The following is a 127,921-nucleotide window of genomic DNA, read 5'->3' as shown; positions in this document are numbered from 1 at the left end:
AATAAACAGCACTTCAAGCAAAATAGCACTTGTATATATTTTTAAAGATTCAAAATATACAAATGATTCATTGGGTTATACAACACCAATAGTTTTTCATTGAATGAAAACGTAAGAGCACTACCTTGGAGGAAGCTTGTCCTTAGTCATGTTCTCGTCACAATCCACACGTCTCCCTGACAATCGATTGCCAGGGTCAATGGCAAAGTAAACTCCTCAATGACTCAATGGATTTTGTGTTTGTCCTCCCTGCCTCCCCAGACTGAAGACAAGTTGGAAGGAATGGAGTGGAACACTAATCATTTAATTACAATCACAAGTCACTGAACAGTAAGCCACAGCTTCCTGCTCTTCAGCTGCTATTTCTGTAGCATTTACTGTGAAATAGATGGAATTGTGTACTGACTTTAAAAAAGCATCTGATAAAAATATCATTCATTCAATTATATAAGCAGCTATAAGATAAGCTTGAAAATAGAGTTTATTACTTTTTGAGGCTAGGCACAGTGGCTCATCCCTGTAATTCCACTGCTTTGGGAGGCCAAGGCAGTAGGATCACTTGAAGCCAGGAGTTTGCGACCAGCCTGGGCAACATAGTGAGACCCTTTCTCTACAAAAAAATCAAAATAAAAACGTTAGCAGGGTGTGGTGGCATGTGCCTGATGTCCCAGCTGCTCCAGAGGCTGAGGTGGGAGGATCACTTGAGCCTAGGAGTTCAAGGCTACAGTGAGCTGTGATCACACCACCACAGTCCAGCCTGGTGACAGAGTAAAACCCTGACTCTAAAGCAACAGTTTTGTTTTTTTGGACGGAGTCTTGCTCTGTCACCCAGGCTAGATTTGGGAAGCCGAGGCGGGCAGATCATCTGAGGTCAGGAGTTCAAGACCAGCCTGGCCAACATGGTGAAACCCTGTCTCTACTAAAACTACAAAATTAGCTGGGCATGGTGGTGCATGCCTGTAATCTCAGCTACTTGGGAGGCAGAGGCCAGAGAATAGCTTGAACCCAGGAGGTGGAGGTTGTAATGAGTCAAGATCACGCCACTGCTCTCCAGCCTGGGTGATAAGAGTGAAACTCTCTCTCAATAAATAAATAAGTAAAAATTAAAAAGTAAGCAAGAAAAAAAAAAAAAGGAAGAAAAGAAAAAAGAAAAAGAAAGTTCTGGAATCCTGCCCCGGCTTTCAGAATTCTGGGGTAAAAATGTTCTAGAAGGGTATTCCTGTACAACCTCCATAAAAATAGCCCTGCTCACACGTATGTAGCTTGTTCATCTATGCATCACCTACATAATGAATGGAACCATGGCAGCTACTCTGAGACAGGCAGGTGTATAAACATATATTTATATGTGTATACATAAAATGACTCATCACATATATGTCCTTGCCTACTAGTGTATAATTATTTTAGGGCAGTTTCAATGTTGGTTTTATCTTTATTTATCTGTCTGGTTGTAGCTCAGTGCCTTGATCATGGTAAGTATTAAATGGATGTTGGCTGATGTCTGGTCCGCTGGGGTCACAAATGTTCAATATGCACGCAGAGGTAATGGGGTTGGACAAGTTTTGCTAAAACGTATTCATCCTTTAAATACATAAACTGTATTCTCTTCCAGAGCACATTTCCAACATCAAATATTGAAGACGTCTACACACTTAATTTTATTTTTTCCATGACAAATAGGCTCATTAGATGGGACACTTCAGGCCAAGAATGACATACGACTTCATAACATTCTCTGCCCGTGATGTCGTCACAAGCACTTAGCCCCAGTTCATTTAGCTTATATAGTACTGGCCACCAACATCATCTGAGGTTACAATATCGTTCAGGCGTCTCACGTCATCACTTTCCATTCCCTCTAGCTCCGGGAGTCTCATTTTAGCCGTGGGGATCACGCGGCATGGCATGTCTATAATGTCACTTGTAGAGATACCGTTACTGCTTTGCCCCTACTGTCCAGTGACCCCACTCCAAAAGCAAGCATCACGTGCTGTGTGTGTGGCTTAGAATAGGAGGATCCAAGCAGAGGGCTTTGCCTGCAGTAAATGTTTCACACAGAAGATGTGAACAAGGCTCTGAGTTCACTGACAAATTTGGCCATAATACCCATGTCACTATAACGCACATCACATTTTCCCGAGAGTGAGTGAAAATAGAATAAAAATCCCCACTCTGAATATCAAGAGCTTCAGTGATCCTGCAAATCCCCCTGCAATTTTATCCAGATTGCCATCCCAATGGTGGAAATGGGGATTTTAGGAACCCATTTTTCTACCCGGGAACATCACTTTAGGACAATCATCTTTATTTCATTGCTATTCAGTTCCGGACCCATAAACATAAAGAGGGAAATACAGAAATAGAACAGGAAGGGCAGGGGAAGAAAAGAGTGGAACAAAATGCTTTTTAAGAGCTACATGGACTTGATGGAATTTCCTTTCTATATAATCCTCAGGATCATTAAAAATAGGTCCTGACTGCCTTTTGTGGTTCTGCAAAAGTTCTAGGTCTTGTACCCCTTCTAACATAGACACCGGGCTGACGGGTAGGAGTGCTTAGGACCGGGGTCCCTTGCAGAGCAGCTGCACATAAGCTGGCATTTGCTAGTCCTCCGTGAGTCAGTTGCCAGGTTTCTGTAGTGTTAGAATAGTAAACAGTTGTTTCTCAGAAACAGAGATAGGGTTATCCACAACCTCACACGCTAAATTTAAATTTAATAAAGCTGTTTCCTAATCATCGAGATCAGTGATTTTCAACCAGGGTGGGGGTGAGGAGAGATCTGTCTCCAGGGAGTTTGGGGAAGGAACCAGCATGTGGAATTCAAAAAAACTCCCCAAGTGATTCTGTATCCCACCTCCAAATTCCGATGTCTCATCAGAGAATCGCTGGCACAGAGCTGGGATGCCGACGGAGGCCCCTCCAGCTTTTTCTGCAATTTGCCCGCAGTGCTCCTGACATTTCCAAAAGGGAGCACTTGGGGAAGATCACACAGAGGAGATGTTGGAAGTCTTCGGCTACCCTCCCTGATGTTGCCCTGTGAACTTTCTCACAGCTATCAGGGGGTAGCTAAAGAGACAGAAGAGTCTAATGAGGATGAGGTGAGTATAATTAAATGTTGACAACAGTTGACAGAGAGTCTTAAGTTTGATCCTCGGAGCTGCGGGAGATTTAGAGTGGGAATTTGAATGTCATCAACCATGTCTTCTACAATCCCTGAAGAGGTTGGCCATGGTAGGTCATGCCTGTAATTGCAGCAGTTTGGGAGGCCAAGGCGGCTGGATCACCTGAGTTCAGGAGTTTGAGACCAGCCTGGCCAACATGGCAAAACCTCATCTCTCCTCAAAACACAAAAAATTAGCCGGGTGTGGTGGTAGGCGCCTGTAATCCCAGCAGTTTGGGAGGCTGAGGTAGGAGAATTGCTCGAATCTGGAAGGTGGAGGTTGCAGTAAGCCTAGATTGTGTCGTTGCACTTCAGCCTAGGCGACAGAGCAAGACTTTGTCTCAAAATCAAATGAAATCAAATCCCTGAAGAGCAGGGATGGCTGCACAGACAAACGGCAATGAAGTGCGGCAATGAAGTACGGCAATGAAGTACGGCAATGAAGTGCGGCAATGAAGTACGGCAACGAAGGCTGAAGACGGAAGGAGACACGTCCTTCCGCAGAATCCCCTGCTTTCAAGTTATCAGCTTGGGAGGGAGGCCTTCTTCTTGCAAAAGTGGGAAAGCACAGATGTCACTTGTTTGCGCCACGACTGAAAAGACCCTTTGACCTTTGAAACCAAAATGTGTACAAGGGCTGGGTGTGGTGGCTCATGCCTGTAATCCCAGCACTTTGGGAGGCTAAGGCAGGAGGATTTCTTGAGCCCAGGATCTCAAGACCAGCTTGGGCAACATAGTGAGACTCCGTCTGCACAAAAAATAAAATAAAATAAAATTAGCTGGGTGTGGTGGCGCACACCTGTAGTCCCAGATATTCAGGAGGTTGAGGTAGGAGCTTAGCTTGAGCCCGGGAAGTCAAGGCTGCAGTGAGCTGTGATCATGCCACTGCACTCCAGGCTGGACAAAAGAGCAAGACTCTGTCTCCAAAAAAAAAAAAAAAAAAAAAAATGTGTATAAGGAAACCAAAAACAAGCCAGTGTTTTAAAAACTGCTGGTGATTTTCTGTTTGGTAAGCCATGAAGAATTGCACATGCATAACTGTGGGGAAGACAGTTTCCTAGTTCTGAAACTAACTCTCAGATTGGACATTTAGTTATGAAATTAAAAGGGAAATCCCAAAATGGGAAACGGGGACCTGTGTGGCAGACATTCTTGGATGGCTTCCCAACAAAGGGTCTTATTACACTCCAGGAGGTCTCAAAGTGGTCCTGAGGCCTTTTAGGCGGTCTCCAAGGTCAGAACCACTTTTCTAATAATACTAAGACACTCTTTGCCTTTAACCCTCTCAGCCTGCCCTGAGTCTACAGTTAAGTGTTCCTCACGCTACCTGACATTCAGTAATAAAACAGATTGCAGGAGCAGATGGGAGAATCCAGGTGTCTTCCATTAAGACAGACAATGAACAGATGTGCAAAAATGTAAAACAATGCTATGGTACCACTAATGTCTTTGGAAAATAGAGTTAAGTTTCATAAAAATGCATTCTTTATATGAGATGTATGTTCACATGTCATGGGTTTGCTGTTCATTTCAAATTAGTATACTAGCTTTTAAATGCTCCAGTTTTAATTTCTAACATGGTAAATATTGATAGATATAATGCACATTTTTTAAAAAAGCTTTTTATATCTGAGTGCGGTGACTCATGCCTGTAATCCCAGCACTCTGGGAGGCTGAGATGGGTGGAAAACCTGAGGTCAGGGGTTCAAGACCGGCCTGGCCAACATGGTGAAACCCTGTCTTTGCTAAATATAAAAAAATTAGGCCAGGTATGGTGGCTCATCCTGTAATCCCAGCATTTTGGGAGGCCATGGTGGGCGGATCACCTGAGATCAAGAGTTTGAGACCAGCCTGGCCAACATGGTGAAACCCCATGTCTACTAAATTAACTGGGCTTGGTGGAGGGCGCCTGTAGTCCCAGCTGCATGGGAGGCTGAGGCAGAAGAATCGCTTGAACATGGGAGGTGGAGGCTGCAGTGAGCTGAGATCGCACCACTGCATTCCAGACAGAGTGGGACTCCATCGCAAAACAAAACAAAACAAAAAAACAAAAATTAGCTGGGCGTGGTGGTGGGCACCTGTAATCCCAGCTACTCAGGAGGTTGAGGCATAAGAATCACTTGAACCTGGGAGGTGGAGGTTACGGTGAACCAAGATCACGCCATTGCACTCCAGCCTGGGCAACAAGAGTGAAACTCTGTCTCAAAAAAAAAAAAAAAAAATTAAGAAAAAAGAAAAACTCTTTATGGTTCTGCAACTTTTAAGAGTATAAAGGGGTCCCAAGAGCAAATTTTGAGCATAGCTGCTATAGTGAATGTCTGAGGCAGATTGAGGTAAACAGAAGATGAGCTCGAGGCCAGGAGCTACCAGCCAGAGGCTCCACTCAGTGGCCCGGAGGGGTCTTTATTTCTGTGCAGTAACCTGTGCCTTGGCACCCCTAGAGGGAAGCCATAGAACCCAGCAGCCATTCCCAATCACCTTTTTCTTTGCCTGCCTCCCACCAAAGAACCTGGGGAAAAAAAAATAAATTAACAAATAATTGTTTTCCTGGCCTACTTTGCAGTCTGCAGTGGCCAAGTGTCTCTATCCTCACCGAGGAGACATAAAGAGAAGTGGATTGTTTCCTTCTTTCTTTCTTTCTTTCTTTTTTTTTTTTTGTTTGTTTGAAATGGAGTCTCACTCTGTCACCCAGGCTGGAGTGCAGTGGTGCTAGCTCAGCTCCTCCGCCTCCTGGGTTCAAGTGATTGTCCTGCCTCAGCCTCCCACGTAGCTAGAATTGCTAGGTGTGCCTGGCTAATTTTTGTATTTTTGGTAGAGAGGGGGCTTTGCCATGTTGGCCAGGCTGGTCTCGAACTCCTGACCTCAGGTGATCCGCCCGCCTCAGCCTCCCGAAGGGCTGGGATTACAGGTGTGAGCCACCGTGCCTGGCAGTTTCTGAGAAAGATTGTGCTTTCTCACAAAAGCTACAGGTGAGAGAAAAGAACATGCCGGCACTTCCCCTCTCTCTTGCCTTAAATGCCTGGAGCTGAGGCAGCCATGCTGCAACTGTGAGGGGCCAAGCACACGGCCTTTGGGATGGTGGAATGGGAAAACTGACTTAGACAGCGCCAGGGTGCAGCCTCCATGCTCCTTTTGTCACGTCGGAAAAGTAAACCCCATTCGCGTAAGCTGCTCTTGTTCAATTTTCTGTGTTTAGCATCTAAAACCATGGCTCAGGGATACAGTTGGCTACGGAGTTGTGGTGCCAGGATGCTAACCTGCTCTGTGCAGCGCAGTGAAGAATTGTCTCTGTGGCTGGGGGAGTGCAGTGCAGATTTAGGTTGCCTTGAGAAAAAATGTTTTATTGTGCATTTTGTCTTAAGTGTATTGAGAGACTGCTCTGGGCTTAAAAAAACAGACAACATGGCCTAGCACAGTGGCTCACGCCTGTAATCCCAGCCCTCTGAGAGGAGTTACAGTGGTTGCCTTGAGCTGTGATTGTGCCACTGCACTCCAGTCTGAGTGACAGAGACTCCATCTCAAACAACAGCAACAAAAAACAACATGTCCCCTAAAATGTGTGCTTACGGAATGTGTTTTGCCTGAAAGTTGCTGAAAGCTGTTGCTGGGCTGAAAGTTGAAGGAGGTGTCCCAGGCTCTGGCAAGAGCAGCACTGTTTGGGCAGCAGAGACAGACTGTGGGACAGAGGAGGGAAAGGGGCTACACCCTTCCCCACACACCCAGCCAAATTTCACACCTAGCTCCTGGGAATGTGACCGTCCCATGCAGTGCCACCCACAGAGCCAAACCTCCAAGACAAGCAAGTGGAGGTGGTCATTCAAGTCAGCCTCTCCTTTGTTTGAGCCCCAGTTGCTTTTGCTGGAACTCATGACTCTGACTCTGGTCTCTGATCTCTGATTCTGGTCTCTATAGTTTGATGTTTGCCTCAGTGTGTGGCATTCAAAAGTCCTTTGCCCTCTCCGTTCCCTGCACCTCCCACCAACTTAGATGAAACTCTTGTGCTTGCTCCTGGTCCTTTTATCTGTCAGTATTTGCCATATTACAAATAAAAACTAAGACACTTAAAATATGATGTTACTTCTCACTTATTAAGTTAGGACATGCGGTATTTGGTTTTCTGTTCCTGTGTTGGTTTGCTAAGGATAATGGCCTCTAGCTCCATCCATGTCCCTGCAAAGACATGATCTCATTCTTTCTTATGGCTGCACAGTATTCCATGGTGTATATGTGCCACATTTTCTTTATCCAGTATGCCATTGATGGGAATTTGGGTTGATTCCATGTCTTTGCTATTGTGAATAGTGCTGCAATGATGACGGATGTGTGTAGGTCTTTAGAGTAGAATGATTTCTATTCCTTTGGGGACATATCCAGTAATGGGATTGCGGGTCAGATGGTATTTCTGTCTTGAGGTCTTTCAGGAATCGTCACACTATCTTTCCCAATGGTTGAACTAATTTACACTCCCACCAACAGTGTATATGAGAACACATGGACACATGGAGGGGAACAACACACACTGGGGCCTGTTGGAGAATGAAGGGTGGGAGGAGGGAAAGGATCAGGAAAAATAACTAATGAGTTAATTCATACTAGGCTTAATACCTGGGTGATGAACTAATCCGTACAACAACCCCCACATGATACAAGTTTACCTGTGTAAACCAAACCCACAATTACTTTTGCATCAACCTAATAACAAACCTAATAATGTACCCCTGAACTTAAACTGTTAAAAAATTATATTAATTCATTGAAAAATAACAAGTTATTACAGATGAACATAAATGTAACATACGATCCCCAAGGTTGTTGTCTGATCAAGCCAGCCCTGGCTTACCTGGCAACAGGAAGAGGAGGGACTATGGCCTCTTCTGAAGTGAGGCAATCATTCTGATGAAATAATGTGTGTAAAGATAATATTCAAGAGCAGGCCAGGTGCAGTGGTTCATGCCTGTAATCCTAGTGCTTTGAAAGGCCAAGGCAGGAGGATTACTTGAGGACCACAGTTTGAGACCAGCCTGGGCAACATAGTGGGACCTCCCGTCTCTATTAAAATTTGAAAAATTAGCTGGGTATAGTGGCGTGCACCTGTAGTCCCAGCTACTAGGGAGGCTGAGGCCGAAGGATTGCTTGAGTCCAGGCGTTCAAGGATGCAATGAACTATGATCTCACCACCGCACTCCAGCCTGGGTGATAGAGTGACACGCTGTCTCACAAAAACAAAACAAAACAAAACCCCCAAACCCAGAGGCATCCCATCCAGTCATCAGTCATTATTACTAAAGTTGCAAGTTCTGACCTTCAGTGTGTGTCTTGGGGTGCAGCAGGTGGCTGGTGATTCTTCATCCCCCACCCCCTTTCTTTTTTTTTTTTTTTTGAGACAGCGTCTCGCTCTGTCGCCAGGCTGGAGTGCAGTGGCGCGATCTCGACTCACTGCAAGCTCCACCTCCCGGGTTCACGCCATTCTCCTGCCTCAGCCTCCTGAGTAGCCAGGACTACAGGCGCCTGCCACCATGCCCGGCTAATTTTGTGTATTTTTAGTAGAGCCTGGGTTTCACCGTGTTAGCCAGGATGGTCTCCATCTCCTGAGCTTGTGATTTGCCCGCCTTGGGCTCCCAAAGTGCTGGGATTACAAGCGGGAGCCACTGTGCCCAGCCACCGCCCCACCTACCCCCTTTCACATCCCACTCACATTCCTCACACTGCACACTTCCCTGGTGCCTTATTTTTTCCTTATGATTACCCTTGTTTCACCAGTGTAAAGTACGTGTGTGTGAATGTGAAGGAGAAGGTGGGTATATGTGTGAGGGATGGGGTGGGCATCTGGCATGCACAGTGTGACTTTCCCCACACCCCATTCTCCTGGTGGTTAGAGACCTCCTTTAAGACCCAGGACAGAAACACTGCATGGGGAAGAGGGGGTGACAGATTGTATGGAATCTTTCTGAATCTTCCTTCAAACAACTTCTAATTACCTGGTCCTTTCCTTCATATATAATCTATGTAACAGCCAATCATGACCTTCCATTTATTTTCTAAAAACCTTAGTTCTGGCTTTTATTCCTAAACTTATCTGCATGGTGAGCAGCCAGGCTGGGCAGCCACACCTAGGATTCCCTTCCCAGACCAGGGGAATTTAGATAATGAAGTCACAAACACACTGTAATTAAGACCTCCTGCCCCCCACCCCCCACCCTCTCTCTTTCTTTGCTTCTCAGGAGCTTCTCTTGTACTGCAGCAGCATAGCCAAGGAGGGGCATAGGGGTCTACAGAGCCCGTCTAGGTATCCGGTCTCAAAGACCTTATCATTGCCAACTCCAGCGAGGCATCTAAGTGAAGAGAGCTGTGCTCCGCTGCCTCTACCCTGCTGTAGGAAGAGAAAAATTGGCCATACTAACTCCATTTTAAAATACACCTCCATCTGGCCGGGCGCAGTGGCTCACACCTGTAATTCCAGCACTTTGGGTGGTCGAGGCAGGCAGATCACCTGAGGTCAGGAGTTCGAGACCCACCTGGCCAACATGGTGAAACTCTGTCTCTACTAAAAATACAGAAATTAGCCGGGCATGGTGGTGCGCGCCTGTTTCACACCTACTTGGGAGGTTGAGGCAGGAGAATCGCTTGAACCCAGGAGGCAGAGGTTGCAGTGAGCTGAGACCGCACCACCGCACTCCAGCCTGGGCAACAAGAGCGAAACTCTGTCTAAAAATAATAATAATAAACCAAATAAAATATGCCTCCATCTGTAGGGGAGGTAAAGACACCTAAGGTGAAAAGGTAAACACCTTGTGTAAAATTTGGTGAAAAGCCCAGAAATTAACTCAAGTCCTGAAACGCGACCTGGGACGCTGCTCCCAGAACCATTGCTTCAGTGTTGCTTGCTCGGGAAGGGCCCTCCCCAGCAAACAACAGAGGATGTCCAAAGTAACAACTGCACTTAATAAAAGGAGCTTACACGAAGGAAGATTGAAGGTTGCTGCTGTCGTATGCTGGGGGATGCTCCGACTCTGACTGCAGGATCCAGGGCGTCCGTCTTCTGACTCCAGTGATGACTCTTCTGTGGTCTGGTGAGCTTTGGTTACATTTTGTCTTCTTTTGTGGGTTCTTTTATACCTACTTAAGGCGGATTTGCTGTGATATTTGCTTACACTAATAAAGTTTTAGTTTTCCCCTCCCCGCTACTACAGTGCTCGGCTTGTCCTTCCGACACCGTCTTGAAACACCTGCCTTCATTTAGTGGGCTGATCCCCTCAGCTCTCGCTCTTGCTTTCCTCTATATGCGTGCTGGGGAGAAGGCGGGTCAGGATTAGGGCACAGGAGTTAATGAAGCCGACTGACTTACATGGGAATCTAAGGTAGGATACCGGTCTTATCACCTCCGTGGCCCAACCCATAAAGCAATTGGTGATGAGGCCGGGCGTAGTAGCTCACGTCTGTAATCCCAGCGCTTTGGCGGGCCAACGCAGACAGATTGCCTGAACCCAGGAGTTCAAGACTAATCTGGGCAACATGGTAAAACCCCGCTTCTGCAAAAAATTAGCTGGGTGTGGTGACGCGCATCTGTAGTCCCAGCTACCCGGAAGGCTGAGGTGGGGGGAACCTCTGAGCCCTGGAGGTCAGGGATGCAGTGAACCATGATTGCACCACTGCACTCCAGCCTGGGGAACCAAGCGAGACCCCTGACTCAAAAAAAAAAAAAAAAAAAAAAAAAGAAAGAAAGAAAAGAAATTGGTAATGAGGGAGGATTGGTGGGAATCTACTGAATTTCAGGCCACTACAGAAGCAGCTTTCAATGTCCTTCAGTGCCCTCCCAAATTCAAGTCTGAGATTTAGCTGGACACCGGGTAGAACCGTGTTTTACATGTGACTTGGTGTTGGTAAAAGGCAACATTATAGAGAGAGGAAAAAATCACTCGACAAAGAACGAATTAAAGGGTTTCTTTTAGGTTAATGTAAAAGAGACAGACTAAAAATGAATTTCCAAACCAAGAAAGTATTCTTTTATCTACAAGGACTACCATAAGTAATGGGAATCATGGAACTTGAATAATTAATTTATTTTTGTTAAAGAAAGCAATGCACAACAGAAAGACAAAGTGGGAGGAGAAGAAGGGAGGAGACAAGAATAAGAAGAATAAGAGCAAAAAGAACAAGAACAAGAAGAAAAAGAGTCAGATGAAGCAAGAGCAACACCAGAAATGATGCATCCCATGTGCAGTAAAGTTATATTTGAAATGTAATTAGTAATATATGGTGATGTGTTATAAATATGCATTCACAATTAGTATGCAATAAATGTAATTTACTAGATTATTAGGCATCTTTGTTTAATTAGCAAGTAAATTATTATAGACATATAATTATATGTATTAAATTAGCAACAGTTTTCCTGTGTTTATGGAATCAGTAAAATGCAATTATGCAGAGATATCCTTTTAGTGTACTATTAGAATAGAATGAGCCAGTAAGCATGTTGAATATTTTCTCTTTCCAACCTGCTTTCCATTATTTGATTAAATGAAGTCATGTAAGCGAGCACTCTGCACTGTGCCAGCACATAGCATTTGCTCATAAATGATGCTCATTATTCCTGGAATTAATCAATCAATATATATTTCCTGAATGGCTCAACTACTATGTACAGTTCAGACTGGAGGAAAAAAAAAACAAAATTTTTTTTTTTTTGAGACGGAGTCTCGCTCTGTTACCAGGCTGGAGTGCAGTCGCGCGATCTCAGCTCACTGCAACCTCTGCCTCCTGGGTTCAAGCAATTCTCCTGCCTCAGCCTCCCAAGTAGTTGAGACTACAGATGCACACCACCACACCCAGCTAATTTTTGTATTTTTAGTAGAGACAGGGTTTCACCATGTTGGCTAGGATGGTCTCGATCTCTTGACCTCATGATCCACCTGCCTCGGCCTCCCAAAGTGCTAGGTTGTTTACAATCTACTTACTGCACTTAGAATTGATTCCTTCATCCTTTAGCATTTTGTATATATCTCTAGTGTAAGTTTTTATCTTTATTTTTTCTGTTTTGTTGTATGTGTATTTCCTCTTCTTGACTCTAAATTCCTTGAGGTCAAGCCTACAGCACCATTACCTGAGATTTGGACATAGAAATTATGTTCTTTGAGTGGAACATTTTGATTTACTGAGTCAAACTCTATAAATGTCTAACGATATGCTGTTTTCACGCCAAATGTACCGTAACCTAGAAGAATATAATTACCAGATTACATGGTTTCCTCTGAAATTTATGTATAAGCCAAGGATGCACAAGTACAAGATTTTTATTTATAATTTTTGTTTGTTTGTTTTTTGAGACAGAGTCTCACCCTGTTGCCCAGGCTGGAGTGCAATGTCACAATCTTGGCTCACTGCAACCTCTGCCTCCTGGATTCAAGTGATTCTCCTGCCTCAGCCTCCCGAGTAGCTGGGATTACAAGCATCCACCATCATGCCTGGCTAATTTTTGTATTTTTTGTAGAGATGGGGTTTCACCTGTTGACCAGGTTGGTCTCGAACTCCTAACCTCAGGTGATCCACCCGCCTCAGCCTCCCAAAGTGCTGGGATTATAGGCATGAGCCACTGTACCCAGCCAGATTTTTATTTAATTATTTATTTGTTTATTTATTTATTTTTTGACATGGAGTTTCACTCTTGTTGTCCTGGCTGGAGTGCAATGGCACGATCTCGGCTCATTGCAACCTCTGCCTCCCAGGTTCAAGCAATTCTCCTGCCTCAGCCTCCAAGTAGCTGGGATTATAGGCGTGCGGCACCACGCCCGGCTAATTTGGTATTTTTTTAGTAGAGACGGGGTTTCACCATATTGGTCAGGCTGGTCTCAAACTCCTGACCTCAAGTGATGCGCCTGCCTCAGCCTCCCAAAGTGCTGGGATTACAGGCGCAAGCCACCTTGCCCGGCCCCAGATATTTTCATTTGTACTTGAAAGTGTAAAGATTGACAAAAAGGTAAGTGAGACCAAAATTGAATTAAGTTAAATAAACTTTGGTGCAACTATACTATGGAACTATACAGCAATTAAAATACTGTAAATATACAGTGTATGTCTATATTCTGTGGTAGAAAGACCTGTAAGACACACTGTTAAGCAACTCCCCTTCTAAGCTTGCCTAGTTTTGTTAATATAGTTTCATTCCGGCCGGGCGCGGTGGCTCAAGCCTGTAATCCCAGCACTTTGGGAGGCCGAGACGGGCGGATCACAAGGTCAGGAGATCGAGACCATCCTGGCTAACACGGTGAAACCCCGTCTCTACTAAAAAATACAAAAAACTAGCCGGGCGAGGTGGCGGGCGCCTGTGGTCCCAGCTACTCCGGAGGCTGAGGCAGGAGAATGGCGTAAACCTGGGAGGCGGAGCTTGCAGTGAGCTGAGATCCGGCCACTGCACTCCAGCCTGGGCGACAGAGCCAGACTCAGTCTCAAAAAAAAAAAAAAAAAAAAAAATATATATATATATATATATAGTTTCATTCTTCCAGTAACACAGGCCTATCCCTCATCTCTTCTCCAGTTGAAGGAGTCATAAAGTCCTTTTCATGTCAAGGCTGGGCGCAGCGGCTCATGCCTGTAATCCCAGCACTTTGGGATACCGAGATGGGTGGATCACTTGAGGTCAGTAGTTCGAAACCAGCCTGGCCAACGTGGTAAAACCCCGTCTTTACTAAAAATTAAAAAAAAATTAGGCTGGCCTGGTGGCACGCACCTGTAATCCCAGCCACTAGGGAGGCTGAGGCAGGAGAATCACTTGAACCTAGAAGGCAGAGGTTGTAGTGAGCGGAGATTGTGCCACTGCACTCCAGCCTGGGAGACAAAGTAAAGCTCCATCTCAAAATATAAAAAATAATATAAAGTGCTTTTCACTTCAAGATCTGCTATCTTAATTTCAACCTACAGTGCCACGTGTTGAAGTTCTACAACCTTGTCTATGTCTAGTTTTGTCCAGCTCTACTGCTCCATGGTAAGTCATCCTAAGATGTGAGTTTACATACATCATGCCTTTGGCCCACATTTGGCAGGAGCCTGCATTCAGTAGTTCTAGCCTAGCACCAAGAGGTTTCACAATTTCACCCTTACCTAAACTGGAGTTTTAATATTATCTCCTATTATCTACGTGAGTTATGCCTTCACCAAACTTGTAGGTTTTCTTCCCATCACTCTGATCTTGCTCCTAGAATTCTGATGATCCCCATCCCCTCTTCCATGTTCAGTGCTGTAGTAGAAGGTATTAGACCCAAAATTGGGGCATCTGGCTTCTGTTCTCCACTCCTCATTTCACTGGCAGAGTTGTTGGCCGATGAATCCATCTCCTTGTCCTCTGCTGCTTCACCTGTGAGATACACATAATGCTGTCCAACTTCTCAACCTCTCCAGGTTGCTATGAGGAGCAAATGTACTATGTCTCAATAGAGGAGTGTAAATAACAATACAACTCTAAGATTTAATAACTTAGAGAAGTGTAATAACAACACAACTATAAGATTTAATAACTAATAAAAATGCAGACTAGATTGGACCTCTTCAACAAGACCTTTCTCAGCCTTTAATAATCACCTTGTATTGTCCATGTACCTCATTTAGTAATATATGTAATTAGTAATATATGGTGGTATGTTATAAATATGCATTCACAATTAGTATGTAATTAGAAATGTAATTTACTAGATTATTAGGTATCTATGTTTAACTAGCCAATACTTAAATTATTATAGGCATATAATTACATGGTTTTGTTTTGTTTTGTTTTGTTTTTTGTGTTTTGTTTCTTTTTTGAGACGAAGCCTTGCTCTGTTGCCCAGGCTGGAGTGCAATGGCATGATCTCAGCTCACTGCAACCTCTACCTCCCGGCTCAAGCGATTCTTCTGCCTCAGCCTCCTAAGTAGCTAGCATTACAGTCACCTGCCACCATGCCTGGCTAATTTTTGTATTTTTAGTAGAGAGAGGGTTTTGCCATCTTGGCCAGGCTGGTCTTAAACTCCTGACCTCAGGTGATCCACCTGCCTTGGCCTCCCAAAGTGCTGGGATTACAAGCGTGAGCCACCACACCTGGCCAATTACATGTATTAAATTAGTAAGAGTTTTCCTGTATTTATGGAATTAGTAAAAATGCAATTATACAGCAATATCTCCGTGATGTATCCCTTCTTTCTGAATATCTTCTCTCCCCAACTAAATTTTAGCATTGTATGGAGGAAATGATGTTTCTGGCCATTTTGTATGTTCAGTCCGTAACACAGTCCCTGGATCTAAGTAGCACGTGATCAATAGGGAAGTCGTCCTCAACGTCACCATTAACAGCCTCCCTTTTCACTTACAGATGACGTATCCCAATTAGGACAATAAGTTCTCTGGTCACCCGATTAATAAATGACTGTGTCCTAGCTACTCAGGAGGCTAAGGCTGGAGGATCACCTGAGCTCAAAAGTTCAAGGTTACAGTGAGCCATGATCCCGCTGTGGAACTCCAGCCTGGGCCACAGAAGAAGACTCTGTCTCTAAAAAATAATAATACTGAATAAATAAATAAACGACTGTGGATAAGAATGATGGTAAAGAAGCATGCTTCATGCAGTGTTTTCTCCGCCTTCTTTTCTTTCACTCTCTTCCTTTCTTGATGCTACAACCAGATTTTGGATGTTTGTTTTTGAAAACAAAACCATTCATTAGCCGTTCTTTCACATGGAAATATAGAATTGTAATTTTCATTTCAAGTACGGCCATATGTTAGGATGAAATAATCATCTCCTGAAAAGCTGTATGCAAAATATTGCTCTTCTGTTTTTGGCCTAGCTGGTAGAGACAAGGGCAGAAGATGGCTGGTACAGAGATGACACGGTGGAATGGACTTGACATTCTCCAAGTAGCCTGGACTAACCCTCTGGGTCTGTAAGAGCAGCATAAAATCAGCAGGTGAGACATGAGATTACAATTTGGTTCCCTGGTATTTTAAAACATCATTATAATAAGCTACGTAGGAAGAAAGGTGTTATCAGATATCAATTATCATTACTGTCAAAGAGATTAAAAAATTAAATTTTTATTTAATCCCCAAGCAGCCAATGAAGACATGACCCACCAAAGCAATGTGATTTCAGGGTTTAGATTCTTCTTTCAATTATTTTGAAAATAGCAGTTATCACCTTTATTTGAATCTGGCATGGACATCGTGGCCATAGGTAGAGTTTGTGAGAATTCTCATGGTGGCAGCGACACATGACATCTCGTCCTCTGGGTGCAGAGGCCTGACCTTGAGTTTGGCACCTTTGAGCATGAGCACCTTCGGGGAAGACACCGTGGCTGTCCTCTCACACAGAACACTTTTGTGACCAAAGGTGGTGGAGGGGGGTTCCCCCACACCAAGCAATTTTCCAATTCTCTGCACACATCAACTGGGTGTCCTACAATTCAGTTCTGTTCAGACACTAACCAGAGTTAGGAGGGATCCCATAGATTAAGAGTTCAGTCCCACAAGACTCCCTGACTCTCCACTTCAGATGCCAATCACCAGTCTCAAATCATGGCACACGTTTCTAACCTATTGGCTATAAATTAAGGGTTTCCATGATCCCTTCCTGGGTTTGATCACTTGCTAGCGTGCCTCACAGAACTCAGGAAAACAGTTTACTTAACTAAAGTACCAGTTTATTACAAAGGATACAGATCAGGTACAGCCAGACGAAAAAGATGCACAGGCAAGGTACAAGGTCCATGGCCTCTCCAGGTGTGCCAACCCCCCCGGCTCCTCCGTGTTCACCCACCCCATAGTTCAGGGATTTTCATAGAGGCTTCATCACATAGGCGTGATTGGGGCTGAAAGTTCAAATCTTCTAATCAATCATGGCTTGTCTTTCTGGTGACCAGCCCCCATCCAGGAACCCACCAAGAGTCACTTAATTAAAGCAAAAGATGCTTGTGTTACCTGGAACATTCCAAGGGATTAGGAGCTCTGTGTCATGAAACAGAGTCAAAGATCAAATATTAAAACAAAAGATTCTCCTAGCACCCCTATTGCTCAGGAAATTAGAAGGGTTTTTGCAGCTGTGTGACAGGAACCAGGGAAAAAATATTAAAATATATATCCTTCCCTCCCTCCCATCCTCCCTCCCTCCCTCCCATCCTCTCTCCCTCCCTCCCATCCTCCCTCGCTCCCTCCCTTCCTCCCTCCCTCCCTTCCTCCCTCCCTCCTTTTCTCCCTCCCTCCTTTTCTCCCTCCCTCCCTGCCTTCCTGCCTTCCTGCCTTCCTGCCTTCCTGCCTTCCTGCCTTCCTTCTTTCCTGCCTTCCTGCCTTCCTTCTTTCCTGCCTTCCTGCCTTCCTTCTTTCCTGCCTTCCTGCCTTCCTTTTCTTTCTTCTTTTTGCTGCTTGAGACAGGGTCTTGCTGTGTTGTCCGGGCTGGAGTGCAGAGATGTGATCATAGCTCACTGCAGCCTAGAACTCCTGGGCTCAAGTGATCCTTCCACCCCAGCCTCCCGAGTAGCTGGGACTACAGCTGCATGCCACCATGCTTGGCTATTTTTTCTATTTTTTATAGAGATGGCGTTTTGCCATGTTGCCCAGCTGGTCTTACATTTCTTGTTATAAATCACAATATCCCAGCGCCCTTAGTGTGAGACACGCAGTAAATTCTAAGTTGGAGGAGACAAAACATACAGGACAGGAATGTTCAAAAGTGATGCTTATGGCTGGATTTCCCCACCTAGAGGACAGACAACTTTGGTACAAGTGATGCTGCGTTAGGGTTCAGTATGCTTAGGGACGTTGCGGAAGGCAAAAAGTTTCAGAGATGAGTGGAGTGTTCAATTATCCCTGTGCTGTAGGATAAATGTCAACATCCTGGTGGAACCTAAGTAATACCTTGTTGGTTTGGATGCTAAATATCACCCCAAGTGCAGGCATACATATCAGCATATTTAAAATATATATTTTAACATATCCTATATTTTAATCCTCTTGTGATTTGACTGAATCTTGATTCTGCTTTCTATTTTTGGTCACCTTCTTCTGGAAAGTGTCTCATATGCACCACAAATATCAGGCAGGATCCACATTCTGAAGTGGTTTCTATGCTATGCTTTTACATAAACTCTGTAGCTCCGCGTGGTTAACTATAGGTGTTCTGCTCATAAATTCAAAGAAAAAAGATTGTTTCTTAATAGTCAGGAAATAATCATTTAATGGGTGGGGTTTACTCAAATCAAATTTTAACTATTTTTTCCATCATTTTCTTTATGCATTTGCAAACTTGAGTTGGCCTTAGACAAAATGAGTAAAAGTTTAGCAAATCAATAAAAACAAGAGGCCGGGCGTGGTGGCTCATGCCTGTAATCTCATCACTTTGGGAGGCTGAGGCAGGATGATTACTTGGGGCCAGGAGTTCAAGACCACCCTGGCCAACATAGTGAGACCCATCTCTTCAAAATGAGTAAATAATAAAAACAAGAAACTCGGCCGGGAACGGTGGCTCACGCCTGTAATCCCAGTACTTTGGGAGGCCCAGGCGTTGAATCACCTGAGATCAGGAGTTCAAGACCAGCCTGGCCAACATAGTGAAACCCTGTCTCTACTAAAAATACAAAAATGAGCCAGGTAGTGGTGGTGGATGCCAGTAATCCCAGCTACTTGGGAGGCTGAGGCAGGAGAATCACTTGAACCTGGGAGGTGGAGGTTGCAGAGAGCTGAGGTCGTGCCATTGCACTCCACCCTGGGCAACAAGAGTGAAACTCTGTCCAAAACACAAAAAACAAAACCCAAGAAACTCATGCTTTGACAGGTTTTTTGTTTGCTTTTTTGGTTTCTATTCATAGTTGTCATTTTGTATAGCATCTGTTAAATACAGTTATCCTTTTAGTCAAACTGTCTTGGTTTTCATGAGGGAATTGAATGCAAATGATGTGGCTGGAGCTGCTCCTTGGGAAAGTACAGTCTGTACGGGATGAATTCGATCCCCACCGGAAGCAGGTAGGATCCCACAACCGTCCAGAGATGCAGTGATTAGCAGCAATTCTTCACTCTTTTGGGTCCTTACTCCACAGCCACACCACGGTAAACAGGCAGTCAGTATTAGTTCTTGACACTGATTTGTAGCTGCTACTCCCCAAGGAGGTAGTAGCCAATAGACAGGTGTGCCTAACATCTCTCTCACCTTGGATCCAACGGGCAGGGTAAGTTGTGCTGGCACGACTCCAGGGAACACCACTCACTTCAGGGGCATCAGAAATGTATATGGAGGCTGGGGATGGTGGCTCATGCTAGTAATCCCAGCACTTTGGGAGGCCGAGGCAGGAGGATCTCTTGAGCCCAGGAGCTTGAGACCAGCCAGGGTGACATAGTGAGACTTCTTCTCTATTAAAAAAAAAAAAAAAAAAAAAGCCAAGAACAAAAAGAAATTTATATGGAGATGATGACAATTTTCTGGTTTATGGCTTCAAAGTGTCCTGAGGAAGGGGATCTCCTTTGTAATTTGCACAAAGTCTCCTTTTATGCAAACAGTGAGGCTGGGGGGATATGACCCTTGAGAGGAAAGAGGGTTATATTTCTTGGTGTTTTTAGGGTGGTATTAGCTAACTAGTTCCCTCCATCTCCAGTCTGCTAACGTTGCATCATTCCACGCAATCCTTACAAGACTGGCATCCTAAACACTAGTGGAATCATGCCATCCTTATTAAGTACGTCCTTGTGAGCCCTAGCTACCATTTCCAGACCAAGAGAATCTTTCTTCATCAATACGATAAAATCTTAATTTTGGCAATGGCTCTTTCAATCTCTCATTCCTCATGTCCTCTTGGCAAAGCTTGTCTACCCCAGGGAAGCAAAAGAAATGGATTTTAGCTTTGTAATTCCCCATGCTGTTGACACTGACAACTACAGGGCTATATAAAACCCAAGTGCTATTATCAGCTCTGACCAAAAGGAAAACAAGTCCAAGAGGTGTGCCAGGGTAGGAATTCCCATCCTAAAAAATGATATGGATGTCTTCATTTTGCTGGTGAGTAGCCTTAGCCTTGACTATGTGCAGTCAGCTTGGCCGTGTAGTTGGAACCTTGCTTGGGTGTGCTTTCAGGTTAGGCACCTAAAAGATCTCTCCTAATTTTTTTTTTTTTTGATGGAGCCTTCCTTGGTTGCCCAGGCTGGAGTGCAGTGGTACGATCTTGGCACACTGCAACCTCTGCCTTTCGGGTTCAAGCAATTCTCCTGCCTTAGCCTCCCAAGTAGCTGGGATTACAGGTGCCTACCACCACACCCAGGTGATTTTTGTATTTTCAGTAGAGACAGGGTTTCACCATGTTGACCAGGCTGGTCTCAAACTCATGACCTTCAGTGATCCTGCCCGTCTCAGCCTCCAAAAGTACTGGGATTACAGGCGTAAGCCACCGTGCCCAGCCTCTCCTCTTACGGGTAAGATTACGTAGCAGCCCAGTCTGAGAGACAGGCCAGGCAGACAATTCTGTGCACACTATGATTCAAACGGTGAAGTCCTCCATCCTCAAAAAATCATGTATATTTATACAACAAGATTGCGTTCTCCCTAGAGATATTCTTCTTTTGAAAAGCAGATGTTCCTGCTAGCCATCCTGGAGAGGCTCATGCCTGTGATCCCAGCACTTTGGGAAGCCAGGATGGGAGGATCGCTTGAGGGTAGGAGTTCAAGACCAGGCTGGGAAATGTAGCAAGATCCTGTCTCAACAAAAAAAATTTAAAAATTAGCCAGGCATGGTGGTGCACACTTTACAGCCCTGCCTACTAGAGAGGCTGAGGCGGGAGGATTGGTTGAGCCCAGGAGTTCAAGGTTATAGTGAGCTCTGATTGCACCACTCACACTCCAGCCTGGGCAATGTCAGACACAAAATCAGCCAGCATCTTGGACTTCCCAGTCTCCACAACTGAGAGAAATACATTTCTGTTGTTTAAGCCATCCAGACTATGGTGATTTGTTAAAGCTGACTAAGACAGTATTTGCTATCAAGAAGGGGGGTGCTCCTGTAAGAATTCCTAGAAATGTGAAAGTGGCTTTGGAACTTTGAAAGAAGGCAAAAGATGGAGGAGAGGTTCTCAGAGAGGACAGATGAGACCAGACCTCACTCTGCCCTGTGTTGGCCTAGGGTTTGGCCACATGGGCACACCAGCCTCTTCTGGGTAGATCAGCAGGCTGGCAAGACGCCGGTAACCAAAACAACAATTTCTACGTAAATCTGTTTCTTTGGATGTAGAAGTAGCTTGAAGGTTTTTAGGAGTTTTTCAGGTGCCTTTCTAAAATGACCTTTGTGCATTTGAAAAACCAAAACCATGAATGGAATCCGCTACATAATTTAGAGGGCCCAGTGCAAAATGAAAATGTGGGGTATCCTGTTCAAACATTAAGAATTTCAGCTTGTTGGTAACAGCCGAGCACTAAATCAAGCACAGGACCCTTGAGGGTGAGGTCTGAGACTGTAGGACTACACAGGCTATGCACCCATGTAACAGCCGTGAATAGGGTTTGTTCACTCTCTCTTTTGGCCAGAGTTTTTCTTTTCTTTTCTTTTCTTTTCTTTTTTTTTTTTTCTGAGTCAGGGTCTTGATATGTTGCCCAGACTGGAGTGCAGTGGTATGATCTCAGCTCACCTCAACCTCCACCTCCTGGGCTCAAGCCATCCTCCCACCTCAGCCTCCCAAGTAGCTAGGACTACACCTGTGCACCACCACACCAGGCTAATTTTTTTCTGTTTTTGTAGAGACTGGGTTTCACCAGGTTGCCTAGGCTCTCTCGAACTCCTGAGCTCCACCTTGGCCTCCCAAGTGCTGGGATTATAGGCGTGAGCCAACACATCTGGCCATGGCAAGAGTTTTCTTACCTGCCATAAATTAGTGGTTCTTAGGCTGTGGTCCCCTGGAGAGGACCATCAGCACTGAGATGGTCTGAGAACTTGTTAGAAATGCCAAACCTTGAGCCCCAATCTGTGTTTTAACGAGATCACCTCCAGGTGATTCTGTCTCATGCCCAAGTTTGAGAGCCACTAACACAGGCGATGACTAGAATGATAGATTTTGGAATAGAAGCGATCTTTGCGATCATGTGGGCTACCCACATGAGGATTTCCTTATTATGAGGAAATTAGGGCAGGGTGAGGCAGAGTGAGGTCTACAATTTATGTTTGGTTCCCTATTCCTCCACTGAATAGATAGCGTCAAATGATCTATTTCACTAGTTAATTACTCATAGTCAGCTTTCCGGTGAAGACAGCTCATATCCCAATTTTAAAGATGAGGAAATCAAAATGCCATAAGTGTTCAATGACTCGACAAGTGGAGCTGAGGTTAAAACCCAGAGCTCCTAAATCCCCTGTCTGTGGCCCTCTCCCCAGCCTGCAGGTAATATGATACAGCCAGCAGGTGGGCTAAGCCACTTTCCACTCTGCAATAGCATCAGAACCCAAGAGGAACCAGCACAGCCCGATCAACCCAGGAAAAGTGCAGTTCAAAGTGCCTCCACCATGTGGTACAATGACAAGGACTTCAGGGGTGTTCTGTTGCTTTTGAGAAGTTAGTATTCATCAGACACACTGTATGGACACGTGGATCTTAGCATCCCCACAGACTGACGTCATGGAGTTTACTATTCTAAGTCTAAGCAGGGCCAGCATGAGGGTGGCATGTAGCCCAACCCTCTGCACTCGCAGGTTCTTTGGGAGGCCTGTAATTCACTATTCTGTATTCTCAGGTCTGCCCCTAGCATTCCTGCCATTAAGTCACTTTGAAAGCCTTGGCCCCGGCTTATCATTTTTTCCATTCTTAGGCCAAGGCTATTTGTAGTTTCTCCACCTGTCACCCTATGTGTTAGGCTGCAAAGGCCGAGTGCAGTTTCATTAATAGCATAATACAAGCTCAAGCTTATTTAGAACACTGTGCTTTCTTTGAATGTTCCATTTTCGAGTCCCTTTATGAGTCTTCACAGCTTTTTAGCTGTGAGATTTCACTTGGGTTGGGTAATACATATTGAGTTAGCTATTCAGTGAATGAGTTCCTTTTCAGGCCTGAGTTATTGCCATTCGTAAAGAAGGAATTTTTAATAACTTACTAATTTCATAACATGCTCATGATTAAAGAAGTTTCTGCATGTGTCCAAGCAATACAGATGTTATAAATGAACTGCTATAGAAGAAATGCCTATGGAAAAGAAACAGGAAAACATAGTGGGATAGAAAACAAGATGATTGGCTGGGTGCAGTGGCTCACGCTCTAATCCCAGCACTTTGGGAGGCCGAGGCAGGTGGATCACCTGAGGTCAGGAGTTCAAGACCAGCCTGGCCAACATGGTGAAACTCCATTTTTACTAAAAATACAAAATTTAACTAGGCATGGTGGTGCGTGCCTGTAATCCCAGCTACTTGGGAGGCTGAGGCAGGAGAATCCCTTGAACCTGGGAGGCGGAGGTCACAGTGAACCAAGATTGCGCCACTGCACTCCAGCCTGGGCAGCAGAGCGAGACTCCATCTCAAAAAAAAAAAAAAAAAAAAAAAAAAAGAAAGAAAAGAAAAGAAGAGGATAGCCTAATTTTCAGAGTGCAATTTATAGTGCAAAATAGGAAATAGCACAATGCTGTGATCTTTTAATTCGATAGTTAAATTGGGGAATTATGGAGAGTATTAGCCAAAAAAGAAAAGGAAATGTATCATAGGCCTAATGTAAAACCCAAAACTATATAACTCGTAGATGATAACATGGAAAAAAAGCTAGGTGACCTTGGGATTGGTGTTCACTTCCTAAATACAACACCAAAAGTACAATCCATGAAAGAAAAAAATAATTTTGGACCTCATTAAAATTTAAAACGTTTGTTCTTCGAAAGACACTGTTAAGAGAATGAAAAGATGAACCCATAGACTCGAAGAGAATATTTGCAAAATGTATATCTCATAAAGGATTGGCATCCAAAATATACAAAGAATTCTTCAACAGTGAGAAAACAACTCAATTAAAAAATGAGCAAAAGAGCTGAACAGACACCTCAAGAAAGAAGATAATTGGTAGTAAATATGCATATGAAAAGAGGCTCATTATATGTAATTCAAGATTGAACACTTAAAAAACGAGATATCACTACACTACCCAGTTACTAGAGTGGCTAAAATCTAAGACACTGACAGCACCGAATGCTGGTGAGGATGAGGAGCAACAGGAACTTTTGTTTATTGCTGGTGGGAATGCAAAATGGTCCAGCCACTTTGGAAGACAGTTTGGCAGTTTTTAAAAAACTACACATCATCTTCCACATGATTCAGCAATAGTGATCCTTGGTATTTACCCAAATGAGCTTAAAACTTATGTACTTACAAAAACCGGTCCATGAATGTTTATAACAACTTTATTCATCGTTGCCAAAACTTGGGGTCAATTAAGATGTCACTTACTGAAGTAAGTGAATGAATAAACAAATTGTGGTACATCTGGAAAATGAAATACATTATTATTTAACACAAAAAAGGAAGGAACGAGTTATCAAGCCATGAAAAGACATGTCGGAAACCGGAATGTATATTACTAAGCGAAAGAAGCTAATCTGAAAAGGCTGCATACTATGTAATCCTGATTATACAAGCTTCTAGAAAAGGTAAAACCGTGGAGACAGTAAAAAGATCCATGGTTGCCAGGGGGTTGTGGGAAGGGAGAAACGATAGGGAGTGCACAGGGAATTTTAGAACATTGAAACTATTCAGTATGATACTGTAATGGTGAATACATGTCACTATGCATTTTCCAAAACCAGCTGGGCGCAGGGGCTCACGCTTGTAATCCTAGCACTTTGGGAGGCCAAGGCGTGTGGATCGCTTGAGGTCAGGAGTTTGAGACCAGCCTGGCCAATATGGTGAAACATCGTCTCTACTAAAAATATAAAAATTAGCCCAGCGTGGTAGCATGTACCTGTAATCCCAACTGCTCCAGAGGCTGAGGCAGGAGAATTGCTTGAATCTGGGAGGTGGAGGTTGCAGTGAGCTGAGACTGTGCCGTTGCACTCCATCCTGGGGGACAGAGTGAGACTCTGTCTCCAAAAAAAAAAAAAAAAAAAAAAGAAACCATACAACATGAAGAGTGAACTCTAATGTAAATTATGGACTTCAGTTAGCAATAATATGTCAAGAATGGCTCATCAATTGTAATAAATGTCCTTCTTGGGTAAGGGATGTTGATAATAGAGGAAACTGTTGGGGAGGACATAGGTGAGAGTGTGTATAGGAGCTCTCTGTACTTTCTGTTCAATTTTTCTGTAAATCTAAAATTGCTCAAAAATAAGCATGAAATTTAGAATTATGTAAAATTATACTTCTTTTTTGAGACAGAGTCTTGTTCTGTCACTCAGGCTGGAGTGCAGTGGCACAATGTCGGCTCACTGTAACCTCCGCCTCCGAGTTTCAAGCGATTCTCTTGCCTCAGCCTCCTGAGTAGCTGGAATTACCAGGCACACGCCACCACACTCTGCTAATTTTGTGTGTGTGTGTGTGTGTGTGTGTGTTTTTAGTAGAGACGGGATTTCACCATGTTGGCCAGGTTGGTCTCAAACTCCTGATCTCAGGTGATCCACCTGCCTCGACTTCCCAAAATGCTAGGATTATAGGCATGAGTCACTACCACGGTCTAAAATTGTACTATCAAAATTTTTACATACAATATATTTATGTGTGTGCATTTCTCTAAGTTATCCAAAAATAACCGTAGGATACTTTGAAGGGGCCCAAGACCCTGCTATTATGCACACGAGGCCTACTGAGCCAGTCAATGTTAGGTTAAGAATGAAATCCTGTTTAATGGGTGCGGACTTTCAGTTTGGGAAAATGAAAACTTCCAGAGACGGATAGTGACAATGGTTATACAACAATATAAACGTACTTAATGCCACAGAACTGTGCACACCTAAAAATGGTTAAAATGATCAACTTTATGTTAAGTGTATTTTGCCACAGCAATTTTTTTTAAAAAGGGCCCGGCACAGTGGCTCATGCCTGCAATCCTAGCACTTTGGGAGGCTAAGGCAGGAGGATAGTTTGAGCCCAAAAGTTCCAGATTAGTTTGAGCAACATGGTGAAACCCTGTATCTACAAAAAGTACAAACATTAGCTGGGCATGGTGGTGCACGCCTGTAGTTGCAGCTACTTGGGAGGCTGAGGTGGGAGGATTGCTTGAGCCTGGGAGGTTGAGGCTGATCATGCCACTGCACTCCAGCCTGGGCAACAGAGCAAGACCCTGTCTCAAAGAATAAATAAGTGAAATGAATGAAATCCTGCAGAAATGCTAACTGCTAATCATCTAGTGCTACCACAGTGTTCTTTTCAAATAAAAGTAATAAAGCAGGGCTCTGGAGAAGAAAAACTGGATTAATATTTCTGGGACTTTCCCATCTGTAAAAATGATCTCCAAACTCGAAGATATTAAGCTTCCATAATTCTGTGACTTGATTTCACAGGGATATTTGCAAAATGGAGAGGTTGGATGGCTCATGGAGCAAAAAATGAAAGGAAAGGTTTCAGTTTCCATTCTGTCGTTTCAAATCAGTCTCAGCTATATTTCTGCATGGTCCTACCATCTGGGAAGAGGCTTCTAGGAAACCAGGCACAATTGCGAAGGGGTGAGTTTGCCTCTCTTGCCATTTGTGGTATTTTCCATGCTTCCTGAGCAGGCAGAACTTCTCAGCTCCTTATACCTCCCCACCCTCTTTCTCTGGTACCCTCAGCAGATGCCCTTTCCTCCCTGGTGGCTCTAAAAGCCATCAAACATGAGTGTCTCATCTACCTGAGACCAAACTCCCAAGCCTCCTTGCACACATCTCCATCTTCCTTCCTCCCTCAGTGAGTCCCTGTCTGTCCCTTTCTCGTGCTCTCTAATCCCATTCCTTTCTTCCTTTCACAGAGACCTTGATACGTATCTCCCATTTCTCCCTCGGATCATTACTTCCTCCCTCTTTTCTGGATTCTTTCCCTCAACATTCACATTTGCTCTAATATGCTCCAATTTTCTGTTTTCCTCATTTCTTTCTTGTCTTTTTATAGATGAAGGAAGTGTTTTTTTTCCTCAATCCAATTTTTTCCCCACTTCTACTTTGAAAGCTATACATTCTATTTCTATTCTTTTGGTAGTTAACGTGGGAATTTTAACATGACATGTAAGGTATCAACTTCTAAAGTCATAGACATCTTTATCCTCCTCCAGGACAATACAAGGACCTTAAGGCCACTGCAACACTGAGCACCTGTTCCTGACTTATGCTATTATTGTCATGGATTTTCAGATTGTTCATTGATGGTACATTTTTTTTTTTTTTTTTTTTGAGACACAGTCTTACTCTGCCGCCCAGGTTGGAATGCAGTGGCATGATCATAGCCCATTGCAGCTTTGAACTTCTAGGCTCAAGTGATCCTCTTCGCTCAGCCTCCTAAGTACCTAGGACTACAGGTACACGCCACCAAACCTGGCTGATTTTTAAAAATTTTTGTACAGATGGGGCCTCACTATGTTACACAGGCTAGTCTTGAACTCCTGGCCTCAAGCAGTCCTCCCTTCTTGGTCTCCCAGTTTCAGGACTGCAGGTATGAGCCGCCATACCTGGCCTAGATTTCTGTACATCAATCTTGCATCTTGAAACTTTATAAAAGTCATTTATTAGTTTTAGCTGCTTTTTTGTTGGTTCCATCAGATTCTCTACACAATCAAGTCATTTTTATACAAAGACACTTTTACCTCTTCCTTTCCAATGTGGATGACTTTTTACTTATTTTTCTTACCTTTTTACGCTGGATACATCCTCCAGTACAATGCTGAATAGAACCGATAACCATGAAATCCTTTTCTTTTCCCTGATCTTAGTTAACAGAAGGATTCAATGTGTCACCATTGAGTATGATGTTTTCTGTTTTATTCTCTAGCAGGTTGAAGAAGTTCCTCTATATTCCTAGCTCACAAAGACTTTTTTTTAAAAAATAAGGAATGGATTTTGGATTGTCTTTTTTACAACTATCGAGATAAATATATTGTTCTCTTCTTCTTTTTTTTTTTTTTTTTTTTGAGATGGAGTCTTACTGTTGTCACCTAGGCTGGAGTGTAGTGGCACGATCTCGGTTCACTGCAACCTCTGCCTCCTGGATTCAAGCGATTCTCTTGCCTTAGCCTCCTGAGCAACTGGGATTATAGGCACCCGCGACGGCGCTTGGCTAATTTTTGTATTTTTAGTAGAGAGAAGGTTTCACCATATTGGCCAGGCTGGTCTCGAACTCCCAACCTTAAGTGATCTGCCCGCCTCGGCCTCCCAAAGTGTTGGGATTACAGGCGTGAGCCACCACGCCTGGCCTATGGTTGTTCTTTATTAGCTTTTTGATATGGTGAATTATGTGATTGTTTTAGAACATCAAGTCAGCCTTGTATACTTGAATAAACCCCACTTGGTCATGATGTATTCTTCTTTTTATATATTACTGTATTTGATTTACACAATTTATTTTAGAATATTTTGCATCTAAGTTCATAAAAGATAATTTCTTATAGTTTTTGTTCTTGTAATGACTTTGTCTGATGTTGGTATGAGTTATGCTGGCCCTACTAGATGAATTAAGAAGCACTCTTTCTTCTACAACTTCTGGAAGATTATGTAGAAATGATGTCAGACGGGCATGGTGGCTCACGCCCATAATCCCAAAACTTTGGGAGGCCAAGGCAGTGGATAACCTGAGGTTGGGAGTTCGAGCAGCCTGACCAACATGGAGAAACCCTATCTCTACTAAAAATATAAAATTATCTGGATGTAGTGGCACATGCCTGTAATCCCAGCTACTTGGGAGGCTGAGGCAGGAAAATCGCTTGAACCCGGGAAACAGAGGTTGCAGTGAGCTGAGATCACGCCATTGCACTCCAGCCTAGGCAACAAGAGCAAAACGCTGTCTCAAAAAAAAAAAAGAAAAAGAAAAAGAAAATGATGTCTCTGGTATAATTAATCAGTTAAGCCATCTGAGTCTAGAGTTTTCTTTGTGGTAAGGTTTTAAACTGCACTTTCAATTTCCTCAATCAGGCTATTTAGAGTGTCTGTTCTTGAGTAAAATTCAGTAATTTATGTCTTTCAAGGAATTTGCCCATTGTATCTAAGTCGTTCAAAATTTTTGACATACAGTTTTTTAAACATATTCCTTGATTATAATTCTAATATTCATAGAATCTTGCATTTGAAACTCAGGAAAGCAGTGCAAAAATGTTGATACTCAGGCTACTGCTATTGGTGTGAGTAATAAAATCCTTTGCCTCTGACCCAGGAGTCTCATGTCTTTTACCAGCATCCATGAAACTGGAGCGGTGTAGATTGTTAACTTGCAAGTGGGGTAAAAATCTTATGTACTTTAGTTCTTGATATACTTTACTTTGAACTTTTTTTTAACTTTATATATAAAGTGTATTTGCATAGGCAGCATACAGTTGGGTCTTACTTCTTTGTCCAGTCTGATAATCTGTTTTGTAAATGGGGAGTTTAGACCATTTATATCTAATGTGATTATTAACACGGTTAGGTTTAAGTCAATCATCTTCCAAATGTTCCCTCTTTGTTTCATCTATTCTTTTTCCCATTTTTTTCTGCCTTCTTTTGGATCATTTGAATATTTTTAATGATTTTACCTCCTTTGTTGGTGTTTTAGCTCTAACTCCTTGATTTGTTATCTTAATAATTGTTTTAGGGCTAGTAATATATATCTTTAACTTATCAGAGGTCTATGTTGAAATTGTCTTTTATTACTTCACATGCCATATACAAGCCTTACAATAATATACTTTAATTTCTCTTTTTCTGAATTCTATGCTAGTGCTGCCATTCATGTTACTTTTATACGTTATAAATCTCATACTACATTGTTATTAATTTTCTAAACTGTTCATCCATTTTAAGAGATATCAACAATACATTTTAAGAGATATCAACAATAAAAAAAATTATGTTCACCCATGTTATTACTATTTCTAACACTCTTCTTTCTTTTGGAGAGATCCCTATTTCGATGGCATATCATCTTCCTTCAACTCGAAGGACGTTAACATTTCTTTCTAGTGATGAGTTCTTTCAGCTTTTGTATGTCTGAAAAAGTATTTACCTTATTTTGAAAGACACTTTCACTCAGTATATGATTCCCAGTTTGCAATGTTCTTTTAGTACTTTAAGATGTTATTTCACTGCCTTTTGGCTTGTACTGTTTCTGATGAGAACTCTGTTATAATTCTTATCTGTTCATAACCTGCCTTTCTTCTCTGTGTATGACACATATTTTTTCCCCTGGCTACCTTGAGTAGCCTTGAGACCCTGTCTCACTTTGCCACCCAGGCTGGAGTGCAATGGCACGATCTCAGCTCACTACAATCTCTGCCTCGCAAGCTCAAGTGATTCTCCTGCCTCAACCTCCCAAGTAGCTGGGATTACAGATGTGAGTCACCGCGCCCCACCCCCCAGCTGATTTTTGTGTTTTTAGTAGAGACGGGGTTTCACCATGTTGGCCAGGCTGGCCTTGAACTCCTGACCTCAAGTGATCTACCTGCCTCGGCCTCCCAAAGTGCTGGTGTTACAGGTGTGAGCCACCATGCCCGGCACGCCTTGGCTATTTTTAAGGTTTTTTTTTCTTTGTCCCAAATTTTGAGCAATTTGATGTTGTTTTCTTCTTGTTTCTTCTGCTTCATCTTCACAGAATATATTCACTCTATGGGTCTTCAAAAAATTTGGGGAAATTTTGGCCACTATTTCTTCAAATTTTTTTCTGTGCTTTCCTCTAACTCTTTTTTCTCAGAGATTCCAGTTACTTGGGTTATTAGGCTGCTTACCATTCCACCATTCACCAATGTTCTGTTTTTGTTTTTTAATTCTCTTTTCTCTCTTTTAAAAATTTGTAATAATTTCTCTTGCTAAGTATTCAAATTCACTAATCTTTCTGATGACTATTTAAAGCTAAACTGTTGGGCCGTGCACAGTGGCTCAAGCCTGTAATCCCAGCACTTTGGGAGGCCGAGACGGGTGGATCACAAGGTCGGGAGATCGAGACCATTCTGGCTAACACAGTGAAACCCCGTCTGTACTAAGAAATACAAAAAAAAAAAAACTAGCCGGGTGAGGTGGCGGGTGCCTGTAGTCCCAGCTACTCAGGAGGCTGAGGCAGGAGAATGGCGTGAACCCGGGCGGCGGAGCTTGCAGTGAGCCGAGATCGCGCCACTGCACTCCAGCCTGGGCGACACAGCGAGACTCTGTCTCAAAAAAAAAATAAATAAATAAAATAAATAAATAAATAAATAAAATAAAAAATAAAGTTAAACTGTTGGCTTGAGATTTTTGGAAGTATGATTTTAGACTGTAAGTCCAAACAAATGTGAGGGCCAGCTTACATTTACAAACTCTTAGAGGAGGATTTTTTTGCCTTCCACTCAGTATCATGATTTAAGATGGTGCCTCTTTCTTTCTTTCTTTCTTTCTTTCTTTCTTTCTTTCTTTCTTTCTTTCTTTCTTTCTTTCTTTCTTTCTTTCTTTCTTTCTTTCTTTCTTTCTTTCTTTCTTTCTTTCTTTCTTTCTTTCTTTCTTTCTTTCTTTCTTTCTTTCTTTCCTTTATTTCTGAGACAGAGCCTTGCTCCGTCACCCAGGCTGGAGTGCAGTGGTGCGATCTCAGCTCACTGCAATCTCCGCCTCCCGGGTTCAAGTGATTCTCCTGCCTCAGCCTCCTGAGTAGCTGGGATTACAGGAACACGCCACCATGCCTGACACATTTTTGTATTTTTAGTAGAGACAGGGTTTCACCATATTGGCCAGGCTGGTCTCAAACTCCTAACCTCAGGTGATCCTCCCGCCTCGGTCTCCCAAAGTGCTGGGATTACAGGTGTGAGCCACCGCACCTGGCTGAGTCTTTTTATTTATTTATTTTATTGAACTTTTAAAAATCTCAGCTCCCACTAGAAAAGTTTTAACATTACTCAGGTGATAGAATGAATGAAGGAGGATGGAAGATACCTTCCCATTATTTCATAGACCTCACTATGCAGGCAATTACCTCTCTCTATAAACAAAATCCATCCTATCAACTTCTCAAAGGCATTTTGTTCTATTATCAGTAGAGTCAGGACTATTCTCTTTCTTAAAAGTTGCTTCTCAGCCGGGCGCGGTGGCTCACGCCTGTAATCCCAGCACTTTGGGTGGCCGAGGCGGGCGGATCACAAGGTCAAGAGATCGAGACCATCCTGGCTAACACGGTGAAACCCCATCTCTACTAAAAAAAATACAAAAAAATTTAGCCGGGCGTGGTGGCGGGCGCCTGTAGTCCCAGCTACTCCAGAGGCTGAGGCAGGAGAATGGTGTGAACCCGGGAGGCGGAGCTTGCAGTGAGCTGAGATCACGCCACTGCACTCCAGCCTGGGCGACAGAGCGAGACTCCATCTCAAAAAAAAAAAAAAGTTGCTTCTCTATGGTATTAAGCATTTACAATGTTATTTTGCATCATTAGTTTATTCATTCTTCATAACACCTCTGGTGAAGTGTGCAAAGCAAGAATTATTCACATTTTACAGCTGGGGAAACTGAAGCTTGAAGAATAATTTGTCCAGCATCACACTGGTAATAAGTGATAATGCCGAATTTTGAATATAAATTCTGAAGGCCTGCCAATGTGAGACGTGAGTTTGATCCTTACAGTAAATAGTTTGCTTATATATGCCTCCAATGTATATTTTTAAGCTTAAACACATTAGCTGTTTAATCTAGTTAAAAGTGTTATGATCAATACTATAGCACAGACTGTTTGAACACAGTACTTCTCAAACTTTAATGTACATACAAGCCAGTGATGATCTTGTTAAAATGCAGGTTCTGATTTGTGGGGTCTCAAGGCTCTGCTGTGTAAAGCTCCCAGGTGAGGCTGCAGGTCTGCAGACAGAAGCATTTGAAATTGCAAGGACTTAGCAGATTTTTGCCAAACAAACAATGACTTATAATGTGAGGGGGAGTAAAGTGTGATTTAAAATGTCCTGGACTAGGGATCAGGTTATGTTGGCTCTAATCTTAAGAAAACACTTGGCCGGGCGCGGTGGCTCAAGCCTGTAATCCCAGCACTTTGGGAGGCCGAGATGGGCGGATCACGAGGTCGGGAGATCGAGACCATCCTGGCTAACACGGTGAAACCCCGTCTCTACTAAAAAGTACAAAAAACTAGCCGGGCGAGGTGGCGGGCGCCTGTAGTCCCAGCTACTCGGGAGGCTGAGGCAGGAGAATGGCGTGAACCCGGGAGGCGGAGCTTGCAGTGAGCTGAGATCCGGCCACTGCACTCCAGCCTGGGTGACAGAGTGAGACTCCGTCTCAAAAAAAAAAAAAAAAAAAAGAAAACACTTGCAGATGCTAGAACTTGGAGTGACGTTAGCAGTTTTCTAACCCAAGTTTTTCATTTTCTGCATGTATAGAAATCAAGCTTGGTCGGACGTGGTGGCTCACGCCAGTAATCCCAGCACTTTGGGAGGCTGAGGTGGGTGGATCACCTGATTTCAGTTCGAGACCAGCCTGGCTAACATAGCGAAATCCCTGTCTCCGCTAAAAATACAAAAACTTAGCTGGGCATGGTGGCGGGCACCTGTAATCCTAGCTACTTGGGAGGCTGAGACAGGAGAATCGCTTGAACCTGGGAGGCGGAGGTTGTAGTAAGCCAAGATCGTGCCACTGCACTCCAGCCTGGGCAACATGAGTGAAATTCCATCTCAAAAAAAAAAGAGGAAATCAAGCTCAGAGTGATAAGGAAGGTTGCCTGGGGTCACATAACTAGGGAACTAGAACCTGGGTCAAGCTGGCTCTAACATCAGTTCTTTTTCACGAAGCACACCGCCTCTCCAGACAGTCGTGATAATTAGAGCCGGGGCAGACTCCTTAATCTCTTAGCTTCAATATCCTTATCTTTAAAATGAGAGGCCTGGATATGAACACTAAGATTCCCCTATCGCTAATACTCGCTAGTAGTTAATCTCCTTTATTTCTCACATGGGAGAAGAGTAGAGGGAGACAAAAATGAATCTCTCTGCTGCTGTAGAACTTTAGACCAAAGACAATTAACCCAAGCACAAAGCAGTGTTTAAAATAAAATGTCAAGTGCAAAATGTACCCTGTCCATAGTTAGAAGAGAGTCCTCTGGTTCTCAGACTCTCATCAAGTGAGAAAATTGTATTGCCTTTTGCCTCATAACACTTGTATTATTTTCAGGTAAGTTGCCTTAAGGACTAAATTACCAGGGAAGACTTGGAACTTGGCTTACTTTCTGTGACTGAGACACAACAAAACTCATCATCAAATCCCTTTATCATTGCCAAGTCTTGCCGAAGGAACCTTTAGTAACTCTTCAGTGGTGGACTTTCTACACTTCCTCCACCATCTGACTGTTTTCTGTTTAGATCTTCAGGGTCCATTAAGAAGCACTAGAAAAGAGATGCTCATAGTGTAATTGACCTTTGAAAGATGTGCTTGGAGATTTCTCTTGGATAAAGAAAATGAAAGTTTCTAACAATTTTATGATTTTTCAGAGAGCAAGTACATTTGTATGAATGTTCAGACAAAGATAATGAAAGCACATGACTCAATAGAATGGACAAAATTAAGAAAAAGAAGATTAAAATAGAAAGGCAAAATTTCAGGCTTTCTGCCAAAATAAAACAAAACTAGCCTTTTGGTACATTCGGTAGATCCATACATCCTGATTACAATTTGAATAAACAAGGACTATTTCTTCTTTCTAGAAGTGGGATCTTGCTAAGTTGACCAGGCTGGACTCAAACCCAGCAATAATAACCATTTTAAATCTCCATTTAAATCTTGATGAAGGTTTGTTCTACCAATAGGCTTTGCCCCAAGCATAGAACGTTATCTATATAACATATCTTTATACCTATATAACCACATATATATATAAAATATACCTGAGTAGCAGATTCTCAAAAGGCAATCTCATCTATGCCAGGGCTGATGCTCTCCAAATCTCTCCTCCAATCAGATCACTCTCCCTGCCCTAGATCCACAAGTTGAGTCTGACTATTGAACCTGTCCCCAAACTGAATTCACCATCTTCCCTATGACTTCTGCATACGCCTATACCTGTTCCTTTCTCTCTATTGTCTCAAAGAGTGGTACATCCACCCACTGGCCAAGTCAGGAACCTAAGAGGAAACCTAGATTCCTTTCTCTACCTTCTTCTACCTCCATCAAATCAATTAAAATATTCTCTTCTGGCTGGGGATAGTGGCTCACTTCTGTAATTCCAGTACTTTGGGAAGCCAAGGCAGAAGGATCACTTGAGTCCGGGAGTTGGGGACCAGCCTGGACAACATGATGAAACCCTGTCTTTACAAAAAAATAAAAAAATTAACCAAGTGTGGTGGTGCACACCTGTGGTCCCAGCTACTTGGGAGACTGAGGCGGGAGGACAGCTTCAGCCCAGGAGTTCGAGCCTGCAGTAAGCTATGATCATACCACTGCACTCCAGCCTGGTGACAGGGTGAGACTCCATAATAATAATAATAATAATAATAATAATACAATAAAATATCCCCTTCTTTCACCTTCCAGATGTCTCTCGTGCCCATTTCCTTGACTCCATCCTCCTTGCCATTGTTCCAGCTCCCTCTTATCCTCTGCCACTGGAATGATCTTTCTAACACAGTAATCCAACCGTGTGTACCTGAGCGAATTCTCCAGTAGTTCCCCCTGACATATAGAACCAATGTTTACAGTACAGTGTGGCATATAAGGCCCCTTCTCATGGTTTGCACCAGCCCACGTGCCCATGTGTCGTTTTATTTCCTGCCATGCCCCATTGTGCCACCATTCAGGCTCAGGGTTGTAAAAGGGCTGCATGCCTTTGCACGTGTTGTTCTTTCTTTCTAAATACCAACCCCGGTTTACCAACACGGGAAACTCCTGCTTGTCTTTCACATCTCAGCTTAAATCCCACTTCCTCTGCAAAGCCTGTCTTGTCCCATTGAGTCAGACCTGATTCCAGTCTTCCTATACAACCTCACATTTGCACACACTCCCATTAATGCTCTTAAATTATTGCACTAGAGCTCTTCATGTGTGTGATTCTCTCCTCATTAGCTCATAAGCTCCTTGAAGGTGAGAACACTTTACTTTCTTCTTGGTATCACCAGCACCTACCATGGTGCTTGGTACTTAGAATAGGCACAAAAATATTTGCTGAATAGAGACATGAATGAATAATATTGATATATATCACTCATCACTGCTTTTTGACCTGCCTTATCCAAATTGCTTGGCTGAGCCAGAACTGATTAGGAGAAAATTCTAAAAATTCCACCTTTGTTACATGGGAATATTCCTAAATTGGAGTGGCCCAAGGAGGTGGGTCATTTGAAAACAAAAGTTGAAACTACTTTTCCCCAAGCACGTGTTTGGAAAATTATTTTGCTTTATGTTTCCTTATGGTCTCTTGGAGAGAATCATTAGACTAAATACAAGAGTTGCATCAGAGGAGATTTGAATACCTTGGATCAGAATCAACTAGCTAAAATGAGATAGACTGAGAATACTGCTTTAAGAAACAGTATTATAGTGACTCAGAAGTCTGAAATCAGATGGATCTATGTTTGAATCCTGATTGCAACATTTACCAGTTGTAGGCTGATTTGCTTATTGATGCCACAGTGATTTTTTTTTTAATGGCCTATTATGTGCCAGGCATAGTTCCAGATTCTGGGGACAGAGAAAGCTAACATTAGTGAAGCATTTAGCACACACTTGGCAAATATCATGCTCTTAACATGTGGTAGATATTATTATTACTAAATCCATACCAGTACAGACATCCAAAATTCAAACAGTGATGCTCCAAGAAACCATAAATATACCAGTGGCATTAAAGATGTTCTTAAGGAATTATTCGAGCTACCACCCGAGTCCCAGTCAAAATTAAAGTCTTTGCCCACCTCTCTCACTTCCTCATTCTCTTCTAGCACTGTGTCCTAGTCTTCATCGTCTAATATCCTACATCCTAACCACTCAAGCCTTTCCATTTTTCAAAAGTCTGAATTTCATCTCCCTACTCAGAACCCAAACTCAGATTCATCAAGTCTATCTCAGACATTGCCCGAATCAAACAATTGGCACAAATGAATATTCATGAATGGGTGAACTTAACCCTGCATGCCCTCCAGCCTCCCAATCCCCACTGGAATGTGAGAGTGTGCTCCTGGGGCACACTCTTAGCTTGAATGGATCCCGAAGGGCATGTCTGGCTGCGTCCCTAGAGATTCCAATTTATCAAAATGGAACAGAAGAAAGTCAGGTGGGAGACATTGCTAGAAAACGAGAGAATAACTGAGGGTGACATTAGGAGATAGAGTAAAAAACCAAGGAATGCAGGAACCAGGGAAATGGGACTGGACCCTGGGTGGACTGAGCAAATGGCAGGAGACTTCTGGGAAAGCCTGGGGTTCCCAGACGTTCAGGGTTGCTGCTGTCTAAGTGTTTACCGGACTGTGATACACAGGTAGCCTGTAGAATCATCTACACTCTCAATGAAGAACTTAGCCATCTAAACAGCTCTCCAGCTAGTGGAATGTTTGGAACACAGTTTTTGAGCTGATAAACTTCTGACACTCCTTGCCATCTGAAATTTCAAAAGGACCTATCTCCTTCCCCCTCTCTTTCCCTCCTTGCTGCCCCTTCACCCCAATCTCTCTAAAATACATGCAAAGGTGGATGGTAAAAAAAGTTCAGGCCGGGCACAGTGGCTCACATCTGTAATCTCAGCACTTTCGGAGGCAGAGGTGGGTGGATCACTTGAGGTCAGGAGTTCAAGACCAGCCTGGCCAACAGGGTGAAACCCCGTCTCTACTAAAAATACAAAAAAATTAGCTGAGCATGGTGGTGTGCACCTGTAATCCCAGCTACTTGGTAGGCTGAGGCAAAAGAATTGCTTGAACCTGGGAGGGGGAGGTTGCAGTGAGCCAAGATTGTGCCACTGCACTCCAGCCTGGGCAACAGAGCGAGACTGTCTCAAAAAAAAAAAAAAAAAAAAAAAAGTCAATCAACATTACTGAGACAACACCGCATTTAGGAATGAGGATCTCCATGCAGTGATATAGAAAGATATCCAAGATGCAGCGTTACATTAAAAAAGGAAGTTGTACCATAGTCGTATAGTTTAATCCTATTTAAGTTTTTAAAAAATAATAGTTATGAGTGAATATGCATAGAAAAATTCTGAAACGATCACAAGAATCTGTTCACATTGGTTGTATGGCTAGGAAAAAGCATTACATTTATAAATGCACACTTATAAAAAACAAATGACTGGCCGGGCGCGGTGGCTCAAGCCTGTAATCCCAGCACTTTGGGAGGCCGAGACGGGTGGATCACGAGGTCAGGAGATTGAGAACATCCTGGCTAACACGGTAAAACCCCGTCTCTACTAAAAAATACAAAAAACTAGCCGGGCGAGGTGGTGGGCGCCTGTAGTCCCAGCTACTCGGGAGGCTGAGGCAGGAGAATGGCGTGAACCCGGGAGGCAGAGCTTGCAGTGAGCCGAGATCTGGCCACTGCACTCCAGCCTGGGTGACAGAGTGAGACTCCATCTCAAAAAAAAAAAAACAAAAAAACCCCCAAATGATTAAGCACTATTGAACAGCAGCATTTGCATTAGATCAAGCATTACTGAACAGCTGCATTTGCACACCACCCACCTGCACTTTCTTCACTTTTTAAAGGGGCTCTGCACTTCATGGCAACGCAAGAGAATGGTAAACATCATCAACAGGAAAGAGAATGTGGGTTGGTGCAGGAATCAGTGCTGAAAATGCCAAGGATGTCTTGTTGTGTTAAGTCTGTTCTTAACAATAAGTAACAATTATTGGATTGAATTTTATCTTTTGTTATTTTACCTACACTGCCTTCGGGCTCTGTGGAAAAGACCTAGGTGTCTTAAGTGATGGCAAGTTCAATAGAAGCTTCTGTAGGCGGAAAAAAAATCAAATGCAAAGTTAAATTGCATTAATAGATGTGACGTTCAGTTGTTGATAATGTAGTATTCTTTGAGCTGGCCAGAACGCAGCTAGTAATAAAGGCTATCATTTATTATAAATGTAACATGTACTCATTGTACAAAGAAAAACAAATAGTACAAAATTGTATGAAATAAACACAACTTAGTTCCCCCATCTTTCCACCCCTCCTATTCCCCACAGTTCTCTGATAGGAACAGTTTGGGATGTTTTCTTCCAGATGCAAACATTTCATAGACATATAATTTTCTTACATCTTGCTATCATTCTTGCAATTTGCTTTTCATTTCTAAGTCACAAACATCAAAATTGAGAGGTGTTCGATAATCATTAATCAGTCCCCTACACATGGACATTTGTCTGGATCTGTACAGTAGATTCAAAAAGCAGAATTTCTGAGTCAAAGGGTACAATTACAATTTTTGATAAGTAGTAACAAATCCTTTCCAAATAGGTTGCATCAAAATCACCTTTTGGAAACAGTATGAAGTTTCATACTTCATACTGCATGTTTATGTCTGAAGCAAGTATAATCACCCCCCATTACACATGAGGAAACTGTGGTTTACAGAGATTAAATAACATACTGCATACATCTGCATGTTTCAGAAACATGCAGAAGTTTGTCCAGAAAAAAATTAAGAAGGCAATATGACATAGCTGTTGAATGTGTAGGTTTTGTAATAATAAATAATTCTTAATAGATGCTATTATGGTGAAGAACCCTCCCACCTCGGCCCCTGAGTCGGTAGGACCACAGGTGCTTAGACATCTTCTCTGGAGCTCCAGAAGAAAGGTGGAGCTACTAATGGGTAGAAGTTACATCACTTCTTCCAAAACTAAGATGAATTCGGGGGACCATGGATTGTTCAATCTGGTGAACTTTAAGAACAAAGGATACCAAATTATGACTCCTAAACTTGACACTGAGTCATGAAGGGGCCATGCAAGGGAGAGTCTCTAAAGTTTAAGCTTCAGTAAATCCACCTTCAGATGAGTCACTGTGAGACACTGAACTTCCTAGGACTGAAAAATTATATTCTGGGTCACAGCAGCTATGCCAGAGGTCTAGAAATAATGCAAGTAAGCAAGGTATTTATTTTTTTGTGTGTTTTTTGTTTTTTGTCTTTAATAGTGTTCTTTAGTTGACTTCTATACTGGGTGGGAGTTCAGACTAGATAACATTTACCAGCTCTTAAATGTCTCTGTCTCGTGAATCTGAAAGTTGTTGGTATACATCAAAATACCCTAAATCTATGTATCATGAAGGAGAAGAAAGAACAGGTAATTTACACGAGTCATTCTTCCTTAAATGATTAATAGTACCTAAAATTAAAGTTTCTTTTAGGAACAAGGACTGCACGATGATGTGGTACAGTGGAGAACTGGAAAGAAGACTGATAGGGTCTCGGGCAAGGTGAGAGGGGGGTTTGAAGATTAATACCGTGGAAGGAAGAAGGCAGCGGAGAAGCAGACAAACAAGGTGTGAGTATCCCTGGCAGGGAGTGGGATTCTTAAGCAAGTCAAGAACATTTCAGAGATTCTGATTCTGATTCTTGGGTCTCCTGGAATTTTTTATAACCTTGAGGTGAAGAAATGGCTGGGTGAGAGTTGACCTGAAACAAAGGCCTGAAGAGGAGCCTGTGGAAATGGAATTGTGACCCCTAACTGTGGCTCTGTCACTAACTAGTAGATCTCAACTAAGTCCCATAATCCCTTAGCAGTGGTTAGCAACAGCCCTGGGGTCAAGTTCTAGGTTTTACCATCTATGAGTTATCTGAGTTTGGGCAAGTTATTTAATCTCTGTAAACCACAGTTTCCGCATGTGTAATGGGGGGTGATTATACTTGCTTCAGACATAAACTTGCTGTGAGATTTAATTAGCTAGCATTCAAAGCATTCCCAGAGTTCCTTACAGAAAGTGTCCAATAAGTGTTAGCTATATTTGTTAGTTTTTTTTTTTTAAGTATGGACATCTATATACACTGTTTTTGTTTTTGTTTTTTTTGCTATCAGGTGTAATGAAAATTCAAACTGTACAAAGGAAGGTCCTTGCTTTCCAGGAGTGTGTAATCTTCTAAGGGAAATAACATGTAATTATTTATGATTCAAGGCAGTATTTGTTAGTTAAACATAACTGGCATTCGAAAGGTTTTTGAAATACAGAGGTGAGTCACTTCGGGCTAAAATTATCAGGAGGTGTTTTAGAGAAGGCATTTCAGATGGGCCTCTAAAGACAGGCAGAATTTTAAAAAATTGAAATTTGTGAGATATACTGAAAGAATCACGATCCAGTCCAAATTGTTAGGGCAACAGAGAAACACACAGTTCATTTTTAAACAGCTTTGTTGAGATATAGTTGGCATAAAATGAACTGTGCATATTTAAAATGTACAATTTGATATGTACATATATCCCTGCAAAACCATAACTGCAATCAAGATAATGAACATATCACCCAAAAGTTTTCTTATGCCACTTTGAAATCCTTCCTTCCCACCCACACCCAGGCCTTCCCAATTTCCAGGCAACGACCAATCTGTGCTGTCAGTGTAAATTTGCTTGCATTTTCTGGAATTTTATGTAAGTGTAATCATACGATATGAACTTTTTTATGTGTGCCTTATTACACTCCACATAATGATGTTGAGATAGTTCATTCCTTTTTATTGTTGAATAGTACTCTATTCATGAATTTACAATTGTTCTTCCATTTTTTCCATTGATGAAGATTCAGGCTGTTTCCAGTTTTTGGTTATTGCAAATAAAGCTGTTATGAACACTGATGTCCAAATGCTGGTATGGACACACACTTTTCTCCTGGATAAACACCTTGAGTGGAATGGCTAAATCATATAGCATATGTCTAACTGTTTAAGAAACTGTCAAACTGTTTTCCTAAGTAGTTCTACCATTTTACATTCCCATCGACAATGTATGGGAATTCCAGTTTCTCCATAACCTTCCCAACACTTGATATGTTCAGACTTTTAGAGTTTAGATGTTTTTATTGGTGGGTAGTTGTAGCTCATCGTGGTTTTAATTTGCATTTTTCTAACGACTAATAATGTTGACCATCTTTTCATATGCTTATTTTCCATTAGTGTGTGCTCTGATCTATCTTTTGAAGTCTTTTGCCAACCTTTTATTCAGATTGATTATTTTCTTATTGTTGCATTTAGAGAGTTCTTTATGTATTGTGGATGTAAGTCCATTGTTGGATATGTGATTTGAAAATATTTTTATTATTTTTACACATTGCTGTGTTCAATTTGCTAATATTTTGTTGTGGGTTTTTGCATCTGTGTTAATGAGGAAAATTGGTCTGTAGTTTTCTTTTTTTCTTTTTTTTTTTGCATTATCTTTGTCTGGTTTTGGTGCCAATGTAATGCTGGCCTCTTGAAATGAGCTGGGAAGTGTTCCTTCTATTTCTGTTTTCTGGAAGAGATTGTGCAGGACTAGAGTTATTTCTTTCAATATTTGGTAGATTTTGCCACTAAAGCCATCTGAACCAGGAGATTTCTTAGTAAAACTGATTTTTGTACATCTATCTTATATTCAACCTACAGCTTTGATAAGCCAACTTACTAGTTCTAGTAGCTTTTTTGAAGTTTCCATCATATTTTCTACATAGATGATTATGTCTATAAATAAACACATTTTTACTTCTTCTTTTTCAATCTGGCTATTTCTTTGCCTTGCCTGTTTCTTTCCATTTCTTTTTCAATACCAGTACAACATTGAATATAAGTTGTGAGAGCAGACATATGGTTTTGTTCCTGATTGTAGGGGAAAGGCATTCAGATTTTCAACATTAAGAACGGTGTTGGTTGAAGGTTTTTTCATAGATACCCTTTATCAGGCTCCCTTCTATTCTAGTTCGCTGAGAATTTTATCTGTAATGGATGTTAGATTTTGTTAAATGCTTTTTCGTATCTATTGAGATGATCATATGGTATTTCTCTTTTAGTCCACTAATATGATAAATTAAATTAATTGATTTTTGGATATTAAACCAATCCTGCATTTCTGGAATAAACCATTTGATCATCATGAAACCAATTTACTAAAATTTTGTTAAGAATTTTTGCAACTATTTTCATGAAGGATATTGATCTATAGTTTGTGTTGTGAAAGAGAGCTGTCTATTTCATCTAAGTTGTTGAATTTATTGTCATACAGTATAGATATGAAAGTATAATACAGATATAAAAGAATAAGTGAATATTAAAATATTCACATATTAAGAATGTTCTTAATAGTAATATTCACATATTATTCTTTTAATATCTATAAAAACTGCAGTAATATCACCTCATTCATTTCTGATATGTATAATTGGTGTCTTCTTTCTTTTTTCAGTGTAGTTTGAAGCATATCAATTTTATTGGTTTCCTCAAAGAACTAGCTTTGAGCTTATTGGTTTTCTCTCTTGAGTTTATGAATTTCAATGATTTCTACTTTGATCTTTATTATGCCTTTTCTTTTGCATACTTTACTTTGCCCCTTTTTTCTAGTTTATTAAGGTGGCAGCTGAGGTCACTGATATAAAATCCTTCTTTTCTAATATGAGCATTTAGTGCTATAAATTTCCTCCTAAGTCCTGCTTTACTGGTATCCTGCAAATTCTTTACTTTTCATGCAGTTAAAAATCACTTTCTAAAATTCTTTTAAATTTTTTTCTTCGATCCATGGGTTAACTAAAAATGTATTATTGAATTTGAAGTATCCAAGGAATTTTCAGAGATCTTTCTGTTACTGATTACTAACTTAATTCCATTGTTATCTGAGAACACTCACTTTAAGATTGAATTCTTTTACATTTACTGAGAGTTGTTTTACAGCCCTGAAAATGACCTGTCTTGATTTTCATGTGGGTTCCCCATAACCTCCAAGTCCCATTGAGGTGACCCCAAAGGGCTCATAATGAAAGCCTGCACACACAGTGAGTCTCATTATAGAAGAGGAACACTGAGCTTGCGCCGCAGGACTTTTATAGCAACCAAAAGCAAGACTTTTTTGCTTGGGAGTAGGTATCACTGCCTTTGTCAAGGCTGTACATTGCAAACACAACCCTGAGAAATGGGCGGGGTAAAGAGCTGTCAGGGTCCTATCATTTCTGGCAGACCAGGAAGAATGTGCAGGCATATTCAGGACAGATGGTGAATTGTTCTTTCAGCAAACTCACTGAAGCTCTTTTCATTCTTTTGGATTATTTTTTCTTTCTGTGTTTCATTTTGGGTTGTTTCTATTGCTACGCTTTCGAAGTTCACTGATCTCTTCTCCAGTGTCTAATCTTCCCTGAATACCATTCAGTGTATTCTTCTTCTTAGACATTTTAGTTTTCATCTCTGGAAGTTTTATTTGAGTCTTTTAAAATGTATCTTTCATATCTGTATTTAAGTTTTCGAACATATGGAATATAGTCATAGAAACTGTTTTAATGTCCTTATCTGCTAACTTTAACATCTGTCAGTCCTAAGTCAATTTCAATTGATTTATAGTCTCATTATTATGGGTGTGTTTTCCTGTCTCTTGGTATGTCTGGTAATCTTTTAATTTTAATTTTTTTTATTTTTTGAGACGGAGTCTTACTGTATCACCAGGCTGGAGTGCAGTGGCGCGCTCTTGGCTCACTGCAGCCTCCGCTTCCTGGGTTCAAGTGATTCTCCTGCCTCATCCTCCCAAGTAGCTGGGATTACAGGCACCCACCACCATGCCCAGCTAATTTTTGTGTTTTTAGTAGAGACAGGGTTTCACCATGTTGGTCAGGCTGGTCTCAAACTCCTGACCTCAGGTGATCCACCCACCTCGGCCCCCTACAGTGCTGGGATTACAGGTGTGAGTTACCACGCCCCGCCATACCTGGTAATCTTGTATTGAATGTCAGGTATTATGATGTTTTATCTTGTTGGGTGCTGGATATTTTTGTATGCTATAAATATTCTTGAGCTATGTTTTGTGATGCAGAAACTTGGAAATGGTTTTAATCTTTTGGGTCTTGTTTTTATGATTTGGTTAACCAGCTTAGAACAATGCTCTGTTTAGGAGTAATCATTCTGCCCTGCTGAGGCAAGACCTTCCTAAGTATTCTACTCAGTGCTCTGTGAATGATCCGTTTTTTCCAGTCCCGTGGTGGGAGGCAGTGTTTGTTTTAGGAAGAATTATCTCAGTTCACCATACTCCACCTTGGCCAGAAGTGGAAGTCCCCTTACTAATTTCTTGACTTTGTTACTTCTTCAAGTCCTTTTGTTTTTTCCTGTTCTCCCACTTCAGATACTCCAGTTACTTGGATACTAAACTGCTTGAAGACTTCTCACAACTCAGAGATCCTTCCTCCCTCCCTCCCTTCCTTCCTTCCTTTTTTTTGAGGCAGAGTCTCACTTTGTCGGCCAGATTGGAGGGCAGTGGTGCGATCTTGGCTCACTGCAACTTCACCTCCCAGTTCAAGCGATTCTTCTGCCTCAGTCTCCCGAGTAGCTGGGATTACAGGTGCCACCACCATGCCCGGCTATTTTTGTATTTTTAGTAGAGACAGGGTTTCACCTTGTTGGCCAGGCTGGTCTTGAACTCCTGCCTTCAGGTGATCTGCCCACCTTGGCCTCTCAAAGTGCTGGGATTACAGGCGTGAGCCACTGCGCCTGGCCGTGCTCATTTCTTAAGCCTGTACTCTTTCTGTGCGTTTCATATTGGATTTTTTCTATTGCTATGCCTTCAATTTCACTCATCGTTTTCAATGTAGTGTCTATAGGCAAACGCGCTTAGTGTATTTTAAAATTTCAGATGTAGTTTTCATCTCCAGATATTAAATTTTTTATATCTCCTCTGTCTCTTCTTGTCATGTTCAATCTCTCCTCTAGCTTCTTAAATATATGGAATATAGCAATAATCACTCTTCTAACGTTCCTTTCTACTAATTCTATAATCTGTGTCAATTCTAGGTCAGTTTTGATTGATGGATTGTTCTCATTATGGCTGATACGTGTCAGTTGCTTTGCACACCTGTGAAAAATTTGGTAACATTTCACAGGTGGCAGAAATTGCAAATTTTACGTTTGGGTAAAATTTGATTGTTGAATGTTTTCATATTCTTATAGATAAAATTTTTGAGCTTTGATCTGGGACATGGTTAAGTTACTTGGAAACTATTATTTTCAGGTCATGTTTCTCAGGTTTTGCAGGCAGGACCAGTACAACATTTAATCAAGAGCTAATTTCCCTCCAGGTCGGAGTACTCTGATGCTTTGTGGATTATAAGGTTTTCCACCCTGGCTGATGGAAACAGGAACTATTCCTGGCCCTTTATGAATTCAAGAATCATTCCTTCTATTCCTTTCAGTACCTTCTTTCCTTGGCCTCAGACAGTTTCCTCTCATGTATTCACTGATCAGATTCCAGGGGATAGCAAATCTCCAGCATTTTCTCTCTTTGCAGCTCTATTTTCTCCTGTAATTGGCCTTGCAAATTCTGATGTTTGGTCTCTCTGAACTCCCAGTTTACGGAGACCAGTAAGCTGTGCCTGGGTACCCCTCTATTGCATTGCATCTGGAAATTATTCTCTAGGCTGTAAGCTGGGGCAATTGCAGTACTCACATTTATTTTCTGCCTCTGAGAGTTCATTGTCCCTCTTTGCCTGATGACTAATGTCTTGAAAACCGTTGTTTTATGTGTTTTTCCCCCCAGGCTTTAGTTGTTTCAGGCAGGATGGTAAATCTGGTGCTGTTTTTTCCATCTTATCTAGAACTTTAAGTCCCCACAGTTAATTTTTGAAAACTAAGTTGAACAACGTAGCACTTTTTGTAATTGTAGATCCAGTTTCTTTTCTTTTCTTTCTTTCTTTTTTCTTTCTTTTTTTCTTTTCTTTTCTTTCTTTTTTTTTTTTTTTTGAGATGGAATTTTGCTCTTGTCGCCCAGGCTGGAGTGCAGTGGTGCGATTTCTGCTCGCTGCAACCTCTGCCTCCCGGGTTCAAGCGATTCTCCTACCTCAGCCTCCCAAGTAGCTGGGATTACAGATGCATGCCACCACAGCCAACTTTTTTTTTTTTTTTTTAAGTTTCATCATATTGGCCAGGCTGGTCTTGAACTCCTGACCTCAGGTGATCCACCCACCTCGGCCTCCCAAAGTGCTGGGATAACAGGCATGAGCCACCGCGCCCAGCCCCAGTTTCTAATAGTTAAAGTTTATTGATCAACTTGTTTCAAGAGTATGATTTTAATCCAATATATAAACTCTAAATTTTATATTTAAATCCAAGTAAATTAGCTCAGTCACTATTTCCAGGGATATTACTTCTTTCAACAAATGTTTGAGCACCACTATGCGGTGGACACGCCTGTAGTTACTGGGGTCTACTACTGTGGACCAGACAAAAATCCCTGTGTTTGAGGAATTTACATCCCAGTGAGAAGGTTTTTGAAAATGTTAATGCGGCCGGGCGCGGTGGCTCACACCTGTAATCCCCACTTTTGAAGGCCGAGGCGGGCAGATCACCTGAGGTCGGGAGTTCAAGACCAGCCTCACCAACATGGAGAAACCCCGTTTCTACTAAAAATACAAAATTAGCCGGGCATGGTGGCACATGCCTGTAGTCCCAGCTACTCGGGAGGCTGAGGCAGGAGAATAGCTTGAACCCGAGAGGTGGAGGTTGCAGTGAGCTGAGACCGTGCCCTTGCACTCCAGCCTGGGCAACAAGAGCAAAGCTCCGTCACCGGAAAAAAAAAAAAAAAAAAAGTGAATGCAATCTATTTGCTAATTGTTAGTCTTTCTGCATAAAGCCCCAAACAGTAACGGAGAGTGATGTCAAAATTCTAAGGAACAATGATAAATCCAGACAAACTAAACTTGAAACATGCCCACAAATTAGTAGCCCTGAATCACAAAAAATTCTGTAGCATCTGTGGGCAACGTTTATTCAGTTGAGATATAAACTGAATTAGAGGTAGGCATCCTATCAGCTCATTTGGTGCCTAAGGCAACCTCTGGTTTACAGTAGTTGCTCAATACATTTTGATTAAAAAATTTCAGCCTACTGATCCCAAGGGTCCTCATTTTGCTTCCGCTGGCGGCATAACTGATAGGGAACAGCTAGCCAGCACTAATGGGATGAAAAGGCGTTAAGTGCAACCCACAGGGCGACATGGAACTACAACACGAAGCTGGCCGCTTGCCCTTCATTGTCAGCTCTCTTAAATTTATGCCCGGCAGGTGAGAGCTGACACTTTCTGCCTTTGGTTTGGTTCCTGACATTTTAATAGATGGATCCAAATCCTGTGCCTTGATTTCCCCAGGTGAGGGTGGGGAGGAGAGAAGGAAGAGGGGATTCTGTAGCTTTTAAACTTTACTCCATGGGGGGCTGTATGTATGTATATGTGTGAGAGAGCCAGAGGAAGAGAAACGGGGCGGCGGGTGGGGGGGAGAGAGACAGAGATGAGAGAGGTATGAGAGACACAGGAGACAGATACAGATGAGCTAGAGAAAGAGAGACACGAGAGAGAGACAGATGAGAGAGAGAGAGAGAGACAGAGGAGAGAGACAGACGAGAGACAGTGAGACACAAGAGACAGAGATGAGAGGAGAGAGAGACACGTGAGAGAGAGACACGTGAGAGGGAGAGACACGGGAAAGAGACAGAGAGAGATATATGAGAGAGACACGGGAGAAAGAGGGACAGAGATGAGAGAGAGACACGGGAGAGAGGGACAGATGAGCGGAGAGAGAGGCACGAGAGAGAGATGAGAGAGAGAAGAGAGATCTCCAATGAATATGTGGGAATATATGGAAAACGCGAATTCCGAATATTTGGAAAATCTGGCTGTGCTGGGGTGGTCAGGGACCCAGCCTCTCGGGTGGCCCTCCCCTGGCCCGCGATCACCCACCCGGGATACCGACGGACCCCGCGCGGCGAACCAGCCGCTCTCAGAGCGTGGGTGGCAGGCGTGGTTCTGCTCGGGCCCGGCCGCACCCCACGCGTTCCCGGAGGCCTCGGCGGAAGGCGTGCAGGCGGCGTCAGGGCGGCGGCTGCAGGGGAAACCGTGTAGGGGCCCGGCGCCCCGTCAGCCCGCACGTGCTCGGGGCGGGGCTGGCTGCGCCTCTATGGGTGGGGCTGGGGGCGGTGGCGGCGGGGGCGCGGCCGGGCGGCCACGTGACGGGCGGCGCGGCTATTAAGCCGCGCGGCAGCTGCTCGCAGCCGGAGCTGGTGCTTCGCCCGAGACCCAGCGCCCAGGCGTGCAGCCCCGAGAGGAGTCGCGCGAAGGTCACCCCGCGCCCGCCGCCCACCGCCCGCCACCCGCCACCTCCGTGGGTCCATTTGCCCGTCAGCCCGTGCGTCCGAGCTCCTCGCGCCCCGCCGCAGCCCAGGCCAACCGAGCGCCATGAACCAGATAGAGCCCGGCGTGCAGTACAACTACGTGTACGACGAGGATGAGTACATGATCCAGGAGGAGGAGTGGGACCGCGACCTGCTCCTGGACCCTGCCTGGGAGAAGCAGCAGAGGAAGGTCAGCAGGGGCCCGCGGGCCGCGCGCGCGTGGTGGGTCCGGGTCCCCCGCGGGGCTCCCGTGCGCGTGGCCGCGTGGCCTGGCGACTGGCGAGAGGGCGCTTTGTGGAGGTGCTGTGCTGTCCTGTGCCCTCGCAGCCCCGGGGGCCCCTTAGGAAAGAGGACACGTCTGGGGACAGGCAGGACACTGGGCGTCGTGTGTGTGCGCGCGCGTGTGTTAGCAGCATCGGAGCCACAGATGTGGTTCTGTTCCTCACACCAGCCCGCGTTAGACCAGGATCTGAAGGGGTCTCTGGTCTGCTCCTGACCCCTTGAGTCTGTGACCGAGTTACTCTCCTGGCCCGTTTATGTCCTTTTACCCTAGCCTCTCTCTTCCCCATTGAAAGAAGCAAAAGAACATCAGCTTCATTGCAGTTTCCACCGGGCAGCCTCTAGAGTCATGGAAAGTCATTTATTCAATCTTTTGGGTTCCTTGGAGAGGGATGTTGTATGAACACTAGACATTTACCGATAGTCACAATTATTTCACACTCTATTTATAGTTCATTGAGGTAAGCACACAGGGACGAAGGAGTCAGCCAGCTTCTGAAAGCTCCCTCCCCGTTTTGATTGGCGCTCTCTGGGGGCCCAGTGGAACATTCCACTATTTCAAGGTTTCCTCTTGATCCTCTTGGCTAGAATAAATAGGGAATGCTCACCAGGAGGCTTAATCCCGCCTCTTACTTGACTAGGCAGGGAGCCTGCTTGGGTCAGGCATGACAACAGAGACCTGCTAACCCAACCTTAAGATAAGAGGGTTATGGTAAAAGCCAAACGCTCTGAGCTTTTTTCCCCCTATTTTTCTGGGCGTGGGGCAAGATAGATTTCCCTTCTAAGGGCCTGCTTTAAGTGGATAGCCTGTGGTGACCATAGCGTGTATGGGAATCTCTGTATAATTGGCTCTGTAGTTGATTGTGCAATAGTATTTGGTGAATAGGAGTGTGATGGTGAACACACATCCCAAACTCCTCTCGCAGCAAACAGCGTTAGCTGGAAGGAGAGATAATTATCAAATAACCAAGCACTATTTTTATATCAGAATGTCTCTTGTCTACCCTCTCTCCTAAAATACCATTTACTATTATTATTTTAAAGCTCTAATTTAGCTACATTTCAGTCTCTCCCCGAGTTTCTTAAGGCTTTTACCATCCCTACCTTTTTTAGAAAATGGGAGTAATAAATAGAAACAACAAAACTTCAAGCCGTCTACCGTTGTTTAAAGTACTGATTGTGAAGGAAGCACATAGCTTGAGGATTCCTAATGTGCCATCTGGACCAGCTGATGCATCATCCATCAGCACGAAGTTAAAAAGTGACCTTAATTTTTGGGCAGTGAGTGTTTTTTTAAAAGAATTTCCCCAAATTTTGATTACTGCACTTTTCGTGGATTAAAAAAACGTAACTCCCTAACTCCCGGTCTTTGTTTTAAAAAATTGCTTTCTTATGAGGAACTGTAAAATAGCTAAGGAATTGGACAGGTAGTCTGCCCATCATTTTTGAAAGTGATCGTCTAATCACAATGCTTTCTGTTGCCTTTTTTTTTTTTTTTTTTAAGTACAGTACAATAGCAGGATAGAAGTAATGACAGTTTCTGGAGGCCACATTGACATCCCTTTGACCATATTTAATCTTTTAATATATTTGCAGTATTTTTTTGATATATGGCTTTTAATTATTTTAGGTTTGGGATTCCCATGTTGACTGTATTATTATAATTGCATAGCACTTGAAGTAAAGTTGATTTACTTCAAGTAAATTTACTCAAGTAAAGTTGAAGTAAAAATGACATACTTCCAGATCCCAGTCCAAAATAATGTTAAAAAGTTTAACATGATAATTTTTTTTTTCTTAAGATAATTTGAATGTTGCACATGCATGGGGGGAGTAAAAACTACATTAGGACAGATCTCGAAGATTCTCTATTTCTACTCTTGATTCTGTATTTCTACTTTTGGTATAGACCCTGCTCAAGTCAGTAAAATAATATGGAACTGTGAGCTCAGTGCAGCCAGAGCAGTGGTCTCTATTTATGTCCTATGAGACAAACTGCTGGAACCGGACGAGGCTAAAATGCCATTGTTTCTATTGTGGGCTACCTTCTCCACACTTGCCATTTCGGTGATATGCTGGGTATGAGATCTGTCAACAGATGCTGGTAGCACATGATGACGTCTGTGGTGTCATAATGGATGTGATGCCTAATTATATCTACAATTCAGAGAGTCTCATGGGCTATGGTAATCCTTGCTCTGTGGTGTGGAATGAAAGCCTTGCTGTAGAAGGACTTTATAAAGTGTGATGTGTTTTATAAGAGAAGGGAATCCAGAAGATAGTGGGTTTAGCATGAGTGCGAATAGGTGTTTGAAGCTGTCTACCTTCTCTTTCAAGAGTGTGTTAGGAAGAGTGTTACACACAAGAGTATGTAAATAGGGTTAGGAGTATTTATTTCTATAAAGAAGTATTTTGCTTCATACAACTCATGGGTAGAAGAAAATTGCCTGCAGTCTTACAGATATGATATATATATACACACACACACATATGTATATTGTATATATAATATATAATGTTTAGAGTTGGGATTTTGCTCTGTTGCCCAGGCTGGAGTGCAGTGGCATAATAATAGCTCACTGCAGCCTCGACCTCCTGGGGTCAAGTGACCTCCATGATGTTGAGGCATGCACCACCACACATGGCTAATTTTTTAATTTTAAAAACTTTTTTGTAGAGACAGGGTCTCACTGTGTTGCCCAGGCAGGTCTTGAACTCCTGGCCATTCTCCCACCTTGGCCTCCTAAAGCGCTGATACTAAGGATATTGAGCCACCATGCTCAGCCCCAGATACAATATTTTAAGACACTGAAATGCTGAGGCACACTCTTGGAGTGAGAATGTTTTACCATATAGAACACAGTTTAGGGATATCAATTTCTAAGTAAATTGGGACCTCTTCAGTGGACTGTTGAAACTTTCAGAGTGTTGGCGTCTAGAAGTAAACGTCTCCTGGAACCAAGGAACACATTGAGCTTGTACCTCAACTGAAGCCTATTTGGGAGGTGACTTGTCAGAGCAGCAATGCTGAATATGTTTGCTATCTTCACAAGCTCAGGGCGCTGTCCTTAACTGTACTGGGAGGCTAGAGCAGACCTTTTAAGGAAACGAAATATGTTTCGATACATAAAGGATCCTTATGTCCGTAATCGGTACACAGCTTGATAATCGATAAACTTTTCTAAGTGTTCTGATTGTTTTTAATAGTCCCTAAAGAAATTCAGATTCTTCTGCACTCTTCACAGTTGAGATGGCTGGATTCACCTTGGAGCACCTCCTGTCAGTCTGGCATTTAGGCGAACGTGTTGCCATGTTGGGTCAGGCAGCCTGGCAGGATGCGTGTGCAGAGGCAGCCGCCCACGGGGTCCGGATTAAATAGGGAGCCTGGGAGCCTTCGAGTTGCCCCTGCCCTTGTTCTGTGGGCAGCAGCTGCTGATTTAGAGCACAAGGTGAAGGCTCTTCCTGCCTAATGACACATACTCTTGCATGAATTTTTCCTAGGAGAAAAGACACTAATTGTTTGTTCCAACGATCAACAAAAAGCTTGTGACATTTCTCAGATTCATGAGACCCAGATGAGTCGAAGCTCTGCCTGGTACCCGACTACAGTTGAATCACTAAATGTTTTAAGTCTCAATTTCTTCACCTAGAAAATGAAGATAAATACCTGTCTTTCTTAATTCACAGGGTTTTTTGTCTGGATCAAACGGTTAAACTATTTTATGGTGAAGGGGCTTTATACATTGTAAAGCGATCTGTAAATGTTCAGGTATTATTATCCTTGTGCACCGAATATTTGTTAATCAGCACTGTGCTTAGACTTGTGAGGGATAATGGAGCATGAGATTTGGCCCTTGGTGACCTTGATATACTTTGAAAATTGTGGGGAAGTACACATAACAGAAAATTTACTATTTTAATCGTAAGTGTACAATTCAGTGGCTTTACGTCTATTCACATTATTGTGCAACCATCACCACTGTATGCCTCCAGAACTTTTCCATCATCCCACGCTCAAACTCTGTACCCATTAAAAACTAGCTTCCCATTCCCCCCTCCTCTGGTGTACTTTTTTTGTTTTGTTTTGTTTTGTTTTGTTTTGAGACAGAGTCTTGCTCTGTGTTGCTCAGGCGGGAGTGCAGTGGTGCGATCTCAGCTCACTGCAATCTCCTCCTCCTGGGTTCAAGCAGTTCTCCTGCCTCAGCCTTATAGTAGCTGGGATTGCAGGCGCTGGGAAGCTGGGATTACAGGTGTATACCACCATGCCTGGCTAATTTTTTTTATTTTTAGTAGAGATGGGGTTTCACTGTGTTAGCCAGGATGGTCTCAATCTCCTGACCTTGTGATCTGCCCGCCTCGGCCTCCCAAAGTGCTGGGATTACAGGCGTGAGCCACTGCACCCAGCCTGGTGTACTTTTAAAGATAAGATTTATACCCTGGAACACTTGGAACCTAAGAAATTATTTAATAATAAGTGCATATTAAACAAGAAATTGTTTAATAATAAGTGCAAGAATAAAAGTTAGCCGGGTGCAGTGGCTCATGTCTGTAATCCCAGCGCTTTGAGAGGCCAAGATAGGAAGATTGCTTGAGCCCAGGAGTTTGAGACCAGCCTGGGCAACACAGCAAGACCCCGTCTCTGCAAAAAGATAAAAAATTTAGCCAGGTGTGGTGGTGCACAGCTGTAATCCTACCTACTTGGGAGGGTGAGGCCCGAGGATCATTTGAGCCCAGGAGTTTGAGGTTGCAGTGAGCTGTGATGGTGCCACTGCACTCCAGCCTGGGCAACAGAGCAAGTCCCCATCTCAAAAAATAGAAAATAATAAATGTAATACAATAAGTGTTTACCTTTGGCACTATCAAAGCACCCTGGCATCCCCGCTCTCACCCTCTCATCAAGAGATGGGAGAAGTTCAAAGGTAAGAGTACAGAAGGAGAAAGTAACCAAGGTGGCCAGACCAGGACTCAGGTCTCCCAAAGCCTAGCTCTGTATTGGATGTGTCTGTATATTGGATATGTCTGTGGCTTAGCTCTGTATTGGATATGTCTGTGTTTGTGTACGTGTGATAAGGAGATAATACCTGACGCTAAAGATGCATATTCAAACTTAGAAAGTTGGATCCATGGAAAAGGGCCAGGTTATAGAGGGCCTGGGATGCTAAGGTGAGTGCAGACTTTGTTCTCCAAACCATGCAGAGCTCCAGAGGTCTTTTGAGCTGGGGAGACCCATGCTTACAGAACTAGTGTTGTTGGCAGGATAAATCTGAGTGGACAAGGACCTGAGGCTGGAGGACCCAGGCAAAAGCCTGTTATGGGACCATACAGATAAAGTGGTGGGGATTAGAACAAGGGGGCTGTTAGAAGCAATGGTGAGGAAGGCATCAATTTGAGAGTGATCAGGAGGGATTATACGAAGTATTAAATAACCACATGTTGTTCCACAGTAGGCTGTGGTATAAATCCAATTAAGTAGATATGATCCTCACCATTAGAGCGCCTGGATTTTAATGTCAAGACAGTGGTATTGACAAGTAACAGCCAAACTAATGAGGAGAGTCTGTTTATCCACTGGGAGATTGCGTCTGGATAAGAAGTTAAGTATTTACAGGATGTGTCATTATTCCATGCAGGGAAAGGAGCCACCGTGCTGAGGTGGCAAGTCCGGTGTACATGTGGCCATTGCTGGGAGGGACAGGTGGAGTTGTAGATAGTCTTTGAGAGCCAGAGGAAGTTCTTAATGGGCAGAAGTGTCAAGGAAGAGGTTAAAGGCAGAGTCTTGTGTGTGCTCTAAGAAACCTCTGTGCCCAGAGGGACTGTAATAAATATACATGTGGTTTGTTACGGAGAATCACAGGTGCAGGAGTTCTGAGGCACAAAAAACACTCTTTGCCTTTACATCCTATTTGGGACACCGTGATGTGTCCTGGGGTTGCCCTAGGCCTTCAGCCACATTCACCAGGTAAGAAACTTAAGCCCATAAGATTTTCCAGGAGTGTGGGAGGGGGAATATAACTCTTAGCGGGGAAACTTAATTAACGCAGCCTCGGAAAACTGTCAGAAAGCACCGCAGTCGGTTACTGCAGCTGGGAGACACCTACAGAAAAGGCGCAGTTCTGAAGTGGGTGAGGGCGCTACCATGCTGAGCAGAGGAGTTCACACGGAACGCGTTGGAGGACAGTCAGAATCCTACCGCCGTTTCCCTGGGAACGGCACTAAGTCTTCCAGAAAGAACAGAAAGCAAAGATTGGGGGAGAAGCTTGCAAACTACTATGCTAGACACATTTCAAAGGAAGGAAAATCTTAAGTGCAAGAATGTGGCCTTTCTGAAGAAGACTGAGGACAATTTTTGGTACAAACATATCTGAACACAGGCACACACACACGCGCACACACACCACTTCCCATCTCCACAGCTTTCTAGTTTGAAAACTAGAAGGTGTTTTTACCTGCAACCCTAGTGAGGAGCAAAATATGAATGGAACGCAAGCATGATTGTTCATTCTTTCATTCATTTGGCAAACATTTTTGTGGTCCTTCTAGGGACCAGCAGAGAGAGTTGATGACACCACCATGGCCCTTAAGGAGCTTACAGCCTGGTTCAAGAGACAGGAGTGGTCTGTGAGAAGCACAGAGGAGGGGCATCCGCTTCAGCCAGGCTGGTGTAAGGAAGGTGTTTTCAAAGCCAAAGGTGTTTCAAAACCCTCCTGCTTGGTTCTCCTTCGTGGTGAATGGAAATGTCTTTCTCCCAGGTGCCCAAAACAGAAACCTGGGTGTTACGCTTGCCGCCTCCTTCTCTCCCACACCACAGACGTGGGGTCACCACCTCCCATGGAGTCCTCTGGAGCCTGCCTCTTCCTTTCCCTGTGTGCTCCAAGGCCTTCAGGCTTTCTGCCTTCCCTGTGGAGATGAGGGTGGTGGCCTCCCTTTTTGTCACCCTTCCAAGGGTCATGCTCGTCTGCTGGCTTTTCTCCAAGACGCTGCCAAGAATGATCTTAATGAGACACAAGCCTGGTTGTGATATTTTCCAGATTCAGGTGTCTCTATGGTTCTTCGTTGCCTTCAGGAGAGAGTTCAAGCCTCTTACGGTGGTTTGTGAGGCCAGACCTGAACTAGCCCTGTCGTCTGTTCGTTCACCACCCCAGCATCCCTGCTGCGGGTTTTTCAAGATCTCATATCCCTGATTGCTTGTCACAGTGTCTGACTTGAGTCCTTGTCTCTTCCAGAGACCCTCCCTCCTCCACCTATCTTGGTAGTACCTCCTTCTGCAGCTGCTTCGCTAGAAGGCCTGCGTGCTAGGGCAGGGGTCACGTGATGTTCTCTTTGTCTCCCCAACAAGGGCTGTGAGCAGTAGCTCTTCTCTGTAGGTCCCTGTGCCTCAATGGGCTCACACAGAGTCTGCACTTTGATTTTTTTTTTTCTTTTTTTCTTCTTTTTTTTTGAGACGGGATTTCAGTCTTGTTGCCCAGGCTGGAGTGCAATGGCACAATCTCGGCTCACCGCAATCTCCGCCTACTGGTTTCAAGTGATTCTCTTGCCTCAGCCTCCTGAGTAGCTGGGATTACAGGCATGTGCCACCACGCCCGGCTAATTTTTTATATTTTTAGTAGAGATGGGGTGTCTCCATGTTGGTCAGGCTGGTCTTGAACTCGTGACCTCTGGTCATCCACCTGTCTTGGCCTCCCAGAGTCCTGGGATTACAGGTGTGAGCCACTGTGCCTGGCCTTTTTTTTTTTTTTTTTTTTTTTTTTTTTTTTTTGAGGCAAAGTCTTGCTCTGTTTCTTAGGCTGGCGTGAAATGGCATGATCTTGGCTCACTGCAACCTCTGCCTTCTGGGTTCAAGCGATTCTCCTTTCTCAGCCTCCCGAGTAGCTGGGGTTACAAGCATATGCCACCGTGCCTGGCTAATTTTTTGTACTTTCATTAGAGATGGGGTTTCACCATGTTGGCCAGGCTGGTCTCGAACTCCAGACCTCAAGTGATCCGCCCGCCTTGACCTCACAAAGTGCTGGGATTACAGGTGTGAGCCACTACGCCCGGCCCACACTGACATTTATTGAATGAAGAAATTACGAATCATTTCTAAAAAACGTTTAGTACAATTACTTTTTTAATTTAAAATCTTTCATTTTAACAATTAAAAGCTTTTTGACAGTCGTTATGATTTTTTGAACTCTAAATATGTTAACTCCCAACTCATACTCATTTAATGTTTTTAAAAAATGTTCTCTTGAAGTATTTTCTCAAGTCTCCAAAAAGAGTTCCCTGACTTGATTTTTGTTGTAAGTCTGAGCTGTCGAGGCCCGGCGTGGTGGCTCATGTCTGTATTCCCAGCACTTTGGGAAGCTGAGGCAAGACTGTCTCTTGAGGCTAGGAGTTAAAGACTGGCCTGGGCAACATAGAAAGACCTTGTCTCTATAAAAAATTTAAAAATTAGTGAGTGTGGTGGTGTGTGCTTGTAGTTCTAGCTGCTTGGGAGGCTGAAGTGAGAGGATCGCTTGAGCTCAGAAGTTGGAGGCTGCAGTGAGCTATCATGGCACCACTGCACTCAGCTCTGGGTGACAGAGTGAGGAATAAGCTTTTCATTAAAAAATATTCAGGCTGGGCACAGTGTCTCATGCCTGTAATCCTGGCCCTTTGGGAGGCTGAGGCAGGTGGATCACATGAGGCCAGGAGTTTGAGACCAGCCTGGCCAACACGGCAAAACCCAGTCTATACTAAAAATACAAAAAAAAAAAAAAAAAAATTGGCTGGGTGTGGTGATGCTCACCCGTAATCTCAGGTACTTGGGTGGCTGAGGCATGAGAATCGCTTGAATCCGGGAGGCGGAGGCTGCAGTGAGCCAATATCATGCCACTGTACCCCAGCCTGGGAGACAGAGTGAGACTGTCTCAAAAAAAAAAAAAAGTTAAGAGATGGGCTATGTCTAAAAAAAAAAAAAAAAGAAAAGAAAAGAAAAAACGTAAATAATTGGAATTTAGAGCTTTTGGAATTGAAAAAATAATTATACAGATTTATGTATATCATAATAAAATTTGTCACCATACTTATGAGAAAAAGTTCTGGTAATCTGAATTTGACTTGAAATGAGTTTTTTTTCCCCCCAGATTGAAAACCTTTACCCACTTAATAAAGAAAATTCCAAGTTCATTTATGATTCAGAGAAGTATAAATTTAAATTTGTTTTTGTATAGAAAACATGGGGGAAAATTTTTTTGAAGGTGCAGTGTGTTTCACAGTGGTGGAATTGGAAAATGGAGACAAGATTGCAAGTGATTCTGTGGTCCTGGGAAAGAACTGGCATATGCAGTCTTCATACATGCCAAGTTCTAGTCCAAGAAGTTGGCATAACTTTGATCTGTCTTATTTGTTTTTGCTAGGGGGTAAATGGGTTGGTCATAGTCTTTAGAAATTACTATACACGGAAAATAGATTCTTATTAGTATCTATTACAACCTTCTCATAAAAAGGCATGCTATCTTAGAAAAGACCTATATTTTATTAGTGATTATGAGAACCAAATGTACAAATAGGTGAATATGAGATTGTTTTGGGGCCGGGCGCAGTGGCTTAAGCCTGTAATCCCAGCGCTTTGGGAGGCCGAGGCAGGCGGATCACCTGAGGTCAGGAATTTGAGACCAGCCTGATCAACGTGTAAAACCTCATCTCTACTGAAAATACAAAAATTAGCAGGGTGTGGTGGTGCGTGCCTGTAATCCCAGCTACTCGGGAGGCTGAGACAGGAGACTCACTGGAACTGGAGTGAGCTGCACTAACAGCTGGAGTGCAATGAGATCATGCCACCGCACTCCAGCTTGAGTGACAGAGCAAGACTGTCTCAAAAAAAAAAAAAAAAAAAAAAAGGTTGTTTTGGGGGAATGGGAGCAGTATTTAATATGAAGCTATGATTGCGTTTTGCACAGGTAGTTATAATTGAGATTGCAAAGACAAATCAAGAAATCCTATCTTCTAAAGTCATGTAGAGTCTTTATTTTGTTATAGTCAAACAAGATGTGAAGATGACAATTACTTTTAGAAGGTAGGTAATCTCATTGCTGTTTATGAGGATTTTAAGATAATTTATATGTGAGATAGAACCATATGAAATACTTGATGCTGACCATTTTACCTCCAAAAATTACAGTCTCTTTGTTTCAACTCTTAACAACTTGACTGCTATTGTCCCACTATTTTTTTTTTTTTTTTTTAAGATGGAGTCTTGCTCTGTCGCCAGGCTGGAGTGCAGTGGTACGATCTCAGCTCATTGTGACCTCTGCCTCCTGGGTTCAAGTGATTCTCCTGCCTCAGCCTCCCAAGTAGCTGGGACTACAGGCGTGCACCACCATGCCCAGCTGATTTTTGTATTTTTAGTAGAGACGGGGTTTCACCGTGTTGGCCAGGATGGTCTCGATCTTGACCTTGACCTTTGGGAGGCCTGCCTTGGCCTCCCAAAGTGCTGGGATTACAGGCATGAGCCACCGTGCCCGGCCATTGTTGTCCCACTATATTTGAGGCCCTTGACCAATACCACAAAATAGCCAGGCTGTAAAACTGAATTCTAATCATTTCTAGCCTTATCTCCAATGTCTCTGATGTTCATTTGTAAAAGTAAAGGGGCTCTTGAGTTGTGTAGAAGTTAAAAATGTGGGATTTGAAGCCAGGTACAGCAACCTGGTGAAACCCTGTCTCTACAAAAATACAAAATCAGCCAGGTGTGTTGGTGTGTGCCTGTATGCCCAGCTACTCAGGAGGCTGAGGCAGGAGGATGGCTTGAGCCGGGGGGGTTGAGGCTGCAGTGAGCCATGGATTACATCATTGTACTCCAGCCTGGGCAACAGAGCAAGACCCCTGTCTTGAGAAAAAAGAAATGGGGAATTTGGATTGAGGGCTTGATATCCAATGAATAAAAGGAGAAAAGGCTGGAGATTTAGGTGTGGAAGTTATCTACATACAGCAATGGGTGTAACTCTAGGGGGTAAGTGGAAGGGGATCTACCCAAATGGCACTAAGGTGAGCTAAGAATAGAGGACTCCTAGAGGAAGTGGTGATGGGAACTGAACGTGGAAGTCTTGCTTTTCTGGATGAAAACATCGTGTATTAGACAACTTGGAACCACTTCAGCTATCAAGATGTCTTTGATTTTCTTTCTGGAGAAATCTCACCTTGGTATTCTATTGGAACTTTGCCAGTCAGCCCTGAATCTGGCATTTAAGTTTGTTTAGTTACTGGAACAGAAACCAGCACTTTGTTGCTGCGGAATGCAGTATCTTTTAGCTCGTGAAACGAGTTCGTTCTTTTTTTTTTTTTTTTGAGACAGAGTCTTGCTCTGTCACCGAGGCTGGAGTGCAATGGCGCGATCTTGGCTCAATGCAACCTTCACCTCCCAGGTTCAAGCGATTCTCCTGCCTCAGCTTTCCGAGTAGCTGGGACACCATGCCCGGCTGATTTTTTTTTTTTTTTAGTAGAGACGGGGTTTCACCATGTTGGTCAGGCTGGTCTTGAGCTCCTGACCTCAGGTGATCCACCCACCGTGGCCTTCCAAAGTGCTGGGATTACAGGCGTGAGCTGCCACACCCGGCCCAGACAAGTTATATTTTCAAAGGAAGCAAAAAACTGTATGAACGTACTTATGGTGGTGTGCTCAAGTCTGTGACATAAAATTTTTCTGCACTCAGAATGGTCAGTGATAGGCTTTGCTAAAGAAGACTTTATTGAACATTTGTAAGATGCCTGAAAAAAAAAATAACATAATGTAGAATTTAACTCCAAGATAGGACTTCCTTTTTCAGTTGTATCATTTATAGAATTAAGAAAATGAATTATTGTTCTCATTTAGATGTTTTGTTTTAAGGTTTTAAAACATATTATAGATGTTTTGGGTATCAGAGAAGAACAGTCATGAAAATAGTAAAAGATGTATAGAAAACTGTAATCCACTTAGAGATTATGCATAGACGGTGATATTTTTCTGTTTTGAAACAAACACATTTTTGAGGGGAGGCAGGTATTCAGGTGATCAGATTAGAAAAATACAAACTATGTGTTTTGTGTTTTATAGACTGTAATATTTCTATTCTGTTATTGTAATTTTATGTAATATGAAGTGGCTGATTATTTCATTGCATACTTTGGTCTTTCATGTTAGAATTTGGAGCAGAGGATGTTGTAATTTTTTTCAGTCTAACACTAAAACCAAAAAATACTGCAATCAGACAGTAAAAGTGATAATATACGGATTTTTACCAGTGAATTAAAAAATGAGAGATTTTCACATATTATTCCTAGTATCCCAAATGATTTGCTGAATAAGACAGAGAAACAGCTATTATTGAGAAATTCTAGGCACTGTTTTAACCTTATATGTGATTTTACTGGATCTTCACAACGATCTTGAAAGGTGAATATTATCTTCATTATTTTAGCTAAGCAAGTTAAGTGAGTTGCCCAGCAGTGGCTGAGGGTGGGGAAGTGGTAGCTGGAAAATGTACACAGAATTTTGTCTAATTTATGTAGAAATAGTTCTCTCTTATAATTGAAATTTTATAAATATGGAGATACTCATTATTTTATTGCATATTTTTGGTCTGCAAGTGGTAGAGCTGGATTTCAGATCCAGGCTGCTTAACTGTAAGGGTCTTGATTTTTATCACTAAACTTTATCTGTTTTTGTTGCTTTCTGCTCGGATTCGTAACCAACCCAGAGCAGAAGCCTGGGATTCAGTATTTCTGATTTTCCACTTACAAACCTCCTGTCTTTGTGGACGGGCATGTGTGTGTGTGATTTTTTAAATTTCTAAACTGGTACAACTGGGACTGTCTGATAACTGTGAGAAAATGGAATTTTGAGGCATGGTCCATATTGTCATTCCAAGATTTTCCCCAAGTCAATCTTTAGGAGTTGCATTGTCCAACAGAAATACCAAAATAGGAGAGAAGGGGCCACAGGAGAACCAGCTAAACCTCTCAAGAGTTTTAGGGGCCATGCCGTGAAGGGCACATTATCAGAGTGAATGCTGGTATGTCTGACGCACTTCCAAAAGAAGCCAGAGTTCAGGATGACTGAGATACTGAGTCAACTCCCTTTTGGAACTAGAAAATGAGACTTTCAGAGGTAGGAGCATAGATTAGAGTTATCCTCCTGTGGGTGCCGTGTCTTTATCTACAGGAATGCCCTCTCAGATCAGAGCTCCACAGGGACTGAGCCTAGCACGTTTTGAAATGGCAGTACTGAGAACTCACTTTACATTTTAAAAAATCCTGTTTATTTATTTAATGTTTTATTATGGGAAATTTTAAACACACCCCAAAGCAGAGAGAATATAATGAATCTCTCTGTATCCAATAGGCCAAGGAAAAACCAAGCTTCATGAATAGGTGATGACTAAAAGGAAAATAAGTTTGAATGGTTAATAAGTACTTTACTATGAAAGAAACTGGCATGAAGTAAAACTGTGAAGTAGGCTGATGAGTACCTGCTTGTTGCTTTACCATGTTTCAAAATCCTCTTTCCCGAGGCCCCCTACTTCCTGCCGCTGCCTCTGGCCACCTAGGCCTGCTCCACCTGCACACCACCCGCAGACCCCACATTCTCCTTGTGGTTTTTCATGCACTTAACTGTCATCATTGTCTATGCCTAAAAATGAAAGATTCCCAAGACCTGCCTTTCTAGGGATCACTGATATTTTTATTTTATTATTTTATTTATTTTATTTTTGAGACGGAGTCTCTCTCTATAGCCCAGACTGAAGTGCAGTGGCACCATCTTGGCTCACTGCAACTTCCGCCTCCCGGATTCAAGCCATTCTCCTGCCTCAGCCTCCCGAGTCACTGGGATTACAGGCGTGCACCACCACACCCGGCTCATTGTCACTGATATTTTTAAAGGCGACTTTTCTGAGACAATAACCCTGTTTAATTCCAGTGAATTTCAGGCTCAGCGGAAGATGGGGAGGCCTGTATATGTGGGTGGCTCTCCACAGTGCCCAGGTGTGAAGTCAGTACTGGTAGGGTATTTACTGTGTGTGAGGCATGCCCCTCTCCTCGTACTGCACCTGATCTTATAAACTGACCCTCATCCCCATCAGGTTTATTGAGACGAGTCCTGTCTTCGCTCCACTGACCATTGCTGTTACTGCTTCGAGTGATAAGCCTGACTTTGAGACAGGAGGTGGGAACAATGTCTGAGGATGCTGAATTTGATACTTCTGCATCTGCATTTCCTCCACCTCCCCCGGAGTACAGCCAGAGGAAGGAGCACAACAGACATTGCAAAGGTTCTTTGGCAAAGGTTATTTTTAGGGGCCGTCTTGCCAAGATTGCTTCCGGGGAATTTATTTAGACACAGCAGGCCCCTGCCCTGTTAGAGATGTGAATTCCCACATACCTGGGAATGTTCTGGGTAGCCCCAGAAAAGTGCTGGAGGGATTTCATTTTAACCCTGAAAGATGAGAGATGGTCTGAGGAGCAGCACGATAGCCGGTGACCTTGGGCGAGTCACTTCATCTCTCAGGACCTTTGTTCCTTATGAAATGAACAGACCACGGTGGTTGGAGTAATTTCAGAGGTAGGGTGACCCTACCTCCAGGTTTGTCCAGGACAATCCCAGTTTGTGGCTTTTGTCCCAGAGGAATTATAAATAGCACCTTCTTTGCCTCTCAGAAGTGGCCCAGTTTAGACTACAAACTTGGGTCACCCTGTTCTGAGGATATACACAGGCAGCCTCATGGAAGGTTAAAATCACGTTGACACCCGAGTGATGTTTTTTTCCCCAAGTAATTTATACATCGGGTAGTAATGCCTTTTCTGAAAGTGCTGGCCTATTTCTGGAACTTTAGAAATGTAAACATTGGTGAAGTGAGATTTTTAATACTTTGAGATATATGTATATATATCTCATACATAATCTAGTAATTCTGAATCTTTTAATTCATAAATCTTATAGAAGACCAAGCTTTGTAGAACACCGTGAGAGTGAGCCCTGTGACTGGAGGGCTGTGGGGCCACCAGCCCGGCTGAGTCCTTCTGTGGGCCAGGTTGCCCTCTGAAACGGGGGTTGCTGTTACACTTTTGGTTTTGTATTTTGTATATACATATGCTATGTGTATGGTTTTATAAATATCATATATACTTACACTTTAGACAATTTGATATTAATATGGGCCAGGCATTAATGACTTTTATTTTATACATCTGCAAAACTAAGAGCTAAACCTTATTTAAAGATCTGAACCAGTTACTAAAGTCCTGTCTGTAGATTTGTTCTTCTGACCGTATGTCTTCTCTGAAAATTATAAGAATTTATTTCCGTGTTTACGCACTTGAAAATCTAGCCATGAAATGGTGACAAATGTATTTACTGTGTGACAAATCATGTTGAATAGAACTTGTTCCCTCATTTCTATAATGAGACACAGGTAGGGCTGTCACCCTGAGGGGCCTTTAAGGACTTGGTAGGGAAGCAGGAAAAATCGTGTCAGAAATGCCTGATGTGTGACGGTGAGTTCTATTGCTGTAACTGCTATCGGGGTAACTGGATATTAAGGACTTTAAAGGATTTCTATTCTGCAGTCCTAGGATTGGGCAGTGTGTACCCTTTCCAGTAGGATTTTAAAATGTGATGTCAAAATAGGGATTTGAATGTGAAGCTGTAAAAAAGTCTTGAAGTAGCACTTCATTGAGCAATTAACATCAGAACTCTCGGATTGCTGGATTGGATCCAGTTACGTAGTTTTCGTCCCCCTCCGTTAGGAATGTGGAGGATTAGTGAAGTAAAGCTAGCCAGCATCGTTACAGACAACTAGGGAAAGGCAAAGAAAATAACTTACAAATCTAGGCTAATGAATGTTTATGCTCTCCTAAACTATTGTTTAAAGATATGTATTTAATAATCGCATAAGAAATACCTGTTTATTGTAGCATATTTAGGAAATACTACATTTTTAAATTAGAAATTTTTAAATATTAAAAAAGTTACAACCTGGAGAAAACAAGTGTGTGCATTTTGCCAAGTGCCTACTAGCTCATTTTATGCTGTAGTCTAGAAGCATCTGTTTATGTATTTTATACTTTAATGTGCTATGGTCTGAAATGGTTCTGGATGTCCAGTCTTTATTACCCATTTTCCTGAATGCCAGTCAGCAGGAGCCCTGGGGAGGAACTCTTGGTGGAGGAAATCCCAGCTTGGTTCCCTCCGGTGTGGAGTTGGCAGGAACGTTGGAAATGCCCAGCTTCTCTGTTTTTGTTGCTTATGTTAATCAGAGTTTTCCCCATATGTAGGGGAAAGCTATAGATGTACCTGACTGTGGGCTGTTCCTTACTTAGAATTGTTCTCTGGTCTGGGACAGCGATGCAGAGAATAGGGTGTATTACAGAGAGCTGTTTCATTCTAAATGAATGCTTGCATCTCTGTGTGTAGGCAGCCATTTATTTGGGTCCCTGAAAATAGTAGCAGTATGGTGAACTTAAATTAAAGAATATTTATTTTGCTGTCTGTGTAGTACAAGCTGCTTCCCCAGTTGCCGGATGGGTTGAGGGCAGAATCATCAGTGTGCTTTTCTTTTGGCTTGAATTCATCCTTAAGAAGAGAATGAGAAAAGTACAATAAATGCTGCTGCTGCTGCCTAAAACTGAGCAACAGTTGGGTCTGCCCTGTCACAGAGCCACATCTTGCACATAATTACCCAGGCTCCAAGGGAACAAGTTATTTTGAGAAGCATAGCTCAGGATCAATCAGATGTAAGGCTGTTTGTTGGGAGCCTTAATATGGTTACTTACCAGAAAGTCCTCAAAGGAATTCTCCACGTAGTTTGTGCCAGCCTGGGGGAGGCAGGTGTGACCCCACACAACATTGAGCTAGTGGCTAAGTCAGGCTCCTGGCTTAGAAAATCTTGAAGCTCAGATGACCAGGCACCAATAGCTTTCATGTGGTCCTTTGGGCCTACTAGTTTTTGTTGTTTTTTTTTTCTGCCTTTTAGAGCAAACATAACTTAGACTTTGATTCTAAAGATAATTTGATTTGGTTGGTTTAACATATGCTTCCAGCCCTAAAATAGTTTGGGAAGAATCTTCATATTTCTAGTCTTAACTCTTGAATTTAACAGTTAAAAGATGGGGGGAGGGTTTCATCAGGATCATTTGCTAACCCTCATTTAGGAGAGAGGATGCTCTTTTTTTTTTTTTTTAATAATTAAAATCTTGTTTCAAGAATTTTAAAAGATCCCTTGGAATTAACGTAGAGCTAGATTGAATTGCAGACTAGCTTCGGGAATCCACAGCTCCAAATGTTTGGTGACCTTGTTAGGTTGCTTCAGTCTGATTTGAGGATTAAAGAGAAGTAGAGATAAGTAATTGCAGCTGAAAAATCAGAATTAGGAGACTGAGTATTAAGGACTCCTGCAAATGGTAATCAAATGTAGGAAATTCTCTTAAGCAGGAAGGAAATTAACAGATGGAAATACTTTAGCTTCTTGATAAATGTAAGATCTTTATGAAATAGAAAAAATGCTAAATAATTCAACCCAAATTTAGTATTATTTATGGTGATCAGGATAAGAGGGAACATGAGGACACATACGGAGTTTTAAATGTAGAATTTTATGTGGAAAGGGAACGTATAAGCTTCAACTTAAGACAGACGTTAGTTTCACAGGCCAAGGGAAGCATACTGTAATTTGAGATCAGCATATGAGGGACTTCAGTTCTGTGCATCATTCTTGTGTATTAATCACTCTTTGTCTTCATGGAAGTTGAGTGTGGAAAAAACTCAACTGTTTTTTCTCTTCTCACACCACAACAGTCAACCCAGAAGAATTCTGTGACCAAATGTCTGTGGTCTTCTCCCGCTTTCCACGACCCTGTGCACCAGGCAGGCAATCCGTTCACCAGCTGGGTGTCCTCCAGTGTATTTGATTCTGACTCTGTCGGTTTGGTGATAGCATCAGATCCCACAGGTTGAGGGCTCAGTCCCACAAGGCTGCCCCCCTTCAGACACCATCTCAAGTCCAAGCCTCTAGAATAATGACCAATCAACTTAAAATTGGGGTTGTCATGCCTCTTTGGGTTTGATCAGTTTGCTAGAGCAGCTCACAGAACTCAAGGAAACAGGTACTTATATTTACTGGCTTATGATAAAGGAGATTTAAAAGGATACTGATGAGGAGAAGCATAGGGTGAGGTATGGGGGAAGGGGTGCAGAGCTTTTATGCCCTCCCCAGCAGGTCACCCTCCAGGAACCTCTACCTGTTCAGTTACCTGGAAGCTCTCCAAACTCCATCCTCTTGGGCTTTTGAAGGAGACCTCATTGGATAGGCATAATTGAAGCTTGGACAACCATGGAGGAATGTGACTGGACAAAAAGGCTGTGATCTAATACTAATAGGCTGAGTGGGAAAACCCAGCAAAGCCTGTCTGTTTAGACTCTTCTTAGCCTCTCTGTGCAGCCTTCCTTTCTCTCAGGTTTGTGGCAGGACTCCTTCTGAAATGAGGGTCTTATGACCTACAGTTAGATAAGGTAGGTCAGATCATTTCTTTACGGGCTCCAAGCCAGAAAGGCAAGGGAAAATTGGAGTCCCTCCAGGGAAAGCCTGCTCCTGAGGCCGGAGCCACCCTAGCATGACAGCAAAGACTGTAACTATGAGAGTTATGAGCCAGGAACAATAGATAAAACATATATATATATTTTTTATGGTGTATATATATATAATATACACCATATATATACACACACACCATATATATACACCCGTTTGTATAAATATATATATATCACAGAAGCCAATAAAATTTATATCAGAAAAATGAATATTTTAGCTTATTGGAATGTTGGACTCTTCTTAGAAGAAAGACCCAAAAGGTATTAAAATACAATTCTCAAATAAAAGTAGAGTCATGACTCTCATACAGATATAAAGATGAATATTTAAAGATGTTCTTTAACTCATTAGTGAGAAAACTGGTAAGCCATTACAGCCAGTCCAAAAGAGCATCCAAAGAATAAGACACATTTGTGGAGCGGGAATGAAATGAATGTGTACATGGAGGGGCTCTACTTTCTGTGGGAGGAGGAGGAGTGCTCCTCTGATTTATTTGAATGTCTGTAGACAGAATTATTTTGCATTGCTGTCAGTTATCTGTGACCTATAGATTTGTAGAAAAGCCTAGAAGGGCTGCTTATGGACAATGCACAAGTTTCCCATTGGAGCATAGATTTTTCCCTGTATAAAGCAGCCTTGTCAGGCATTTCACCTTTCCAAATTCCGTAGTTTCCATCCTTTCTGGAAGTTACAGGGGTGATTCCATACATCGGAGAGGTCATTCCTCAAACCAGTATTAGTCGGGGCTAGTTTGGCTTTGTCGAAAACCCTGAAAAGAGTGTTACCTGTTACACAGTCTCAGAGCTTAGTGCCTTTCTTTCTGTGTTTTGAACAGCCCATGGACTAAATGGAAATCAGTCTTGTGAGCCTGGTGGTGGAAGCCTGAAATTTGCGGTGCAGAATTTGATTAAAACCAGAGCTGGATAAGACAGTCTTTTCAAGTGCTGGGAGAACCATCTTTAACCTCTCCACTTAAAGTGTCATCCATTAGCCTGGTTCTATTTTTAGATACCCTCAGCTGTGAGGTTGCCTGTTATTTTTGCAAGGTATTTTCTTTTTCTTTTTTTTTCTTGGCAAGATTATAGAATCTTTCTTAACATTTAAGGATTCTGTAGTTAAGTTTGACATGATAATAACAAATGTTAAAAACCTGGAACTTGAGCAGATACACATTTTTAGCTTCTCAGGTTTCTTTTTATTAAAAAAGAAAAATTGACTTTTATCCTCTTTGATTGATTCCAGAAAGTCTGACAAATGAGATCTTATTCAACCAATAGTTACTGAATGCCACTGTGTTCTAGGCACTGTCCAGAGCACAAAACAAAGATTCCTGCTTCTCTGTGTGTCACTTTCACCAGCATTTCTTAGAATGTTCAAATGGTGGTGGTCACGGTACCTTGGAAAATGCTGGAGTTGTTTGTGAGCTTTCCTACCCTTTAATTTGAGATCATTAGATATACAACGGCATTGGGTAGAAAGAGACTCTGAATCATGCATACAGGCAGAGTTTGTCGGGGAGAATCAACAGAACAAAAGGCTGCCCCTCTGTCTTTCTCTTACCTTGTCTTTGGGTGTATGTCAGTGTCTATATCAGTGTACCTGGAACTCAAGCTATTATTTTACTCACTACTTTTGACGGTAAAAACTGCAATTACTTTTGCACCAACCTAATAAAAGCAGCCTTTTCATACTGTTGAAGTTCCACTTTATTTATAACTGAGATCATCACAGTTTAAACTTGGAAGTATTGAAACTTTAACAGGTACAAGCTCTGTGTGCGCGAATGCAGGTGCACCTGCTGGGTGCTGGGTTTTCTGAGTGATGGCAGAGGTGAATAAGGCAGGATTAGGGACTACCTTGTGTTGAGTTTTTTGATTAGTAATATGTATGCATACAGACATGTAACAGCTTGGGAAACCAGCTGTGGGTCTTCCTTTTGCAGTGGAAAGAAACGGATTTTGCCTTTTTACAAGAGTTAATGATAAGGCTCTTTGGACCTGGTGTATTATGAACCAAATCGTGATTCAAATGTCACCCAATATTTTAATTGTCCCTTAATAATAAGTTTGTTTCAATTACATGGGCAATATTTTTGCCCCCTATAGGTAAAAACGGATGTTCTGAACACTTTCTAACCAGAGGAAATGAAGATATGTTAATGATGCTCTTTGTTCTCCAGCAGGAGTATGAATACTTGTGATGAATCTGGAAAAGATGAAGAATTGGCAGGGTTCTGGATTCTTAGATCACAGACCTTCTTGCACCCCTTTTCTGTCTGTAACAACATGCTATGAATTGTGCTAAGCAACAGCATGATTCTCCTTAGCTGTTGGAGGCGGAATATCTCCTGTGTTCAAGTAGGAATAAATCGTGACTATAGGCTGTCTTTATTTTTCTGAGCAATCTCACCCTACCTGAGTAAGATTTTAGAATGATTTAATTCTCTTTCAGTTTAAACCCCTCAGCACCGCCCAAGTTTCTTGGAATTGCCGTCACTGATTGCTCTTCTTTTGTATTTCTAGTCTCTTTTATATTTCCTAGTCTCTTATAATCCATCATACCTCACAGCAAACTAGTTGAGTTAGATTCATAGTGCATTTCTTTTCTTTTCTTTTTGAGATGGAGTCTCACTCTGTCACCCAGGCTGGAGTGCAGTGGCGCCATCTCGGCTCACTGCAACCTCAGCTTCCTGGGTTCAAGTAGTTCTTCTGCCTCAGCCTCCCGAGTAGCTGGGACTACAGGTGGGAACCACCACACCCGGCTAATTTTTGTATTTTTAGTAGAGACGGGGTGTCACCATGTTAGCCAGGCTGGTCTCAAACTCCTAGACCTCGTGATCCGCCTGCCTCGGCCTCCCAAAGTACTGGGATTACAGGCGTGAGCCACCGCGCCCAGCCATCATAGTGCATTTCTTGGAGGAGGGAACTAGCCGCAGAGAGACGAGCCGACTTGCCCACACTAGACAGTAAGCTGGTCACGAAGCCAGGGTTCAGATTTAAGGGCTGTGTTTTTTAGGGATTGCTGAACTGAGCTGTTGCATACCATGTTATCTAACAGGACCTTGGAGACCAAGCAGAGATTCGTGGGCAGAGAATAAATGGGCTGCTGCGTAGTTAGATGCCTAGTTATATAAGTTATGAGAACATTAAGGCCCCAAATGGACTTCTAGGACATCCTGATAATTGATTGTAGCACAAGCAAAATCCTTGGGATTAACACATTCATTTACATAATCCTTACTTTGATTAAATTTTTAAAATTTCGTGTAGATGGTTGAAAGATGTATCTGAGTACTTGGCAACGTTGAAGATTTGGAGGAATATTTGTGTTAGCGCAGACTTTCTTGATTTTAGTGTAGATGCCAACACTCTCTAAATGTTTTTCAGGACAGTTGAGTGACTGAACATTTAAATGTGAGGTTGCTGCTGGTGATTCTGGGACAGCTCGTTGGTTGAGATGTTACTGCATCCGGTGCGGTTTGTGTGATGTGTGGACCTTTTGGGCCTGGCTGGCCGGCGGATTGAGACGCCCTGTAGTGAAGCGGTTTGTTCTGCTCTGCGCAGATTGCAGGACTTTTTGCCGTCACAGACGGTTAGGCCACCTACTCTTTATGAGGGCAGAGCCTCCTTTCTTAAGGGTAAAGCTGAAATTGCATTTACTTCGGAGAGACGATTTTGACCTTCCTCTTCCACTTCAGTCGGTGATTTTTACAACATATGCAGCTTTCTAGAGCCTCCTTACTTTTCTAATATTTAAAAAGAACCGGGAAACCGATTAGAGGTAATCTTGGCAAATTGGGAATTTGTGAAGTAGAAAAGAGCACTATTAAAGTGATTGCTGTAAATAGAAAAATGAATGGACCGTTTTTTAGAACAGCAGTTTAATAGAGCTGTGGCTTCCAGTGGTTTCCAGTAGTTTCACAGGAGAGGGTGTTCCGAACCATCGTGACACAGGTAGTGTTGGCCGGCCTCTTTCTTCTCCTTGCAGTAATCTTTTGAACTATTTCATAAAGCTGATCATGACAGTGACTGTCCATGTATATATGTATAGCTGAGAAAGCATCAGGATGTGAAGGACAAATAATTGCATGGTTTCAGAGTCAGAAATACAATTCGAGTTCTGAGCCATGACTGCAGGCTGGAACGGACTCGGCCTGTCCTCTGTGCCCCGTCTCGGGGACCACTGCCACTGTGGCTGGGGCTTGATTGTCCTACCCCACAGGATGCAGGTCGTGATGAGTGTTGGGGGAGGCTTGGAATTGACCGAGTAGACCTTTTGATGTCTCAGCTCCCTGAGGAGAGTAAATGATATGCAACTTCAACATAGAACACTCAGCAGCACCCCAGACCGTTTTTCACCTGACAGACAATGCTGTCTTATGATTGGTAGGTTTAAAAGCTACATGTTCTTTAGACTTGCTGACCCCTGAGTTTTCTGCTGTGCCTGGATATCCCAGTCCTCAGCAGATTCTCGTTCATTTCATTCAGAAAACTCTACATCTGGGATGAGTTTCCATTTTAGGAAATGGGATCTGAAATGATTATTTTGTGTAATTGTTATTAAAGAAAAAGGTGATTAAAGAAGTATAAAGGAAATGGATAGATATGTTGCCAAAACTTTTGTTTGGAGAAAATGGAATGATGAAGATTGAACACGTAGTTTTACAGAAGCCAGCCCAGGCTTAGAACCGTATTGCTAAAAGAATTAATAATTCACTGAAAAGTGAAATGAACTGATATTCAGGGAACCATGTCAGACTCATGATTGATTTTTCAGGTCCCCGTCTGTGTACCTAGGTAATAATCTCTTCTAGGTAAAATTGTGCACATGTATCGTCAAAGAGGATGATATAAACAGTCACATTTTTCACTCATTTTGATTAAAAGACTTTTCCTGCCTTTACCCTAGAGAATGTAGGTTGATGTGACTGTAGGCTTCGTCAACTTAAAAAGAAATCAAATACAAATGCATAGCGATTGAATAACACTGGTTTGTCTCAACAATTCAGTAAGGACATGCACATTTTCTTTTTGCCGTTAAGCACATTGTGCTGATTGCCCTGTTATATAATTTAGCTTTGAGAAAGGCAGTACTCTTGTAGTTCCCATGGATTACGGACTTTGCTAGCAAGTCCTCCAAGAAAGATGCAATAGCGTCTTCCGCCAGTGAATGGGAGTGACAATTGTAGCTAGCAAATGCTCCCGGAAAACCCCTTCAACTGATATTTACTCAACCACCATGTTTTGGAGGTTGAGGAACATCCTCTGGGTCTCCAGATCAGGGGCTCCCAACCTCCGGACTGTGGACTGGCACTGGTTCGTGACCTGTTAGGAACCGGGCTGCACAGCAGGAGTTGAGCAACGGATGAGCAAGTGAGCAGAAGCTTCATCGGTATTTACAGCTGTTCCCCATGGCCCACATTACCACCTGAGCTCTGCCTCCTGTCAGATCAGCGGCGGCATCAGATTCTCATAGGAGTGCAAACCCTACTGTGAACAGTGCGTGCCAGAAATCTAGGTTGTGCACTCCTTATGAGAATGGAATGCCTGATGATCGGAGGTGGAACAGTTTCAGCCTGAAACCATCCCCCTTCCCTACCCCAACATCCGTGGAAAAATTGTCTTCCACGAAACTGGTCCCTGGTGCCAAAAAAGGTTGGGGACCGCTGTTCTAGATCATGTTCAGGAATATAATGGAGGCAGAGACTGCTGATCATTTGAGAATCCTTCAGTCCTTACACATGAAAGCATCCGTACGACTCCAAGGCACAGGAACACGGTGTACAGGAGAGTTTCCATGTGCATCCAGGGAGGGCCTGTATAGCCAGTGGAGAGCATCTGCACCCACAGACTGCCCACCCTGGCCAGGGACTCACTGGTTACAATTCTTTGTGTTTAGGAAAGAGATCCTAATATTTGTTCCAGCTGTCTAAGGAATATACATAGTGAGACTGTCTTCCACCGCATTTCCATCTATAGAACACTGTTGAACATTGTTTCCCTTAGCTTTGTCTTAACTTCTGTGGTGGGTGGTAAGGACTAGAAACATGTCTTTTTATTTTTTTGAGACAGAGGCTCGCTCTGTTGCCTAAGCTGGAGTGCAGTGGCACCATCTTGGCTCACTGCAACCTCTGCCTCCCGGGTTCAAGAGATTCTTGCCTCAGTCTCCTGAGTAGCTGAGATTACAGGCATGCACCACCATGCCAGGCTAAGTTTTTATATTTTTAGTAGAGATGAGGTTTCACCATGTTGGTCAGGCTGGTCTTGAACAACTGACCTCAAGTGATCCACCCTGCCTCGGCCTCCCAAAATGCTGGAATTACAGGTGTGAGCCTCTGTGCCCGGCCAGGACTAGAAACATCTGTCTTGTCTTTCTGGGGATAGATGGTTTTATGGTTTCCCATCTCGGTCTTCTTTTTTGTGGCTCTAAAACTTTTTATGTGCCTACTTTTGGGATGCTGGAAGTGTTTATATTTATGGCTAGGTGCAGAGAAACAGGGAATAAGCTGTTGGTTCAGGAGGGAGGTAGAGGAGGGTTTGAGTTGAAAACAGGAGAGGAGGTTGGAGGAATCTGCATGTGCCAGGGCAGCTTCTGGATTGAGCTACAAGTTGGGGAGACACTGGCTTCTTTCCTCCATGGTCTGTGTCTGATTGAATAAAGCACCATTTCCCTTAAGAAAGGACATACGGCTTGGTAATCTTTTTTAAACCGAGGAGCCTGCCTCCAGAATGGTGTGGAGCCACTTTCATTCCCACTTGAGTTCTCCGAAGTTTAGTTTTCAAGAACCCTAAAGATGCATGTTGCAATACAAACAACAAGAAAGTTCACACAGAAGTCTTCGGGTCAAATGTGTGGGGTTTTGTTGCTACTGTTGTTTTTATCTTCTCCATGATTAACAGACTTTTCACAGAAACAGGGGTGATAGGCGGTTCATAGGAACAGTCTCCCTAGGCATTGGTAATTAAAACAGGAAATAGAATACAAATTCAACATTCTAATAAAGCTTAAAATTCCTTTTCAGAGGCACTGGCCTCTTTTTAAGCTATTACCACAGAACAGCTGGAGTCTTTTTTCTGCATTTAAGTTACTCACCACCTTTCTTGGCTCTTATGAGAAGATAGGGAAACTTCATTAGGCTTAACTCAACTAAATAAATGGACCTTCTCTGGATTTGTACAAGTGGATAATTACCTATGGCAAATTACCTTCATTGTATGTATAGCTATAAAAAGGTAGTATCACCTCGGGAGGCTGAGGTGGGGGATCGCTGAGCCCAGGAGTTCAAAGCTGCAGTGATCTGTGATTGCACCACTGCACTCCAGCCTGGGTGACAGAGCGAGACCTTCTTATCTCTTTACAGAAACAAACAAACAAACAATCAAACAAACAAAGCAGGTAGTTTCAAACGACTTCCTGCGGTGTGGGGTCAGGAAGCTTGGGATTTTGTGAGCAGCTTTTAGGGATATATCCAGAAGTGCTTCTGATACCTGTATTATGAAGACACTTAAATAACAGACAAGGTATGATGACGTGCACCAGCAATATTTGCCCACTTTTAAGTAGAATTTAAATTTTTAAAACTTTATAAATGTTTATATCATTATATGTTCTCTCCATCAGTTGCTTTTTTTTTTTTAACAACCTACTATTCTTTTGTGCCTTTCCCAAAAACTCTGGTATATGAGTAGTCTTAATATTATCAGTTTTAAAAATTGTTTTAAAGTAATTGTACTTGCTGAAGATAGGGCCTGGGGTGTATTTTACTGTAATAACTTAATTGTCTGGAAACAACCCAAATGTTCATTCATAGGGAGCTAGTTACATAAAATATGGTTTATACACTACAGTGGAATACTATACAGCCATAAAAACAAATAACTTATACTGATATGGAATGATCTCTGGGTTATATATATTGTTTGTTTGCTTGTTTTTGTTTTTTTTTTTTTTCCTTTGAGATGGAGCTTCACTCTTGTTTCCCTGGCTGGAGTGCAATGGTGTGATCTCGGCTCACTGCAACCTCCACCTCCCGGGTTCAAGCAGTTCTTCTGCCTCAACCTCCCAAGTAGCTGAGATTACAGGTGTGCGACACCATGTCCAGCTAATTTTGTATTTTTAGGAGAGACAGGGTTTCACCATGTTGGTCAGGCCGGTCTCGCAGTCCTGATCTCAAGTGATCCACCCACTTTGGCCTCCCAAAGTGCTGGGATTACAGGCGTGAGCCATTGTGCCAAGCAAAGTATAGAACAATGTATATCCTATGGTGTGTGTTAAAGGGACCAAAGGAAAAACAAGACATGTATGTCTGTGTGTTTATGTAAACACAGATACCACTGAAGGAATATACAAGAGACTGATAGCTCCATTCTTTATGGGGTAGGGCATTGGGTAGCCAGGGAACAAAGGTGAGAGAATGGATTTTTTTTTGAAAACCATTTGTACCACTTGACTTTTGAACCAAGGAAATGTATTACTCACTCAAAAAGTAAATACATAAAATTAATATGTTAAAAAATAAGTAATGAATTTTTATCATAATCTTACCTTCAAAAAACAAAACTTAATTATCTATAGTGTTGTCCAATAGAATTTTCTGTGATGATAGGAATGTTGTATATTTGCACCATCCAATACTACTAGCCACATGTGGCTTCTGATCACTTAAAAGATGACTTGTGCAACTGAGGAGCTAATTTTTAAATTTGATTTTCATTAGTCTAAGTTTAAGTGGCTACTTGTGGCTAGGAGCTACCACATTGATTGGGTATAGATCTAATGTACATGACTTAAGACCGGGCGTGGTGGCTCACGCCTGTAATCCCAGCACTTTGAGAGGCCAAGGCAGGCGGATCACCTGAAGTCAGGAGTTCAAGACCAGTCTGGCCAACATGGCAAAACCCCATCTCTACTAAAAATACAAAAATTAGCTAGGTGTGGTGGCAGACACCTGTATTCCTAGCTACTAGGGTGGTTGAGGCAGGAGAATCACTTGAACCTGGGAGGCAGAGGTTGCAGTGAGCCAAGATCACGCCACTGTACTCCAGCCTGGGAGATAAGCAAGACTCCATCTCAATAAATAAATAAATAAAAATAGAGTGTATGGCTTAGAGTATCTTTTCTGTTTAGATCTGACTAAAACTTAGAAAGAATTGTTAGTTTAGGCTCTCAGGGTAAAATTTATTACTGTAAATCCAAAAAATCCTTTTTTTTTTTTTTTTTTTTTTTTTTTTTTGTCCTTGAATTAAATGCTGTCACCTCCTTCTTGAAAGGAGGGACTATTAGTCAGATTTGAAAATCCTCTTTATTACCCAGGAAAATCATTTTTATGGACACTTGGTCTTTCTGTATCTGGCTTGGAAGCAGTCTGTTTTTGATAGGTTGACTTTTTCATCTTGAACACAAACCCTGTTTGTGTGTCCCCTACTCCCCAGTTTGATGTGCCAGGCACTTTGTTCTCAAGCCCAGCAGCTGTTGTGGGACGAGGGGACAGTTTGCATGCTTAGCCAGCAGCTGCCAGAAACATTTCTAATCTGGTTTTGGCAGGAAATAGGGCACAAGTGGAAGCCAAGTTAAAAGAAGCTGGAAAAATAAACAGAATGACTTTGGATGTCACTTCATATGTGGTCCATTTTCAGCTGAAGATTTGCCCCAGTAATTTGCTAATATGACTGGACTGTGATCCCTTCCAAAGGCAGGGTTGAATATAGTCACCTTTGAGATCCAGGATCTAGTCCAGTGCTTGGAACATGCTTGTAGGAGGTTATTGTTATTATTTTTTCAATGATTGACTACACTGCAAATTTGTTTAATTGGTTTAATTAGTAGCTTAAAACTGTTGTTCACCCAAGATAAACTAGTTGTAGGCTATTATTGGTTATGGGTTCCTTCTCTCTTCTTTCTGCTACACAATATCACCCACTGTCTCCTCTAAAGCAAGACATTTTGAACATTTTTTTTTTTTTTTTTTTTTGAGACAGAGTTTCACTCTGTCACCCAGGCTGGAGTGCAGTGGTATGATCTTGGCTCACTGCAGCCTCAGCCTCCTGAGTAGCTGGGACTATAGGCACATGCTACCACACCCAGCTAATTTTTGTATTTTTAGTAGAGACGGGGTTTTACCATGTTGGCCAGGTTGGTCTCAAACTCCTGACCTCAACTGATCTGCCTGCCTCAGCCTCCCAAAGTGCTGGGATTACAGGTGTGAGTCACCACGCCTGGCCTTTGAACTTTCTGTAAACATTATTTAGACTGGGCACGGTGGCTCATGCCTGTAATCCCAGCACTTTGGGAGGCTGAGGCAAGAGGATTGCTTGAGTCTAGGAGTTTGAGACCAGCCTGGGCAACATAGCAAGACCTCATCTCTAAAAAAAAAAAAATTAGCTGGGTGTAGTGGTGCATGCCTATAGTCCCAGCTACTTAGGGGACTGAGGCAGGAGGATCAATTGAGCCTGGGAGGTCGAGGCTGCAGTGAGCCGTGATCATACCATTATACTCCAAACTGGGTGACAGAGCTGGATGACCCTGTCTCCAAAACAAAACACTGTTATTCATCTATTCTGCTGCAAGCAAGCGTATTTTGCATTTGTGAGCAAAAAATAAGCACATCTTAATTTAATCTATCTTTTCTACAAAGTAAAAGGTTTTCAAAAGGTGAAGATACAGGTATAAATGTGGTGTCTTTTTAAATGGAAGGCAAAAATTCTTCAGGTTGGAATATCCATTAAGAGACTTTTTGTCTCTAAAGTGGAAAATTTACTAAAATCGTTCTTTTGGGTTTCCAGTTCTTTCCATCAAATTCTCCATCCTCTAGAAGCCCAAGCAGCCCCAGCCTTGTAGATTCCCAAGAACGCGTAAGGTGTGAAGTGTTGTCTGTGAGGAAGGGATCTGAAATCCGATGGGCTTGTGCTAAATCGTGTTTGGTTTTCTTTGCAGACCTTCACTGCCTGGTGTAACTCCCACTTAAGGAAAGCCGGCACCCAAATTGAGAACATTGAAGAAGACTTCAGGAATGGCCTTAAGCTCATGCTGCTTTTGGAAGTCATCTCAGGTTGGTGTTATATATCCCAATCCTATGCTTTCATGTGTTATCAGTAGGTAAGCAACTATTTAGAGATGATTACATCAGAAGTTCACTTTGAACTTGGCGGGGCAAGAACATGGTATTATTGCCAAAGAAAACCTTTCCAAAGAACAATCTGCCTGGAGTTATTTTTGTGTTCTAAAAAAGGAGTGAATTCTCTTTAAAAATGACTTATTAAAATAATGTTTATACCACCAAGCTTGAAACAAAATAAGAGAAGAAAAAATGACTTCACATGACTCCCTCCATGCTGCCCTCTCTACTCTTCGTCCAGCTAGAGCATATTCCAGAAATCATCTTGTATCCAAAAATCTCCATGTTGTAGATGTTGGCAGAACTCTGAACATATAAGCTAAAATCCCAGGGGGGCTTTGATTTGTCCTGAATTTCAGTTGGGCGATTTAGACTTTGGACTAGAGAATGGATCACCTTTGGAGAAGTGTGACTGGGAAGGATTATGGCAGATCTGCCCTGATCCATATATCTTCATAATCAGGTGTCGAACGAACCCTGGCAGCCACCTCTGTGATTTTAACTAGGCCATCCTGACTTCCTCTAACAGTTAGCCAGCAACTCTGAATACTCCAGGGACTCTAACCAGCTTCTCTTTTTACTCATTTGTAAGTTGGATCATGGGCCAAACCAGACTCTCCCTGCAGATCTGAAAAGCATATGTCCTTCATAGTATGGCTGCCTGCTGGTCCACTTGATCCTGAAAACCTTTTGGTTACCGTTCCCTCATTGCTGTGATTTAGAGAGACCAGGCACACATCAGAAATAGTCGTGTAACCATTTGTTTTTAAGGAAAAAATGGATTCTGAGGTTTGGCATCTTGATTCCGCATCAAGAGGTCACTGTCTCCATGTCTGCATGATTCTCTTTTCATCCAACAGGGGAAAGGCTGCCCAAACCTGACCGAGGAAAAATGCGGTTCCACAAAATCGCTAACGTCAACAAAGCTTTGGATTACATAGCCAGCAAAGGGGTGAAACTGGTGTCCATCGGGGCTGAAGGTGAGAGGTGTGGCGGGGTGGCCCTCTCTGCCACACTGACCTTATAGCACAGGTGTGGGCTGCTACTTGAATTCTCTTCTTCCCTCCCTTTCACCATTTACTGTACCTGCCTTGTATCAGGCTCTCCCCTAGGGCGCTGAGTGCACAGAGATAAGAACAAATGGTACCCTGAGTGGGAGACCAAGCTCTAGGTTCTTTGTAAAGCATAGAATTAAATATAATGCTGTCATCTTCAGAACACTCACAGGACTGAGAAAGAACTTACACATCCCACTGACTCTTAATAAGAACTAATAGGAAGGAAATGGTCTCTTTGTTCTCTATGGGAGACTGGGAATTTGGCGAGGTCAGCAGGAGTTGAGATTACCACCATATGTACAACTGAGTCCTGCTACTTGTCAGCTGCGGAATGCCGGAAGAAGGGTCAGGGTAAAGATGAGACTGCGTTCTCTTTATTTGATTATTTAAAACCTTAGTTCATGGCTGGGCACAGTGGCTCATGCTCATCCCAGCACTTTGGGAGGCCGAGGCGGGTAGATCACCTGAGGTTAGGAGTTCAAGACCAGCCTGGCCAACGTGGTGAAATCCCTGTCTCTACTAAATTTACAGAAAATTAGCTGGGTGTGGTGGCGCATGCCTGTAGTCTTTGTAGTCCCAGCTACTCAGGAGGCTGAGGCAGGAGAATTGCTTGATCCCCGGAGGCGGAGGTTGCAGTGAGCCAAGGTTGTGTCACTGCACTCCAGCCTGGGTGACAGAGTGAGACTCATCTCAAAAAAAAAAAAAAAAAAAAAAAAAACCACCTTAGCTCATTGCATGTTAAAACTTTGGAGATTCCTGGGTGGTTTTCAGTGATAATACATAATGCAAGATTTGTGCTTATTATTAACTCAGAATTTATTTAAACTAGAGACATTTGGTTATGAATACCGTATTTATAACCAGACATACTGCGATACTTTTAAAAACATAAACCGGTCTTTCCATATGCACATTTTCCAATAGCTCTGAAGTCAAAATTTATATATAGGAAAAAAGTTATGTACTGACTATGTTATCTTTACATTAATTGGTTGTTTTCTTACCTGCAGAAATTGTTGATGGTAACGTGAAAATGACCCTGGGCATGATCTGGACCATCATCCTTCGCTTTGCTATTCAGGATATTTCAGTTGAAGGTAAAAGACATGGTTAAAAGTGTAATTGTATAATCTGTAAGTTGAGCTTATGAATTAAAATTTGAACAAGATATTTGAAAGTCCAACAGTCACTTACATGATTGAATGAGAGACATGTAAGTGGGTTCTTCTACATTTGGTATGTGTGTAAGAAAAGACCCCAGCAGCACTGTTTCATTCATGGAGGCTGGAATCGGTTTGCACAAGATGAGCACATGTTCAGAACAGAAGTCGCTTTTTCAAATGAGCATTTATTGAGCTTCTTGATTGCTTATTATGCTAGTAAATTTAGAGCTATGGCAGAGTTCTGTAGTCTTACAACTGAAACACTCTTTATACCCCAGGTATAAAAACAGAATCTGTTGTAATCCACGTTCATTTGTTATTTTCTTTACGTTCTTCCTCCTTACCTCTCTCCCTTTTTCTTTTTTCTTCTTTTCCTTTTTAAACAAGACCTTTATGGTCACTGTATCTTTTGGCCTAACTACTGTTCCATCATTATCATAGAATCTTAATCCTTGGCACTGCCACTGAAGATAAAAATCTTTAGTCTTTTACACTAACTATACTCCCAAATATTTTGATGAATTCAGCACTGTTGAAAAGTGTCAAATTGGCATTCTTAAAATTAGAACTTTGCCTGTTTGGCCCTCAAATCACAAAGTGTATAACTGCAGAATGTGTTTCAGGGCTGTCTGCATTGTCCAACGATTTAGCTCCCCCGACTCTGTAATCTAGTAGGTAACCAAGTACCTGAGTGGTAAGGGGTGGAGACGTTATTTATAATTCTGCGCAGGCCAGAGTAGCTTCTGACTCTGATTTTTTTGTTTGTTTGTTTGTTTTTTGAGACGGAGATTTGCTCTGTCGCCCAGGGTGGAGTACAGTGGCGTGATCTTGGCTCACTGCAAGCTCCGCCTCCCGGGTTCACGCCATTCTCCTGCCTCAGCCTCCTGAGTAGTTGGGACTACAGGCACCCACCACCACGCGGGCTAATTTTTTATATTTTTAGTAGAGACAGAGTTTCACCGTGTTAGCCAGGATGGTCTCGATCTCCAGGCCTCGTGATCTGCCCACCTCAGCCTCCCAAGGTGCTGGGATTACAGGCGTGAGACTCTGGTCTTTTTAAGTGATTTTAGGTACTCATCAACCAGCAAACATTAAGAAAGAACACTTTGCCTACTCGTACCAGCTGACATGAAGCCTGCAGTACTTGCCCTTACGGACCTTCAAATTCACTTCAATTATTCCCTTCTGGCACCGGAGACCCACTTATGTCATCTAAAAATCAAACTAAAATCTAATGGCATTAACACCTCAACAATTCAGGCTCAGGAATGACAGCCAGCTTGAATTAATACATAGTCTGACTTTGAAAACTTTTGCACAATATAGTTCTATTACAGTACCTTCCTTTATGCTAATGTAAGAAACAAGAGGCTTCCTAAAATTCCTGCTTTATTTAAAAATTGTAAGTTATAATTATCAGTTTTTATATACTTCTAAATTTAAATATTTAAACTGTTGAACCCACTTTAAATAAATACCACTTTTAGAAATCTTGTTCACACTGTTGCTGGTCTAGCAAATCCTTTTTCCACAAATATTGCAGAGGTGAAGTTGACTAGAAATTGTTTCTGATTGGTTACAAATTTTACATTAGTTATAATAGGAATTTAAAACTTAATTATATTTCAAGTGTAGGTATGAATGGTATTATCCATTAGAGTTTTCCCCAAAGTTGTTATTAACATGCCCAAAGCAAGATAGCTAAATCACAATATTTTGTAAAATTTTGCAATAAAAAGCTATACTAATCTGCTCTTCACAAGACTAAGAAACTAAGCATTAAAAAATTATAATTTTATTAGCAAAGTACCTAAATCTCTTCAAGCAGATGGTTCTGTAGTGTCCAACACAGTAGATAATTAGTTTGCTAATTTATATTTTTATTTGCTTAATAACCTCATTTAATTTCTGTAAGTCTACAGAAAAATCATCTTTATTTGTTTTAATGATACATAGTATGTTGAAAAAGTCATTATTATTAGAAACAAATTCTTTGAGGAGTGAGTTTCTTTCAACAAAACGATGGGCCTCTTTCAAGAAGGAAAATGAGAGATTAGGCCGGGCGCGGTGGCTCACGCCTGTAATCCCAGCACTTTGGGAGGCCAAGGCAGGTGGATCATGAGGTCAGCAGTTCGAGACTAGCCTGGTCAACATATGGTGAAACCCCGTCTCTACTAAAAATACAAAAATTAGCTGGGCATGGTGGCGGGCACCTGTAATCTCAGCTCCTCAGGAGGCTGAGGCTGGAAAATTGCTTGAACCTGGGAGGCGGAGCTTGCAGTGAGCCGAGATCACGCCACTGTACTCCAGCCTGGGTGACAGAGCAAGACTCTTGTCTCAAAAAAAAGAAAAGAAAAGAAAAGAAAATGAGAGATTAATACATGTGTTGATGAAAGCAGTCCAGATGTAAGTGGATGATGGAGCTCCTCGGGGTGTCATTCAGTGTTTCGTGATGCAATGACAGATAGCACTGCCAATCCATAACATGCTTTTTACACCCATGATGAGGGTTTTGTGTGTGGACCTGTTTGTGCCAAATGGCCGCATTTCCACTTTCCCATATAACTTTCGGGAGTAGGCTTTCCAGTAATGTACATAATTCACACAAGCTTGTTAACCTTTTGCTGAAAGCCTGAAAATGGATTTGGGGTTGGAGGAGGGTCAGCTTTGATTGTAGTAACCAATTAAATAAGGAAAAAGCCTTGTTTGACCTTCATGGCCCGAGAGTGTTCACACATATTCAGACAGAAATTAAGTGAAACTCTGTGACTTGTAAATCTAAACTTCAGTAACAATATTAAGATGTTATAGATACATGTACCTTTGTTTGCTTTTCTAACCTGTTAAGTTTTATTTAAACTCTGTTAAATACATCCCATTATTTCTTCCTGATGTACCTTTTCTTATTAATTATGTTGGTCAGGACTGCAATGACAGGCAGAATAATTGGCTGTGGAGTTCCGAATTTCAACATCCATATCAATTCACATTTTAATTAAGTCTTAACAGTTTCAGTTTATTTTCCCTTAACTAGCACTTGCTAGTTAAGAGACATGAACAGGAGTCATTCAAGTTATAGCACATGGAACTTTAGGGGTGTGTGTACTTTATCTGGGTTATGGGTCCAAGAAAATGTGAACTAAAACAGACAGTTTTTTTTTTTGTTTGTTTGTTGTTTTTTTGAGACAGAGTCTCACTCTGTCGCCCAGGCTGGAGTGTAGTGGCACAATCTTGGCTCACTGTAACCTCCGTCTCCTGGGCTCAAGCAATTCTCCTGCCTCAGCCTCCCAAGTAGCTGGGATTACAAGCGCCCACCACCGTGCCTGGCTACTTTCTGTATTTTTAGTAGAGACGGGATTCACTGTCTTGGCCAGGCTGGTCTTGAACTCCTGACCTCAGGTGATCTGCTGGCCTCAGCCTCCCAAAGTGCTGGGATTACAGGTGTGAGCCACCGTGCCCAGCCTAAAATGGACAATTTAGGTAAATAATTACAGAATTATTTTGATTTGAAAAAATCAACTTCAATCCCTTCCTAAGATAGAAGAGGCCCCATGTTAGTTATGAGTCCACATGCTTTAGGGAATTTCTAAACCGTTAGCATTTAAATATGGGCATAATCCTAAGTTATATAAGTGGCTTTGAGGAGCTGTTTAGATGTGTGTTGGTTTGGCTCCTCCAGGAAGCAAGTGCCAAGACTAACTAGAAATTGTTGTAGTCTTTCCAGGCCTTTGTGAAAACATACCATAGCATGGGTGGCTTAAATAGCAGACCTTTGTTTTCTCGCAGTTCTTGAGGCTGGAAGTCCAAAATCAGAGTATCATCATGGTCTGATTCTGTGAGGACCCTCTTCTTGGCTAGCATTTGGCTGCTGCCGTGCCATGCCTCAGTGCCACACATGGTGGGTGGGGTGGGGTAGAACCTGCCAGTGAGCAGGCTTCCTGGTGTCTCTTATGAGGGCACTAATCCGATCATGAGGGCCCCACCCTCATGACCTCATCTAACCCTAAGCACCTCCCAAAGGCCCCATCTCCAAATATAGGTACATTAGGGTCTAGGGCTTCAACATATGAATCTGGTGATGGGCGGGAAGACACCAACATTCAGGCCATCCCAGAAATGCAAGAGATTTTTTGGGGAAAATGCCTATGCAGGATGAAGGGGAGGGAGCAGGAGATTCCTGAGGAGCCTTCAGACCAGAGCTCCTGGCTGACACCTGGGCTGAGAAGAGGAAGGGAGGAGGCTTGGGGAAGAAGGTCTCGGACTGCAGTGCAGTTCTGAGGTTAATTTCGCAAGGCTGATGGAGTCTTTAATCCTACACTGCCCTGAGAGGAGTCTCACATCGCATAGGGATGTCTCAGCTCTGCTGCTCACCCCCCCAGTCTTTGTCTGGAGCAGCCCTGGGGAATGTGGCCTCAGTGGGAATGCAGGGGGTGTGGTGCATTCAGGGGGCTGCAGCCGGCACGTCAGTTGCCTGCCCTGTGCTGCCAGCTGCAGCCGTGGGATGTCTGAGCAGCACATTTTTATGGTCATCACAGATGGTACTGGGTTTTTCTTTTGGTCAGAAGTCAATTGGCCAAACTTGAAATTTACCAATGAAACCCTTTAAGTGTTACAAAATCAGTGGGTAAAGGAGTACATTTGAGATGTGGTAGCATCTGTGAATTCCATTTACCTAGGAGTACGAATTATAAACCAGACGAATGACAGATTAGTTGTCATCAACTACACACATTTTATTTTTTCATTTGAGTTGCATTGTAGACTATTTATGTTTGCATGTTTTTCAGGATTGTGTACAGTAAGCACTAAGTGAACACAAAGGATCTGATTGTCCTGTAACACTCACTTCAATTACAGATTGTGCTCAGCATTAAGCTTTGCTAGTCCTTTAAGGATACAGTCAATCAAGAGGCAGGGAAAGGTCTGTCAGCATCCACAGCCTCCTTTTCAAATTGGACACTTAGTCTCTGATCCTGAATAATAGGTGCCCCCAGTGTCACCTCACACAATGAGGTACACACAGTTTTTAAACATTTATTTTCAGCCGGGCACAGTGGCTCACGCCTGTAATCCCAGCACTTTGAGAGGCCAAGGTGGGTGGATCGCCTGAGGTCAGGAGTTTGAGACCAGCCTGGCCAACGTGGTGAAATCCTGTCTCCACTAAAAATACAAAAATTAGCCGGGCATGGTGGTGGCACCTGTAGTCCCAGCTACTCGGGAGGCTGAGGCAGGAGAATCTCTTGAACCCGGGAGGCGGAGGTTGCAGTGAGCCAAGATCCCACCACTGCATGCCAGCCTGGGTGACAGAGTGAGACTGTGCCTCAAAAAAAAAAAAAATTATTTTCATTTAAAAAGGGGTAAGTCACCAACCACCCTGAAGTCTGGTTTTAGTATCTTTTTATGTTGGAGCTTGTGATTGCTCCTGCATTGTCCTTTTGAAGTCCCTAAGTGTCATCAGAAGTTACTCACCAAGATCAGCGTTCTGGCTCCTATGCCTTGCAGAGGCTGTAAGAAGAGATGAGGCATTTGGTGATCGACCCCCTGGGAGGTCTGTTTCGAAAGTGACTAGGAGCTAAGTGAACTAAGCGGCATTTCCCTGGGGCCACTTTTTCTTGGCTGTCATTACAGAAACATCTGCCAAAGAAGGTCTGCTGCTTTGGTGTCAGAGGAAAACCGCTCCTTATAGAAATGTAAACATTCAGAACTTCCATACTAGGTGAGCACCGAGGGCCCCTGGTCCTTGTATTGTCAGTGGAATCTGGGGGTAGCATGGGGAACAGTGTTTGTGTGCACCTGTGTTTTCTCCTGCCTGAGAAACCTTTTATGTACAGAGGAGAACTCAGGCTGTAGAATTCTTGATGCTTAAAGTCTCCCAAAGGAAAACGTTGGAGTAAGCCTTAGCATGCTGGTAAAACAGCACTGTGTTTGTAAGTGAATGGTGTTGCAGTGCCAGAAGGATTCTACTGAGTTTGGGGGTATAAGCATGCATCTTACTTTAGTCTTCACCTTGGTATTGGGAAAAGGCAGCAGGAATGGCTGTTGTTTCTCAGGGATGAGGGGGACCCTGGCAGAGTCTGCGTACCCCCTACTAGCAACTAGCGACTCTTCAGCCCTCAGCCCTGTAGGAAATAGAACGATCCTTCATCCATCAGTTTTGCTCTGCTGAAATTCAAAAGAGGTAGAAAAATTATGTTTGAAAAATTGTGGGAAATGAGATGAATGAAATCTTGACGTAAGGGGAGAGAGCATGATTCTGTCACTTGCTTCAGTCTTTCTCATGTAGATTGATCATTATTACGTTGAAGTGAAAGAGTTGGTTATATTTTCGCCTTTGGATGCTAGGTTACCCATGAATGCAAAGAGGCCCACCACTGGCCACTGATCATCAGAAAGATAAGGATGAACTGCGGTGAAAAACTGGGGAGGTTCTTCTAGTTAAACAACTATTCTCAGAATGTCTGCCAAGTGTCAGGCACTGAGCCAGGCCTTGGGAGGATAAAGGGGAAGAGAATCCTTCTTTGTCCCTACAATGTGCTATTTGGCAGATGAGAGAAGCTATCAAGGGCTGGGACTTTCTGCAGGTGTCAAAAGTTGGAGTGCCCAGACCTGCGTCCACTCATCTTGCTTTTCTTTTTCTGACTCCCAGTTGGCCCCAATACTTCAGCATTGTAGCACTGATAACTCTCACGGAGGTCTCCTACCCCAGACCCTTTGAGGAACAGAACTCCCACACTCTGCTCTCACTGAACCCGCCGTCACCAGCAAGCTCTGGCCTGCCCTTGTCTATGGGGCATTTAGAGCTGGTGTCTATGGGGGAAAAGGACCAGAAATAAACATCTGCCCTGCTTGTCGCATGTCCTCCCTCACCTACATGACTTTGCCTTAAAAGAAAAAGAAAAGAACTTTATAAAGAAAGACAAAGGAGTATCTGGGAGCTAACGGAGGCTTTTGAAGCATCCTAAGAACTTTTAGAGGAAGCGTGTTCTGGACATTTGCGGGGTAGACGTCCTTGTGTATATTTATTGGGTAGACTCAGGGGTAAGGGCCAGAATGGATACTTGGAGAAGAGAGAGGAAACCTGGGACTGGCTGGGCAGGGACAGCAGTAGAGGCATCTCCCTTCCTGTCACTGCCTGTGCCAGCACGGACCAGACCGGGGCAGGAGACACAGCAAGTCTCAGGAGAGGAAGTCTCAGGAGAGGAGTACAGTGGACCCTGGGAAGAAGTTGAGTGTTCAGGCTCACTGGGTGGGATAAAGAGGAAGCTACCTGGGGTTTTCGATGCATTAAGTCAGACAGAAGGAAGGCCAACATCTGACTGAGTGCAGACGCTGGCTGCTGCTTTCTCTCCACTAACACGTGTTCCTGTTCTTCTCGACGGTTGTGAAGCTGGAAAGATGGCCTTGGACTCTGTGCCCTCATCCACCGACACCGGCCTGACCTCATTGACTACTCAAAGCTTAACAAGGTTATTCTTGTTTATACAGCATGCAGTGTCCCCAGCCACGCATCTCAGCATGTCCTGCAAATGAGCACATCAGCACTGGCCTAGCACAAACCCCAGGGCCACCTGCAGAAATGGCCACCAGGAAAAAGTACATTCTCCCAGCTAGCCTTTCCCATGATCCAAATATGAAGGGTAGCCAGGAAAACACTTACCTCTTAAAATCAGGGAAAACAAGACCCAAAGCTAAGTCCTTTTTTGCCCATATCAAGATATGTTTGTTGATTTGGCTTGATTTACTATGAAGGCTTTCTATATGTTCTTTAGAGATTTTACATTCCTGGATTCTAAATATGAGAAGTGAAGCCTATATTTTTGCGGAGAAGAAAGGCTCAAATAGTCCAAGCCTCTTTTTTTTTTTTTGAAGTGGAGTCTCGCTTTGTTGCCCAGGCTGGAGTGCAGTGGTGTGATCTGAGCTCACTGCAATCTCCGCCTCCCAGGTTCATGCCATTCTCCTGCCTCAGCCTCCCGAGTAGCTGGGTTTACAGGCGCCTGCCACCATGCCTGGCTAATATTTTTAATTTTTATTTTTAGTAGAGACAGGGTTTTACCATGTTGACCAGGATGGTCTCTGTCTCCTGACCTCGTGATCCGCCCACCTCAACCTCCCAAAGGTGCTGGGATTACAGGTGTGAGCCACTGTGCCCAGCCCGTCTAAGCCTTTTTAAAGTCAAATTCCCTTGACTTTCTCTGGAGGATTTAGTTGTAGACATATTTATTCAGAATTGATTAACTCATCTGTCACACAAGGTCTACTTCATAACTATCTTGTTATTGATAGAAAATATCATCATTTGTAGCCTTGCAAAAGAAGTTTTTGGGGCAGGCTTTTTTTTTTTTTTTGAGTTTTGCTTTTTTTTCAGAAAATTTAACTTAGAAAACTGCAATTTTCCCTTTAAGGTAAAGGTTTAGTGTGTTTAAGTCTCAGATTGGTATTCAAATTCTTTCTTTAAAAGTAGTTTTAAGGCCGGGTGTGGTGGCTCACACCTGTAGTTCCAGCACTTTGGGAAGTCGAGGCAGGAGGCTCACTTGAGCCCAGGAGTTTGAGGCTGCAGTGGACTGTGATCACACCACTGCCCTCCAGCCTGGACCACAGAGTGACACACCAACTCCCAAACAAAAACTTAGTTTTAAAATGTAACCCATGATGGAGAAAGAAATCAAGGTCCCTTCTGAATCTTGTGGATGCTCTGTGCTGCCTTAGAGATAATGGTGCGTAAGGCAGCACAGAGAAGCCACAAGATTCACTAAGGCAGCACAGGGTGGTGAAACCCTGTCTCTTCTAAAAATACAAAAATTAGCTGGGCATGGTGGCAGGCACCTGTAATCCCAGCTACTCAGGAGGCTGAGGCAGGAGAATGGCTTGAACCCGGGAGACGGAGGTTGCCGTGAGCTGAGATGGCACCACTGCACTCCAGGCTGGGCGACAGAGTGAGACTCAGTCTCAAAAACAAAAAAGAAAAGAAGAATGGTGTGTAAAGACTTAAGGGTAAAAGCAAGGCCCACCCTTACTACACATTTCTGCAGTAGCCTCTACACATTTCCTGCTGGGTGCTGGTGTGCCGAGCTCGCCGTTCACGTGCTGTTGCTGTGTTTGGGCGTGGACTCCAGCCCTGTTGCATGCTGACCTCACTCGTGTGGCATGGATGGTCGTAAGAAGAGTGTCCTGGCTTCCACCACCTTTTTAGTTATCCACTGCTTGCCTCCTGCCCCCAGCCTGCCTCCATGGCATACAGGGTAGCATGTGAAGAGTTTACTGGCATCCTAAAGGTTGAGAATGAAATATTTTAAGGTAGCCCTTGAAAATGGAACTTTTTCCCAGCTTTTCAATGGATGTATTTTCTTACCCCTGAATTACTTTGAAATGATCCAAGCATATAGACAGTGTACATTTCTTTTCAATTAATCTTAATCTCATTTGCAAAATGAGGGGATTGTACTGCATAGACCTAGTTTCATTAGCAGTTTATTATGATCAGTTTGTATTACAAAATGTCAGTAGATCTGTAGTTATTGGTCATCTAAGAAAGTAGAAAAATACTTACATAATACAATAGCAACTAATACTTCTATAGCACCAGAGCAGGCACTGTTATAAACAAATAAACATACATGTATATTCACACATGCATATATGCATATATATGAAATCCCACATACACATTTAATCTTCACAACGCACAGTAACCCTATAAAGTAGGTACTACTATTATCCTAGTTTTACAGATGAAGAAAGTGGGAAGTCAGTAATCTACCAGAGGTCACATGGCCAATAGCTGAGGTAGGAAATAAATACTTAATTGGCACATTTTATCATTTAAATTTACACTCTAAATGAGATAGCTTTCACAAAGTCTCAGGTGATAAGCTTTGTTAAAACAACCTTTAGTTAAAAACTTTTTTTTTTTAACTGAATTCGCTGTATACTCTGTGAGGCCAGAAAGCTGTCTTTGGTTTCTTCATTGAGCACTGTGAATATGTTTGAAACCTGCACTTTTTCAGTGTTTCGCTGTATAAAAATAATGGTGCTCGTTGGAAAACATTGTGGTTTCTAAAATATTGAAATGACTTTGTTATTAAAATTCATTAAAGTCATCCGCAGACTAGCACTACATTTCATTTTGATTTTTCTATCTTACCTCCATCTCTTTTGAAATTCTTAATGGTTAATTTCTCTAGTGGATCAAAATAAGAAATGTTGCATCTTCTTTGTTTTCACTATTTTAGTTATATACTCTGGTTCAGTTTATTTTGCTATGTTACATATATTTAACTAGTTTTTACGGTGGAAGGTAAATGTAATCTTAAGAGCAAAATTTTTTTCATGAATTCACTTAATGATTTTAAAGTTTTGTCATTTCTTCTTGCTTTAACATGAGTTTTGCCCTTTGTAACACTAGTAACACTCTTGAGCCAGCTAAAAGTTTTAGCTAGCAATGTTTTTCTTTCATCTCTTTACTCCTCAGGTTTCCAATATTTAAAATCATGGTGTTGGTTCTCCGAGATCCCTTTCCAAGTCTGGAAAATGCATGTTTCATGATTTAGAATGATTTAAATGTTATTTCTAGGCATGAAGATCAGTGCTGATGGATTCAGTGTGTCCTTTCTTGTCAAGGCATTTGTTCTCTTAAACCCTTTGTTTACACTTTATGATTGAAGCATGCATGGATTTTGCGGTTTCTGTCATTTTCGATGTTTCTCTAAATGTTTGAAGTAATTGGGAAAAGATGAAAAAGCAAGTTATACTATTGCGATTGTGTGCAGGTGGGAAGGTGTCCGTCCTAAAGTGAGGTATGTAAAAAACATTCTTCATAAGTCCTGTTTCAAAATACATTTTAAAAATCTCATTGTCTTGGTTTTCCTGCAGGATGACCCCATAGGAAATATTAACCTGGCCATGGAAATTGCTGAGAAGCACCTGGATATTCCTAAAATGCTGGATGCTGAAGGTGAGATGAAAACTGTGTTTGCTGAGTTAGAGAAAATTTGAAGGCTACAAATGTTATGGCTACACATTGGGACCTTACAAAATTTCGTAGCTAAGTTACATCCTAAGTGCTTTGGATTCCTAACAAGTTTCTGTCACTGGCCACATGAGTAGTAGAGATTTTCATGTGTAGCCTGTTCATAATTTTTTTTTTTTTTAATTGTATCCTCCAACAAGCCAGCAACATTACAGCAAAAGGATTTGGTAAAAAGTTCAGCTTTGGCTAAGAAACAAGATGCTTTTATTTATAATTAAAACATTTCCTGTATTTTTTTTTCAACATCATAATGTTTTCTCCCTAACCACGTAGAGACAAGTGTAGCAAATAAATCCCTTTGTGACATACTTAAGAGAAAAAAATTCCTTCCAGCCAGAAGTTAGAGAATTGAAATGTAGAATATGGAGCATTCAGCCATCAGTGTGCCATCCAAACCTTCACATATTGTTTTTAATTCATCTAAATTTAATTTATTTAGAGCTGAAATAATTTCAACGTATTTTGCACTTCAGTATCACTCATTCCGGGGACTTGCTTCAAATACTTTTTTGCCCCTTTTATATGGTGAATTTGTGTGAGCTGTACCGACAGCAGACCATTGAAAGCACAGATCTGTGGACACCATTCATTCATTTTATTTATTCATGATTCATTTACTACTCAACAGACATTTACTGAGCACTTACCATGAACAGGACCCTCGGCTGGGTACTGCAGGAGCTGATGAGATGTATAAGATATATACCCTGCCCTCAAGAAACTTATATTCATATATTACTTTGTTATTATAAATATTATTATTCCCTAATGGTCTGTTACTTCCACTAATTAGCGATGTTGGGGAAAACTAAGGAAATTGATTACAGTCAGTTGTCAATCTTCCATTCCTCCTTGCTTTTGGTAATTGTATTATGGCCTTTATAACAAATTACTGCAAAGTGGGCAGCCTAAACAGCAGAAATTTCTCTCACAGCTCTGGAGGCTGTGTCTGAAATCAGGGAGTAGGCAGCACCCTAAGCCTCTAGGGGAGGATTCTTCCTTCTAGAAGCCTCTTCCAGCTTCTAGAAGCCCCAGACATTCTTTGGAGTGTGGCAGCATCAGTCCAATCCCTGCCTCTGTCTTCACACGGCCTTTTCCCCTCTGTGAATGTTTTCTTTTCTTTTCTTTTTTTTTTTTTTTTTTGAGACAGAGTCTCACTCTCACCCGGGCTGGAGTGCAGTAGTGGGATCTCGGCTCACTGCAGCCTCTGTCTCCCAGGTTCAGGAGATTCTCCTGCCTCAGCCTCCTAAGTAGCTGGGATTACAGGCATGCGCCACCATGCCCAGCTAATTTTTTTTTTTTTTTAGTAGAGACAGGGTTTCACCGTGTTGGCCAGGCTGGTCTCAAACTCCTGACCTCAGGTGATCCACCTGCTTCGGCCTCCCAAAGTGCACGGATTACAGGCGTGAACCACCATGCCTGACCTGTGAATATTTTCTTACAAGCATATCAGTCATATTGCATTAAGGGCCCATCCTACTCCAGCATGACCACATCCTCACTTGATTATATCTGCAAAGATCTAACTTCCAAATAAGCTTACCTTCACAGGGGTGCTGGAAGTTAAGACTTCAGTGTATCTTTTTGGGAAATGCAGTTCAACCCAAAACAGCAATCTTTCAATTAGAACTCTGATTTTGCTCATTAATTAATCATTTTAATCAAACATCTGTATTATCGGGTATGGTTTCTCTAAAAGTCTTTAGAGGGACAAAGTCTATAAAACACTGAAGTAGAAACATAGGAAATTTCCTTTCCTCTTTTTCCATCTGTCCTAAGCTTAGTTCGTATTTGTATCGTCTTTCTTTTGACCTTTTCATACGATAAATAACTATCTTGAGTTTTCCCACTTGGGTTAATAGCCAGGGTACTAAAGACAGGAGAAAACACACAACGCTTAGTAAATTTTCCAGCGTATTCATGCTTCCCTAATATCCTAGGCTGGAGGTGAGTTTCCTGTTCAAACACTCTTGTAGAATTATTGGCAGGATCATCATCGATGTTACTCTGGCGCTGCTAATATTCTCTTCTCAGTTCTTTGGAGAATTATTGGCAGGATCATCATCGATGTTACTCTGGCGCTGCTAATATTCTCTTCTCAGTTCTTTGGTTTTTCCTTAGTCTCTGAGTCCTGGTCTGGGCAGATGTCCATTCTGCTCATCCTTCCAGGCAGATGGGGTGTGTGAGCACTGTGTTCATTTCCTCCTCCTAATCTTCCATACGTTTCTTCATCTTTCCCTTTAAATGGTTCAGAAGAATGCTCACACACTGTTTTATTATCTTTGCAGAATAATTGCTCAAAAGAATCTTCCGGCAAACAGTTCTGAACTTGGTCACCTTGCGTGTAGAGCGTGCGTTGGCATCACTGCCTAACAGATTTAGCCACGCATTCCCTGTTGTACGTTTGCAGCCTGCATTTGGACTTCCCATCGCCACAGCATTCTATCAGCAGTTTAAAATTTCTGCCGCTCTTTGATGGGAATGTCAGGTCCAGGTCCCCTCAGATCATGAGTGCCTTTTGGTAAATCCTTGCCTTCCCGCCTGCTGCCATGGACCTTAATTCCTGTGATTCGTGTTGGTCTCTGAACCCAAGTGGGGATTTTAAAGTGGCTCATTGGCCCACTCACCCATGAACTGTTACTTGTAGCAAAAACTGGTGAAACTCTTCCTAAACGTATCTACTGTGCTTTTAAAAGGTTGTAAAAATTGTTGATTTCCCTCCACAAATCTTTGTGTGAGGTGCAGACTAGGTTTAGATCTGTGGGTACATTTGTTCCGTGAGAACCTGCAGAAGGGATCTTGTGGACCCCTGGGCCCTCCGTGTGTAGTAATAGGAAGTCCTGGTGAGTGTGCTGGTGTGTGCGCTCTGTTCAGTTCCAAGGGCCTAATTCTGTCCATGGATGTGCCTTTCTTGCTAGGTTAGGGCTCTTCTGGGTTAGCCTTGCCGTTCTGTTTGGCAATTCCTTTATTTCCCTTGACTATTCTCAAAAGTACACAGAGAGTAATCACTTTGCAGGTGTGACTTCTTTGATTTCAGCCAAAATTTTAACAACATAAGTGTATGGGGGCGAGGAGGGAGATTCCTGATTCCAGCACCTCTGAGGAAGCGCTTAACAGAAGCCTGCTGGTATTAGAACATCCACGCAGTTAACCTTCTTTTCTCCACACAGATTTAGTATACACTGCCAGACCTGATGAAAGAGCCATAATGACTTATGTTTCCTGTTACTATCATGCTTTTGCTGGTGCACAGAAGGTGAGGATGTAAACCATGAGTCACTGCTCACCCTTCACCTTCTGTGTCTTAATTTTTTTTCAATTGTTTTCCTCTTTTTCCCCCGCCCTCTCCTCAGAGTAAGGAGACTGTCTGGTTCTGAGGAGGCAGTTGTTTGTCTTTTTTAGTCTAGCTTTCTTTGAAACTTACTTTCTGTTCATGCAGTGGTATGCCGTTCATGTTTGTTTTCCGGAAGATTCCATAGTTACACAACCCCACATCCTTTCTGTTCATAGTCTCTGCGAACCCAATGACTAGGTTTCACCATAGGGAATTATCAGGTATCTTTTTAACTTCACTCTGACCCATTGACTGACCCAAGTTCATGAACAAGTTTAAAAAGCAGCTTACCAAAAAATGGTGTTGCCAAGATGGAGGAAGAAAGGATGTAGGTTTTCATGGTTCTGTTTTCTGTCTTCCTTTTGGCTGTTTCAGCAACTAGTAGAAATAGTAGTGAGTCATAATAAGGACAAGCCATGTAGACCCTTCTCTTTAGATATTTTGTTATTCTTGGTGGTTTCTATAAGCGGTATGGTAAGTATGTATAGAAGTTATTAAAAGAGCTGCCCTCTCTAGTGAATTTCATCCTCACGCAAGGCACTTTACAGAGTAGAAATCCCCCACAGTTGTTTGGGTGGGGAAGGGGAAGTGGGAAGACAGCCCAGTGCAGCGCTGTGAATATTCCCCACATCTTGCAAAGTGACTTGCGTTCCCCAGAGCAGACGGGCCAGGTGCCCTGATGTGGTCGGAGGCCCAGAGTCACAAGAAAGGGGTAACAAGTTCTGATCTGCAACGGACCAGGTTTCCACGTGAAACCATTGAATCCACCTTTAAAAGCCCATCAAGGGGTGGGGGAGAAAACAAGCCCTCAGTTTGATCCTTAAAAAACATGCTGGCTCAAACCATCCTGTTCACAAATCATTTCGATACAATACGGCCTTCCTGAGGTTCAGGACCACGGGCCGCAAAACACAGAAAATTGGTCAGTGTAAACCAATTTGTTCTTCCCTCTGTTCTCCCTGGTTTCTCTCCTTCGTCTGTGTGTGTGTGTGTGTGTGTGTGTGTGTGTGTGTGCGCGCGCGTCCTGTGTTATTTTCTCCCCCTTCAGACATCGTGAACACCCCTAAACCCGATGAAAGAGCCATCATGACGTACGTCTCTTGCTTCTACCACGCTTTTGCGGGCGCGGAGCAGGTACTCAACACTTGTCCGTCCGGGCTATTGTGTTACTCTCTGTTGGTTTTAGTTGTGTGTGCATACTTGAGTGTGTGTTTGTGCGCTTCACATCTTACCTTGGAATCTTTCTGAGTGTTTTCTAATAACCTCATATGGCAAGTTCTAAACTGTGAAAACTTTTTTTTTTAACAGCTTTAACTTTAGACAGTTCCTGAAATGTTTTTATGTGTTTTACTTTTAATATATTTCCTTTATTTCATTAGTAAGTTGTGGAAAGTATTTGTGCTTTAGAAAAAAAAAAAAGCCATGAAAATTGAGCCACATGCATTGGTTGGTAAAAGGGAAATGTGACAAGGAGAAATGAATGCCGTTCCAACCCAGCCTTGTTCTCTGCTTAGAAATTGCCTTCACAGTTCCATGATTTGGTCTAACATCCTTCAAGACTAATCTTATTTTAAGTGAAGTAGTGGAAGGGATAACAGAGTTGGAACCTCAAAAAGTTTTACATTTCTCAAGACAAATAGCCCAAGGGACCTTGAGGAAGAATGGCCCTCAGCTTTCTGCATATTCACCTGTTTCTGTTTCTGTTCCTCTCCTTGGAGGATCTTGATAGACTGCAGTGGGCGGAGTATGCATTATTTCAGTGACGGCTTGTGAAACCCATCACTGGGAAAGGATGCTAACAGGCTGGTGAGGGCTTTAGGGGAAAGGCCTGGGGACAGACTGTGGACCCAGAAGCCGGATAGGCAAGTTTCTCTTGTTCCATCAGACAATTATGGTTCAAGGCACTTTGCCACTCCTGCCCCAAGTTCCTTTCCAGGAAAGATGATAGAGAATTGTGTATTACCTCAATGACTTCTCATCTAGGTTAGACAAAGTCTTAAAGCACACTCAGCTCTGTGGAAGGATCCCCTCCAGAAAGTTCTGCATATTCATATCAGGAGATGAGGAGGTCTTCAGTGCATTCAAGTGCAATGGTATATCTGGATTTTCCTGACCCAGTTATTTTTTTGCCTTGATTTCCAAAGGCTAATGTTATTCAGGGAGTCTCCATCCCATCGTCATGAGATCAGTGGAGAGTTCAGGTGGACATTCAGGGACCCAAGATCTTGGTTTCCTGGACCCAAATATTTCTGTGACTAACTTGCTGGATGTTTACCGAGTTTGTGTTTTAGACTAATGCTCTCTCCCTGTTATTCCCTACAGTCTAATCAGCCTGCCGTGTAAGTCTGTGTGAAAACTGTAACAAAGGTGTGAAATGATTCATAGTACACAAAAGCCATGCCTTCAGTCTGACCGCACCCTAACCTAGATTCTGCACCATCTACAGCACGCCACCCGCCTTGTCCCCTCTCATCACCCCCCTCGTTCCATGCTGTGTGTGCACATTCCCGTCCACAGAGCCGTCCTGTTTACCTATTGTGTTTTACAGGCTGAGACAGCGGCTAACAGGATATGTAAGGTTCTTGCTGTGAATCAAGAGAATGAGAGGCTGATGGAAGAATATGAGAGGCTAGCGAGTGAGGTAAAGGAAACTGGTGACCTGCAGTTCTGTCCATCCTCACGCAGGGGCTGAGGCACAGAGGGTGAAAACAGAGGGTGAAAAAATACTCCGTGGGGGTGTATATATATATATATATATATTTTTTTTTTTTTTGCATTTTTCATCTCAGATAGGGCGATAGCTGGAAAATACACCTGATGTCCGAGGTTGTTCCTATTGTCGTAACCTAACTTTTGGCAAAAACATAATCCCCAATGGTCTTTCCAACGATCCCAAAGCAGAAAGGTGTAGTTTGCATGTCTGAAGATAGGAGAATGCCATTCTCTGCTCAGCTCTGCACCCCCGGGGTTGGACACCCCTAGACGACCTTGCGTTACTTGTTTTGTTTTTTTTTTTCCTGTTCACTGGCTACCAACGTCACGTAGGATGCACTCCATCTGCAAAAGCCTCACTCCATACACGGACCCAGTGTCAAAGGAACTGTGCCAGCCTGGTGTGCGGAGCTGGCTCGGGCTTGTGTGTCTGTGTAAATATCCAGAGGAAATCTGGGGAAGACACAATTCTCCCTGCAGGATATTTGAGCATGAGTTTCTGTGGTGCCTTTCCAGAGCTCTTCAGCCAGACTCTTGGTTAGGACAGCACTTTCCAGGTTGTTTTTCTTTGTGTTCTTGTTATAGCATACGTAGCAACTACACAGTGGCCTCTCTGCATCTGCACTGTTTCCCCAAATACAAGCATGGGCTGCGTGAGGCCCCCAGCCGTCTCCTCTCTAAATTGGACTCAAGTACAGTGACACATACTTGAGACCAAACAATTTTTGCCCTGCCTTGTTTTTTGTTTTTTGTTTTTTTCTGAGACAGAGTCTTGCTTTCTGGCCCAGGCTGGAGTGCAGTGGGGCAATCCTGGCTCACTGCAAACTCCACCTTCCCGGGTTCAAGCAATTGTCCTGCCTCAGCCTCCCAAGTAGCTGGGATTACAGGCGTGCACCACCACCCCCAGCTAATTTTGTATTTTTAGTAGAGACGGGGTTTCATCATGTTAGCCAGGCTGGTCTCGAACTCCTGACCTCAGGTGATCTGCCCGCCTTGGCCTCCCAAAGTGCTGGGATTATAGGCATGAGCCACTGTACCCGGCCTGCTTTTTAATTTAGCTGATATTTGGTCTTTATTGGTAAAAGCATCAGGACACTTAGAATAAATCTTCCAATAAATAGTAGTGTAACTTAATGATACTGAGTTCATATTTTCATACTGCTGCTGTAGAAAAATTCAACTTGATGGCATTGTTGAATGGCAGTGACAGGGTTGCCAGACATGAAGCATGGCCAGTACTGAAGGCCAGAGGATCCTTAGGAATTCAGTCCTCCCTTTTCTTACTGGGTCCTTCATTTATCCTCCTAAAACCCTTCGACTCTAGGTATATCACCATTTAAACTATGTTTCATTCTAATCTGCTGTCATTTTCCAAGTGCTCAGTGGGCATAGGTGTAAATAATGGAGTTTTCAGCAAGTCATTTCTAAGGCCTAGGTAGTAATTCAGGAGGTACGTGCATATTTTGTCCTTAGGAATTCACTACCACGTTCACTTCTATCATGCAGATTTACTTAAAAGCTAGACGTTAAAATACGCTTTGGCATTGAGTTAGACACAGCCTTACAATACCATTGTGTAGTAAGTAAGCTAATTAGATTTCAGCTGACTTTTTAAAAACACATTTTAAGTGAAATCCAGTTCTTTGCTGAATTTATTACACTACAATTCTGCCATGTCAAGTATTTTGGGGTTGTTTGGTTTTGTTTTTTTTTTTTTTAATTTGAAAGCTCCATCCAGCATTTGTCTGCTAATGTCTGGTCCCTGAGTTTCTTGTAAACGTCACATTCTTGTAAGACACGACTTGACGTGCTCACTTTAAGTTTTCGACCTGTGTTTGATATCGTTGGGGTGATCAGTAGTGGCCGTGGGTGGACACTGAACATTTCATTCATGCCTCTGTGCATAGAGGTACCACATTTCAGTGATTTTAGGAACATTAGATTCATCCATTACAATTATTGGATGCCTCTTTTTTTTTTTTAACTGGGGAAGGGGGTTTGCTGGTGTCTTCAGCAGTATTTTTGTGTTTGGGGAGCAGCTTTTGGAATGGATTCGTCGCACGATCCCCTGGCTGGAGAACCGGACTCCTGAGAAGACGATGCAGGCCATGCAGAAGAAGCTGGAGGACTTCCGGGATTACCGCCGGAAGCACAAACCGCCCAAGGTGCAGGAGAAATGCCAGCTGGAGATCAATTTCAACACATTGCAGACCAAGCTGCGGATCAGCAACCGGCCTGCTTTCATGCCCTCCGAGGGCAAGATGGTGTCGGTGAGTAGCGAGCCTCCCAAAGTGCTGGGGTGACAGGCGTGAGCCACTGCGCCCCGCCCTCACTCACTCACTTCTTTTACCCTTTGACGTGCACTCAGCTGGCTTCTGTCCCTGCTTCCACCAAGAAGGTTCTTGTCAAAGTCAATGGCATTCGTGTTGTCAAAGCAAGTTGTTTTTATTTTTATATTTTTGAGACAGAGTCTTACTTTGTTGCCCAGGCTGGAGTGCAGTGGCGCGATCTCAGCTTACTGCAACCTCTGCCTCCCAAGTTCAAGCAATTCTCCTGCCTCAGCCTCCCAAGTAGCTGGGATAACTGGCGCCCACCACCACGGCTGGCTAATTTTTGTATTTTTAGTAGAGATGGGGTTTCACCATATGGGCCAGGCTGGTCTCGAACTCCTGACCTTGTGATCTGCCCACCTCGGCCTCCCAAAGTGCTGGGATCATTTGTATTTTTATATTCTCAGTTTCTTTGACCCAGCTGCCCATTTCCCCTTTCTTGAAGTTCTTTCCACTTTGGTCCTCCTGTTTCTTCCTCCTTCACCAGCGAGGCCTTCTCCATCTCTGCTCAAGGCCTTGCCTCCTCCCTCTGCCTGTAGATGCTAGTGATTCTCAGGCTTGGTGCTGAGCCATCTTCATCTTTATACCCTCCAGGTGATCTCATCCAGGCCCATGGCTTGTTTTTTCTTTTTCCTTTTTTTTTTTTAAAAAAAAAAACATGGTTCTGCTCCGTCACCCAGATTGGAGTGCAGTGGTACAATCACAGCTCACTGCAACCTTATTCTCTTGAGCTCAAGCGATCCTCCCACCCTAACATCCTGAGTAGCTGGGACTACACGCGCATACCACCAGGCCTGGCTAATTATTTCATTGCAGAGATGGGGTCTCACTGTGCTGCCAGGGCTGGCCTCAAACTCCTGGGCTCAAGCGATCCTCCCACCTCAGCCTCCCAAAGTGCTGGGATTATAGGCATGAGCAAGCATGCCTGGGCAGGCCCATGGTTTTCATTGCCACCTAAATGCCAATACTCTCAAATTTTACATTTCCAGCTCTGACTTTTCCCCAAGTTCCTGGCCAATATATCCACCTGGATATATTATAGCATATTAAATCAAACATATCCAAAAGAGTTCCTCCCAGTTTCCTCGATCCTAGTAAATTCTATCACTGTCCTCTAAGTTGCTAACCCCCAAACCCAGGGTTCATCCTTGATTCTTCCCTTTCTGTCACTTTCTTACATCCAGTTCTTCAGCCAGTCCCATTGGCTCTTCTTCCAGACTACATCTTAAGTAAACGCTCTTAATCCCCTTCTCTTTACCTCCACAGCCACTGGTGTATGCTAAGCCACCATTCTCTCTCCTTGGACCCTGCAAGTAACTCCTGACTGGTTCTTTTTCTTTTGCCTCTTAAAATTCATCCCCCATACGTCAGCCTCTGTCATCTTTTAACAATATGAATCAGATCTCATCTCCTTTGTTCTCAAAACCCTCCAGTGACTCCCCAAAGTATTTAGAGTAAAATCCAGGTTCATTATCCTGGCCTATAAGAGTCTGCATGATTGCCAAACGCATCTCTCACTCTGCCCTGACTCACTCCACTGCTGCCACACCACCCTGCCTGCCATCCTTCCCGCACGCAGAGCACATGCCCTCTTGGGCATTCGAGTTTTTCCCTTGCCCAGGAGCCCTCGTTTCCTACTTCGTCACATCACTGGCTTTTTCTGTCATTGAGGACTCAGTTCAGATGCCCCCTTCTCAGAGGGGTCTTCTCTAAGTAACCTGCCACAGGGACCACCCTGACAAGCAGGGCTGGCAGTATCCCTTGACCGTGCTTTTTTTCCCCTTACAGCATTTCGTTTATCACTTTCCGAAATGAAATTGCTTAAGTACTTAATGATTGTCCCTCTCCCCACCCCACCATGGAAGCTGCATGGGAATGGGGAACTTTAGAGGTGGTGTTTACCCTTACAGAGTTTCTCACTAGTGCCTGCTACATGCTAGATGCCCAGAAATTAGTGGTTGATGGCTGGGTGGCTGGACAGTTCACCCTAGTCACTGAATAAGAGTTGTTTTGGAAGCCGGGTGTAGTGGCACATGCCTGTAATCCTGGCTGTGGGGGAGGCCGAGGTGGAAGGATTGCCAGAGCCTAAGACTTAAAGAACAGCAACATAGCGAGACTCCACCTCTTAAAAAATAAAAATAATCATAATAAAAGAGTTTTGAATTGAGCCATCCTGAGGCTTTATCTTCTTGTAGCCAGAAATTGTCAGCCCTCTGCGTCTTTGTCCCCATCTGGAGAAGTGTCAGGATAACTGATAACTATGTTCATCTTAAAAGATCCCAGTGAATTATAATTAAGACATTTGGAAGCCAAATAATTGAATGGTTATTGGGGTGAGGGGTAAGGAAGGAAAAGAAAACAGAAGGAAAACACCATCAGTCATGTAGTGGAGGAGATTTATAGAAGAAGCCTTAGAGTTCAGAATGTAACGAAGGTGCTTGTTACACATTCGCTTCCCTTGGCTTCCAACCATCCCAGGATATTGCTGGTGCCTGGCAGAGGCTGGAGCAGGCTGAGAAGGGTTACGAGGAGTGGTTGCTCAATGAGATTCGGAGACTGGAGCGCTTGGAACACCTGGCTGAGAAGTTCAGGCAAAAGGCCTCAACCCACGAGACTTGGGCTTATGGTAAGTAGACAGGAGTCAGATTGGATTTTGAAAAACCAGAGTTGAGCCATGCTCAACACATCAGAGCCATGATGTGCCCTTACTAACTATGCCTAATGTCTGTGACACTAAAGGTAGGTGTCATCACCTTTCTCTGCTCCTGTCTCAGTGCCAAATTTAAGAGGTAGGCATGAAAATTTAGTTTCTAATCAAGCAGATAATCTATTTCTTTCCAAAATGGCACCTAAAATGTGTTCTTTACAAACCTACCTGCATAAGGCCTGGCCTCCTTCTGTGTTTTCTATTTGATTCCACAAGTATCCATTCATTCCCTAACTGGTGGTCAGATAGCCCTGGGCCAACCACTAGCTTCTGCCAGTAGAATGTATATTAAATGCCATAGAGCAACATAATATCTTATGTAGAAAATCTGGGAGGAAGGATGCAAGATATCGTCTGTAGTCTAACTTGCTTATTTCACTTGCATTCATCTACTTTTTTCAGGCCTTACACACATGCCGGTCTCCATAGCCATAAGAATATGGCCCTAACATTTTTTTTTTTTTTTAACTGTCTCCTGGACTAAATAGTCCTTGCCAAGGCAGAAGAATAAAGCATTTTCCCCATCACATAATAATCTGTTTTGAGATTTGGGAGATTTTTCGTCATTATATGGTTTTTGCTTTTATTGTTGCTTGATTTTTAATATTTCATAGACAGGTAGTTACAAGCAAGGAAGCTGGAGCAAGGTGGGTTGGAGGCATGGCTCTGATGCATAGCAGCTCTGTGCCCCGGATGACTTCTTAATCTCGCAGGGCCTCAATGTCCTCTTCAAAATGGGAATCACAGTAATACCTCCCTCATAGGGTTTCTATGAAGATTTAATGAGTTCGTATTTAGAAAGCATTTAGAGTAGCGTCTAGTACACAGTAAGCAGTACATCATCATCATTAAATATATGAACATTTGCTTTCCACTTCCGATTTCATAGAGTTCTTAAAGGTTGTTAGCCAGGGGATAAATGTGGATCCAGTCGTGATCACAGCAGTTGCTGGATTTGAGAAATATTTATATGGGAAAATATTAGTGGAGGGTCAGGGAGGAAAATTTCTAATATTTATTATCAGGAAAAGAAAGCACAGACTCCATTTAAGCACACACAGTATAGCTTTCAAATGAAAGGAACTAGGGTGGGGTGGAACTCATGGGTAGACAAGTTGAGCACAGGGGTTTTATCTAAGCATCCCCAGTAGCTCTTGGGAGTGAATAATGACTAACTTAACTGAGGATCATGCAGGAAAATCAGATACTTGTGACTTAGAATGATGACTACAAATTTGCTTTTTTTCTTAAAATGCACTCAGCACGCTCTCCTTCCCCCTATATTTGGAGACACTAGCTTTCAAAACTGAGAGGGACTGGGGCATCCTTAGCAGGTAGCAGCCTGAATTCCATCACAACCCTGGCCTGCGTCTTCAGTCCTGCCCCCTCTCTGTCCCCTTCTCTTGGTTCTTTGGAATCTCGACGCTCCCTGAGAACGTGGCTGGCCCGAGGAAGCCGCTGTGGCCTCAGCATATTCATACTTTCTTGCTACCACCTTTGCAGGCAAAGAGCAGATCTTGCTGCAGAAGGATTACGAGTCGGCATCGCTGACAGAGGTGCGGGCTCTGCTGCGGAAGCACGAGGCGTTCGAGAGCGACCTGGCAGCGCACCAGGACCGCGTGGAGCAGATCGCAGCCATCGCGCAGGAGCTCAAGTACGTGCAGATGCCGTCGGTCCTCCTGGGAGCCCCGGGGATTCCACAGAGAGGGGAGAGGAAGGCCTGCCTTGCCTTTCCTGACTAAACGCAGAGGGAACCCGGCTGGAGGCACTCTGTGCAGGGATTCTCCTTGTTTAAATGTAGAAACAGATATTGGTTCTTAGCTTGTGGTAGAATCCTATGTCCTCCCATCCAGCGGCACCCCTGCCCCCAGCACAAGCAGCTCCGCTTCCAGGAAGATGAGAAATAAGTCTGGAACGTGGGGCCCGGAAAGCTATGGGAAGGCGGCCTCACCCAGGCCAGGTGCAAGAGGCGGAATACAGCCTGTCCTGAAATCAACATAAAACGAACACAAAACAGAGGGCACTGGCCGGGCGCGGTGGCTCACGCCTATAATCCCAGCACTTTGGGAGGCCGAGGCGGGTGGGTCACGAGGTCAGGAGATCAAACCATCCTGGCTAACACGGTGAAACCCCATCTCTACTAAAAATACAAAAAAATTAGCCGGGCACGGTGGTGAGTGCCTGTAATCCCAGCTACTCGGGAGGCTGAGGCAGGAGAATGGCGGGAACCCGGGAGGCGGAGCTTGCAGTGAGCCGAGATCGCGCCACTGCACTCCAGCCTGGGTGACAGAGCGAGACTCGTCTCAAAAAAAAAAAAAAACAAAAAACAAAACCAAGGGCACTGCCGCACATGTGGAGAAGAGACGTCAGGGCCCCACTTTGCTTTATCATCCCATAAGTGCTGTTTCACTTTCATGCGTTTGGTTTTATGAGAAGAACTAACACGACAATTGAGCCTAGGCTGGATTTAGCACGGAGTGAGTGTTCTCAGTTCCCACTTTGTGTAGTGTGAGCCTTGGGGCGCTGCTGCCCTCGGGGAGAGGAGCCTCCATGCCATGTTTCTGAGCTTCCTTCAGGTCCTTTTCCCTTGTAATAAAGACGACATTTTATTCCCTACTACTTTCCCCACCATTATGATCACTGATACATCTGTAGAGTGTTTAGAGCCAGTCACATAATGGTAACTTCAAAAATTAAATAATAAAAATTTATTTCAGTATATTACGTTTTAAAACTGCAATGTTCCTCACTTTTGACTGGAGAAAATTAGCAGATGGGGCCTTTTAAAAGAGATCCTGTGTTTCAGTCTTGCCCATATAAACTCTTTTTTGTGATCTTTATATCCACTTCGTGCACTATATTCATAGCCTGTAGATGGTCTTATTTCCCATGCTTCTTGAACATTGGCTTTTTCATTGCTCAGTAACAGGTACAAGTGAAATAAAGGGATGAAAAGGAACTCAAGCTCTTTAGTGCTCCATAATAGCTTTCATGAGCAATTTGGAATGGCTTTAAGTGTTGCCCATAAAATTTAAGTAATAATTGTATATTATTATTATTCCTGCCATCCCCAGTGCCTTTGTCTTCACACAGGTTAGAGATTAACCACACATAGAACTCAAGTATGTGCTCATCTTATTGTTATTAACATCCTTTTCCATTTTGACCTGTCCTTCAATAATAAATCAAACTTTTTGTGCTGTTCTCAAAGTACACAAACAATAGTTATGCATAGTTATGCAAACCCTAACTCCCTGAAAGCATGTATGTATAGAACCATTGCTTACGAATTAGAGGAAGAGAGAGAGACTCTGCCCTAAAAGTATCCCTGGATGGGTGAGCATTGTTGTCTCCGTCATGAAACAAGAGAAGGATTCCTACGTTTTTGTTTCTGGAGAAGTCTTTCTTCTCTTTAATGTCTGAAAATCCATAGCCTTCTCATTTTATATTCAGGGTTGTGCAAACTGCTGGTGTGTTTTGGTTGGTTTTGTTTTTTTGGTTATAACAAGTAAGACAAGAATCTTAGTCGACCTTGGTCTAGTGAGGAGTATTTGTATGTAGAAAGCTGCTGTTTGCTCTTGAGAACTGGACAAGCTTTAATCAGGTGATAGGGAGCTTCTTATCCACTGGAAAAATACTCAGATAGTAACCATGTGCATCCCCTTTATTCAGTAACAGAAACAAGAACATTCAGTAAGCACAAATTAGTGTTATTCAAAGGATGAAAAGCAGCGAACAACCACTGCCTTAATTTAAGGTTAAAAAAGAAGTAAACGAACTTAAGCTTTAAGGAAATGGATTTGGTAGGGTAGAAGGGGACTTTTCAAAAGTTGTCTAATCCTGGACTGTTTTTGAAGAAGCCTCCCAAAGATGTCTTTAAACTTCCATAGTTCTTGATTTATATCTGAATGAAAAAGATGATTAAGTTTTGTACAGGATTCAAACTTGTTATCTCTGGAGGTACTGGGTTAAGCTTCTAGTTAAGAATTTGCTTTAGGTTGAATGCAGTAGCTCATACCCATAATCCCTGTACTTTGGGAGGCTGAGGAGGGAGGACTGCTTGAGGCCAGGAGTTTGAGGCCAGGAGTTTGAGACCAGCCTGGAAACACAGCAAGACTCCATCTCTAAAATTTTTTTTAAAAGAGCCGGGTGTACTGGAACATGCCTGTAGTCCCAGCTACTTGGGAGGCTAAGACAGGAGGATCACTTGAGCCTAAGAGTCTGAGGCTGTAGTAATATATGATCATCCCGCTGCACTCCAGCTTGGGTGACAAAGCAAGACGCTGTCTCTTAAAAAAAAAAAAAAAAAAATTGCTTCAATAGTGTGTGCACAGAAAGATCCCAGGTAGAATGCATAGATGGATCTGGCAAGGAAAAGTAAGGATTTAGTGAGAAATCATTTTGCTCTTGCTTGTCACACTAGTGGCATTAGATAAGTCAGAACCTCTCTGTCTCTAAGTGGAAGAGCTCAGTTCGGCCCCATTTCAGAAATCCCTCTATGTTAGAGAAAGTCATGGTGCAATTCTGGACCTGATACTCTACCCAGTGGTGAGACCAAGTGCCCTTTTAGCGAAGCCAAGGACACAATGTGGCGCAGGCTGACTCCTCCCTCACAAGTCACTGTGGCTGCATCCTGGCCTACAGGACTGTCTTCCAGGTCAGACAGTGATATCCAACCTTCACCCACAGGGATGTTGCCACTTAGAAATAATGCTGTCTGGGGGCCTCTCCAAGAAAAGGAAGGGAAAATAAATGGAGCCTGCGGGATTAAGAAGACAGCGGTTCTCTCTGTTTAGAAATCTGTTGGCCAGCAAAAGTTTTATGAATTCTTCTTGTAATTTATCTGAGAAGAGTGATGTTTACAGTGATGACAGTTAACAGAACCCTGAAATACCATCCCAGTTCTCTATGAGATTTTTATATTTTATTATTTTTTTATTTGTATAAATGTTGGGGGGGATAGAAGTGCATTTTTGCTACATGTGGCCAAGTCAGGGTTTTTAGGGTAGCCATCACCCAAATAACATACATCGTATGAAATTACCCTAAGTCATTTTTCATCATCCACCTGCCCTCCCAGCCCCTCACCCTTCTGAGCCTCCACTGTCTATCAGCCCGCACTCTATGTCCATGTGGATACATTTCAGATGGTTTTGTTTGTTTTTAAACTTCCCTGTTGTTTTTCTTTTTTAGCCCATGTTCATTTTCTCTCATCATCTGGAAAAGTTAATCTTTATTTATTTTCACTTTTAATAGTGAACTGGACTATCACGACGCTGTCAATGTCAACGATCGGTGCCAGAAAATTTGTGACCAGTGGGACCGACTGGGAACACTTACTCAGAAGAGGAGAGAAGCCCTAGAGGTGAAGTCTTGAAGCCACTTGTTGACACGAAATCTTTTAATAGAAGCTCTTTAATGAAATCACTGGTATTCGTCGTCCGTTTCTCTATGGCATGAAACAGGTTGTCTAGTGAAAGGAACCTCTAAAGAAAACATGAAAAGGGAAGAAAGAGGGAAATGGGAAGTTGGGAGCTTTGTGCTGTAATTTGTCCAGACAGCAGCAAAGTATATTTTTCAGTTTAAAAAAATCCAGGGGCGATGAGATTACTGCATAAATCTACTTGGTATCGGGCAGTGACAGTACATTTCCAAAAGTCCTTCTGCCTGAGTAAATTGAGCTGTGAGTGAGTCAGGAAATCAGAGATGTGCAAAGGGAAGATGGAACCAAATGTTGAAGTGAGTAAATTGATGGGAAACAGAATTGGGATGAATTTGGCCTCATCTAAGTGTAAGACACAGTGGGTAGCTGGTGTCGAACTGCCCCTTATTGTCTTTAACCATGGAAGACATCTCCTGCGTGAAGGAAATAAGCAGTTTATCAGTTCCCCGAGTCTTTTCTCCTTGACTCTGATGACACTTTTGAGATAACGCAATATTAAGCTCCCCAAATGCCAAATGGCTGTGACATATCTGCTTAAAGAAAGAGATGTCGAGAGAGAGAAAAGAGCAGACATGTAACAGAGACAGCGCAAAATGTTTTAGAACAGGAGGGGAAAAATGAACCTCATTATGGAAGGCTGAAAGCTGTGGAGACGCGTTCCCCTTCTGCCCCCGCTTGTCTGCCGTGGGAACAAATGCAGGATCATCCTGCTGCTTGAGACCTTGTGCCTTCATATGCCCAGAAAGGCAAGAGCTGATCTGTGTTAAATCCTGACTGAGGATTTGAGAACATGAATTCTCAAATTCCCTTCTGTAGTCCCTTCTCTCTCCACTAGGCAGGTGACTTTGGGAAAGGCACACTTCTCTGCACGTGTTGACTCTAAAACGTGGAAGATGCCCTTGCATTTCCTGCTAATCTGGCACAGTTAGGGAATCAGGTCCTCTTACAAAGTCCTTTTTTAGCTGAAAGCAAGTTAGAGTAGGCCGTATGTGGAGTCTCAGTTTTCAGAAAAGTAGCATGTAGTGAAGTACTTTAGACACTTTACAAATGAGGCTGCTCTGGATGTTATTAAATCCTTCTTTGATTCAGAAGGCACCTCAGAGACCTGCAGGGCTCAGCCTAATCGTTTGAGCATCAGGTAATCTTGTGTAGACACATGCTAATATGCTTAACAGAATGTCAGAGAATAGTCTGTTGTTAGGGAATGCATACTTACACTTTCAGTGAATTTATTCATTAGTCTATGATAATGCTTGCTTCTCTTTATTCTTCAGAGAATGGAGAAATTGCTAGAAACCATTGATCAGCTTCACCTGGAGTTTGCCAAGCGGGCTGCTCCTTTCAACAATTGGATGGAGGGCGCTATGGAGGATCTGCAAGATATGTTCATTGTCCACAGCATTGAGGAGATCCAGGTAATGGAACCCCAGCTGTGTATGCCCTGTGCATTAGAAGTGAGTTGTCATTTAAACTTAGAGTTCTGTTATTTGGTTTCTCATTTTCTTTCCTTAAAAAAAAAAAATTAACAAATGTGGCTAGAAAGCCCAAATTACCCTTGAACCTTAGCTTAAAAATGTGTTTACTACTCTGTGTTGCAAACCCGTTAACATCAATCAAGTAATGGTGAATATGTCTCAAAAGCTGTGTTCTTTAAAAAAGAATACTGAGGCTGGGCACAGTGGCTCATGCTTGTAATTCCAGCACTTGGGGAGGCCAAGGCGGGTGGATTGCTTGAGCTCAGGAGTTCGAGACCAGCTTGGCCAATGTGGCAAAACCCCGTCTCTACAAAAAATACAAAAAAATTAGCCAGGTGTGGTGGCGCACGCCTGGAGTCCCAGCTACCGGGGAGGCCGAGGTGGGAGGATCGCTTGAACCTGGGAGGCAGAAGTTGCAGTGAGCCGAGATCGCGCCACTAGATTCCAGCCTGGGTGACAGAGTGAGACCCTGTCTCAACAACAACAACAACAACAAATGCTGAATCATTGAGCAAAATAAACATGTGTACTTGGAGTTACTCATGAAAAAGTTCTAAGTGTACTAGCTGCTGAGTTAACTACTTTGCAGATGTGTGCATATTACTGTTTATTTAGATCTTCAGAGTGGGTGGCAGATTGTAAACCATAAGAAGCCACAAATCAGCACCTACCTTTTGCCTACCACCAATCCAAAATGTTCTGCGTATAGTTTTTTCTGGAACTTCAGAACCATAAACAAAGCTTCTAAGTGGTGATGTTAGGGAGGAAAGTTAATCTCAGTTAGCCAGGACATAATTTATTTAGAGAATTTGTACAGTGAATTTGATGTATAATAGAATAAAAAGAGAAAATACTTTTTTTACTTTTTTTTTTCTATAAAATAGATATGTCATCAGAAAGAATCCAAGTAGAAGGGAAATCCTGAAGGTTGGCATTTGAAACCACACCTCCTACCAGGAGCCGTCTAGAAGGGTTTACGCGTGCATGTCAGGGGAAAGAGAGTGCTTCCATGAACATTGGAGTTGCCTTTTGAAAGAGGCTCTGATGGTGTTTCCTGCATGCACTCTTAAGCACAGGCCGACAGTCTAAAATCGTTTATTTGTGGAATAAGTGAGACCTCTAAGCACGCCTTGGAAGTCACACTCTTTGTCAAAACTCTGTTGGCAACTGATCTGTTGCTGCACCTAAAGAGAACAGTAGCTTCACACTCAAAGGTGCTCCAGGAGGCAGTGAGGTCTTTGAGCAGCTGAATTTGCAGGGCTGCTCATGTTCGGGTCAAAGAATAGGTTTGATAAATGGCTCTTTAGAGTGGTTTCTGGGAAGAGTTAGTTTCTGTGGCCTTTTCTTTTTGAGGAGTAGGGATGTACTTTCTGGTTTTCTTTAGGGATAACAGTAGCAAATGTCAGATGCTTTTGTAGGACTACAGAGGTAACACTGGCCATTAGAAAGGGCATCTAAGGGCTGAGCGTGGTGGCTCACACCTGTAATCCCAACACTTTGGGAGGCCCAGGCGGGGAGGATCACTTGAGACCAGGAGTTTGAGACCAACCTGGGCAACATAATGAGACCCTGTCTCCACAAAAAATAAAAAGAAAAAAATTAGCCAGGCATGGTGATGTATACCCTATAGTCCCAGCTACTCAGGAGACTGAGGCAGGAGGATTACTTGAGCCCAAGTGTTCAAGGCTACAGTGAGCCATGATTGTGCCACGGCACTCCAGCCTGAGTGACCTAGCGAGACCCTGTCTCGAAAAAAAAAAAAAAAAGGAAGTGCCGCTAAGTTAAGTTCTGCTCATCAGCAGAAAATAAGAAAGACCTAAACAGTAGCTGGTGATCGAAAACAGTGAAAGGAAAACTGATTAAAAAAAAAAAAAGATTTTTAAAAGACTCTGGGTGAGTAGCCATCAATCAAATTAATAGTCATCGTGATATCCTTTTTCCATTTTCCAGGAACTTGACTTCTGTGTACCTAAAGAGTTTTTTCTAAAGCATTCAGAATGTGTTTTTCTCCAGAGGTTCTTGCAATTAACAAGGCATTTACTTGTGTGCAGAAAGGAATATGGAAGCCTATGAAATTAACACTCAAGCCACACTGTTTTTCTCCTCTTGTGTCTCGGGTGTAGAGTTTGATCACTGCGCATGAGCAGTTCAAGGCCACGCTGCCCGAGGCGGACGGAGAGCGGCAGTCCATCATGGCCATCCAGAACGAGGTGGAGAAGGTGATTCAGAGCTACAGTATCAGAATCAGCTCCAGCAACCCGTACAGCACTGTCACCATGGATGAGCTCCGGACCAAGTGGGACAAGGTGGGTGGCTGAGGGCCTGGTGTGGGACCAGGGGGCATTCTCGAAGCTGAAGTTGAAGGAGGAAGTTAACGCCTCGGGGACTTAGGGTGACAGCCTCATTTTGCGTCACGATCAGGATTTTCCTTTATCCCAGATTTCACAGGCCAAATGTGATAAACTCTTAAGGACCCTGCAGCAGCTTCTGCAGTTTGTGGGGAAAGAAAGCAGAGATTATTTTACTTAAGGAACATCTTACAAATGTTGACGCAGCCGCTATAGGTTATGACCCTAATGCCATAAAGGAAATGGTTTTTAAAGCCCCAACTGGAAATTTGGTTCAAAACTTGCTTACAAGTACTGATAGTACTTTTTAAAAGAATTTTTAGAATATGATATAGACATGTCCCAGATGTGTGTGAATTTTAAATGCAGAAAAATTGCTTAGAAAATTACATCTTGGCAATGAAAGTATTCATACTAACTTGCTGCCTTTTAAATTTGGGGCAGCTATCGACAAATGTAATTATGGTCCAAATGGGATAATTTGAGCCCTTTTGCCTCATTTTTAAGATTGAGACATTTCTTTTCATGGTTGAAATTATAGCACAGTCAGTCATCTCAGTATGCCAATCATAGTTTTTGAGGAATAAGTCCACCACATTGGTCTGAAGTGGCTTTTACTATAAAAACACACATGCAGCAAGATAGTTACAAACAGTGCAAAAGACAAAAACAGGTATGAGGAAGAGGAGAGTATTCATCTGAGAGACAGTGGTTAATTAGCACATCTGAGCTTTAAATTTAGCTCTGGTCTTCCTAACAAACACCCAAAAACAGAAAGGAAGCAAACTGAGTTAAGTAGTTTTCGTAGGGGGGAAAAAAAGGAAATATATCATTTTTTAGTTTTCATTTTTATTATGTTCATTTTTTTGAGACAGAGTCTCACTCTGTCGCCCAGGCTAGAATGCAGAGGTACAATCTCAGCTCATCGCTGAGTTCTGCCTCCTGGGTTCAAGCGATTTTCCTGTCTCAGCCTCTCTAGTAACTGGGATTACAGGCACCCGCCACCACGCCTGGCTAATTTTTTATATTTTTCATAGAGATGGGGTTTCACTATGCTGGCCAGGCTGGTCTCAAACTCCTGACCTCAGGTGATCCACCTGCCTTGGCCTCCCAAAGTGCTGGGATTACGGATGTGAGCCACCACGCCTGGGTAGAAATATATCATTTTTTAAAGTGAGACAAACTTTTCTCCCATCAGTAAGTTATAAAGCAAATGGATTTTTGTTTAAAAAAAAAAGACAATAATAATGCTTTTAGTAGCAGTTTTGCAGATGACACAAAGAAAGATTTTTGAAGTAGCTTTTTTCTTTTCCATTTATTGAAAGATAATGGAGGCATAGTATTAAAATGTAACTCACAAATGGAACAGAAAGGAAGCAGACCAGGTGTATACTCTTCTGTGGGCCAGCATGGTATAAGAATCGAACTCATGAACCCAGCGCGGGCTCTTCACATTTTGGTGTCATGAACTCCTCTGGCAGTCTGGGGAAGCCTGTGGATTCCTCTGATAATAATGTTTGTAAATTTATGAAAATATTTAATATTACAAAGGAAACAAATTATATTGAAATGTAGTTATTCAAATATCTCTAAAGTTATTGTAATGTATGTGCTTCTTTATGAACACATTTAAAACCAAGATCTAACAGCAGGTCTAATAATTTTGGAGTAGTGCAGAGTGTACGTGATATTTATTGCAAGAGGCAGGCATAACTGTAACGTTAGTATAGAATGTCTGTGATTTCTGTTGTGATAAGATCACAGGGACTGCTAAATACTGCTGCAGATTTGCTGTCCACATCATTCATAAACAAAGAGAGTGCTAAAGTTTAATTTGTGATGGTGAATATAGACATGTCAGTGTTCCCTTCATCCAAGTTCACAAATCCTCTGTACTCTGGACCTGGCCCTGACTTGGTTGGGCAGCAGGCCGAGAGCCTCTGGCTGGAGGGGAATGGTCGCTGCTCCTATTGCAGGCTGTTAAATACCCTCCACCTCATCCTGTCTTTCAGCAGGCACTTGGTGGCACTAGATGGCAGTCAAAGCTAAATCAAGCTCATCCTCTAGTCCTTAGAGTAGGGACTCCTCCTCCCTATCCTCCCTCTTCCTTCCCCCCACACCCTCCTCTGTTCCTTTCTCCTTCTCCATTCCCACCCCCACCCCTTGAACTAGTCCCACATTCTGTGGTCATTCCTGTGAGACCACAGCTGGCCTCTAACCCTTGTTGTCCTTGGGCCCTGACAGGTGAAGCAACTCGTGCCCATCCGCGATCAGTCCCTGCAGGAGGAGCTGGCTCGCCAGCATGCTAACGAGCGTCTGAGGCGCCAGTTTGCTGCACAAGCCAATGCCATTGGGCCCTGGATCCAGAACAAGATGGAGGTAAGCCATGCCCTCCCAGGCGCTGTTCACAAGCCCTGCGATAAGTCCCTTAGCCACGCAGCAGTGACACCGCACATGCTGTGGTTTCCAGCCACCCACTCAATCAGGTGGGAGCACCGTTCTGTTATCACCCCAGGTTTATCTTTCAGCCCCTGGCTGTTGGGGACAGTGTGCAGACCGGGGCACAATACCAAATGCAGGAAGCGGGCACTCAAGGAAGGAGAGTGGGGTCTTGCTAGGTTCTGTTTATTCTCTCACTAAAAACGGTGACAGGGCTTTTTCTCAGTTTTTGGCCTTTGCAGGGCCTAGACTTCAAACCGTCTATCCCTACAAGGAGGACACGTGAAGGCCCACAAATGCTTTGCATTTTCAGAACATTTGAGGGACAGTGGTCTTTAAATAACACTGTTGTCCTTTGATCATCAAGAACAGCCAGGAGACATTTATTGACCCACGTATTTCTTGCCCCACCACCCTTTTGGTGTTAAAATATTGACTTTTTTCTTTAAGGGGAGACCATCTAAAAATATAAGAAATTCTGATGGAGGAAGCATCTTGTAGGTCTTAAATCTGTCCGGCAGCTCCACCCATGCAGCCCACCCCCAGCCTCCTCCAGAGCAGGGCGGCTCTGCCCGACGGCATTTCCCCCCCGTGGCAAGAAGCCGACAGGACTCAGCTCTAACCCCTCTTGCCTCTCTGTTTTGGATCTTGGTTGACTTTTTTCCCATTCTCTAGACAGACTGGAACTAGACCTTGTTTTGTTCTATGATGCTCACTGAGAAAAGTGAGCCGCGTGACACCGGCCACTGCCTGACGCTGGCCCAGCACCCGATGCAGGGTCTGGAACGGCGCCTCGCACCGAGCTCCCTTAGAGGGCACTTCACTTTGTTTCTGTCTACTCGCTCACTCGCCTCCCTCAGGAGATTGCCCGGAGCTCCATCCAGATCACAGGAGCCCTGGAGGACCAGATGAATCAGCTGAAGCAGTACGAGCACAACATCATCAACTACAAGAACAACATCGACAAGCTGGAGGGAGACCATCAGCTCATCCAGGAGGCCCTTGTCTTTGACAACAAGCACACCAACTACACGATGGAGGTACGGCAGCCAGGCACGCGTGCGCCGCTCGCTTCTCACGGGGACCACGCCACCTCCCCAGGGTGCTTTCTTCATGCACGTGTCCTTCTTTGTTCCTGCTAAGACCTACAAGTATGAAAGTTAGGGATCTTTAAGCCTTTCCAGTCACTATTTGTGGAAATGCTTCGTGAGCTATATCGAGAACTATATGATATTCCCGACAGTAACGTTATCATTATTATTATCACCACCATAAATTCGCTACACTTCTTCAAGGTGAGTGCCAGAAGCTGGACTGTTGCATTTCCACCAGTTAGGCCCAAACTGATCTCTCTGGGAGCCCGGAGGTATAACTCAGGGCTCATCCTGTTACTTGGTAAATGGGAAAATATTTTTAGTGACAAGAGTATATCCTACAGAGTGCCTTCTGTCACCGTTAGAACCCTGGTGATAAGAGTATATCCTACAGAGTGTCCGCTGCCACCGTTAGAACCCTGGGGATAGAACATATCCTACGGAGTGTCTGCTGCCACTGTTAGAACCCTGGTGATAGAGCATATCCTACAGAGTGCCTGCTGCCACCGTTAGAACCCTGGTGACAGAGCATATACTACAGAGTGCCCGCTGCCACCATTAGAACCCTGGTGATAGAGCATATCCTACAGAGTGTCCGCTGCCACTGTTAGAAAGCTGTAAGTACTTGTAAGTACTTCTCACTGCAGAATCTTGCAACAGATGACAAAGTAGAATTTTTTTTCTAGTGCAGGGAAGGCGATCCTGAGCCTTGCTTAGGAAGCCCTTTGAGTCGGCTGTGCAGTTATGAAAGTAAGAGGCAGCGTTGACATGCTGGAAAGACCTGGAACTGATCTTTCCCCATTTCCCTCAATAGCACATACGTGTTGGATGGGAGCTGCTGCTGACAACCATCGCCAGAACCATCAATGAGGTGGAGACTCAGATCCTGACGAGAGATGCGAAGGGCATCACCCAGGAGCAGATGAATGAGTTCAGAGCCTCCTTCAACCACTTTGACAGGGTACCACTCTCTACTTACTTGAAGGGCAATACTGGGGACATTAAACAATGCATCTGAAATAATATGCGTGCTCTCGGGTTAAGTCTTAAGGCTCCCCAACATTTACAGGGAAACAGGATTGTTTATGACAAAAGAAAATCGCCACCAAAACTAAGTGTTCTAAGCTCTGATGCTCAAGGTGACACAAAGTCCAGGTTTGTGTGCTGTTTCATGCAGATCGCTTAATAAGAATGCATTTCTAGTTGACATCAAAGCTCATTTGTTCTAAGTCAAAGTGTATTTTTCACAAAATCTGACTGTTGGCTTTAGGTCATCTTGTAAAGACTTAAATACAAAACTCTGATACGCTTTTCCTAAGCAACTGTTTAGGAAAAGCGTCTGGTCATAATTTAACCTGTTCTTTCAACATACACAACTCAGTTTTCTTTTTTAATTAACAAAATTGACACATGATCTCTTTTAAGGACATGCACCAACAAAATGGTGATAATTTTCATAGTAAAGGCATATAAAAAGATAAGTGCTGCTTTTAAAATATTATCTTGTGTTTTGATTTGAGTAATATCGAGTAAAACCAATTCTTTATGAGAAAATACTATTTACTAATCCTGTGGCTGAAAGTGAGTGACTATTAAGGCTACACTCTAATTCTTTTTTTTTTTTCTTTTTAATGAGATGGAGTCTCGCTCTGTCACCAGGCTGGAGTGCAGTGGCACAATCTCGGGTCACTGCAACCTCCTCCCCCTGGGTTCAAGTGATTCTCCTGCCTTAGCCTCCTGAGTAGCTGGGACTGCAGGTACCCGCCACCACGCCAGCTAATTTTTGTATTTTTTTTAGTAGGGACAGGGTTTCACCATGTTAGGCAGGGTGGTCTCGATCTCCTGACCTCATGATCCACCCACCTCGGCCTCCCAAAGTGCTAGGATTACAGGCGTGAGCCACCACACCTGGCCTTTTTTTTTTTTGAGACGGAGTTGTGCTTTTGGTGCCCAGGCTACAGTGCAATGGTGCGATCTCAGCTTACTGCAGCCTCCATCTCCCGGGTTCAAGCGATTCTCCTGCCTCAGTCTCCCAAGTAGGCATGCACCACCATGCCAAGCTAATTTTTTGTATTTTTAGTAGAAACAGGGTTTTACTATGTTGGCAAGGCTGGTCTCGAATTCTTGACCTCAGGTGATCCGCCTGCCTCAGCCTCCCAAAGTGCTGGGATTACAGGCGTGAGCCACCGCGCCTAGCTACGTTCCAATTCTTAAAGATCACTAAAAGGGATGTACCATTACTTTGTATGGAGCCCTGTTATGATTTGCAAATGTCCTTCAGTGGTTCCTAAAATGCCTCTGGGCTAGATAGACCAGTCAGATTTGGGCCTGTTAGAGGGTTCAGAGCCAGGCATTAGTGAAAAATTATACACAGAGATGGATACTGACGTTCTTATAGTTTTAGCACACCTTCCTTGCGCAGAAACGTGCTTTGGTTTGACCTAACTGCATTCAGTAAAGCCCAAGTCATTTTTCTTCCAAGGAGGGAAATGATGGCTCTTCATCCCGGCACACAACCATCTCTTATTGAAAGACACTCTCATTCACTGGGGCTGCGTTAGAGGAAGAAAGCACATTGATTTGAATCCAACAGTCTTTTGCAACAAAAGTCCAAGGAGTACAGTGCAGAACATGCCATGTTTAGAAGTTTGTTCAAATTAAACATGATTCTTTGTCTTCTGGGGAAAATAGTTCGCTTACTGTGTAGTGGGAAGGGGTGTCGTGTCAGGGATACGGATCCACTTGGCTTCGTCTTTTCATTAAATGGTAAAGATAGGCATGGCAGGGGGCACAGAGGCTGTGAATTGAGGGATTCTTCGTGGGCATCAGAGAATTAGAGAAGGTGTTACAGCATAGGTGTAACACGACCAGAGCTGTGCTGCAAAAAAAAAAAAAAAAAAAAAATGTGCCAGACAGCACATTTAAGATGAAGGATAGACAGAAGGGAAGGAGAAAAGATGAGAAAGTTAGCAGAGGGTCAGACCCGAGTCTGTTTGGAAAAGTGAGAGAGAAGGAACATGAACTTCAGGGCTGAGGGATAGGAGCGGTGGGAATGAAGAAAAGAAAAGAGGTAGATCTGAGATTGAGACAAATCTGACAGAGGCGAACAACAGGATTTGGGGGCTAAGGGAGAGGGTGAGATGGAAAGTTCAAACCGTGAAGACATGGGAGAAGTGGGACTCAGCTATTGCAAAAGCAGGAGGGGTCCAGGTCTAGAGTTTTGGGCTGAAGCCTGCAGGAGTCACCGTATAATGGCCCTGTCCAGCAAGAGTCTGGAGAGTAAGAAGAGAGAAGGCCCAGATCTTAGGGAACTACTACATTTATGGGAGGCAGATGAGCCAGAGGAGGAGCATTAGAGAAAGTGGAGGAGAATCGGGTCAAGGTGGGAAGCATCACTTCAGAGAATGCTGCTGAGGAATCTGGCGGTGACTGAGGGCAGAGTACATGGGTGTGAGGACAGACACATAAAGTCTCTTATTCATAGGAAAAAAGAACTTCTGACATTAGCTTTTGGGACTGGCTGTTTCATGGTCAAGCGCAAACAACAGAAAATAGCCTTCTATTTAATAATTCATATGGCCAATAACCAGTGTTTTCTTCTCTAAGTGTGTACTGATGCTGAAACATTAGCCATCCCTTCAAAACCCTCCAGGGAATCTTCAGCACAGCTGTGTGCTTCACGTCACATGCAGGGCTTTGCATTGACACCCCTGTTTCTGTAGAGTTGGGTCGCAGTTTGTCCTGACCTGGCCTTTCTCAGCTGGGAAACTTGTCCCTGTGGACCCCTTCTTGCACACTACTCTGTGTAGACTCTCATTGGATTTTTGGGAGCAGCTGACCTTGCCACACATAGGGGCCACTGCGTCCTGGCCCAAGGGCCTAAGAGTAGTTGCTTTTTAGGTGTTGGAGCTCTAGGAATGTGCTCATCTCTGCAGGAATTTTACAAACGATGACAACCTGGGATCATTGAGAGCATCGTCATTTCTTAGAACATTTACAATATGTTCTGTCATCAGTAGGTGGCAGTAGTGAGCTCTCAACTGGTTCCTTTTGCTATTTTCTTGAGTGTGTGGTCTCCTTTCGTTTTTGTCTGGTCTTTACCCTCCTCTCCCCTCTTTTTGATTTTTAAGACACTAGTTTGTAACATCCTTGTGCTGGCTCCATCCTTCTTGCAAGTCAGTGGTGACATTTATGACCTTGGCAGAGCTCGAAGCGCTTCTCTTACCAGATCTTTGTTCAGTTGGTCAAGTAGTGTTGCCCGTCTTGCTCTGTGCTCACCTGCTCTGTCCTTTGTTTTTGCCAACAGAGGAAGAATGGCCTGATGGATCATGAGGATTTCAGAGCCTGCCTGATTTCCATGGGTTATGACCTGGTAAGACAGAAGTTGAAATTGTGTACTAAGATTTGATATTTTATTGAGTTTGGATTTCTATTATAGAAGATTATAAGCTCAAACCAAGGTAGTGCATTTGGGATTGGTTCATTTTCATTATATAGGATAAGATTTTTTGAAGGTCTCACTGTTGCTATATAAAAATAAAGTCACGGGGCCTGGCACAGTGGCTCACGCTTGTAATCCCAGCACTTTGGGAGGCCGAGGCGGGTGGATCACCTGAGGTCAGGGATTTGAGACCAGCCTGACCAACATGGTGAAACCTCATCTCTACTAAAAATACAAAAATTAGCCAGCCATGGTGTTGGGTGCCTGTAATCCCAGCTACTCAAGAGGTTGAGGCAGGAGAATGACTTGAACCTGGGAGGCGGAGGTTGCAGTGAGCTGAGATTGCACCACTGCACTCCGGCCTGGGCGACAAGAGTGAAACTCTGTCAAAAAAAAAAAAAAAAAAAAAGTCACAGAACCAAAGCATTTCTTTTTATTCAATAATTGGTCAGATGATTTTTTCTAGTGAAGGAGATGAGAACATAGGCTTTTTGATTTTTTTAAACAGCTTTACTGAGATATAACTCACGTACTGTGGTTTACCCATTTAAAGTGTACACTTCAGTGGCTTTTAGTAGCATCCTGATGATTTTTGAAGTGCCTTTTCCTCTAATATGTTGAAAGGTAAAAAAGGTTTAGTCATAAATCAGCCAAGATAAACTTACATTTCCTCTGGGCTGGAATAGTCCTAGAATATCCAGTGCTTCTCTGTTACCCGTTAATGGGTACTTTTAACCTGGCCTGCCTCGATTCTCTTCGGGACTGTAACCTACAGTCGTGACAGCCGTGTTCTGAGCTGCCTTCAATTTGGCAGCATCGCTTTCCTAGTTCTAATCTGAGAAAAGGGTTCAGCTCTGGCTTTGACCTACTCTTCCATAATTACATTCTGTGACCCATGAAGGCTAGCAGTGGGGCCCAGAGAGGAAAGAATTCTGACATTTACAAGCTTCTGGTTTGAAGCTCCAGCAACTTTTAAAATTATTTGGTAGCAGTAAACCTAAGTCACCCTGAAGGGGAGTCTCGTCCAAAGACTGAAGGGAAACACAGGTCAAACTTCAATTTTCAGACATAAAAGAATTGGCGTGTCACTAGGGAAAGAATGAGAACGGCTCTGTTGAGAGCTGCGTACCGTTCGAGTACATGTTTCTTTGCACTTTGCCCCAGGGTGAAGCCGAATTTGCCCGCATCATGACCCTGGTAGATCCCAATGGGCAAGGTACTGTCACCTTCCAATCCTTCATCGACTTCATGACTAGAGAGACGGCCGACACGGATACCGCCGAGCAGGTCATCGCCTCCTTCCGGATCCTGGCTTCTGATAAGGTCTGCATTCACAGATTTGCTTCTGCTTTAGCAGGAGTCCATTACGTCATTCTAACAGAAAAGGCAACAGTGTTGTAAATAAAAACCATTTTTATACCAGTGTATTTTATACAACATTGGCACTGATTTCAGAAAGCAGCAGGTAGATACACAACAATGGGGCGCTCAGCACAGAGGGAACAGACACGCCATTGCTGGCATTCGTGCTTGGCCTTGCATTGAATTTTTATAGAAGGGACAGTAGTGTGTTTGTACTTTTATGTTTGTGTGTGTGTGTGTGTGTGTGTGTGTGTTACTGGTTCAACCCCCATTTTACATTCTAGTTTGGTGACTGTGACTCAGAAAGAAGAAACCATGCAATTTAGATGTTATAAAACTGGGTACGTTCTCCCAAGGATCAATAACCCTGACTTTGTGCCCAGCAAAATCATGGAGCAAAGTTAAATATAGCTGTTCAGTCAGTAAAAAATTGGCAAACTTTTCATTACATGTAGCCTAGACCTTCAGGAGGAGTTTAATTGCCAGTTCAGAATTTTCATATTTTACCCCCCAAACAATAAAAACATCTCTATGTCTAAATTCAATTTGGGACAGGATTATTTTACCCTGTTTTCTGGCTGAGAAGATAATGAACATTACCACAAGGAGGTTAGCATGTTAAACACATTGACAGAGCCATATTTGTTACCTTAAAAATCGGATAAGACCAACTATTTTTAAAATAATGTTTTCTTTAAAATGAATCATTTACCTATGGGGTGAGGGTGGATGGGAAAGAGCCCAGCTGACTTAGAAGGTAATAAACCGTGGCTCCTCCAACCCCACTAAGAAACTTCTACTATAAATTATATAATATACAAACTATAATTACATAAATTATAATGTGATATTTGTGATTTACTTTGACTTTCACCAACCAGTCTATTTGGCTGGAATTGTCCTATTTCCCACTGAACATTTTTTTGCAAAGCTTCATCTTTTCTGGTATGAAATGCAGATCATAGTATGTATCCTTGCATTGTGGCTCAGTTTGAGAAGTACTAGTAATGCTCCATTTGCCTTTATGAAGCATGTCACCCTTCCTGCTGGCCAGGCCAGCTTCTAGATACACTCCTACAAGTACAACTTGGCTTTCTGGTAGTTGTCTGGTACTACTATGCCAATAGACTCCCTATTCTTTAGTCCTTTTGAAAAATTAAACAGATGCAAGAAATATGTCAGTATTAAGACTATTTATGTTGTGGTGTTTTCTACAACTGACTGCAAACACGTGTGTATTTTTCTTCCAGCCATATATCCTGGCGGAGGAGCTGCGTCGGGAGCTGCCCCCGGATCAGGCCCAGTACTGCATCAAGAGGATGCCCGCCTACTCGGGCCCAGGCAGTGTGCCTGGCGCCCTGGATTACACCGCGTTCTCCTCCGCGCTCTATGGAGAGAGCGATCTGTGACGCTGAGGTTCTGTAATCACTGATCCCATCAGAACGCAATAAAAGCAGCAGTCACAGTTGGTTTCCTGGAAACTTTGACAGGCTTTATTAAGTTGGGAGAGAGAGGGGGGAAAAAAGCCTCTTGTAGTTCAGTAATTGCCAGCAATATAACACGGCTAAAATGAAGTTTCTACAGTATATGACATAGTGCGCTTCATAAATAGGTTTATTTCTGAGTTTTTAGCTAAATGTAATGAAATATCAGGTTGATTTCTTTGATTAAACGGAACAAATTACTTGAGTAGTAGGAAATTAGGAGGATCTAGGGACAGAAGGAAAGTGAAAAATGTGAAAATACAAAATACCCAAGATTTAAGACGGGGTGGGGGGAATCCACAAATTGGTAAATAAAGGTTTGCTATTTGTAAAAAATTTCATTTATCTCTAATATGCTTATGTGATTGCCCCTAGGGGAGTATATTTGGGATTCTAATGTTTTATTTTCATGCTTATCCAAAGATTACTATTGTGTCTTCAAATGAATTTAATTAATTGTGAGATGGAACTGCCAGGGATTAAAAAGACTATCAAAAAGATTTTTTGGCACTTACCATTTTTAAAATAGAGTTTATGGTCATCTCTTCATTATTTAGGGCTGGATGGTCAACTCAGTCAGTGATTTTTGCTGCTTCTCTTATCCTCCAGAGTAGAGACCTAAGGAAACATGGAAGTCAGTTTAATTGCCAGAGGGAAGGATGCAGTCACTAGGTTAAATGAGGTTTTTAGGATTATTTATTGATTCCAGGTTCCCATGCTTTTTGTTGGAGCTTATTAGTACAGGTTCTCAAGAGATGACCATATGAACGTGCTCTGTTTTTAAATAAGCAGTTTTCTGTAGTAGTGGTTCATCACAAGGCAAGTCAGATACCAGTATCCTTCTAGCTCTCCAATCAGGACTTCATTATGCCTCTCGTTTTATGACCTGGTAAGGAGAAGCCAGAGTTATCGTAGGAAAGGACTGATTCTCAGCAGCAGTGGAGGTGAGTTCTTTCTCTGCGGAAGCTTTACGTATGTTTTGGGTAGTAGGAATAACTAAATGTTATAGCTAGTGTGCAGTGTGTGTTCAGCCCTGGGATTCGAGAGTGTATCCTAACAAGTCCCATGTCTGGTTCTGTGTCTAAAGGCCTGCTCCATGACACAGGATGCTACATGCACTCCCGCTCGCACATCTTGATCCACTGAATGTTCATTCTTCCTTTTTGCTCATACTGCTGTAGGCTATAATTCCCCCCTCTGTTTTTCCATCCTGTTGACAGCTTGTAGAGAATAAAGCAGGAATTATTTTTATATCTGAGTCCTTAATGATTAGGAAATGGATTACAAACAAACAAAAACAGTTGCAAACAGCAATTAAAGCATTACTAGAGAAGCAGTAACATGCCTGTTACCTACAGTCTGTTGCTCAGATTTTTATAGATTTCCACCAGCAGCTGGAAATGTGATATTTCCATTCCAAGCTGTCTGACAGCTTGACTCTTTTTCCTACACTGGGCCATTTAGAACCTTCAACCTTTATGAATTTCACTTAATTTGCTTCATTATTAAGTAGTTGGTAGTTTCCAGATTCCTGAAATATTTGAATCCTTGAGTTTAATGCCAAACACTTTTGGGGTGGTTTAGATGAACTCTGACTCTATTTTATTTCAAGCAGGTGCTATATCCCAGCCATAAACTCTATAGAAAAGCCAGAAAGTTGTGCTTCCTTTGAGGCTATTAGGGGGATCTGTGATGTTTTAGGATGGGTGTGGGTAACTCATCTACCTAAACTTTTAATTTCTTTACAACCTTCAGCAAGAGAGCAGATCAGTACTTTCTATCTGCTAATAAATGAAGAAAGGAAGTAAACTCTGAGAAACAATAAACATGTTTATACTCTCATTTTAGGCATTATTATTTTTATTTCTGAAGCTGGATGCTCAAAAATTAAAAAGTTTATAAGTTTCTAAATTAAACTTAATTTATAAAAGAAAAAAGAATCCCTATTTTTGTTATTTCAAAAAATAACCATTACTTTGGTTAACTACAAACAAAATTCCTCACTTAAAGGTTCCATGAGAATTAAAAACAGTCATTGGATTAGCATTTGCCTCCCTTAAAGAATTAGAGACTGGCTTATTGGGTGGAGGGTGAACATAAGATGGAGAATTAACAATGAACCATTTAGAAGTGAATGATGGATGGCCCGGGCATGGTGACACACGTCTGTAATCCCAGTACTTTGGGAGGCCAAGGTGGGTGGATCACCTGAGGTCAGGAGTTCAAGACCAGCCTGGCCAACATGGCGAAAACCCATCTCTACTAAAAATACAAAAATTAACTGGGTTTGGTCACGTGCCTGTAATCCCAGCTACTTGGCAGCTGAGGCAGGAGAATCACTTGAACCCAAGAGGTGGAGATTGCAGTGAGCTGAGATGGAGCCATTGCACTATCAGCCTGGGCGACAAGCATGAAACTCTATCTCAAAAAAAAAAAAAAAAATTCAGTGGTGAATAGATTAGGAAGGAATTTTTAACCAAGAGATCACTTCAGAATCCTCAGTAAATATTTACTAAAATGTATGCATACTCAGCCCTAATCCTAGAGTGTCAAGCTGTGAAGGTCTAGGTTAAGACTTGGACATCTGTAGTTTTTTAAAACTCCATGGAAGTTCTAATAACCCCCCACTGAGAACCCGTGGATTAGAGGCAAAGAAAAGGTCATTAGGAATCAGGAAGTCTAAAACGGCCGGGCGCGGTGGCTCACACCTGTAATCCCAGCACATTGGGAGGACAAGGCGGGCGGATCAAGAGGGCAAGAGATCGAGAACATCCTGGCCAACATGGTGAAACCCCGTCTCTACTAAAAATACAAAAATTAGCCCTACATGGTGGCGGGCGCCTGTAGTCCCAGCTACTCAGGAGGCTGAGGCAGGAGAATCACTTGAACCCAGGAGGTGGAGGTTTGTGGTGAGCCGAGATCGCGCCACTGCACTCCAGCCTGGGCGACAGAGCAAGACTCCATCTCAAAAAAAAAAAAAAAAAAAAAAAGAAAAAAGTCTAAAACGGTTAGAGAAGACCTTACTGGCAGGGTTAATAGTTGAGCAATACAAATGGCCAGGCAAACCCTTGTGCCATCTGGTTGATAAGAAACGCTTGCCATACTGAGTTTTAAATTAGAGCATTTGACTTGGTATTCTTTCCTGCTGTACACCAGATTCTTCTATGTTCATGGAGATAAGCTGGAAATGAGCTCTTTCCAGCCTTCATATGAAAGGAAATAAAGCTAAGTGATACGGAGTCAGAAACATGTATTTTCAGAAGTTGCAGAGATTCACCCACAGCTTCCCTGGATTATTTGACAAGAAGACAGAGTGTTCCCGCTGTGTCCTTGAGCTCTTTCAGGTTCCCTGGAGCCTACACAATAATTATACTGCTCTGAGGCATTTTCATCTTTCAGGTGGAGTCAGCAGAGAAGACAGCATTGTTTTTCCTTTTTAGATTCCTTCATTAATAACTCAATCCTTAAGCAACTGACAGACTGTTATTCTTTCTTTTTAAGGTGCTGGGAGTTGCGATTTGTCAGTGACCCCTGGCCATGAATGCCCCCGTGGGATTTAAGTCTTTTAGGAGTTAGCTCCCTAGCAGTGCAGACCTCCCTGTTGTAAAATGGATGGAGTGCCTGGGAGTGCACCAAGGCGTACTCGCAAATCCTTTTGCATGGCTGGGAACTTACAAGAAACCACAGTGGCAGATATAAAAATACCAATATGAGATATCTTATATAAGATATATATCTTATAAAATATATAAGATTTTATATATATCTTACATATGTCTTTTAAGATATATCTTTTATAAGATACTTACATCTTGGATGTATATCAGATAGAGGAAAACCAGTCGCCATGGTCTTGTTAAAAGAACAACTTCAGACACATTTAACAGAGTTGAGTTGAACAAAGAACAGTTTGTGGCTTGGGCAGCCCCTGAATCAGAACAGGTACAGAGCAGCTCTGGTGCCGCCGCATGAGAGGACTTGGGGACTGAGGGAGGAAAGTGAGGCACAGAAACGGCTGG

At 42.9% G+C, this 127,921-nt stretch overlaps 1 protein-coding gene across 2 annotated transcripts; it reads left to right on the top strand.

The window, feature by feature from the left end:
• Positions 1 to 49,389: 49,389 nt before the first annotated feature.
• Positions 49,390 to 124,238, top strand: ACTN2 (actinin alpha 2). 2 transcript variants are annotated; one of them, XM_001097795.5, is made up of 21 exons: positions 49,390 to 49,697; positions 79,306 to 79,420; positions 80,347 to 80,466; positions 81,555 to 81,641; positions 87,336 to 87,423; positions 89,095 to 89,173; positions 92,577 to 92,658; positions 97,116 to 97,201; positions 98,616 to 98,708; positions 100,819 to 101,049; positions 103,588 to 103,735; positions 105,320 to 105,470; positions 109,073 to 109,181; positions 110,534 to 110,674; positions 112,858 to 113,040; positions 115,327 to 115,461; positions 116,382 to 116,561; positions 117,430 to 117,576; positions 120,922 to 120,987; positions 122,221 to 122,379; positions 123,669 to 124,238. In XM_001097795.5, the coding sequence occupies exons 1-21, from the start codon at positions 49,572 to 49,574 to the stop codon at positions 123,825 to 123,827; spliced, it is 2,685 nt and encodes an 894-aa protein (XP_001097795.1). In that variant the 5' UTR covers positions 49,390 to 49,571; the 3' UTR covers positions 123,828 to 124,238. The 2 variants fall into 2 exon arrangements, with proteins under 2 accessions (XP_001097795.1, XP_014982502.1); XM_015127016.3 differs by lacking the exon at positions 97,116 to 97,201 and adding an exon at positions 95,904 to 95,989.
• Positions 124,239 to 127,921: the final 3,683 nt, after the last annotated feature.

This window comes from Macaca mulatta, chromosome 1 (genome assembly GCF_049350105.2).
Source record: "Macaca mulatta isolate MMU2019108-1 chromosome 1, T2T-MMU8v2.0, whole genome shotgun sequence".
Lineage (NCBI taxonomy): Eukaryota > Metazoa > Chordata > Mammalia > Primates > Cercopithecidae > Macaca > Macaca mulatta.
Note: the sequence above shows the minus strand (reverse complement) of the source record. Positions and strands in the feature narration are given on the sequence as shown.

What these genes read in the sequence shown, in the direction of transcription:
- ACTN2 (XM_001097795.5), top strand. Translation starts at nt 49,572, where the DNA reads ATGAACCAGATAGAGCCCGGCGTGCAGTACAACTACGTGTACGACGAG. An exon ending in CCGAGGGCAAGATGGTGTCG is followed by an intron (nt 101,050 to 103,587) that starts GTGAGTAGCGAG and finishes CAACCATCCCAG; the next exon opens with GATATTGCTGGTGCCTGGCA. An exon ending in CCACGAGACTTGGGCTTATG is followed by an intron (nt 103,736 to 105,319) that starts GTAAGTAGACAG and finishes CCACCTTTGCAG; the next exon opens with GCAAAGAGCAGATCTTGCTG.